At 28.7% G+C, this 144,179-nt stretch overlaps 5 protein-coding genes across 7 annotated transcripts in view; all 5 read right to left on the bottom strand.

Moving 5' to 3' along the window:
• The window catches only part of LOC129966619 (esterase YbfF-like), an 8,719-nt gene extending 531 nt beyond the window's left edge, over positions 1 to 8,188 (bottom strand). The window contains exons 1-5 of the mRNA XM_056081117.1: positions 8,053 to 8,188; positions 6,960 to 7,113; positions 5,684 to 5,857; positions 2,172 to 2,363; positions 660 to 859 (exon numbers count right to left, since the gene is read on the bottom strand). Coding sequence (XP_055937092.1) covers positions 660 to 859; positions 2,172 to 2,363; positions 5,684 to 5,857; positions 6,960 to 7,113; positions 8,053 to 8,069 — 737 coding nt within the window. The 5' untranslated portion in view covers positions 8,070 to 8,188. The remainder of the gene's footprint in view (positions 1 to 659; positions 860 to 2,171; positions 2,364 to 5,683; positions 5,858 to 6,959; positions 7,114 to 8,052) is intronic.
• Positions 8,189 to 43,192: 35,004 nt separating this feature from the next.
• Positions 43,193 to 51,520, bottom strand: LOC129965719 (esterase YbfF-like). 2 transcript variants are annotated; one of them, XM_056079841.1, is made up of 6 exons: positions 51,346 to 51,508; positions 50,255 to 50,408; positions 48,969 to 49,142; positions 45,745 to 45,936; positions 44,309 to 44,508; positions 43,220 to 43,415 (listed from the first exon to the last, which is right to left on the bottom strand). In XM_056079841.1, exons 1-6 carry the CDS (start codon positions 51,360 to 51,362, stop codon positions 43,280 to 43,282), a joined length of 873 nt encoding a protein of 290 aa, XP_055935816.1. In that variant the 5' UTR covers positions 51,363 to 51,508; the 3' UTR covers positions 43,220 to 43,279. The 2 variants fall into 2 exon arrangements, with proteins under 2 accessions (XP_055935817.1, XP_055935816.1); XM_056079842.1 differs by lacking the exon at positions 45,745 to 45,936 and having other exon boundaries at positions 43,193 to 43,415; positions 51,346 to 51,520.
• A 17,459-nt stretch (positions 51,521 to 68,979) lies between these two features.
• LOC129965720 (protein ABHD11-like) lies at positions 68,980 to 77,365 on the bottom strand. The gene is made up of 6 exons (XM_056079843.1): positions 77,237 to 77,365; positions 76,143 to 76,296; positions 74,823 to 74,996; positions 71,604 to 71,795; positions 70,098 to 70,294; positions 68,980 to 69,199 (listed from the first exon to the last, which is right to left on the bottom strand). The coding sequence occupies exons 1-6, from the start codon at positions 77,251 to 77,253 to the stop codon at positions 69,064 to 69,066; spliced, it is 870 nt and encodes a 289-aa protein (XP_055935818.1). The 5' UTR covers positions 77,254 to 77,365; the 3' UTR covers positions 68,980 to 69,063.
• A 17,062-nt stretch (positions 77,366 to 94,427) lies between these two features.
• On the bottom strand, positions 94,428 to 115,602 carry LOC129965721 (protein ABHD11-like). The gene is made up of 6 exons (XM_056079844.1): positions 115,470 to 115,602; positions 114,410 to 114,563; positions 110,400 to 110,573; positions 105,837 to 106,028; positions 98,300 to 98,493; positions 94,428 to 94,803 (listed from the first exon to the last, which is right to left on the bottom strand). Exons 1-6 carry the CDS (start codon positions 115,484 to 115,486, stop codon positions 94,668 to 94,670), a joined length of 867 nt encoding a protein of 288 aa, XP_055935819.1. The 5' UTR covers positions 115,487 to 115,602; the 3' UTR covers positions 94,428 to 94,667.
• A 5,895-nt stretch (positions 115,603 to 121,497) lies between these two features.
• On the bottom strand, positions 121,498 to 137,093 carry LOC129965724 (protein ABHD11-like). 2 transcript variants are annotated; one of them, XR_008784234.1, is made up of 6 exons: positions 136,991 to 137,093; positions 136,001 to 136,154; positions 127,731 to 127,904; positions 126,928 to 127,147; positions 123,027 to 123,224; positions 121,498 to 121,641 (listed from the first exon to the last, which is right to left on the bottom strand). XR_008784234.1 is itself a non-coding variant. In XM_056079846.1 (6 exons), exons 1-4 carry the CDS (start codon positions 137,005 to 137,007, stop codon positions 127,045 to 127,047), a joined length of 420 nt encoding a protein of 139 aa, XP_055935821.1. In that variant the 5' UTR covers positions 137,008 to 137,093; the 3' UTR covers positions 121,498 to 121,641; positions 123,027 to 123,224; positions 126,928 to 127,044. The 2 variants fall into 2 exon arrangements, 1 of the variants encoding a protein (XP_055935821.1); XM_056079846.1 differs by having other exon boundaries at positions 126,928 to 127,119.
• Positions 137,094 to 144,179: the final 7,086 nt, after the last annotated feature.

Genomic DNA, 144,179 nt, shown 5'->3' with positions numbered 1-144,179 from the left:
CTGTTGGAGGTAATTAAAATCATTAGTTTAATATCCAAGTCTTGCAGAATTTGCAACAGTTTTTTGTATTCCTGATTTTTATAGTGGCAGAAAATCAGATTATAAATATAAGTTCTTTTTATTCGGCATCAATTGAAAAAAAAAGGTTATTTTAGTAAATGATGTTTAAAAATATTTAAATATTACAAAATTTACATTTCTGATAATGTTTTTAATATACTCCTAAGAGCTTCTTACCTATTTTAATAAATTTTTTTGAATAGATTCAGTATTGCATGTGTAATCATTTTTACATTACCTAAATATTTGGAAATGAAGAATGTATTCCATGCATTATATTATTATAACGTTACTTTAAAAAAATGAAAGAAAAATATTCTTGTATATTTAAAACTTTGTTAAGAAACGTAAATAGTTGGTACTTAATAAATCAGGTAAAATCTAGACAAAAGAGATTAAAATTCATTAAAATTTCAAAGCAATGACATTTATTAGTTTTCTTTCCTAACTTCATAAGGCCAAGCATACAAGCAACCAAAACGTATGTTTTGAAATAATTTCTTTCTCGAGTTTTAAATGAATATTTGACGATTCTTTTTAAAAATCTTGGTCTTGCATTAGTGGTAAAATTATACCAAGAAAAATATTTGGAAACTTACATTCTCATGGGGGTCTTATCACCAAACAGAAACAGAGCCTTTCCAAAATATTTCGGATCGTTCGACAGGTCGATATAAAATAGGTGATCATTATTCAAATAATGAATGATGGCATCAATGTTCAAATCCCATGTTAGCTTCCCTGATTTATCTTTCTTCAACGGCAATGATATAATATTATCACCAGAAGTCCCACTGATCTATGAAATATAAAAAAAAATGCATGCATATACTTTTCACTACATAATGTACAATATTATAAATTTAATCGTAAACAAGAATACAATAAAAATAAGTTATTATCTGTCTTAAGAAAAAGAAATGAAATAACTTGGACTGATCCTAGATAATAAGCTCACTTTTAAAAACCATAGCGACAATAGTAAAAAGAAATTCTAATATAAAGTTCGCCTCATTATCCCACTCATTGGTAGACGCCCAATACACTTTTTACTAAAGAATAAAATGTTAATATATAGACAAGTTCTATCTTCACTTATGCTGCACAAATTTGGGGACTCTCTGCTAAAACCAACCGCAACAAAATTCAAGTTCTATAAAATAAAATACTTCGTATCAATACCAATGCTCCCTGGTTTATCTGGAATGATAATTTACAGAGATATCTTAAAACTTCAAAGTTCGATTATTACATCAAAGAACTTTCCAAGAACATTTTTTAATCAACTGAAAACTCATGAAAATCCCACAATCAAGGAACAAATTAACTATGCTCACTACAATGGAAAATACGTCTTTTCTTACTCTACTACGAAATGGACTTTGCCAATTAAACCTCCATACCTTCTTCCGAAATTTAAATTGCATCTAAAGAGCCGCTTCAATTTCCACCTTAAGCGCTTTTAAGTAATATTTTTTCTATTCAACTGATCCACCAATGGAATATTATTTCTGTTTTTTCCCTCTGCTAATTATTACCTCAAACTGAGTAGAAGTGCCTAGGCGCAAATGCTCTTCATGCATCTAATTCATATCAATAAGATTAAGGTTAACGTTTCGTGCAAAAATTTAAAAAAATATATTCCGGTGTATTCAAAACTGGCATCCACGAGCATTTATTTAACCAGCCTTGACAAAGAATTTGAAAATTAAAAAGAAAAGATATAAAATTACAACAAATTATTTTTTTCCTATAAAATGATATAGTCTCTTAATTTATGGAGTTAAGATTAATTCATGTATGGGGAAAATGGGAAAAGAAAATAAATTCGTCAATTTTTCTAATTAGAAATGTAATTCTTCTCAATATTAAATGTAGAACTATTGAGAAGAATTATATTTCTAATTAGAAAAATTGACAGAACATTTTAAATGCAGGAAACAAAAGTTTCTCTTAGAAAAACAGTTAGCCGTTTTTATTCAATTGTAAATTTAAATTTATTTTCATTCTTTCTATAATAGCTAGATTTTTTAAGTTAATCAATTTAAAAGACATACAAAAGAATTTTTTTCATTCGTACAAAAAGAAATAATGAATAATTTCTAACTTACTTCTGGAAAAAAATTTCTCATCACCGCTGATGTTTTTTTATTGAAATTGCTTTCTGATATATCATTTGGAGCATTCCGAATGTATCTGTCACATGTAGTAATAAAAAGTTGAAATCTCTTAATATGTTTATCATGGTCAGCAAGATTTGTCACCGTCATGTCCTCCACAACTAACTTTTCGACCAATTCTGGCTTTAAAAGAAAAATACGATTAGATCAATGTCTCCTAATGAAAAAGAAAAACGTACTAATGAAAAGGAATAAAGTACAGAGTGTCTGTCCATAAAAGAACTCCTGGAATTTAAAAAAATCATATCGAGTTAACGGTAGTGCGTTTGGCCAGATATGTTAATTTTGAAGAAATTAGTAGCTCATCAAATTATATTCATACCAATTTCAGTTTGTTTTTTTCAACAACTGGTGGTGTCGCGCGTCATTGATCTGAAAGCAACGTAGCAGAAGCTCATTCCATAGTGCAGTGCGATGGTGGTGTTATAACAAAAGGTGCAGTGTGTTATCTGCCTTATAGAAAATGGATCTTTTACCACTGTACTGCGGAACTTTTTCTTTATGGTGTTAATGCGCCTACAGACAAAATCATTCATCAATGGTTACGTGAATTTAAAGAAACGTGAAGTGCGTTAAAACAAAAGTCCTCCAGTAGACCAAGAATGCCCGAAGAGAACGACAATCTAATCCAAACTTCATGTCAACGAAGTCCGAAAAAATATGTAAGTTACAGTATTGGATATTTGATTCGGCAACAAGGGGATTGGAAGGGTAGGGCCTATTTTTTTGGACACAGAAGAAGCCCGAATCTGATTCCATTAGACTTTTTCTTCTGGGAACATGTCAAGAGTGTTTACGCCGAGAAAATTCAGGAATCCGTGTCAGGCAAAGGATAATCCCTTGTATGGCAAACATCACGCCAGACAAGCTGTGCAGAAAATGAAAAGAGGTTGAATATCATTTAGATGTGTGCCGTTTCAAAAAAGGGAGCACATATTGGAATCTGATATATGGTGAAAATCTTGATAAATTAACCTTTAAGTACATATATATAGAAGATTAACCTAATTTTATGATCAAATGTTTTAAAAAATACATCAAAACGCGGAGTTTTTTTATGGACACCCTTTATTACGTGTCTGTGTGCTTTCATGCTTTGTGGGCCAAGCCATTTAACATAAAATACCCAAATGTAGTACAAATATAATTTAGAAGTTTAAAACAGATCCACCAGAACAAAGCTTTTGAAAATTTATAATTAGGATGTTAATTATTTCAAAATCGAACAAAATTTTGGCGTTTTTCAGCTATGACGAAAGAAATATTGTTCAAAATTAATTTTTGCACCATTTTAAAATGTAAAAAACTTATGTTTTTATAATTGTTTCAATTTAGATGTTGTGTCTTTTTTTCCTTTAATTCTGACAATTTTTTTAAAAATATGTTTTTTAATTAAATTTATGTTCTGCAATGAAGCTTAAACAGCTTTCATTGTTTCATGAAATATTAAATTGCATGATTTTCTTTCTTTATTCTTCTAAAGACAGTTTTGCTGATATGTAAGGTTGATCTGTGCAACTTACAAGAGGAATGAGACAGTGTTGTTACTTTCATCTCTGATGTGAGAATGAGAAACTTTCGGCATGGTGGTTGATTCTCGAGTCCCGAATGTGGGTCGGCTATCTCATTCTGATGACGTCACGTGTTTCCCAGGGGAAGTGATGTACCGTGGTGGTGATGGTCCTTAGGATTCAATCCTATGCTGTCATTGTGTTCCTGTCATTCAAATGAAACCCGTTCCGACGACCTTGAGACCAAAGCATCCCTTTCACCTTTCTTGTGGTATTTCTGGAGTTCTTTGATGTCTGTTCATTTTACCGACAGTTTGTGGGAAGCTCCAGACAGATGTTCACAGACGAGGGTATCCAACAATGGGTCTGTTTTCAGATTAACGACCATATTCGTAAGGCCGCAGACCTTTCGCAACGCGGCTCATGCCGTATGAATAAATGGTACGCAGAAGTCTTATGTATACGGCGAGTTTACCCTAATAGCCAAATTTTTAATGGCACTATGATGTCATGGGTTTTGGCACTATGATATCATGTTTATAAGTCAACCATCTAACTCTCCGACCCGCCACGAAGGCACACGGATTTAAACCATAAAACTGAATGACCGGACGGCCGCAACAACAACATTGGCGGGAACTGTGGTTGGGTCCTAAGGGCCGTCACCGGCCACAGTACAACCTTCCCCGAAAGAAGTACGTCCCATCATCGATGGGAGGAGTCAGATCCCCCACCTATTAGTGCACCCTACAGGGTGTCGAGATACAACCACCATGCCGGAAACATCTCATCCTCATTTCGAGGTGCGCCCCGGGGGTTAATATCATGTCTATAAAAAGCCTCAAGGATACAATGGGCAGAACCAATAAAAAGTTATTAAAATACTATGGTTTTAATATGTACGTGGGAATCAGGAATATCAAATTATAAATAAGAGATTTTATTGGTATTAAACACAATCAATACTTCGGGTAAACCTGCTGATCGCCAAAGGCGATTATTAAAATTGGCGAAGGGTGAAATTGTTCCTATAAGATCCTTAGAATGATTTTACAGCTAAAAAAAGGCGTAACTGGGTGAGTCTGGATTGATTTGCAAATTTCGAAATGAAATTACTTTGACTCGTAGCAGACAGTGCTATAAACGATTTTTCATTGAAAAAAAGTAACGGGCTTAACTAATGTGATATTGAAAAAATTAACTAATGTTTAAACTTTAAAGATAATTATGCGTTTTATCAAAAAGAAATTCTTTTTCCAGTGATTGTTTTTTTTAAATTTTTTCATCACTTAATTTTATCATTATTTTGATGCTTTTTATCATTATATAGATGCCCGCTAATCTTGAAATGTAGTTTATTTATAAGCATGCGTATGGGTACGAATTTTTCATTTCACGTTGACTAATCTTTGTTATTTATCATTAGGGATTTCTTGTATATTTAACAATGTAATAATTTCAGCTGAATACTAAAATGAATACCCCAGACTTTGATATAGCAAAGAACAAATAAATTATGATTTGTAAGGTAAGTATTTAAATTTAGATATGAATTAAATTTTTTCTTAAACTGAAAATAAAAATCAGATGCATTGCTTCAAAATTACTGAATATCTAGAAATATAATTAAAACCTATTTTAAATAAGTTATAATTTAGGGATAAGGATTATTTAATAATCTAACGAGGTTGGTGTCAATTGCAGACAAGATTGTTTTAAAGACATTCAGAAACTATAAAAATATATATCTATTTTGACTCGTAATACTTAAGAATTTTACCATTCTATTATAAATAAAGAAATGTAAATTTTGGCATTTGAAAAAGTTAGGAGTGATTTAAAACCATATATTTTCTAGGAATAAAAGTAATTAACTTCAGAGTTCGCATGTCATATAAACAAATGTCAAAGAATTTTTGAAAACAGCTCTACCTTTTCCAGTGCTAGAGCCATCACAGCTTTGCTTCCGATACTATGAGCAACGAATATTGCTTTTTCTATGTGTTGAGACTCCATGAAGTTCTCGATGTCCACCATAACACCTTTTAATGCAAACATTTCACTGCGTCCACTTTCACCATGATTCCTCAGGTCTAAAGAATAAACCTAAGAAAAAATGTTTTCATTATTTTCTGGGTGTATTCAAAGCAACTTGGAGAAAAGTCACGATTCAGAAGAACTTGAAATTTTGGTAGTAGACATTTTGAAACGGCGACAAAAGTTTTGTCATCCTTAGCCCTTTCCTCCTCTAATTTCATTAGCATTGATGTTGTGTATAAAAAAAGACACAAAAAATGCAAAATGAGTTAAAATTTACTACATCTGTATATATATATATATATATATTGTTGTTTCTAATGACACTTGCCATGGACAATCTCACTGGCGAAGTCAGTGATTTTAAGCCAAGAGAACGTCTCTTATTTATAGTGGCGAAAACTAGAGCCAAGAGTACGTCTAGCTACTCACGCATCACATTCGCTTGAATAACTCTTTTTTACAGGAGAGCACATTCACACACCACACAGATAAAACAGACGAAGAACAACCCTATCCGAAGCGGGACTCGAACCCAGGACACCCAGAAGACAGGCAAGACGGGCTACCCCTATGCCAGAATGCCGTCTCGGAAGCCGTATATAACTATTTAAGCAGAGAACATTGCACTTTTAGACAGAGAAGACTGAATTCATTTTATTCCATCCAAGGAGGCATTATTTATGTACGAGAAGAAGCGAAGAGCACACACAACACAGAACTACACAAGAGCGGAATGAGGAAAAGCTTAAAAAGAACAGAGAATACTTTTCCCAGTGTTTATATACTGCGAGATTTTCATAAGGATTTCTTTGCACGTGTCGATTTCGGTAGTGGAATAAAGGTATCTTTTAAAAAGAGAATGTGCTACGCTGGACAGTTTTTTTTATCACTTCTCTCGAAGTGTGGGAAGCATTTTTACATAGCTTCCGTTGCATTAATTAAATAAAAAAAATGGAATTGAATAAGGAAATAAGACAACATTTTAGAATGAAGTTAATAAGCGCTAAATTAAGCTAAAAATTAGGTAATTAATCAAGTTTTAATTAAATTTTAAAATATCTTTACACACACACACACATATATATATATATAAACATTATTTTTAAGCAGATTTAGCAATATATATATATATATATATATATATATTGACATAAAAACAGAATTTTACCTTTCTCTTTGTTTTATTAGCCATTTTATTCCTCACGAAATTCCATGTACGATGTGTTGAAAAGAATCCATGGATGAATATGATTGGACATTTCTTTGAATCATCCCCATCTTCAGGATTATCGACCGTGAAAAAGAGATCGACAGGTTCGAAACTGAAAAGCATTATAGAGATTAAATGTATGTTTGATTCTTGTTCCGAAAACTAATTTTTATTGCATCAACTGCTCAATCAAATCCAAAATTACTAACATATCGTAAGAAACATTGTAAATGTGCTGAAAATCCCATTATTTCTACAAGGAAGAAGTAAACTAGAAAACAACAACAAAAACTTTCATATTTTTTTTTCAGATACCTGAATTTATGAAAGTTATTAAATCTTTTATTGATATTATAATTTTCTCTAGTAATTTCATAAAATTTTTAAAAGTAAGCATGTGGAGAATAAATATTACATATTTGCGGAATTTAATATATCACACCTATTAAAGAATATTTTTTAAAAAAATGGCATTAATAGAACTTTTATTTTATTATGCGATTAGTTACAAACTTTTTTTCTTATTGTTTATCAAGAATTGAATTTGTTGTTGACGTTAATTAAGACGAAATTCGAAATTTTATTTGATTTTTATTTATATCTCAAAGCACTATTCACATTGAAATGAAATATGCTAGTTTAATAAATTCTACTCAAGAATATTTTTGTTTCTATAAATGAAGAAATAATATATATTTTGCTTCTTCTTTTGCCACACTATAAAAACTGTTTTTTGAAGCAATATTTCGAGAAAAAGGTTAATTACTATTGATACTTTCTTTTATCTTTTAATATCTTAGAAAATAGAAATGCAATACATCTTACAATATAATACAAGAATTTTGTGCACTATTTTCAAATAATAATTCATGATATATGTATATAGAAATCTAGATATTACTAAAATGATGGCAGTATTAAAGAAAGTACAAATAAGTTGTGATCAAGCATTGTTTTACACAATTTTTATATATAAAAAAAATTGTTAAAAAAGTTATTTCCGTTAATGAATTGCATAAACTGGAATGATTTTTAAGTACGTGAAACTTACCTGGTTTCAGATGTCATTTTAAGCTTTTGATTGAAAAAGCAAGTCACAGGGACATAAAAGTGTAGACGACGGCTTTATGGTATTCCACGAATTGTCCTTAAAAAGCAAATAGCTGAGCTATATTTTTCCTTTAAATATGATGAATGTTTATGAAACAAAATCTTATTGTGCAAAATAAAATCATTAATACTGATTAATATTAATTTACCCTGATAGTTAAGAAATTATTTCCTTGAATCAGAGGAAGTTTTCTCCTTTTACATCCTTTTGAATTAGTGGGAGTGTCCTTCTTTTACATTTTTTTTACATTAGAGGGTTTATTTGTGACTCCTGCAAAAATAGTTGCGTGTGCACTTTGGATTTCTTATCATTAAGGTAAGTGATTGTGCTTTTGAAAAACTTTTATAAAATGCTTACGTGTTTTGAAATTTTTACAAAAAAAAAAAAAAAAAATAGATGGAAAAACATATTTTTGAAAGAAAAGTATTTGATGTACAAAACAAAAAACATTTTGGAAATAGAAGAAATCTATTCGTTTTTTTTTTTTTTTTTTAAGGAATCGTAGAGCAAAATGTTAAGAACTTTTCAAATGATTTGAAAAAGTTCTAAGTCATTTCTAATTTAATCCAGAAAATTAAAAATTGTAGAATTTAATTATTGAATTAAGAAATAAGGAGTATTTATGTCCAATCTTTAAATTCTGGTGTTAGACTGATAAATAATATGATAATTTTAATTTTTTAACATTATGGAGAAAAAAATTAGTATCAAATAATTTAAATGCTTATTCTGCATTTCCGGAACTATAAAACACACACACACATATATATAATACAAAATTTGAACATAATTATTTTCCAAATTTGAATAAAATTTATTAATTAGATTTCAATTTATGAAGTGTTTCGTGAAAATAATACGAAAATATCAATTATGAAAATATAAAAATCAATGCAATTTCTCAGAGAATGAGTTCAGAGAAAAATCTTTAATGATTTCATATAGAAAACTGTTTTGAGATTAAGAAAACTTAATAAAATGATTACTTAAAACTTAATAAAAGATAGATATGTCAACAAAGTCACCTATCTTAATGAACTAAACTACAAATATTGATATGACAATAAATTTTATTTATCTGTTTTTATTGTGCTTTTGGATGATCTTACTCTTAAACATGCAAATCATTAAAAAGACCGACAATCTGTCTACTCATTGACAAATTTAATTAAAACCAGGATGTAAATTTTATTAATTTTGGAAATAAGAAGATTAAACCAAAATTTCGTTATCTAGCTAGTTTATCAGTTGTCGTATCTATCCAGAACGAATAAGCAAATCTTGACGGATATAATCTAAAATTTCAAACATATCTACAATTTTAGTAACAAAACTGTGCTCCAAATGCCATTCCTAAGATTTTTATGAGTTATCGAATAAAGATAATCGGACAAGCAAATTTCGCCAAAACAATATGAAAGTAATTCTCTTCTCCAAACTTTTTTCATTCTAGCTGGTACATTTCTAAGGTTTTATGTCCTCACATATGCATAATTTCAAAAATGATTTTTTTTTCAACCGAGAAAGTGTTTAGAAACTTCTTTATTTATCAAAATTACGATGGCTAATTTTTTGACAGCTTCAATTTTTTATCTCTGTATATGAGAAAAAGAAGTGGCTTCTGTGATTGAGGATTTTGAAATAAGAAATGTTATATATAAACTTAAGCATTTCCCTGAAAAAAAAATTTCTTCAACAATCAGTCATTTTCGATAAAATGACGAATATAGTTCGTCATTGGGTTTTTTTATACCATAAAAAAATGACTGGTTATGTGACTAAGGTTAATGTTGAATGTGCTAATAGATTTGTTTACAAATTTCTAATGTATCGACTGTCTTTTGATTTTGACATCCACACTTTACTCATCTCTTCCGACTGAATTTGTTTTTCTCGCGACATGTTATCGAATCTTAAATATTAATGCCTCGAACGAGTGACGTAACAAGTTTAAAATTTGCTTACTTTTTTATGACCTTTTCAAATATTGAACGTAATGTTTATACTTTTTAGAATTGCTTGATTCAAATTTTCTAATGGATGCATTAAAAACAAAATGTAACAAATTAAAGGGCAAAAGTTTGTTGTATTTCGTTCAACATTTCTTTAAAACAATAGTGTCTAAACTTTTACTATAATAATACTATAATGTCTGAATAATATCATAAGATGTGATATAATTTTTTTATACATAATAATAAGATGTGAATTTTTAAAGATACAATTTTTTTCTTTTTAAGTATCAAGTCTCAAACCTATAATTGGAATTGTAGAGAAAAGGGTACTTCATTAATATTCAAGCAAAATGTTTTTTATATAATTTTTAAATTGTAAATACTCTGTCTGGGGTAAGGAAAATGTTCTTTCTTAAATCTCGATTATTTAAAATGAGTCATCTCTGTTTCTAAGCCATTTTTCTTTTTTGTCGTAGTAGATTCTTGAATTAGCTTCCAAATTCCCGTACCTGTTTTAAGAAGTCCCATTTTTTGAAATTCATACAATTTATGTTTTTAAATAATAATTCACTGTCTTGTTTATGTGACATACTCAGTGGAACGTATTGAAATCATGGTTTTCTCTACATTTGTAAAATGATTTGAAGACATTGAAACTCTCTCATGTTAATATTATATTTCATATGAAAGTTTCATTATCTTCGAGACTGTTTCCACTGATTCACATTCGTTGAATCTGTTCTGTGGTGCGTATGTCTTGGAACATGTGTTTGCCATTTCGAAAGATGCACATCTTTAATTTACATGTAAATTATCAAAAGAATATAGCTTGTTCAGTTATCAGATTTAGTTATTAATTAGAACATCTATAATTAATTATATGCTTTTCATTCTTAAAATTTTTGACCTTAAATTTGTAAAAGGAAGTTTGATGCAGGACATTGCCACACTTCTGCCGTATGTTTGGGAACACAGACTCCTTGAACTGATGCAATTGATGGATAATGACTTTTTCGTAATCCCTAACTTTTACAGTGCTCTACGTCACGACCATAATCTTTAGGGGAAAAACCGTTATAGAAGGATTGAGCTCAAGTTCCTTCTTTGCGCAACAAATATTCTGCAATAATTCGATAAATAATCAGTGAAGTCGATATTTTGCACCTTTCTATATCGGCTTCAGTCTTGGCATTCAGGTTTTATGATTATTTATTGCACAATATATCTCTTACGAAGTTACTGGACGAAGGTGAAATTACCTCCTCAAGAGAAGACCCCCATTTTCTATCAAGCGCTTTAATCAGCTTAAAATAAACCTCGCCTCTTCAACCTCTACATACGGGTGCAGTGGTAGCCTGGTGATAAGGTCTCGACTTCGGAGCTGGAGGGATTCAGGTTCGAGATTCGGCTCCACTGTAGAATCGTCGTGTAAGTGGGTCTGGTGTACGCCAAATCCACTAGGGCCAAACGATGGTCCAGTGCGGAAGCTTGTAGAAGGGGTGTCAGCTCAGGTGTCGTATATAGCTAGTCATCTGAGCGTGGTTCAAAATTACGATGTTTGCCCCAAAATAGCATTAGTGTTGCGTTGAAACGTGACGTTAAATAAAAAAAACTAATCCATCTCTTAACTCATTTCTCCAGTGCTGAAATTATAAGCTAAGATTCCCGAAGAAGATAAGTTTATTAACTTGCTTAAAGTATTGAATATTCTAAAAACGTATATAATATTATATGTTGTCAGGGAATCTGAGTGAACTTATGTAAACAGTCACTTAACAATTATTGAATTACAAGTTTTATTTCCCTTTTGACATGATAATGAGCTATCATTGTCAGTAAATCAATTTGGTGTGTGGGTGGTGATATTTTCTGCAAAGTAAGCGATAAACTGTGGCAAACATAAAATCATTGTTTTACGGTATATTAGCATCTAAATCCCCTCTGTGTTCTTTACTTTTTCAAAAGAATCTGCTTTAGTAAAATGGAGACACCTCATATAAATGTGGGCATAAAGCATTTGATTAAAAAAAATCAGTAAAACACCCTTCCACTTTAACTTCTGCAAGTCCATATAAGAATCGAGAGTTGCCTTTATTTTCCTATCTGCCTAGCCATTCTTTTCAAACATTTTCTTTTTCGAAATATTGTTTAAACTGTCTGTTGCTGAGACTCAAATGGTCCTCAGCATTTTCTTTCTTTACAAACTCTTTATGATATCCGCAACCTTTTCCTCTCTGATATTTTTGTGGATATATTCATATGAGTTTGATATTTGTCTTATCAGTCAATATTTTTTTAATTTAAAAAAAATTTCTGTAGTTTATAATTTCAATTAATTAAATAATTTCTAAATATTTTCTAAATAATTTCAAAAAATTAAATAATTTCTGAAACCGATATATGTACGATAAGCCGAGCTTAATCTGGCAAGGCAAATCTTTTTCGTACAACAAAATCCAGAAAACTATATTCATAAGTCCATTTCGATTAAAGATGATTTTTCGCCGGGGAATACAATTCCATTTCTCATAGATTTCTCTCATTGTAAATACTGTAGATTACTGCTTTGATCTTCTTCAAAATATGATGAAATGAAATGACTGCATTTGTGTTTTATCAAATTTAATAATAAACGTCCCTCGTTATCTTTAATAATGTGTAGAGTCAAACGTTTTCGCACACATATGATGTCATCTATAATTAATTTCTTGTTAAGAACTATCTTGTCATCTATAATTAATTTCTTGTTAAGAACTATCGTGCCATCTATAATTAATTTCTTGTTAAGAACTATCTTGTCATCTATAATTAATTTCTTGTTAAGAACTATCTTGTCATCTATTATTAATAACTTGTTAAGAACCATCCATCCAATAGTTAATGAGACTGATAGCATTGGAAACGCCTGCTTCAAAGCTTAATGTCATGATTATATATTCTTTTTTAAATTCAATGAATCATCGATTACCTTGAGGAAATTACCTTTACATTGATTTACCCTGATGAGATCAAAACATATTTCGATTGATATTTATGATTTCCTTGAACATATTTTATTTGTATCCTTGTATTTAATGTCAGAGATTTTATTATGGCCCCAAAATTCAGTGTGTAAGATAATTACAGTTTCAAATTAGTTTGATACGTCTTATTTGTATTTCTAATTATATATATATATATATATATATATATATATATATATATATATATATATATATATATATATATATATATATATATATATATATATATATATATATATATATAATATAAATATAATGTTAAATGTCTATCTTTTTTATATCTGTTAAAGTTTTATCTGCACAAAAGAATATTTTTCAAAATTTTTTAACATATTAGAGGATTATTCAATAAGAAATTTTCTATTTGGACAATCCTAACATAAATATCCATTTCATTTAAGCACAAGAAGTGATTTTCAAGGGATAAGAACGGCAAAATATTTTTTGATATTTATTTTAAATTAAATAATAGCAGTACTGAAATATGGACAAACTTTAAAAGTTCTTTATATGATTTGCCTTAATTGCGTAATTTATGAAACACTATCAGTAACCGCACAGAGGCATAACATCTTGATTCATCTTCCCTTTTTAAAGCTCAAGAATATTGACAGACTACAGGCATAGTTCCTATTGAAACCAAAACATCATTTCTGTAAACCACATACAAATTGTAACTCAGGGCTGAGTACTCCTTTTCGGCGCAAATATCAGGAATGTTTGTTCTTACACTTCTCCTCTGCCTGGCATTTAAATGTCTCTCTCTGTCAGCAGACAGTAGAGATGATACATAATTCACGATTTTTTGAAAAATAAATAATTTTGATAATGTTATTTTTAAATATTCGTTCCAATTATCTGTTATTTCAATCATATTATTAATTAAAAATTATTAATTATTATTAAATATAAAATTTATTAATTGTAATTAATACTTAATTTACTATTTTAAGTAACTTGTGATTGAATTAATTTATCTATTTCAGCTTAATTTTTAATCTTTATTTTTTTCAAAACTATTAATTTTATTTATTTATTGGAGTAAACCATTTTCTGAAAAGTTGAATTAAAAAAAGTCATTTCTTTAAAATTTTCACTTTAACTCCATATGCTACCAATAGATGTCGCCTGTAGAGCGAAAAGAATGTATGTCATTAGAGAATCATGTCACGGACAATGATCTTCCTGGGATAACGCACAGTGAAATACGAATATCGGAAACTCAAGCGGAGCGGTGACTTCACAATTATGAACACTTTCTTGTGATAGCTCCACATTCAGTGATGTGCAATTCAATGGTACGATAATTCTAAGAATAACCGGTCCGTTCTCTTTTCAACCCATTCATAGATTGCATGAATGAATTCTGGTTTGAGAGCTTCCATTGGACAGATCGTATCGATTGTGACTTTCTATCGTGATCCAAGACCTTTAATCGAAATATTACCAGTAAGATCATGTCAAGGATTTGATTCACACACATTTTTGAAAAGTATTGATCACTGGTATTTGTGACTTTTTGATATTGATTACGTAATAACCGTTCTTAAAATATTCGTCATCCCTAGCAGACAGGCGATCAGTTCGCTTTTCATTAGATTCATTCTGTCTCTATAATTCAGTTGCAGTACGATTTAAAGAGAGACGATTACTTCGCTCAACAGAATATTGTACTTCTTTTAGACCCTCTTTGATTTTCGCTAACCGAAGGTTTCTTTCCTCAACATTTTCATTATTGAACAACAAACGAAGCGCTTTGCTATTTAATGTGCTCAGGCCAAGATTGGATTTCTTTTTTTGGGCATATTGAGTTTTGAATCGCTGTTTAAAATCACACGTGAACAAAGAAATGTATATGCATAAGCGTATCACAGCTCTTTCTATTTGCGCATGCGCCGTTTGAGGTTTTCACACATGCGCGTATAAGTGCAAAGCACAGATATCACTGTTTTACTTATGGGCGAATCGTAGTAGGAACATAATTAAAATCGCAATTATAAAGCTCCTTTTTTATTTCGATATGACTTTAATATACTAAAACCTTCCCTAATGAATGTCCTACAAAATGGTAGAAATATCTCCAGTATCAGTTAAGTATTTCTCAAGTTTTTATTTTTTTATTTTTTTCTAACATACTGACGTTTTCAGGAGACTCCATTTTATACTATGTATAGATGACTCACAGATTTGGGAGTCTACATAAAAATTTACAATTCCTACTTTATCGAACATCTACTGTCCCAGATTAAATGAAATATAATTATTTATTACATGCAGAGCATTTATCTTGTTAGTTGTGTAGGCCTCTTGGTAACGGTTTAGAAATTAGCAGTTGAGCTCCGACCAGAAAGGATATCTTGCGTATATAACCCATGTTTACATTAAATAATATAAAATTATCGAATTAATAATATTGGCGATTTAAAAGGCCATGGAAAATGATTTATCTATCAGGAAAATATATCGTTCTATATTTATTTCATTTCTTGCAGACACATGCTGAAAATTATAATTTTCTAGGTTTAAGAATGTAGTAAAATTTAACTTAAACTTTTAATTTCTCCTTTCGTCCATGTTAGAAGTAGTTTTTTCGTGTTCACCTAATGTGTTCATAAGACTATATTTCACTTTTTTTTATATGAAATTCTTTGTTTAAAAATACGCTTAAAATATTTTTAAATCTATTAGAATATAAAAAAATACAGTTAAACTATAAATATTATTGAAAGGATAATTTTCGATTTTAAGATTATTAAAATAATACTTTGTCTATAATATTTTCAGTAGCTGTCTTGGAAAAAATACGAATAAACTTCACTTAATTTTAAATTACTTAAGATTCTAATTTCGAAAATATCGCTCCATGGTGCATATTCCCACCCTTTGAAGTATATATGTATACTTAGAGTTAATGATTATAGTATATATGTTTCTAGGTTAAATGATTTAACCTGTTTATAAACGCACACAAAAAAAAACTCTTTAATCTTTATAATAAGTATGTATGTATTAGTAGAAATACAATATAGGAATTAAAACTGAATAAACATATCATTTTTCACATTTCACACATGCTATGTTCTGTCGAGAAAATAAGAAAGATGGGATTATTTTTAAAACCACGGCCTTATTTTTCTTTGAAATTAAGCAAAAGATTTTTTGACGAACATTTAATTCTTTGTAAAGATGATTACTCGCAACTCGAACAATATTCTCACCATGGCAAGGTGGAAAATACAAATGAAGGAAATCAAAGCTTACATAACTTCGAAAATTCGAATAACTTTATAAAAAATTTATTATTTGTAAAGATAATTTTTAAGGCTCCGTTTGATCTTAATATCCAAATCAGTTCAAGATATTGCACAAAAATAATGATAGTTGATTTAGAATAAATAAGTTTTTTTTTCCTAATTTTATCCTTACCGGATCCATACAGTTGTGTTTACAACGCCACTCATAATGGTTTTAAATCTATATCTATATACCAAAAGCTCAATGTGTGTGTGATTGTTGGCTCTCTACAGGTCAGACCGTTTGACCTACAGCTACCAAATTTGGCATGTGAATACACCTATACATTAAATTTCTGTTTTTGAGTAATTTTTTTAAAAAATAATTTAATTATAATTTTCAACAATTTCCTCAAGAGTTAATTTAAAACTGAATTTCATGGAGGATGATCGAAAATTAGAAAGAAATGCTTAGTACAATAAAAAAAAATGTCTTAGGGCTTACATAACAGTATAAGTAACTATCAAAATTTTAAGCTTAAAAATATTTTGCTGAAAAACCTGTTATGAAACCAAGCTACATGAAATATTAATTGAACATTTTAGTGAGCATTAATGCTGGCAAATTGGCTAGTCGCCAAAGCCGGCTAGTTTAATAATAAAAGAAAATAAATAAATAGAAAATCTCTACTTAAATAAATAAATAAAAAATCTCTACTTAAACAAAAGAAGAAAAGCATGCACTCTTAATATGTGTCATTCCATTTTCTGAGTTTCATTTGTGTCTGCCAGCGTGTAATGCCTGAGATTCTCTTGACAATTATGAAATTTTCTTTTATTATATTAATATTCATAAGTCACTATAGGATAAAGATTTGTCTTCTCATTTTTTCAATTTAAATAATTTCTAAATCATAAATGGCATGTTTAGACTCACATTTTCATGCAGATAAAAAATGATGAGTGTGAGCATATTAGTAAAATATTCCAAAGAGTTGAGCGATTTTAGTACCAAGTGGTATTTGAAAAGTTTTAAATTGAAAAGTATTTTGTGTCCTAAGGTGATAAGTAATGCAATAAAATTAATTTTTTGAACACAGTGTATGTGCATCCAAATTATTATATCATAGTTAAATATCATAGCCATAGTTAAATATCATTTTCTATTTCGGTATGACTTTCTTCTGTGCGATTTTTCAATGTAATATATAATTCTTTAGATAGTGATGTGTGCTGTTCTTTCAGTGACTACAACATGAAATTTATTGTTGCATTAGCTGTTATTAGAATCTCTCCGACATAATGCCTCAATAGTCAGTTTTATTGGAAGTAGAGCTGATGTAGTTCTGGATATTAAGTCGAATTCACTATCTAAAAAAATAATTTACAGGTTTAAGTCGATTATTGCTTTTTGGATTGGATTTCTCAGTTTCAAAAATCGTTCCATCATTTGGAGTAAACTGTTCCAACGTGTTTTAGAATCTAATATTAACATATATTCTGTTTTATTTTCAGTTAATATATATTTTAGTAATATATCCTTTTTTATAGGGGAACGTTTAAATATCTTAACAATTTTTCGAACTTTATAAATTATAGGAAGCAATTCTTGATAGATTAATATTTCATCGTCATTAGCAATATCTTATTCAACAATTACATTGTCATTATCTTCATTGTCAATATCACTCTCACTTTTACTCTCTTCAAAGTTGGAATCGTAAGTTTCTATATCCACATTATTTGGATTCTTCTGTTCTTTATTTTTTTGGTATAATACATCTATTACTTTTAATTGAATTTCATGAGCATAGCACAACTGCTGATTTGCACCAATCAACTTTCCAACTTTTTTCATAATTGTTGCTCCATTTTCTTTCAGGGATAATCCATGTTTCGCTAATTTAGATTTAAGCAATTAATCAACTAATTAATTTCGCCTGTTACGGAGACATAACAACAAAAATGTATACTATTTTGCTATGCTCGCGATCCCTGAACATATAGTGGAGACCATTTTAAAAATTTCTAGTAAATACCGAAAAACCGGTATTTAAACTTGTGAATACCGGTATTTGGTATCCCGGTATACCGGTATTCGGTATCCCGGTATACCGGTATTGCAATCCCTAGTAATAATAAATAAATGTAAAATAATAAATTACAAATCTATTCCCTTCAATCAATTCGTTTCTATGATCAGAATATGTATACCCCTTTATCCCAATTATCCGAGGTTTTCTATTTAATTATGAATATATGGAGTATTAATGAACGTTACTCCTTCTGAGAGTGGATAGTTAATAAATGAATTTGAATACAAAGGGATTGTTTACAGAACCTTCTTGTGCATGATGTAAATTATAGACTTATTTTCCTTCTCATCAGAACATTTTCAATTACCTTCTACGATATTACTAAAATTAGTCTAAATGAATCTGAATTTTAAATAATTATATCATAATGATATAAATATTAAAAATTCACTTCAGAATCAAGTAGCGGTAATTTTCTTTAATAGATCCATTTTTAAGCTTTACTATTCATCCCAGTGTTTTAATTAGATGTATAACCGTAAGTAGTTAGTCCGATCTGCACGAAAGCTCACGGATTAAATGAATGAATCGACAGTACAGGCTGGAATTATGATAGAGTCCTAAGGGCCATCACTGGCATTTCTCGTAGAAGGTATCTTCCATCATCGGTAAGGGTATCAAGCCCCAAACCGTTTCTGTACGCTACTCATTTTCACATCTGAAGTCCTCGGAAGGGGGATAAATTAGGAGTATAAAGATACAAATAGAAAATTAGGGGAATATATGAAAAGTCTAAAACGTCTATTTAAGACTATGAAAATTTGAAAGTGGAAATATTTTGATGAGGAAGTTATTAAAATCACGTTGCAGAAAGAATTCAACTGAAATTTTTAGCTGCCATTTATCTCAGCCAACCAACCAACTGTCAAAGACGTTTAGTATGTAATATTGATAGATATGTCGCTCTAGAAACTGATACATAAAATCTTACAATTCGGATTTCCAATTTCCATTTTCATTCATATCCAAACAATATTTCTTCGTTCTCTAATTAGTAAGAATATCTTTAAATGTAAGATAAATTAAAATTCCTTAGAATTAAGAAAGTCTATATCGCGTTTTTGCTAATTGCAAATATTTGAAACGGATTTTTGATTTATAGGTTACCGAACTGTTTAGTCAAAGCTCATGTCTTCATTGTAATTTTACTTTTGAAAAATGAAAATTTATTTTGATGTTTCAAAGTATTAACTTTGAAGTTCAATATTCATGTAGTATTATAAATGCTATTAAGCTTATTCAAAAATCTATTAACCTTTCCTAATGTTTTCCTAAAGTTTTGTTTCAGACCTTTTCTGGTTTTTTCTGAGTGTTTGAAAATCCCGTATAGTTCATTTTTTCAAAAGAAACAATAATTTTCATAAATAATTTGCCTATTCTGATTTTTTTTAAAATCAAACATAAGAATTTTTGAAGTAGGAAGCGTTGGTCTACAGATTTCATGCCAAGGAAAAATATGCTTTTTTTCAATTAAAAGGCACTGAATTTTAATGACATTTCTTACTGATATGCATGCAGGCATCCTGACATTGGGGTTACCCATTTCCCCGTGATCTGGGTTTCCCGGGTTCAGTTTCCGATTCGGGTATGGTTGTTCTTCTGTGTTCTATCTGTGAAGTGTGTGAATGCGCACCCCTGTAAAAAGGGACTGCGCAAGCGAATGTGATGCATGAAGTACCTAAGTTTTACTCATGGCCCTAGTTGGCACTACTGAAAAACCAAGAGAAGCTCACTTGGCATAATTCGCTGACAGATAACTTTAGCGGGCTTATAAAATGCCATAAGTCACAACACAACAACACTAATATGCTTGGTAATCTTGGCATCTATTGACAATATAAGGGTGTGCCAAATAAATATGAATTTCTACACCAAACGATTTAATAGTAATGAAATAACTAATGAAAACTATAGTAATAAAAATAAGAGTGTACACTTAGTCAGACTAAATAAAAAATCTTTATTTATGTTTCAATAAATTCTTTATTTATGTTTTCAAATTTGAGTAGCATCTTAGCCGTTGCAGTTCCAATGAACTGCCCCGTTGCCCAGGGAACACCACGTGGAGGTGTGCTACTCTCGTTCCCCGCCCGCCAACCCTCCCTTCAACATCCGATGACAGTCCTGATTTTAAGACAGCATCGATACTACAGTTCTGATCTTAAACTGCATTCTGCCGCTGCCGGTATTCAGCCGGCAAGTCCAAGGCCATGCAAAGTTGGTAAACTGCAAATGACTCCACAACTGGCACTCCAATAGGAGCCAGTCGTGCTGGCAACTTTAACGCGCAGCACATTTCGTAAACCATGACAGATTTTACGATCGGAGTCTCAGCCTTTTGGACTTGAATGGGAGCCAATTCAACAGGTAGCTCCAGAGCTCGGCAGATCTTATAAACGACAAACGAGCGCACTACAGCAACTCGGGGTACAGGCGGGTCAGATGATACATCTGTATCAAGATCCAAAACTGGATTTGAATCTACATCCCCAATAGATGGCAAATTGGGGGTAAGGAAATATTCTAGTATTTCCCAAATCGTCATTAAGACGAGGAACACAATGATGGCCGAAGCCTCATTGAAGTTCTCGAAAAGCGCACTAAGCATTATAACTCAGCAAAAACAGTCGCACAACGTTTGGTTGCAAAACAGTGAATGAATTTTTACAGAAAGCAACAGAATAAGAATCCATTGTTTATTCTGTTAGATTGTTTAGAATTTATAACTTTGTTAAACATTTAAGCTGTTACATTACTGTTGACAACAATGATAAAAATCACTGTTGAAATATTTTGTATGTATTAACAATTGAAGACTGACCAATAATTATTACAAAGCCAAAAAAAGAATAACTGTAAATAATACAGATTTGGAAAGTAAGGGGAGGCTAAAATTGGGGGAATTAATACCTAAAATAATTCTTAAATATTTGTAGAATTTTTAAATGTATTAGAAATAATGTGCCTTTTTATGGGAGTAAATTTAAAATAACTTAATGAAAAAGTGTACGAGATTTAAAAATAATATTTTGATTTGGCGTTTCAAATGAAACAATATTCTTTTCTATCCTTTACACTGATGAAGGAAGTAAGGGATAGCTAGGAGGTAGGCAGAGCTGGGGAATGGCAGTAAAAGAAAGGAGGAGCTGGTATTTTACCAAAAAATAAAGCATTCGTATTTTGGAAGGTTTAATAATTTTCAAATCATTTCTAAGCAGCTTTATTCCTGTGATCAAAATCTTAAGAAATTGAATCGATGCTCATGTTACATTTGGAAATAACATTTTCTACCTTTTATTTTATGTGTTGATAATAAAATATCTGTGGTTTGTTATAAGTGTAACAAGTTAGGAAATGATTAGATAAATATTAATGAACAATGACTGAAATAACTTTTCAAATTTTTTAATTTCCTTTTTCCAAACAGTATTTCATTCTAATTTTCAAAATATCTCTAGACACAGTATATAATCAGCTTTTATAAGGTAAAAGTGTTCAGAAATATACTTACAGAAATTTATATAGAAATATAAATTTCCATAAAAATTTCTGAAAAATATCAAAAATATACTTCGCAATGTTAAAATAAATGCAATATTGATCTGTAAATTCATATCAGAAGCATTTCCTAGTTCAGTTATATTAGCATCCCTTTTGAAGGCTACATTTCGGCTACTGGGCTATTACCACATTAAGGCTATTTTAGGGTAAGAATTGTAATTTTGAACCATGGAGACGGTGAGTCGATTAGCGACCCCTTTCAGAACTGGCCCCAATAATTTAGCACAAGCGGAATTAGTTAGCGTCCACCTCTCCCGAGGTCCAGACCTTGCTATTTGGCCACTACGGACAGCATATACATTTCTTGTGTCTTAGAATATAAAGGTTAAAAATAACAATTTTTGTTTTTAGATTTCCTCCTGAGGAATATACATCTTGGAATAATTTGGAAAGGATGCATTTAGCAACAGGCCTTTAATGTAATAAATTCTTATATTTTTTATTAGTTTGGAATAATTTATTATCTGAAGAAAACAAATGAACTGATATAGAGGTAATAGACAAACTTAATGCTGAAATTGGAGTTTGAACATAATTATTTTAATTTTTTAAAATCAGAAATGGAAGTTGTGAATATGGAGGAAGTACTTTTTATTCAGAATCATTTCTTATTTGTAAATATTATTTTTGATCGAATGTGTTTGCAGCTTACAGAATGAATGAATTATTAAAGCTTACGATTAATGAAAATTCATTAATCGTAACTTGATGCATTGAAAGAGTTCGCGATGATCAACTGAATATAACAGACTCAATTTGAATAAATCAAAATTTATTTTGGTCTTTAATGATAGTTTGAGATTTCTGAGAGTTATACAAAAGTATATCTATCACATTCTAAAGTTTAATCTCATCCCTTATTGAAATATTTTGAACAGTTTAAATATTAAAGAAAAAATAAATTGAATAGGATATCGAACGTTCTACTTGAAAGCTATGCATTTTACCATTAACCTGAACTAGTAATCTCTATTCATTTTAAACTGCGTTTATAAATCTTAGAAATTCATTCCTCATATCTCATAAAATTAGTCGTTTCTATTTTTATAAAATGGCACTCTAGACTTTTCTTCTACAGAATTGGGAATAAATTATTCTACAGTGAAGATTGTGATAACTATTTAATATCTTCACTTTGGCATTATGTCTGCCTTACGTAAAAAAAAACCATTTCAGCATTCTATCCGTGAACGCAGTATTCGAAAATGTTGAAAACTAGGCGAATGAAATTCGGCAGTAGTGATTTTAAACTAAATTCGTAGATGTATCAAATTTACAACGAAATCCATTCATATAACAACGAAACGTCTGTCTAATTGTTTGACTGCAAGTGAACTAGATAAAAACAAAACGCAAAGAATTAATCAGTCAAATTTTGGTACTTGAGTTTAGCATGTAAAATGTAGATACATCAAATTTTGAACAAAAACGTTCAAATGGTTGATAATATATCATATATGCAAAAGCAATAATTCATAATGGCTTGTAATACTGGCATGTGATTTTGTGAATTTAGTTGTATTTTTCTGTGAAATTTCGTTTTCAATCGGTGGGAAAAAGAATCTTTAAAATACACAACAGTACTCTAAATTAAGCGAAACTGCTGAATTCTCGATAAAATTATCTATTTCTTAACTATTGTTTTCTGTTGGGATATAAAGTGTGTCTAAACTCAAAATCCACAATTTTATGCCTTTCTGGGGGAGTAAGAGTTTTATTGGAAAGTATGCAAAAAAGTTAAAGGAAGATTATCCCTGCTGATTTCTCCATATCTTTAAAAGAGCATGTTACAAAACTGCACTAGATCTGCGTACACAGTTCCTTCTGGGTGAGGTCAGATCTTCGATTCTTCGATCTTAAATCAGCGGCAGTTGAATAAATGGCACTAGGGCGACATAGAATAATCTCTAAATTCATTAGGTAAATTCTCTTCGAATTATTTCTAATTAAAAATTGAATTAATAATTTGAAAATTCTTTTCTTAATAAGTTGCTAACATCAATGTACCAAATATCTGCGAAGATTGGTTGCTTCAGATCTAACGATTTGCCTTATAAATTGTTTTGGAAAATTTTAAATCAAGGCTGTTATAAATTACAGATATAATGCCAATCTATAAAGATTATCATGTGTGAAAGTAGAATAGATTAGATAATGAAAATAAATTGCACGATTACCATTGATTCTTTCGACAAGACCCTTATAACATTTGGTTGCATTCCACTTTTGTACTCCGTTGCAGATTTCCAACTAGACAACAGCTTAGGGTGAACAGGATGAGAAAGGCCCTCAACGGGTCAATCGAACGACTTGTTTTTACTAGTTGCCAAATAAATAAATTTGTAAATATTCTATGAATTATAAAACATTAAAATAATATAAATATTTTATTAAATGTAATTGATCAGATTCTTATATGTTTCGTTGCATTAACTTTGTTATTAGGTTTTTTATAAACACAATGTGGAACATAAAAGAGAATGCCAGGCAGTCTGGAGTCACAAAGGATAAATAAAAAAATGTATTTTCATAAAGTTAGTAAGATAAAAAAAATTATTGTATAATGAAATATCAGTATGTCAAAAATGAGATGAAATGTGAAATTAAATTTACCTGTTTATCAAAAAAGGTCTTGATAATCTGTCTGGGATCGCAAAATACTTAAATTTCCTTGCATTTGTAATTGAAAGCTAGTAAAATTAATTAACATATAAAGGATGAATGTCGGAAATATCTGCAATGATTTAAATTCCAACCCCTAACCCCAAGTTTTACAATTACAAGTAATTTCTGAAATTTCAAAATTCTCACATCCATCTGTTAGAGTACAGGGGTTATTCCAAAATAATGCGCCAAGACCCTGAACAATATTCTTCTATACTAAATGATGATCTTGTTTGCTTTCTCATTTGAACTGAGAATGGATTCGTTCCTCTTCATCAAAGAGCCATTAGGATAAGCTGAGAAATTCTTCTTTATACATGCTCTTTATTTTCGAGAATGATATTATGTGTAAAGAAATGAATATAAAATTCGATGCACATTAGTATTCTATCAGCAATTAATAACTCAAATATTTTAAATAGAAGATAAAATGTTTGTGTAAATGAAAGAAGTTTTTGAATGCTAAAGAATTGAGAATTGCATTCAAAACATACTGATTTCTAATAATTGCTGCTTCTGTTTTTAAAAACAAAACTAGTCCCTAATTTTTAGAAATTCATAATATTGAATGTAATTGTAATTTATATTATTTTATGGAATTCTTAGCATAAGAAAATTAATAAAAGGTAAGTGTTCGTCGTTTCTATAAAGTGACGTCATTTTCTATAAAGTGACGTCATGCTAATTCATCATTTGGTTTCTAACTTTTAATTAATTTATCTTTTAAATTAATTAAAATTCAGAATGTTTAATGTTACTTATGAATAAGAAATTCTATGAAGAAATCTATGCAGGATCCAACAGAAGAAACATTTTCATTAAAGAAAAACTGTATTTCTTGAGATAACTATGTTACGAAAATTTTTGAAAACTGATTTTCTTGTATTTATATGATCATCAAAGGGTATATGTTTATTTTTTAACTATAAAGATGCTTTTTTAAGCATGAGAGTTAATTTACTCTCAAGAAACAAGAAAAAAAAAGATAATATATGCATATATAAAATGTTTATTTGAACTGTTCTCAATTTTCAGATGCATTCTAATGCTTCATTTCTATTTTTTTAGTACCTCATAATGACGCATTTCTAGTAGAGTTTTTCAATTCATACACTTCCTCCTAAGTACTAATCAGAGATTCCAAAGATTTTTGTTTCATACGCATGTATTAGCTTTCTTATCAAAAGCACTCTTGGTTCAAAGACTCAACCATGTGTCATTCTTGATGGAGAATTCGGCAAACGATTTCAATACGTTACTTTGTAGAAGATTGAGCCTTTTTTTTCAATAGCAGCCATATTTAGCAAAAGAGGATATTACTGAAACCTTGAGAATAAAGAGTGCTTAACCTTCACATATCTTTCAGGTACTGAGACCTCCAAATTCAAGAAGAGAACAAGTTTTCGAGTATTGAATCAGATTTCGTTTGAGCACCAGTATTGTTCCGTTGATCACATTAACTTCTTAAGAATCTTACCGGAACAGAAAGTCCTCGTGTTATCTAGAATTCTCGAAATATATCGAAAAGTAATTATCTCTTAAAATCAGATTTAATTTTGATTGTCTACAATGCTACTCATTAAGACAAAATTTTTCAATTATAATTAATTATTTTTTCAGGAAAATATATTTTTTGATATTTCAATGAATAATCTCTATAAACTGCATCTTATTTCCCCTTATATATTTGAATTTAGCTGTTAATAAACATCATATCCAGTCTAATGATGGCCACAACATAAGGGCCTTGTATGTTTAATATTTACTAGATTTCTATTTTCGGGTTTTTACAGGTTTGAAGAAAACTTTTCTTCCTTACCTATTACTGCAATGGGCAATTCTGCAGATGATATTTGCATTCTTTTTAAACGAAATTGAATCAGGGAATTATGAAATGAAGTGTGTTTAGCATTTCCTGAAGAATAACTTATTATGTCTCGAGCTTGAAGCTACTATGCTGCCCATACAATTTTCCATATTAAATTATCCACGAATTAAAGTGATGTAGTACCATAGGCATCTTGTCCTTTGATAAGAGACAGGCGAGAGAAACCGAAGGAAATCACAAGATACATACAACAGACTGCTGGGAAGCATATATTGTATTTTACTTTGCCCCACACAAAAGAAAGCATATAAAGAGAGGTAATTTGTTTTCAAGACACTCAGAATGATGTGTGCCATTAAAGTCTGTTCTTAAGTTACGAGTTTCCAAGTGTACTAGAAACTCCAAAGACCAGCAATAGAGGTGAGAGTTTCTTCACTAATTAAAGCTAATTTTTCTCTGATTAACAATTCTGGACATATACATATTTGGAGAGAATAGAGAAAATGCATTTATCCCTCCAACATTATTGAAAAAAGACCAATTTGAAAATGGTGGGGGTTGTGGCTTGAAGATATATGATGCTGGATAGCAGAAAATATCTGAAACATGAGAAGATCAAGTCTCTAGTATCTAAGTTTTGCTCTTCATGTATATCTTTTTACAGGCGTGATGAATCTTTAATAATTCTTCAGGGCTTTTAAAGCAAAATTTTGAGAATTATATACTTTTTTCTCGTATCTCATAATATTCAGACATTTCTGTTTATTTACGGGTTCATTTCTCGACTTGTCTCGACAAAATTGTGGATAAAATTATTATAAATTATTCTATAGCGAAGATATTAAAGAAATTATATAATATTTCAAGAAATATAATACCTTTTATTGACGAACATTAAGAAAATAGTTTTTTGGGGTACTTGAAAATGCGTGGGAAAATAAAGATAATAATAAATAAAGGATTAATAATTTCTTATCATTACAAATATATTCTTTTCAAATCAGTTCGTTTCTATGATCAGAACAGGTATAACCCATTATCCCAATTTTCTGAGAATTTCTGTCTAATTGTGAATATACTGGAATAATAATGAAATTTTATCCCAGTATATTCACATGTTTTTGAGAGTAGATAGTTAATAAATAAACTTGAACACAAAGGGATTGTTTGCAGAGCCTTTCAAAGCATAATTATGCCCTCAAAAATTATAGACTTATTTTCCATCTCATAAGAATATCTCACATCGAAGGAAATGGCAACTTCTATGACATTCCTGAATTTTCCCTAAATGTATCTAGATTTTAAATAATTATATCATGATGATATAAATAGTCAAGCTTAACTTCAGAATCAAGTAGCGGTAATTTTTCAAATGGGCCGTTTATAAACACTGCTGCAGATTCCTTGGATGTAATTAGATGTATAACCATAAGCGGCTATTTTAAATCGCTCGAAGGCGCAGGGATTAAATTGAATGATTGAAACGTAGCGACAGCATGGGCGGAAACTATGATTGAGTCCTAAGCACCATCAAAGGACCTGCAGAAGGAATCTCAGGTCATCGATAAGGGTAGCCCACCCCACGCTTTTACTGTACGCTTCTCATCCTTGCATCTGAAATTCTCCCAGGGAAGGGTAAAGTAGATGTAGAAAGATACAAGCAGAAAGTTAGGGAAATGTATATTACAAGGCAGAATGATGTAAAATTACTAAAATAGTATGAATTACATGCCTATGGAAATTTGAAATTGTAAATATTTTGTGAGGAAATTATTAGGATCATGTTTCAGGAAGAATTCATTTGAAATTTTTAACTGAAATTTATCCCAGCAAAATATTACATACTGACCGTCAAAGGCGGTTAGTATGTAATATTGATAGATTTGTCGCCCTAGAAATTACTTGCAGATGCATATAATCTCACAATTTGGAGATCCGATTTTCATTTATCTCATATCCAGATAATATACCTTCTAATGTCTTGATACTGTCCGATCAAATAAAGGGTAGCGTTTATAGACAATTTTCTTTATTTACAGCCTTATTTACATAAAAACAACTCTTTCTCATCTAGGTTAAATGAATGATGCTATTTACAGCACGAAAATTAAACAAGAATAGTTCCTCGTACAAATTCGGAGAAAACACCTTCACAAGAACAGCTAACAGGCTATTGGTGTCTCAGGCTACTACAGGGGTAGCTCTCGGAATCCACCGAATTCCTTCGTGTAGAATTTTACTCAGAAGTCCGATTCACACGAAGCTTCTCTGACCTTTCCTCCTCTCTTTTCTTTTTTCTTTCGAAAAATCACGCATTTTATTTTTCTCTCAGACTGCACCTCTCATGTCCACATTGGTACACTTGGGCTCTCTGATACCCAATCAACAAACCTGAATGGTCTCCGGTCGAACGTGAGAATGTCCGTTGATGATACACCTTCCAAAATGGGAAAATGAAGTTTGACACTCTCCCCTTTCGAAGACACGATTTGTTTCCCTGGGAAACGCACGTGTGGTTTCTTATCTAGACTCACACTCATTGGCCAGATGACCATACATAAAAGAAGGTCCCCCCATCTGGCAATCTAGAGGCACTTAACAATGTGGGAGTTTTACACCTTGATGATATACAGCTGGCCAGAAATGTTAATTATCGAGTGTGGGAAAAAGGGACATCACAGTGGTTACCAGGGTTTCAGGGTGATTGAGCTGAGCCTTTACAACCTCCGTTCTCTGACTAATAAGAACATCCTTAAATATAATATAAATTAAAATGTTAAGGAATTAAGAAAATATGTATCGGTTGTCTGTTTATTGCAAATATTTGAAACATTTTTATTATTATTTTTTTATGGGTTAAGGAACTGTTTAGTTAATGACTATGTTTTCATAATATTTCTTTTTTTGGTGAACGAATAACTGCTCGAATAGCAAAAATTCTACTGGAGAAATAAAAACGCCACATTGTGTGTATGATTTGAATTGTATTTTACTCTTATGTTATCCGTATTGGTGACCAGCATGTTCATCAAGAATACCGGCTATATTTAATTTCATTTAAATCACTTAGACATAATTTCATGTCCATTCTTCGGTCAAACTGTCAAACATTAAAACCATGTTGTTTTTATAGTGCATCTTATTTTTTTTTAATTCATTATGTACAAGAGCAATCCTAAGGGAAAATGGATATCAGGCCCAAGACACATAACGTTGTTAGAAACGTAATTGCCCGGTTCATCTCTCTTCGAACTTTCTTGATTTTGCAAATTCAATTTTTATTCGTTTTGTAAACTTCACAGATATGAAACAGATCTCTTTTTTGCTTTCATTAATGGATTAAACTTTTGCGATTAAATATTTGATAAATAATAAAAATCAGTTGGAATTTCATGTGAAAAATATAATCTGTTGTAGAAAATCAGGCACACAAATAATTTTTAAAAAATATTGATAATCAGAAAAAAATTTCACGATTATTCAAATGGTATCATTAAAAGGATATTTTTTTTTAAATTTTAAATGATATCAAATTGATGTTTGAGCAATAAGTATTTTCTCTTATTTTGGTCCAAGTTTGGTAACTAACTCTAAGTTTGACGGTATAGTCTGTAGAAAGCCAACGTAGAGAGATACATACGCACTTATCTCAGTAGGGGTGATTTCCGTAAGAGCCATAGGCTAAACGATAGTGAAAAACCCAAATTTGCTTTGGAGTCACAAAACGCTTTCATTTCAAACCGGTAAAAAGAAAATCGAAAATCAGAAGTGTAAGATTTTTATTTTAACAATTATAAAAGTTTTTTTTTTTTTTTTTTTTTTTTTTTTGACGAGATACTGAAAAAATATTGAATTTCTCACAATTTTATGAGCTACAGTTTTCATTTGTGTACATTGACATTCTGAAATCGTATTTCAGCCTTTTTTTTTGGTTTAAAAATTATTAATATTATAGAGCTAAAGAAAGTGGTATACGGCGTTATACTCACAACGGAATTCAAACAAAGTGCATGTTTACATAAATAAACTCATAAGAAAATTTAACCATTTTATTTTAAATTTGCTTCTAGATTCACTGTTATATTTCCAAATAAATTTTCATTGGAAATATAATAAATTCAATGATACCATAAGGATAATATCAGAAAATCGTCTTTGAATGGATTATATTCATTTACTTATATCTGATATCAAAATTGGACGTAACAACGAATATTTTTTCCAATACACTAAAACTCCTAATGACGATTTACCAAATATTATGTTTTAAAGAAGACTATTTTGAAAAGAAACTGAAAACAAATAATTGCAAGTTCCAAATATTTAAAGAACTCTATTGTATTATGGAAACTGATAGAAACTTGAACAACTGATGAATTCTATTGCCTAGAGAGAAGAGCATATAATGCAAATCGCTTTTCTTCAGTATTCACTCAAAAATTAACATTAATTTTGAGGTTTCAAAATTAATGTTAAATTTCAGTTCAACATTTGAATATTATAAATGATACTAAGCTTGTTCAGAAATCTATTTTTATTTCATAATTTTTTAAAGGCTTTGTTTTAGAATTTTCTTGTTATTTTTTGAGTTTGTAAATCTTGTATAAATTCTTTTCTAAAAAAATCAATAATTTTCAAATTCTGATTTTTTTTTTGTCAAATATAATGTTTTTAAGCAAAAAGGATTGGTCCTCAGATTTCATACCAAGGAATAGTAAGCCTTCTTTCAATAAAACGGCACTGAATTTCAATAGCTACACTAACTAATGTTAATTGGAATCTTGGCATCTGTTGACAATATAATGGTGTGCCAACTATATATGAATTTTTACACCAAACAAGATAATAGTAATGAAATGACTAATGACAAATATAATAATAAAAATAAGAGTGTAAACTTTGTCAGACTAAATAATAAATTCTTTATTTATTATTTAGTCTGACATAATAAATAAAGAAACATAATAAATTTTTTATTTATGTTTCAATAAATTCTTTATTTATGTTTTCAAATTTGAGTAGCATCTTAGCCGTTGCAGTTCCAATGAACTGCCCCGTTGCCCAGGGAACACCACGTGGAGGTGTGCTACTCTCGTTCCCCGCCCGCCAACCCTCCCTTCAACATCCGATGACAGTCCTGATTTTAAGACAGCATCGATACTACAGTTCTGATCTTAAACTGCATTCTGCCGCTGCCGGTATTCAGCCGGCAAGTCCAAGGCCATGCAAAGTTGGTAAACTGCAAATGACTCCACAACTGGCACTCCAATAGGAGCCAGTCGTGCTGGCAACTTTAACGCGCAGCACATTTCGTAAACCATGACAGATTTTACGATCGGAGTCTCAGCCTTTTGGACTTGAATGGGAGCCAATTCAACAGGTAGCTCCAGAGCTCGGCAGATCTTATAAACGACAAACGAGCGCACTACAGCAACTCGGGGTACAGGCGGGTCAGATGATACATCTGTATCAAGATCCAAAACTGGATTTGAATCTACATCCCCAATAGATGGCAAATTGGGGGTAAGGAAATATTCTAGTATTTCCCAAATCGTCATTAAGACGAGGAACACAATGATGGCCGAAGCCTCATTGAAGTTCTCGAAAAGCGCACTAAGCATTATAACTCAGCAAAAACAGTCGCACAACGTTCGGTTGTAAAACAGTGAATGAATTTTAGCAGAAAACAACAGAACTGGAATCCATTGTTTATTCCATGAGATTGTTTAGAATCTATAACTTTATTAAACATTTAACCTGTTATATTGTTGTGGACAATAGCAAAAGTGACTGTTGAAATTAACAACTAAAATATGATCAATAATTATTATCAAGCCAACAAATGTAAGACTATCAATAATACAAATTAGGGATGTAAGGGGAGGGAGAAAGGAAAAAATTAATATCAAAAAGAATTTTTTAATTTTTGTAGAATTATTTAATGTAAGTATTATAAAAATATGACTTTTTATGGGAGGTAAATTTAATATAGCTTAATGAAAATGCAAGCAAAATATAAAAATTATATTTCAATAAAACGTTTCAAATGGGACAATAAGAATTTTTTTTTTCTGACTATGGACAAAGAAAATTAGGGATGGATAGGAGTTAGGCGGGAAATGGCAGAAAAAAGAAAGGGGGAGTTAATTTTAACCAAAAAGGAACAACTTAATTTTGAAAGGTTGAATATTTATCAGATCATTTATAAATAGTTTTTTTCTGAGCTCAAAAGCTTTAAAAACATAATAAAATTTCATGTTACCGGAACAATACTTCCGCCATTTTGTTTTATGTGTTGGGAGAAAAGTATCTGCGTTGAACTATATGTGTAAGAAGTTAGGAAATAATTGCAGAAATATTAATGATTTTAAGCTTCATAGGCTTGATTAAATTCCTTTTTCTCTATAGTTATTCATTCTAATTCTGTGAGACATTTCTAATTCTTTGAGCTAGATTTCTAGATGCTATTTATGATAATTTTTTTTAAATAAAAATGTTCCGAAATATGCTTATAGAAATTTATATGGAGAAATCAAATCCATAGTTTACAATGGTAAAGTATATAAAATGTTAATATGGAAATTCACTCAAGAAGATTTCATATAGTTCAGTTATATTAACATCCATATTGAACAACGCTAGGGTAATTTTGAACCGTGGGGACGGTAAGTCGGTTAACACCCCTTTCAGCATTGATGGGTTCCAATTATTTAAAACAGAAGGATTTAGCTAGCCCCAATTTAGATAATAGTTGCATGTTGGAAATCCATCTCTTCCCCCCCCCTCCCGCCTCGAGGTCCAGATCTATTACTATTTTGTTGCCGTAGATACCATATATATTTATATTTCTTGTATACTAGGATATAAAGGTTAAAGAAAAAAAATGAATTTCCATTTTTCGATTTTCTGCTGAGAGATAGGAAAGGATTTTCAGTTACTCCATACAATATGTATCTTGAAGTAATTAGGAACTTGCCTTTAATGTAATAAATTCCTATATTTTTCATATATTTGGTATTATTTATTATATGATTGGACGCCATATTCACTCTTAGGAACACGGCAGCATTCGTGTCAGCGAATTATGTTCATTATATTATGTCAAATTAAAAACTAGCACTTTTAAAATATCTGTCATGTGATGTACATACATATTACCTTGAATGAATAAAAGGTGATTATTAAGTTCCGTTTAGGCATTCTATCTGTGAACAAGACTTTGGAAAATACTTTGAACTAAGCGGATGAAATTCGGCATAGTGATTTAAAACCAGATTTGTATATCTATCAAATTTAGAATGAAATACATTCAGATAATAACAAACCGTCTGTCTAATTGTTTGACTTCAAGTTTCCGTAACAAAAAACGCAAAGCATTTATTAGAAAAAATTTGGTACTTAAAGATGTAAAATGTAGATACATCAAGTTTGAATCAAATCTGTCAAATGGTTAACAGTTTGACGCAGGCATGCTAACGCAATAATTCATAAGTGCAATGGCTTGCGATATTAGCAAAGTTCTTGTGACTTCAATTATAGTTGTGTGTGAAATTTCGGTATCAATTGGCGGATACAAAATCTTCAAAATACACCCCGATTTTATATGGAGGGGAGGGAATAAGAACTTTTCTTGTGATATACAAGAACGTTTCAGGGAGACTACTCCTACTGATTTCTCTATATCTTTCAATGCGCAAGTCAGCGAGATGAGTTTATAGCGTACTATGCCTGCGAACATAACTGCTTTTGGATGAGGTTAGATCTTCTATTCTCTGGTTTTAAATCAGCAGCAATTGAATAAATGGCACTTGGATGACATGGAATAATTTTTAATGTCATTGTTTTAAGTTCTCTTCGATTAATTTCTAATTAAAAATTGAATTAATGGTTTGAAAATTCTTTTCTTAATGAGCATCTAACGTCCAAGTGCTAACTATCTGTGATGCCTGGTTGCTTTAATTTTAACAATCTGTCTTGAAAAGTGTTTTGCAAAATTTTAAATCCAGCATGTTATAAATTACAGATATAATGCCAATCTCTAAACATTATTATGTATGAAATTAGAATATGTTAGATATGAAAAATAAATTGCACGAATGGCACTGAATCTTTCAACTAGACCCTATAACTTTCGGCTGCACTTCCACTTTTGTAATCAATGACATATTTCCAATTTACAGCAGAGGGTGAACAGGATGAGAAAAGCCAGCAACGGATCAATTAAACGACTCTGTTTTTTCTAGTTGCCAAAATGAATAAATTTGTCAATATTCTATTTATTATAAAATATTAAGATAATATTAATATTTTATTAAATCTCATTGATCATATTTAGGGATTGCAATACCGGACCAAAATTTCAATACCGGTATTCAGTATTTTTTAAATCTTAATACCGGGATACCGGTATTAGAAATTTTAGAAAAAGAAAGAAAACACAATTGTTTCTTTGTTTTATTTGCCAGTTTTGTTAGAGACTGTAAATATCACGAAAAATAATTTGTAATTTATAAATTAAAACAGTATATAATCACAAAAAAGTATAGAAACATCTTATTTATTTAAATCACAAAAAAGTACAAATATCACTATTCAGTCTGTGATACTATTACAAATTTTTGAAATATGATCTTAAAACGCATAATGCATCAATGGTACTGTTATTAAGCCTGAAAAGTAATTTTGTGTAAAAATTATCATCTGTCGAAAACGATCTTTTGGCATCTACGCTAGTTGGTGGTACTGTTAGCAATGCGCGATATACTTTTTCCAAGTATTTACCTCTAAATCCCTCATCTTCAAATAAATCGATTTCTCGTCAGATGGTTTTGGATATAGCTGATTTCTGTATTGTATTTTGGTTTGTTGAATTTTTTTTATTTATCGCTAATTCTAATTTTTGTTCAAAAGACAATTCCTTTTCACTATCGACATTAGTATCATCATAATCTTAGATAACTGAACCGAATTCTTCTGAATGTGGATAGGTTTGTGGGTAAAAAATTTTAAGGAAATTTACTATAAACTTAATCAGATTTGAATTGATTCTTTTCTTTTTTTCTTTTTCATTTTCATTTTTAAAATCATTATAATTATATAAATACCATAAGACATTTAATTTTTCGGTATGCCTTTCTTCTGTGCGATTTTTCAATGTAATATATAATTCTTCGGATAGTGATGTGTGCTGTTCTTTCATGACTGCAACATGAAATTTATTGTTGCATTAGCTGTTAATAAATTAAAATCTCTCCGACATAATTCCTCTATAGTCAGTTTTATTGGAATTAGAGCTGATATAGTTCTGGATATTAAGTCGAATTCACTATCTGAAAAATTAATTTACAGGTTTAAGTCGATTATTGCTTTTTGGATTGGATTTCTCAGTTTCAAAAATCGTTCCATCATTAGGAGTAAACTGTTCCAACGTGTTTTAGAATCTAATATTAACATATATTCTGTTTTATTTTCAGTTAATATATATTTTAGTAATATATCCTTTTTATAGGGGAACGTTTAAATATCTTAACAATTTTTCGAACTTTATAAATTATAGGAAGCAATTCTTGATAGGTAAATATTTCATCCTCATTAGCAATATCTTCTTCAACAATTACGTTGTCATTATCTTCATTGTCAATATCACTCTCACTCTTACTCTTTTCTAAGCTGGAATCCGAAGTTTCTATATCCACAGTATTTGGATTCTCCTGTTCTTTATTTTTTTGGTATAATACATCTATTACTCATAATTGAATTCCACGTGCATAGCACAACTGCTGATTTGCACCAATCAACTTTCCAACTTTTTTCATAATTGTTGCTCCATCAGTCGTATGGATACAATATTTTCTTTCAGGGATAATCCATGTTTCGCTAATTCAGATTTAAGCAATTAATTAAGCCATTAATTAGCTAATCATTTCGCCCTTAGAGAGACATAAAAACCAAAACGTATACTATTTTGTTATGTTCGCGATACCTGAACATATAGTGGAGACGATTTTGAAAATTTCTAGTAAATACCGAAAAACCGGTATTTAAACTTGTGAATACCGGTATTACAAAATTGTACAAATGTCTCAAAATACCGGTATTCGGTATCCCGGTATACCGGTATTGCAATCCCTACCCATGTGTGAAATGTATATATATATAGAATTGTAATAGTTAAAAAAAAATTCTAATTCGAGATTTTGATGAATCTCCACTTATCAGACCCCCCGTATAATATATTTCTGTAATTATATGTCTGTTTGGAAGTCTATATGTCTGAGAACACGATAATTGAAAATACGTTGATCTAGACAGATGAAATTTGTTTTGAGCATTTAAATCAAAGTTGTCCACCAAATTTTGAATGAAATACACTCCGAGTAAGTTTGTTTACCCGGCAGTTTAAATATAAATTAACTCAATAACTACCAAATGAAGAGAACTAAATCGGGCCGTAGAATTCACACCTAAAATATACATATATATCAAATTTAGAACCAACTCCATTAACAGGCTGACCGTCTGTACGCCTGTCCTTTCAGAAGTATGTAAATGTTATAATTCAGAAATGCGATGTCTTAAATATATGTATTTTATTCTGGGATTACAATTGTTGCAATATGTCAATTTTTGTTTTAAGTCGTTCGAAAAAAAAATTTAATAACGCACGATTAGTTTCTTGATATTTGTGTATAAATTGTATCTTGGCGAGTAATCGCCAAAACGAATTCGCCAAAGGGCTTATTAGAGTGCGAATTTTTATGTTTATTATTCCACAGTGTCATGTATTTTAATTTGATAGATGATTAAATGTTTTTAAAGAAGTAAGAAAAACTTTTAATGATCCTAAAAATGAAATTTATTGTTAGACTATTTGTATGGAAAGCATTGAATTTCATTTTCAAAATAAAGTTCCTACTTTCTTGACAGTAGAAATATCTTTTAATATTATAGCGTAAAGCTATTCTTTCTTTGACATATATTGAATATATTAAAATTATCTAATTATTAATAGCTATTCATCACTCATTATTTCTGTGAATCTTCAATTCAAGAATAAACCTTTATAATTTTGATGATATTTTATTTATCTAAACATTATTTGTGAGAAGTCTATTCATTAATGAATTCTGATACCACTTCCGTGAATAATTCAGAAAATTCCACGTGAAAAGTATGAAATCCTCCTTTGAAAACGTAGAATTGGGCATTAGGAAAATACTTCAATGCTATATCTTTGTTTTCTTCTCTGAAAAAAAATAATAAATAAATATGAAAACACCTGATGACATATTATGTATTTTGCTGGTGAAATAAAAAAAAATTAACATTCAAGAATTTACTGCTTTAAATGCAGATTTTTATAAATGAATATCCCAACTTTGATAGTCTGTTAAAAAAGAGTATGTACCTCTTGACATCTTACTTTACGATTTTTACGAACTAAAATAGTTTTATAAAATATATTGTTCAACAAAATGAATATTTCAAAGTCGTAGAGAAAAAAAAAATACATTTCAAATACTTTCCTCAAAATGGCATTGTAATTAAATTTAAATATCTTTGAAATGAATTTTTGAAGAAATTAAACATAATTGATAATAAAGATTTCTATAAATATTAGAAGAAAATGGGATACGCATTTTATATTTCGAGTTTTTTTAAATTGTTAAAAATCAATTTTAATTCCGAAAAAGATAAAATTTTAATGAAAATTCAGTAAGTGTGCACAAAAATGTCTCTAAAAATTAGCGTTTAATTGGAAATATAAAATCATGCACAGTTTTATTCCAAATTAATTTACAATGGGTAATATGGAAAAATTATAGAAAAAAATTAAAAATTGAGCCGCTTGGTATATTTTGAAATTTTAAAAAAATTATTTATTTTTCAATTTTTTTAAAAATAATATTTAATTTTTAAACTTTATTTTTTTAAAAAGAAATTTTGCTTTTTTATATTTTAATATATATATGCATAAAAATTTCATAACTCTATGTGAATAATTCGCAGAAATGTTTAATAGAATTCACCGTCCCCTTAAAAAAGTGTTAATTCGGAAAAATAATTTTCATTTTTATTTTGGTGATAAGATAATTTTCTCCATTTCAGTTCAGTAGAGTTAAATATAGAAGACAGTAACTAACGAAATTAAATTTGAATTAAAAAATAGTATAATCGAAAAATGTATTTAGTCAGAATTCTTGGATTAAAAAAAATCATATTCTAAAAGAATTATCCGCAATTTTAGATTATATCATAATAATTGGTTTTCAAAAAATTTATTAGATTATAATGAAAGTTGGTAATTCCTAGCTGTTTTAGCCTGTGTTTTTGACAGAAAATGATGTCCAAATTCTTTTGAAAGCGACTTTGTATTATATCAGCAAGAAATATGACCAATAAGAATCCAGCCAGCGTTTCTAAGTTTGCGACAAGGAAAGAAAAATATGTTGAAACTGAAAATTTACATTTCTGTAACATGACAAATAAAAAGGCTTGAATGGCAACTCGACAAAAAACGAGAAAAATTGGGAATGACATATTATTTTCCAGAGTCGTAATTTTGTGGAACACATTCTGACACTTTTTCCATTGAATAAAAGCCTCATCATATAATATTGCTTTAATATTGCTTTAATTCATTAAGCGATTTTAAAATAAGATCTGAAATAACACAGTATAAATACATTGTAATGAAGACAATCGCAAATACTGAATGCATAACCACAGAATCTATTATAAAAACTACTTCTCGAATGAACAAGAAATCTGTAGGTATCCAAAATCGTTTGTATGGAGGAAATCGAGACATATCATAAGCTTTATCGGAGTGCCAGGTCGTATATAACATACAGAACCACAAGGGATAAAACGGTAAGCCACAGATAATGATTGTAGTTAATTTTTTCAGTTGTTTCTCGTTTATTTTATCCATTAAAGATTCAACTAATTTAAGAATTTCTGACTTTTTCCAAAACACATCCCACCAAAGCAAGAAAATAATTATTTGTTCTACACACATACTCTGGAAATATTTCGTTCTTGGATCTCCATCAAGTAAATGTGCCACAATTTTTGCTATATGTAGAAAACGTATCAAATGAAAACCGACGACTAAACTGAAAACACACGTTTTTTTATTGGATAGAAGTATTCCGGTTGAGGCTAAACACCATCTGATAAGCTTGAGAATAAAGGTATAATTGCGAGATTCCATTTTATTATATTACTATCTATACTAATTTATGAATAAGATTTCCTCCTATGCTGAAATATTCAAAATATTTTTCATTTTAATATCTGTGCTTTAAACAATACTCGTTTATGTTGGTTGTGGTTGGCTATTATGTCGATAGAATGTCCAGCTAAATATTATTGTTAATGGATAGTTGGCACTTAATCATTTAAACCTAATCATCAGAGTAAATTTATATTATAAAAAAAATGAAAAAAAAAATGGGTAATTTTTATTTGCTAAGTACAAAATGCAATTTGTTGAAGAGATATCGACCAATATTTCAAGCATGTTGACCATTTAGGTTGTATTTTAATCATTATTTTCGTAGAAATGAATTTTGATATGTTGTGTTTATATAGAACTGATTATATGGTTCATGATATTTGCAAATGAGAAGTTTTTCTTAAAAAGAAATTTGAAAGTTATCTCTTTCATCTAAATAGATACAGATATTTCACGAACAGAATAAGATATAATTATATAATATGAAAATTAGAAAATGTTTTATGTTATTAACATTAAGAAATTCAATTCAACATTTAATAGGAAAGATAAAAAAGGTTTTTTTTTGTATGTGTATAAAAAATGGTAATATAATATGCAAAATAAAGTTTTTAAATGGCGTTGAAACGAAATGAAAAAACTCTTTCAAATTAAGATAAATAGTTTTTGAAATGATTTATTTTTGCTATGTCAGCTTAAAAATTGGAAACTGGTTTGCTTCTAAACTGATATTGCTGAAAGAGAACAATCTGTCTGAACTGATATTATTCGTCTAATGGAAATTTATTTCATAAATTCAAATGCTATTTGCGTCAATTATTACATTGAATCATTATCGAAAAATATTATAGCATTTATTTACTGGAAAAATAAACTATTTTCATTAAAAAATTTTTAAAAAATGTATATGCTTATAATTATTTTCCTGGTATTACTGCTAATTAGTTAAAAGGACGTAACATTTCTTTTTTCAGACTTATCAGTAATTTGACACAGAGTTTTTGCATTTATATTCATTTTAATGCATTTATAATTCCCAAAATTAAAAAAAAATATTATCATTTCAATAATCGATATTTTTTCTATTTTAAATTAATTAAAAAATATTTTATACGAACTTTCAAACAATATATTTTTGAACTTAAATTGTAACAAATATGGATCTGTGTGCCTTGGCTAGACCGTTTGAACTATAGCAATCAAACCTGGAGCGTATATACTTTGAAGTTGTGCGGGGGATATACTCCTAGAAATGATTGCTTAAAATATTTAATTAATTAAAACTAAGCGAAATTTTAGCGATTTTCAACAACAGCTTACAAAAATATAATAACACGAAAATTATTTTTAAATCATCCTCAATTTAAAAAAAAATGGTCTTTTTTGTCTTAAATTTTAAATTAATTTTCCGAAAATGTTTTAAGCATATTTTCCAACAATATATTTGATCTGTATCTCTACTTTTAATAAAGATGAGTACGTGTGTTTTGTTGCCCTACAGGCTAGATTATTTGACACACAGCTACCAAAATTGGAACAAATGCAATGTGCACCTAAACTTATATTAGTTTTTGATCTTATATTAGATTTTTTTATTAATTAAAACTAAAGAGAAGTTTTAGTGTTTTATTCACAATAAGTAACTTTCGAAAATATTATAGCACAAAATGATGTAAGTTTATGCATAATTTGATGATAACTATTATTTTGATGTATATTTTCAGTTTTTAATGAATTTTCAAAGAAATTATTAGATTTTCTATCAATATTTATCACAAAAAATAAAATTAATTTTTAACTTGAACGAGCTCATTAAGCTGGAACAAAAAGAAGTTTTATCACTGTGTTGCCATCACGTTGTTAAATTCTTAAGATAAAAGACTAAATTAGCCATAATTACAAAATAAACCTTTAAAAGCATAATTTTTAGCAATTATTTGTATGAATTAGAATATGTAAAAAACGTGATATTTTCTAGAAAAAGGAACACAAGGAAAATTTTTTTGTGGCTTGTAAATCATAATATAAATAAATAATTAGAACCTTATTAATTAAAATATAATTAAAACCTTAATATATTTCAAATTACGCGTAATGTTTAGTGGTAATTTCAAATAGATTACCGAGATAATTATTTTTATTTTCTGATTCTTCATTTGCGCTGGTAATTAGATCAGTTTTATTTCCTTAGTTTTCACAATAGAAGAAATTTCGTGAAAAAAATATCTGATGAACAATAAAAGAGGTTTCTATAGTTCATAAAATATTTAAATAGATAATAACATGTACTTTGAAAAATGCCAACATTCAAAAAAGAATTTTATTGACAGTTAAACTGATATTTAAAAAAATCCAATTTTAAATTTCAAAATGTTGCAAAAATCATTTTTTTCAAAACTCACGAAAAATATCATTTGATTTTTAATTATTTAAAATATCAAAAAGAAAATTCGCCAAATTTGGAAATTTTTAGTCAAGCATCTTTTTTGTAGAACACCACACACATTCGTTTTATCATTCATTGAGATAGCGTTCAAAGATAAATAAGGCCATTTCCAAGATATTACGCAATGTAATTGCAGTTTTCTAGTATGAAAGAAATATTTTGTGTTCAATGATTAATAATGTTTATTTATGCTTACTTATCTGTCTTCCATAAAATTAGTTGACTGAATATTAGCACTATGTAATTGTTTATTTACACCTCACTTTTAAAACATTTAAAAGATCCCATGTATTAAACTAGTCAATATGTATATAATTGTGACCACAATCAATTTATAAGTACATTTTCGTATTTCAAATATGAAGTAATAAGAAAATAATAAGATCATCCTATGATCAAAGAAAAGACGAAAAAAAAAAAGGTGTTGTTATTAGGTGGAAATCTTTGTTCTTCATTTTCATAATAAAGTGTCTACTTTATCATGAAAAAATATAAAGCCCCTGATATAAGTGCTTTATAGTAAAGTTTTATAATAAAGTGATGAGGAAATACTTTAGTCCTTTCTAGGGCCGTGGGAAGTATGCTTCCCACCAAATTTATCAATTTTCGTATGAATTTATGTAGGTTGGCATAAGTTCTGACAAATTTTTTTAGAAAGACAGAAACTTAGATGCTTTAGTTCTTTATTTTACACAAAATGATGTGTCTTGATTTCATACTTAATTATTAATTAACCAAATTAATTAATTAATCAAATTAAATTTATCTAATAAGCTAAATGAATCTCTTTTCTTATTCTAATTTCAAGCCTAAAAATATTTAAACATATTTTGATTAGAAAAAAATAGCAATTTAAAGGGTTAAAAAATAATAAAAACTTGTCATGCTATTTGTATTGAAATATTTGTATTTTAGTTTCATAATAAGGTACATAAAAAATTTTGTACATAGTATGAACAAAAATTTTTTTTATTAGTATAATATTCAGCATATATTTTTCGATATATATTACATATTTTATATCAATTTAGATACTATCATAACATTCATGAATAAAATATAATTTTATTCTAATGCATAATTATAAGTATCGATTTATTCCTAGTATTATGGATTCAAGATTAATCTTCAATGAACTTTGAAACAACTTCCATGAATAATTCAGTAAATTCCAGATGGAAAGTATGGAATCCTCCTTTGAAGACGTAGAAATGAGCATTAGGAAAGTACTTTAGTGTTGTATCTTTATTTTCTTCCCTGGAAAAAAATATTTATGAAAATCTCAGTTATATATACATTTTTTGTTTCCGAAACCAAAAAAAATTTAACATTCAGGTAATTTCTGATGGTTATATTTTTAATGGTTTTATCTGCTAGTAACTACGAAAATGCAATCACAATTCAGAGAAAGAATGCTGGATTAAGAATAATCAACAATTCAAAAGAATTTTAGTTAAATCGAAGCAGTGAAAAAAAAACCTGTCGGAGGTAATTAAAATCTTTAGTTTAATATCCAAGTCTGGCAGAATTTGCAACCCTTTTTTGTATTCCTGATTTTTATTGTTCTTTTTATAGTGGCAGGAAATCAGATTATAAATATAAGTTCTTTTTATTCGGCATCAATTGAAAAAAAAAGGTTATTTTAGTAAATGATGTTTAAAAATAATTTAAATATTACAAAATTTACATTTCTGATAATGTTGTTAATATACGCCTAAGATCTTCTTACCTATTTTAATAAATTTTTTTAAATAGATTCAGTATTGCATGTGCAATCATTTTTACATTACCTAAATATTTGGAAATGAAGAATGTATTCCATGCATTATATTATTATAAAGTTACTTTAAAAAAATGAAAGAAAAATTTTCTTGTATATTTAAAGCTTTTTTAAGAAACGTAAATAGTTGTTACTTAATAAATCAGTTAAAATCTAGACAAAAGAGATTAAAATTCATTAAAATTTCAAAGCAATGACATTTATTAGTTTTCTTTCCTAACTTCATAAGACCAAGCATGCAAGCAACCAAAACGTATGTTTTGAAATAATTTCTTTCCCGAGTTTTAAATGAATATTTGACGATACTTTTTAAAAATCTTGGTCTTGCATTAGTGGTAAAATTATACTAAGAAAATATTTAGAAACTTACATTCTTATGGGGGTCTTATCACCAAACAGAAAAAGAGCCTTTCCAAAATATTTCGGATCGTTCGACAGGTCGATATAAAATAGGTGATCATTATTCAAATAATGAATGATGGCATCAATGTTCAAATCCCATGTTAGCTTCCCTGATTTATCTTTCTTCAACGGCAATGATATAATATTATCGCTAGAAGTCCCACTGATCTATGAAATATAAAAAAAAAAGGCATGCATATACTTTTCACTACATAATGTACAATATTATAAATTTAATCGTAAAAAAGAATGCAATAAAAATAAGGGATAATCTGTCTTAAGAAAAAGAAATGAAATAACTTGGACTGATCCTAGATAATAAGCTCATTTTTAAAAACCATAGCAACAATAGTAAAAAGAAATTCTAAGATAAAGTCGACTCATTATCCCACTCATTGGTAGACGTCACACACACAAAACCAACCGCAACAAAATTCATGTTCTATAAAATAAAATACTTCGTATCAATACCAATGCTCCCTGGTTTATCTGGAATGATAATTTACAGAGATATCTTAAAACTCCAAAGTTCGATTATTACATCAAAGAACATTTGAACCAAGAACATTTTTTAATCAACTGAAAACTCATGAAAATCCCACAATCAAGGAACAAATTAACTATGTTCACTACAATGGAAAATACGTCTTTCCTTACTCTACTACGAAATGGACTTTGCCAATTAAACCTCCATACCTTCTTCCGAAATTTAAATTGCATCTAAAGAGCCGCTTCAATTTCCACCTTAAGAGCTTTTAAGTAATATTTTTTCTATTCAACTGATCCACCAATGGAATATTATTTCTGTTTTTTCCCTCTGCTAATTATTACCTCAAACTGAGTAGAAGTGCCTAGGCGCAAATGCTCTTCATGCATCTAATTCATATCAATAAGATTAAGGTTAACGTTTCGTGCAAAAATTTAAAAAAATATATTCCGGTGTATTCAAAACTGGCATCCACGAGCATTTATTTAACCAGCCTTGACAAAGAATTTGAAAATTAAAAAGAAAAGATATAAAATTACAACAAATTATTTTTTTCCTATAAAATGATATAGTCTCTTAATTTATGGAGTTAAGATTAATTCATGTATGGGGAAAATGGGAAAAGAAAATAAATTCGTCAATTTTTCTAATTAGAAATGTAATTCTTCTCAATATTAAATGTAGAACTATTGAGAAGAATTATATTTCTAATTAGAAAAATTGACAGAACATTTTAAATGCAGGAAACAAAAGTTTCTCTTAGAAAAACAGTTAGCCGTTTTTATTCAATTTTAAATTTAAATTTACTTTCATTCTTTTTATAATAGCTAGATTTTTTAAGTTAATCAATTTAAAAGACATACAAAAGAATATTTTTCATTCGTACAAAAAGAAATAATGAATGATTTCTAACTTACTTCTGGAAAAAAATTTCTCATCACTGCTGATGTTTTTTTATTGAAATTGCTTTCTGATATATCATTTGGAGCATTCCGAATGTATCTGTCACATGTCGTAATTAAAAGTTGAAATCTCTTAATATGTTTATCATGGTCAGCAATATTTGTCACCGTCATGTCCTCCACAACTAACTTTTCGACCAATTCTGGCTTTAAAAGAAAAATACGATTAGATCAATGTCTACTAATGAAAAAGAAAAACGTACTAATGAAAAGGAATAAAGTACAGAGTGTGTGTCTATAAAAGAACTCCTGGAATTTAAAAAAATCATATCGAGTTAACGGTAGTGAGTTTGGCCAGATATGTTAATTTTGAAGAAATTAGTAGCTCATCAAATTATATTCACACCAATTTCAGTTTGTTTTTTCAAAAACTGGTGGTGTCGCGCGTCATTGATCTGAAAGTAGCGTACCAGAAGCTCATTCCATAGTGCAGTGCGATGGTGGTGTTATAACAAAAGGTTCGGTGTGTTATCTGCCTTATAGAAAATGGATCTTTTACAGCTGTACTGCGGAACTTTTTCTTTAGGGTTTAATGCGCCTGCAGACAAAATCATCAATGGATACGTGAGTTTAAAGAAACGTGAAGTGCGTTAAAACAAAAGTCGTCCAGTAGACCAAGAATGCCCGAAGAGAACGACAATGGAATCCAAACTTCATGTCAAGGAAGTCCGAAAAAAATATGTAAGTTACAGTATTGGATATTTGATTCGGCAACAAGGGGATTGGAAGGGTAGGACCTATTTTTTTGGACACGAAGAAGCCCGAATCTGATTCCATTAGACTTTTTCTTCTGGGAACATGTCAAGAATGTTTACGCCGAGAAAATTCAGGAATCCGTCTCAGGCAAAGGATAATCCCTTGTATGGCAAACATCACTCCAGACAAGCTGTGCAGAAAATGAAAAGAGGTTGAATATCATTTAGATGTGTGCCGTTTCAAAAAAGGGAGCACATATTGGAATCTGATATATAATATAATTAGGATGTTAATTATTTCAAAATCAAACAAAATTTTGGCGTTTTTCCGCTATGACGAAAGAAATATTGTTCAAAATTAATTTTTGCACCATTTGAAAATGTAAAAAACTTATGTTTTTATAATTGTTTTAATTTAGATGTTGTGTCTTTTTTTCCTTTAATTTTGACATTTTTTTTTAAAATATGTTTTTTAATTAAATTTATGTTCTGCAATGAAGCTCAAACAGCTTTCATTGTTTCATGAAATATTAAATTGCATGATTTTCTTTCTTTATTCTTCTAAAGACAGTTTTGCTGATATGTAAGTTTGATCTGTGCAGCTTACAACAGGAATGAGACAGTGTTGATACTTTCATCTCTGATGTGAGAATGAGAAACTTTCGGCATGGTGGTTGATTCTCTGGTCCCGAATGGGGATGGGCTATCTCATTCTGATGACGTCACGTGTTTCCCAGGGGAAGTGATGTACCGTGGTGGTGATGGTCCTTAGGATTCAATCCTATGCTGTCATTGTGTTCCGGTCATTTAAATGAAACCCGTTCCGACGACCTAGAGACCAAAGCATCCCCCCCCCTTCACCTTTCCTGTGGTTTTTCTGGAGTTCTTTGATGTCTGTTCATTTTACCGACAGTTTATGGTAAGCTCCAGACAGATGTTCACAGACGAGGGTATCCAACAATGGGTCTGTTGCAAGATTTACGACCATATTCGTAAGGCCGCAGACCTTTCGCAACGCGGCTCATGCCGTATGAATAAATGGTACGGAGAAGCCTTATGTATACGGCGAGTTTACCCTGATAGCCGACTTTTTAATGGCACTATGATGTCATAGGTCTTGGCACTATGATATCATGTTTATAAGTCAACCATCTGACTCTCCGACCCGCCACGAAGGCACACGGATTTAAACTATAAAACTGAATGACCGGACCGCAACAACAACAACATTGGCGGGAACTGTGGTTGAGTCCTAAGGGCCGTCACCGGCCACAGTACAACCTTCCCCGAAGAAAGTACGTCCCATCATCGATGGGAGGAGTCAGATCCCGCACCTATTAGTGCACCCTACAGGGTGGCGAAATACAACCACCATGCCGGAAGCATCTCATCCTCATTTCGAGGTGCGCCCCGGGGGTTAATATCATGTCTATAAAAAGCCTCAAGGATACAATGGGCAGAACCAATAAAAAGTTATTAAAATACTATCTTTTTAATATGTACGTGGGAATCAGGAATATCAAATTATAAATAAGAAATTTTATTGGTATTAAACACAATCAATATTCCGGGTAAACCTGCTGATCGCCAAAGGCGATTATTAAAATTGGCGAAGGGTGAAATTGTTCCTATAAGATCCTTAGAATGATTTTACAGCTAAAAAAAGGCGTAACTGGGTGAGTCTGGATTGATTTGCAAATTTCGAAATGAAATTACTTTGAGTCGTAGCAGGCAGTGTTATAAACGATTTTTCATTGAAAAAAAGTAACGGGCTTAACTAATGTGACATTGATAAAATTAACTAATGCTTAAACTTTAAAGATAATTATGCGTTTTATCAGAAAAGAAATTCTTTTTCCAGTGATTGTTTTTTTTCAAATTTTTGCATCACTTAATTTTATCATTATTTTGATGCTTTTTATCATAATATAGATGCCGCTAATGTTGAAATGTAGTTTATTTATAAGCATGCGTATGGGTACGAATTTTTTATTTCACGTTGGCTAATCTTTGTTATTTATCATTAGGGATTTCTTGTACATTTAACAATGTAATAATTTCAGCTGAATACTAAAATGAATACCCCAGACTTTGGTATAGCAAAGAACAAATAAATTATGATTTCTAAGGTAAGTATTTAAATTTAGATATGAATTAAATTTTTTCTTAAACTGAAAATAAAAATCAGATGCATTGCTTCAAATTTTCTGAATATCTGGACATATAATTAAAACCTATTTTAAATAAGTTATAATTTAGGGATAAGGATTACTTAATAATCTTACGAGGTTGATGTCAATTGCATACAAGATTGTTTTAAAGACACTCAGAAACTATAAAAATATATATCGTAATACTTAAGAATTTTACTCAACTATCATAAATAAAGATAAAACCATATATTTTCTAGGAATAAAAGTACTTAACTTCAGAGTTTGCATGTCATATAAACAAATGTCAAAGAATTTTTGAAAACAGCTCTACCTTTTCCAGTGCTAGAGCCATCACAGCTTTGCTTCCGATACTATGAGCAACGAATATTGCTTTTTCTATGTGTTGAGACTCCATGAAGTTCTCGATGTCTACCATAACACCTTTTAATGCAAACAATTCACTGCGTCCACTTTGACCATGATTCCTCAGGTCTAAAGAATAAACCTAAGAAAAAATGTTTTCATTATTTTCTGGGTGTATTCAAATTAACGTGGAGAAAAGTCACGATTCAGAAGAACTTGAAATTTTGGTAGTAGACATTTTGAAACTTGGCGACGAAAATTTTGTCATCCTTAGCCCTTTCCTCCTCTAATTTCATTAGCATTGATGTTGGGTATAAAAAAAGACACAAAAGAATGCAAAATGAGTTAAAATTTACTACATCTGTATATATATATATATATATATTGTTGTTTCTAATGACACTTGCCATGGACAATCTCGCTGGCGAAGACAGTGATTTTAAGCCAGGAGAACGTCTCTTATTTATAGTCGCGCCAACTAGAGCCAAGAGTACGTCTTAGCTATTCACGCATCACATTCGCTTGAACAACTCTTTTTCACCGGAGAGCACATTCACACACCACACAGATAAAACAGATGAAGAGCAACCATATGCGAAGCGGGACTCGTACCCAGGACACCCAGACGACAAATAAGACGCACTACCCATTTGTCAGGACGCCGTCTCGGAAGCCGTATATAACTTTTTAAGCAGAAACCATTGCACATTTAGACAGAGAAGACTGAATTCATTTTATTCCATCCAAGGAGGCATTATTTATGTACGAGAATAAGCGAAGAGCACACACAACACAGAACTACACAAGAGCGGAATGAGGAAAAGCTTAAAAAGAACAAAGAATACTTTTCCCAGTGTTTATATACTGCGAGATTTTCATAAGGATTTCTTTGCACGTGTCGATTTCGGTAGTGGAATAAAGGTATCTTTTAAAAAGAGAATGTGCTACGCTGGACAGTTTTTTTTTATCACTTCTCTCGAAGTGTGGGAAGCATTTTTACATAGCTTCCGTTGCATTAATTAAATAAAAAAAATGGAATTAAGTTAATAAGCTCTAAATTAAGCTAAAAATTATTTAATTAATTAAGTTTTAATTAAATTTTAAAATATCTTTACACACACACACACATATATATATATATAAACATTATTTTTAAGCAGATTTAGCAATATATATATATATATATATATATATATATATATATATATATATATATATATATATATATATATTGACATAAAAACAGAATTTTACCTTTCTCTTTGTTTTATTAGCCATTTTATTCCTCACGAAATTCCATGTACGATGTGTTGAAAAGAATCCATGGATGAATATGATTGGACATTTCTTTGAATCATCCCCATCGTCAGGTTTATCGACCGTGAAAAAGAGATCGACAGGTTCGAAACTGAAAAGCATTATAGAGATTAAATGTATGTTTGATTCTTTTTCAGAAAACCAATTTTTATTGCATCAACTGCTCAATCAAATCTAAAATTACGAACATATCGTAAGAAACATTGTAAATATGCTGAAAATCCCATTACTTCTACAAGGAAGAAGTAAACCAGAAAACAACAACAACAACAAAAACTTTCACATTTTTTTTCCAGATACCTGAATTCATCGAAGTTATTAAATCTTTTATTGATATTATAATTTTCTCTAGTAATTTCATAAAATTTTTTAAAAGTAAGCATGTTGAGAATAAATATTACATATTTGCGGAATTTAATATATCGCACCTATTAAAGAATATTTTTTTAAAAAATGACATTAATAGAACTTTTATTTTATTATGCGATTTGTTACAAACTTTTTTCCTTATTGTTTATCAAGAATTGAAATTGTTGTTGACGTTAATTAAGACGAAATTCGAAATTTTATTTGATTTTTATTTATATCTCAAAGCACTATTCACATTGAAATGAAATATGCTAGTTTAATAAATTCTACTCAAGAATATTTTTGCTTCTATAAATGAAAAAATAATATATATTTTGCTTCTTCTTTTGCCACACTATAAGAACTGTTTTTTGAAGCAATATTTCGAGAAAAATGTTAATTACTATTGATACTTTCTTTTATCTTTTAATATCTTTAGAAAATAGAAATGCAATACATCTTACAGTATAATACAAGAATTTTGTGAACTATTATCAAATAATAATTTATGTTACATGTATTTAGAAATCTAGATATTACTAAAATGATGGCAGTATTAAAGAAAGTACAAATGAGCTGTCATCAAGCAATGATTTACACAATTTTTATAAATTTTTTTAAAGTTATTTCCGTTAATAAATTGCATAAACTGGGATGATTTATGAGTACGTGAAACTTACCTGGTTTCAGATGTCATTTGAAGCTTTTGATTTAAAAAGCAAGTCACAGGGACATAAAAGTGTAGACGACGGCTTTATGGTGTTCCACGAATTGTTCTTAAAAAGCAAATAACTGAGCTATATTTTCCCTCTAAATATGATGAATGTTTATGAAACAAAATCTTATTGTGCAAAATAAAATCATTAATACTGATTAATGTTAATTTTCCCTGACAGTTAAGAAATTATTTCCTTGATTCAGAGGGAGTTTTCTCCTTTTACATCCTTTTGAATCAGTGGGAGTGTTCTTCTTTTACATTTTTTTACATAAGAGGGTTTATTTGTGACTCCTGCAAAAAGAGTTGCGTGTGCACTTTGGTTTTCTTATCATTAAGGTAAGTGATTGTGTTTTTGAAAAACTTTTACAAAAAATTTTACAAAAATTTTTACAAAAAAAAAACAAATGATGGAAAAACATATCTTTGAAAGAAAAGTATTTGATGTACAAAACAAAAAACATTTTGAAACTAGAAGAAATCAATTCTTTTTTTTCCAAAAGGAATCGTAGAGCAAAATGTTAAGAACTTTTCAAATTATTTGAAAAAGTTTTATGTCATTTCTAATTTAATCCAGAAAATTAATAATTGTAGAATTTAATTATTGAATTAAGAAATAAGGAGTATTTATGTCCACTCTTTAAATTCTGGTATTAGACTGATAAATAATATGATAATTTTAATTTTTTAACATTATGGAGAAAAAAATTAGTATTAAATAATTTAAATACTTATTCTGCATTTCCGGAACTATAAAACACACACACATATATATATAATACAAAATTTGAACATAATTATTTTCCAAATTTGAATAAAATTTATTAATTAGATTTCAATTTATGAGGTGTTTCGTGAAAATAATACGAAAATATCAATTATGAAAATATAAAAATCAAAGCAATTTCTCAGAGAATGAGTTCAGAGAAAAATCTTTAATGATTTCATATAGAAAACTATTTTGAGATTAAGAAAACTTAAAAAAATGATTACTTAAAACTTAATAAAAGATCGATATGTCAACAAAGTCACCTATCTTAATGAACTAAACTACAAATATTGATATGACAATAAATTTTATTTATCTGTTTTTATTGTGTTTTTGGATGATCTTACTCTTAAACATGCAAATCATTAAAAAGACTGACAATCTGTCTACTCATTGACAAATTTAATTAAAACCAGGATGTAAATTTTATTAATTTTGGAAATAAGAAGGTTAAACCAAAATTAAGTTATCTAGCTAGTTTATCAGTTGTCGTAGCTATCCAGAACGAATAAGCAAATCTTGACGGATATAATCTAAAATTTCAAACATATCAACAATTTTAGTAACAAAACTGTGCTCCAAATGCCATTCCTAAGATTTTTATGAGTTTTCGAATAAAGATAATCGGACAAGCAAATTTCGCCAAAAGAATATGAAAGTAATTCTCTTCTCCAAACTTTTTTCATTCTAGCTGGTACATTTCTAAGGTTTTATGTCCTCACATATGCATAATTTCAAAAATGATTTTTTTTTCAACCGAGAAAGTGTTCAGAAACTTCTTTATTTATCAAAATTACGATGGCGAATTTTTTGACAGCTTCAATTTTTTATCTCTGTATATGAGAAAAAGAAGTGGCTTCTGTGATATAGGATTTTGAAATAAGAAATGTTATATATAAACTTAAGAATTTTCCTGAAAAAAAAAATTTCTTCAACAATCAGTCATTTCCGATAAAATGAAGAATATAGTTCGTCATTGGGTTTTTTTATACCATAAAAAAATGACTCGTTATGTGGCTAAAGTTAATGTTGAATGTGCTAATAGATTTGTTTACAAATTTCTAGAGTATCGATTGTCTTTTGATTTTAACATCCACACTTTACTCATCTCTTCCGACTGAATTTGTTTTTCTCTCGACATTATTTGTTTTTATCGCGACATGTTGTTATCGAATCTTAAATATTAATGCCTCGAACGAGTGACGTAACAAGTTTAAAATTTGCTTACTTTTTTATGACCTTTTCAAATATTGAACGTAATGTTTATACTTTTTAGAATTGCTTGATTCAAATTTTCTAATAGATGCATTAAGAACAAAATGTAACAAAATTAAAGGGCAAAAGTATGTTGTATTTCGTTCAACATTTCTTTAAAACAATAGTGTCTAAACTTCTACGATAATAATACTATAATGTCTGAATAATATCATATGATGTGATATAATCTTTTTTACACATAATAATAAGATGGGAATTTTTAAAGATGCAATTTTTTTCTTTTTAAGTATCAAGTCACAAACCTATAATTGGAATTGTAGAGAAAAGGGTACTTCATTAATATTCAAGCAAAATGTTTTTTATATAATTTTTAAATTGTAAATACTCTGTATGGGGTAAGGAAAAAAATTCTTAGATCTAGATTATTTAAAATGAGTCATCTCTATTTCTAAGCCATTTTTCTTTCTTGTCGCAGTAGATTCTTGAATTAACTTCCAAATACCCGTACCTGTTTTAAGAAGTCCCATTTTTAGAAATTCATACAATTTATGTTTTTAAATAATCATTGTCTTGTTTATATGACATACTCAGTGGAACGCATTGCAATCATGGTTTTCTCTACATTTGTAAAATGATTTGAAGAACTTGAAACTTTCTCATGTTAATATTATACTTCATATATAAGTTTCATTATCTTCGAGACTGTTTCCATTGATTCACTTTCGGTGAATCTGTTCAGTGGTGCGTATGTCTTGGAACATGTGTTTGCCATTTCGAAAGATGCACATCTTTAATTTACATGTAAATTATCAAAAGAATAAAGCTTGTTGAGTTCTCAGATTTAGTTATTAATTAGAACATCTATAATTAATTATATGCTTTTCATTCTTAAAATTTTTGACCTTAAATTTGTAAAAGGAAGTTAGACTCAGGACATTGCCACACTTCTGCCGTATGTTTGGGAACACAGACTTCTTGAACTGATGGAATTGATCGATAATGACTTTTTCATAATCCCTAACTTTTACAGTGCTCTATGTCACGACCATAAACTTTAGGGAAAAAACCGTTATAGAAGGATTGAGCTCAAGTTCTTTCTTTGTGCAACAAATATTCTGCAATAATTCGATAAATAATCAGTGAAGTCGATAATTTGCACCTTTCTATATCGGCTTCAGTCTTGGCATTCAGGTTTTATGATTATTTATTGCACAATATATCTCTTACGAAGTCACTGGACGAAGGTGAAATTACCTCCTCAAGAGAAGCCCCCCATTTTCTATCAAGCGCTTTAATCAGCTTAAAATAAATATTGCCTCTTCAACCTCTACATACGGGTGCAGTGGTAGCCTGGTGATAAGTTCTCGGCTTCGGAACTTGAGGGACTCATGTTCGAGATACGGTTCCACTGTAGAATCGTCGTGTAAGTGGGTCTGATGCACGCGAAATCCACTAGGGCCAAATAATGGGCCAGTGCGGAAGCATGTAGCAGGGGTGTCAGCTCAGGTGTCGTATACAGCTAGTCATCTGAGCGTTGTTCAAAATTACGATGTTTGCCCCAAAATAGCATTAGTGTCGCGTTGAAACGTGACTTTAACTAAAAAAACTAATCCATCTCTTAACTAATTTCTCCAGTGCTGAAATTGTAAGCTAAGATTCCCGAAGAAGATATGTTTATCAACTTGCTTAAAGTATTGAATATTCTAAAAGCGTCTATAATATTATAAGTTGTCAGGGAATCTCAGTGAACTTATGTAAACAGTCACTTAACAATTATTGAATTACAAGTTTTATTTCCTTTTTGACATGATAATGAGCTATCATTGTCAATAAATCAATTTGGTGTGTGGGTGGGGATATTTTCTGTAAAGTAAGCGATAAACTGTGGCAAACATAAAATCATTGTTTTACGGTATATTAGCATCTAAATCCCCTCAGCGTTCTTTACTTTTTAAAAAGAATCTGCTTTAATAAAATGGAGACACCTCATATAAATGTGGGCATAAAGCATTTCATTCAAATAAAAATCAGTAAAACACCCTTGCACTTTAACTTCTGCAAGTCCATATAAAAATCGAGAGTTGCCATTATTTTCCTATCTGCCTAGCCATTCTTTTCAAACCTTTTCTTTTTCGAAATATTGTTTAAACTATCTGTTGCTGAGACTCAAATGGTCCTCAGCATTTTCTTTCTTTACAAACTCTTTATCTATGATATCCGCAACCTTTTCCTCTCTGATATTTTTGTGGTTATATTCATATGAGTTTGATATTTGTCTTATCAGTCAATATTTTTTTAATTTAAAAAAATTTCTGTAGTTTATGATTTCAATTAATTAAATAATTTCTGAAACCGATATATGTACGATAAGCCGAGCTTAATTTGGCAAGGCAAATCTTTTTCGTACAACAAAATCCAGATAACTATATTCATAAGTCCATTTCGATTAAAGATGATTTTTCGCCGGGGAATACAATTCCATTTCTCATAGATTTCTCTCATTGTAAATACTGTAGATTACTGCTTTGATCTTCTTCAAAATATGATGAAATGAAATGACTGCATTTGTGTTTTATCAAATTTAATAATAAACGTCCCTCGTTATCTTTAATAATGTGTAGAGTCAAACGTTTTCGCACACATATGATGTCATCTATAATTAATTTCTTGTTAAGAACTATCTTGTCATCTATAATTAATTTCTTGTTAAGAACTATCTTGTCATCTATAATTAATAACTTGTTAAGAACCATCCAACCAATAGTTAATGACACTGATAGCATTGGAAACGCCTGCTTCAAAGATTAATGCCATGATTATATATTCTTTTTTAAATTCAATGAATCATCGATTACCTTGATGAAATTACGTATACATTGATTTACCCTGATGAGATCAAAACATGTTTCGATTGATATTTATGATTTCCTTGAACAAATTTTATCTGTATCCTTGTATTTTATGTCATTAGATTTAATGTCAGAGATTTTATTATGGCCCCAAAATTCAATGTGAGAGAAAATTACAGTTTCAAATTAGTTTGATACGTCTTGTTTGAAATTCTATTTCTAATTATATATATATATATATATATATATATATATATATATATATATATATATATATATATATAATATAAATGTAATGTTAAATGTCTATCTTTTATGTATCTGTTAAAGTTTTATCTGCACAAAAGAATATTTTTCAAAATTGTTTAACATATTAGAGGATTATTCAATAAGAAATTTTCTATTTGGACAATCCTAACATAAATATTCATTTCATTTAAGAACAAGAAGTGATTTTCAAGGGATAAGAACGGCAAAATATTTTTTAATATTTATTTTAAATTAAATAATAGCAGTACTGAAATATGGACAGACTTTAAAAGTTCTTTATTTGATTTGCCTTAATTGCAAGAACAATAGAAATAAAATAATAAAAATATAATAAAGTATAAATTAAAAGGAAAGATACTCATCATAGAAAAAAGCTAGAGCTTTATATTTTTATAAACAGCAATGAAAAAAAAATCAATGATGAAATTTACAATGATGAAATATTTGTAAAATCGTATTCACGAGTTAAATTTCTTTTCAGCAATGAAATTAATTTAATAAAACTTGTTTAAAAATTTCAACTGGCCAATTTATGTTGCTTTTTTTTAACGATTTCTTCCCGAAAGTATTTTTTAAACTTTTAATTTTAATAGAAGCTCAAACTAGTACGTCTACTATCACTAGTTTAGATTTATTACAGCATTCTGCTCATTGTTGCATTTGTCAAATTTCTGTTGACTAATTTCTAAAAAATTATAAACAATATTAATAACTTGTGTTGCTTCTAAATTGGCACCATTGAAAACATAATTATTTTTGAGATTTCAGATAACGGAAAAATTATTTTTGTGTTTTTGAAAAATATGGTTAAATCACTTCGCATTTCCATTTAATTTTTAATTCATTAAAATTTTAAAAACAAAGCCCCATGGTGCTTACTTTCACTTTTCAAAGTATATATGAGAAAATTTTGTCGATCTAGATCTAATAGTTTGTTCTGAAAAGCGCAGAGTTACGCACATTCATTTTTATCATTCGTAGAGATCCTTAGAGATATAAATAATCATATTTTATTTTGTTTTATTCCCTAAATGTATTTGTAAATATGTTATAAAATCTATATTTTATACTATATTAGATCCTATGAATCATATTAGTAAAATGATCTTGGTCCTTTAATTTAATTAGATAAACAGAATTAATTCAATTAAATCATTTCAATATTTTATGGTCAAATCTGATTGAGGCATAAAGTTATGAATATCAATGATTTAGAATCATTAATTTATAGTTAAAGCTAACCAGCTTTGAGAAATGCTTAGTAATATTCAAATTTCTACAAATCAGTAATATTCAAAAATTTCAATTTTATTTACAAACAGTTGAACTCTTTTGTTTCTTATTTAAAACGTTAGTGTCTCAAACGTAATTTATGAAACACTAGCAGTAACCGCACAGAGGCATAACATATTGATTAATCTTCCCTTTTTAAAGCTCAAGAATATGGACAGGCTACAGACATAGTTCCTATTGAAACCGAAACATCATTTCTGTAAACCACATACAAATTGTAACTCAGGACGGAGAAACTCCTTTTCGGACCAAATATCAGGAACGTTTGTTCTTCCACTTCTCCTCTGCTTGACATTTAAATGTCTTTCTCTGTCAGCAGACAATAGAGATGCATAATTCACGAATTTTTGAATAATAAATAATTTTGCTATTGTTATTTTTAAATATTCGTTCCAAATATCTGTTATTTCAATCATATTATTAATTAAAAATTATTAATTATTATTAAATATAAAATTTATTAATTGTAATTAATACTTAATTTACTATTTTAAGTAACTTGTGATTGAATTAATTTATCTATTTCAACTTACTTTTTAATCTTAATTTTTTTCAAAACTATTAATTTAATTTATTTATTGGAGTAAACCATTTTCTGAAAAGTTGAATTAAAAAAAGTCATTTCTTTAAAATGTTCACTTTAACTCCATATGCTACCAATAGATGGCGCCTGTAGAGCGAAAAGAATGTATGTCATTAGAGAATCATGTCACGGACAATGATCTTCGTGGCATAACGCACAGTGAAATACGAAATCGGAAAGTCAAGCGAAGCGGTGACTTCACAATTATGAACACTTTCTTGTGATAGCTCCACATTCAGTGATATGCAATTCAATGGTACGATAATTCTAAGAATAACCGGTCCGTCCTCTTTTCAACCCATTCATAGATTGCATGAATGAATTCTTGTTTGAGAGCTTCCATTGGACAGATCGTATCGATTGTGACTTTCTATCGTGATCCAAGACCTTTAATCGAAATATTACCAGTAAGATCATGTCAAGGATTTGATTCACACACATTTTTGAAAAGTATTGATCACTTGTATTTGTGACTTTTTGATATTGATTACGTAATAACCGTTCTTAAAATATTCGTCATCCCTAGCAGACAGGCGATCAGTTCGCTTTTCATTAGATTCATTCTGTCTCTATAATTCAGTTGCAGTACGATTTAAAGAGAGACGATTACTTCGCTCAACAGAAGATTGCACTTCTTTTAGACCCTCTTTGATTTTCGCTAACCGAAGGTTTCTTTCCTCAACATTTTCATTATTGAACAACAAACGAAGCGTTTTGCTATTTAATGTGCTAAGGCCAAGATTGGATTTCTTTTTTTGGGCATATTGAGTTTTGAATCGCTGTTGAAAAGCACACGTGAACAAAGAAATGTATATGCATAAGCGTATCACAGCTCTTTCTATTTGCGCATGCGCCGTTTGAGGTTTTCACACATGCTCGGATAAGTGCAAAGCACAAATACCACTGTTTTACGTATGGGCGAATCGTAGTAGGAACATAATTAAAATCGCAATTATAAAGCTCCTTTTTTATTTCGATATGACTTTAAAATACTAAAACCTTCCCTAATGAATGTACTACAAAATGGTAGAAATATCTCCAGTATCAGTTAAGTATTTCTCAAGTTTTTTTTATTTTTTTCTAACATACTGACGCTTTCAGGAGACTCCATTTTATACTATGTATAGATGACTCACAGATTTGGGAGTCTATATAAAAATTTACAATTCCTATTTTATCGAACATCTACTGTCCCAGATTAAATGAAATATAATTATTTATTACATGCAGAGCATTTATCTTGTTAGTTGTGTAGGCCTCTTGCTAACGGTTTAGAAATTAGCAGTTGAGCTCCGACCAGAAAGGATATCTTGCATATATAACCTATGTTTACATTAAATAATATAAAATTATCGAATTAATAATATTGGCGATTTAAAAGGCCATGGAAAATGACTTATTTATCAGGAAAATATATCGTTCTATATTTATTTCATTTCTTGCAGACACATGCTGAAAATTATAATTTTCTAGGTTTAAGAATGTAGTAAAATTTAACTTAAACTTTTAATTTCTCCTTTCGTCCATGTTAGAAGTAGTTTTTTCGTGTTCACCTAATGTGTTCATAAGACTATATTTCACTTTTTTTTATATGAAATTCTTTGTTTAAAAATACGCTTAAAATATTTTTAAATCTATTAGAATATAAAAAAATACAGTTAAACTATAAATATTATTGAAAGGATAATTTTCGATTTTAAGATTATTAAAATAATACTTTGTATATAATATTTTCGGTAGCTGTCTTGGAAAAAATACGAATAAACTTCACTTAATTTTAAATTACTTAAGATTCTAACTTCGAAAATATCGCTCCATGGTGCATAGTCCCAACCTTCGAAGTATATATATGTATACTTAGAGTTAATGATTATAGTATATATATGGTTATACTAGGTTAAATGATTTAACCTGTTTATAAACGCACACAAAAAAAACTCTTTAATCTTTATAATAAGTATTTATGTATTAGTAGAAATACAATATAGGAATTAAAACTGAATAAAGATATCATTTTTCACATTTCACACATGCTATGTTCTGTCGAGAAAATAAGAAAGATGGGATTATTTTTAAAACCACGGCCTTATTTTTCTTTGAAATTAAGCAAAAGATTTTTTGACGAACTTTTAATTCTTTGTAAAGATGATTACCCGCAACTCGAACAATATTCTCACCATGGCAAGGTGGAAAATACAAATGAAGGAAATCAAAGCTTACATAACTTCGAAAATTAGAATAACTTTATAACAAATTTATTATTCGTAAAGATAATTTGTAAGGCTCCGTTTGATCTTAATATCCAAATCAGTTCAAGATATTGCACAAAAATAATGATAGTTGATTTAGAATAAATAAGTTTTTTTTTTTCTTAATTTTATCCTTACCGGATCCATACAGTTGTGTTTACAACGCCACTCATAATGGTTTTAAATCTATATCTATATACCAAAAGCTCAATGTGTGTGTGATTGTTGGCTCTCTGCAGGTCAGACCGTTTGACATACAGCTACCAAATTTGGCTTGTGAATATACCTATACATTAAATTTCTGTTTTTAAGTAATTTTTTAAAAAAATAATTTAATTATAATTTTCAGCAATTTCCTCAAGAGTTAATTTAAAACTGAATTTCATGGAGGATGATCGAAAATTAGAAAAAAATGCATAGTACAATAAAAAAAATGTCTTAGGGTTTACATAATAGTATAAGTAACTATCAAAATTTTAAGCTTAAAAATATTTTGCTGAAAAACCTGTTATGAAACCAAGCTACATAAAATATTAATTGAACATTTTAGTGAGCATTAATACTGGCAAATTGGCTAATCGCCAAAGCCGGCTTGTTTAATAATAAAAGAAAATAAATAAAAAAAAACTATACTTAAATAAATAAATAAAAAATCTCTACTTAAACAAAAGAAGAAAAGCATGCACTCTTAATATGTGTCATTCCATTTTCTGAGTTTCATTTGTGTCTGCCAGCGTGTAATGCCTAAGATTCTCTTGCCACTTATGAAATTTTCTTTTATTATATTAATATTGATAAGTCACTATAGGATAAAGATATGTCTTCTCATTTTTTCAATTTCAATAATTTCTAATCATAAATGGCATGTTTAGACTGACATTTTCATGCAGATAAAAAATGATGAGTGTGGGCATATTAGTAAAATATTCTAAAGAGTTGAGCGATTTTAGTACCAAGTGGTATTTGAAAAGTTTTATATTGAAAATTATTTTGTGTCCTAAGGTGATAAGTAATGCAATAAAATTAATTTTTTGAACACAGTGCATGTGCATCCAAATTATTATATCATGGTTAAATATCATGGCCAAGACAAAATCAGCAACGCAATAACATTATATAGATTTCAAAAGTGTAATAATGTTGACTGGATATCTAAGATATTAATGAGAATATTTACTTACACTTACTTCTCTTTATATATAAAAGTTCTTATATTTTTATTTCCACATGTGTAAAATGTATATATATATATATATATATATATATATATATATATATATATATATATATATATATATATATATATATATATATATATATATATATATATATATATATATATATATATATTGATTCGAGATTTTGATGAACCTCCACTTATCAGACCCCCCCGTAAAATATATTTCTGTAATTATATGTCTGTTTGGAAGTCTATGTGTCTGAGAACACGATAATTGAAAATACGTTGATCTAGACAGATGAAATTTGTTTTGAGCATTTAAATCAAAGTTGTCTACCAAATTTTGAATGAAATACACTCCGAGTAAGTTTGTTTACCCGGCTGTTTAAATATAAATTAACTCAATAACTACCAAATGAAGAGAACTAAATCGGGCCATAGAATTCACACCTAAAATATACATATATATCAAATTTAGAACCAACTCCATTAACAGGCTGACCGTCTGTACGACTGTCCTTTCAGAAGTATGTAAATGTGATAATTCGGAAATGCGATGACTTAAATACATGTATTTTATTCTGGGATTGCAATTGTTGCAATATGTCAATTTTTGTTTTAAGTCGTTCGAAAAAAAAAATTTAATAACGCACGATTAGTTTCTTGATATTTGTGTATAAATTGTATCTTGGCGAGTAATCGCCAAAACGAATTCGCCAAAGGGCTTATTAGAGTGCGAATTTTTATGTTTATTATTCTCCAGTGTCATGTATTTTAATTTGATAGATGATTAAATGTTTTTAAAGAAATAAGAAAAACTTTTAATGATCCTAAAAATGAAATTTATTGTGAGACTATTTGTATGGAAAGCATTGAATTTCATTTTCAAAATAAAGTTCCTACTTTCTTGACAGTAGAAATATCTTTTAATATTATAGCGTAAAGCTATTCTTTCCTTGACATATATTGAATATATTAAAATTATCTAATTAATTATAGCTGTTCATCACTCATTTTTTCTGTGTAATTTCAATTCAAGAATAAACCTTTGTAATTTTGATGATATTTTATTTATCTAAACATTATTTGTGAGAAGTCTATTCATTAATGAATTCTGATACTACTTCCGTGAATAATTCAGAAAACTCCATGTGAAAAGTATGAAATCCTCCTTTGAAAACGTAGAACTGGGCATTAGGAAAATACTTCAATGCTATATCTTTGTTTTCTTCTCTGAAAAAAAAAATAAATAAATATGAAAACACCTGATCACATATTATGCATTTTGCTGATGAAATAAAAAAAAATTAACATTCAAGAATTTACTGCTTTAAATGCAGATTTTTATAAATGAATATCCCAACTTTGATAGTCTGTTAAAAAAGAGTATGTACCTCTTGACATCTTACTTTACGATTTTTACGAATTAAAATAGTTTTATAAAATATATTGTTCAATAAAAAGAATATTTCAAAGGCGTAGAGAAAAAAAAATACATTTCAAATACTTTCCTCAAAATGGCATTGTAATTAAATTTAAATATCTTTGAAATGAATTTGTGAAGAAATTAAACATATTTGATAATAAAGATTTCTGTAAACATTAGAAGAAAATAGGATACGCATTTTATATTTCGGGTTTTTTTAAATTGTTAAAAATCAATTTTAATTCCGAAAAACATAAAATTTTAATGAAAATTCAGTAAGTGTGCACAAAAATGTCTCTAAAAATTAGCATTTAATTGGAAATATAAAATCATGCACAGTTTTATTCCAAATTAATTTACAATGGGTAATATGGAAAAATTATAGAAAAAAATTAAAAATTGAGCCGCTTGGAATATTTTGAAATTTTAAAAAAATTATTTATTTTTCAATTTTTTTAAAAATAATATTTAATTTTAAAACTTTATTTTTTTAAAAAGAAAGTTTGCTTTTTTATATTTTAATATATATATGCATAAAAATTTCATAACTCTAAGTGAATAATTCGCAGAAATGTTTAATAGAATTCACCGTCCCCTTAAAAAAGTGTTAATTCAGAAAAATAATTTTCATTTCTATTTTGGTCATAAGATAATTTTCTTCATTTCAGTTCAGTAGAGTTAAATATAGAAGACAGTAACTAACTAAATTAAATTTGAATTAAAAAATAGTATAATTGAAAAATGTATTTAGTCAGAATTCTTGGGTTAAAAAAAATCGTATTCTAAAAGAATTATCCGCAATTTTAGATTATATCATAATAATTGGTTTTCAAAAAATAAAAAAAAAAATAACGCTAACAAATAAAATAAATTTTTGGTTAATAACTTAGAAGTCATTTTCCGAAGATCATTAAGCTCGGAAACACTACTTTTAAATGTTAGAATATATTACCAAGAAACAAGGAATTTTCTTTTTAAAATTTAATTTATTATCATTATCACAGAAAATATAAAGAATAAAGAAAACTATTTGCAACGTCAAAGCAAATTGTGCTTAGTATTATAGACAAAAAAGTCAAAACTGAATTAACATTAGAATACTTCATTATGCATAAATCCTGTGAGATTATGAATTGCTTTCCTTCTATAGAATAACTCTTAAAGCACGTGAACAGTATTGGAATCAACACCGATTTATATCTCCCACTATGAGAACGCCATATGTTATAAGAGTTGCTGTGAATTTAAATACAAGGTTCCGATTTATAAGACATATCTTCCAAGAAGTAAGCTTACTGTCTCTCATCATTAGATTATAATGAAAGTTGGTAATTCCTAGCTGTTTTAGCCTTTGTTTTTGACTAAAAACGATGTCCAAATTCATGGAAAAGCGACTTTGTATCATATCAGCAAGAAATACGACCAATAAGAATGCAGCCAGAGTTTCTAAGGTTGCGACAAGGAAAGAAAAATTTGTTGAAACGGAAGATTTACATTTCTGTAACATGACAAATAAATGGCTTGAATGGCAACTCGGCAAAAAACGAGAAAAATCGGGAATGACATTTTATTTTCCAGAGTCGTAATTGTGTGGAACACATTCTGACACTTATTCCATTGAATAAAAGCCTCATCATATAATATTGCTTTAGGAAATTCATTAAGCGATTTTAAAATAAGATCTGAAATAACACAGTATAAATACATTGTAATGAAGACAATCGCAAATGCTGAATGCATAACCACAGAATCTATTATAAAAACTACTTCTCGAATGAACAAGAAATCTGTAGGTATCCAAAATCGTTTGTATGGAGGAAATCGAGACATATCATAAGCTTTATTGGAGTGCCAGGTCGTATATAACATACAGAACCACAAGGGATAAAACGGTAAGCCATAGATAATGATTGTAGTTAATTTTTTCAGTTGTTTCTCGTTTATTTTATCCATTAAAGATTCAACTAATTTAAGAATTTCTGACTTTTTCCAAAACACATCCCACCAAAGCAAGAAAATAATTATTTGTTCTACACACATACTCTGGAAATATTTCGTTCTTGGATCTCCGTCAAGTAAATGCGCCACAACTATTGCTATATGTAGAAAACGTATCAAATGAACCCGACGACTGAACTGAAAACACATGTCTTTTTATTGGATAGAAGTATTCCGGTTGATGCCAAACTCCATCTGATAAGCTTGAGAATAAACGTATACTTGCGAGATTTCATTTTTATTATATTATTATCTATACTGATTTATGAATAAGATTTCCTCCTATACTGAAATATTTAAAATATTTTTGATTTTAATATATGTGCTTTAAAAAATATTCGTTTATATTGGTTGTGGTTGGCTATTATGTCGATAGAATGTCCAGCTAAATATTATTGTTAATGGATAAGTGGCACTTTCTCATTTAAATCTAATCATCAGAGTGAATTTATATTATCAGCACGCATGAAAACAAAAAAAAATGGGTAATTTTTATTTCATAAGTACAAAATGCAATTTGTTTAAGAGATATCGACTAATATTTCAAGCATGTTGAATATTTAGGACGTATTTTAATCATTATTTTCGTAGAAATGAATTTTAATATGTTGTGTTTATATCAAACTGATTATATGGTTCATGATATTTGCAAATGAAAAGGTTTTCTTAAAAAGCTATTTGAAAATTATCTCTTTCATCTAAATAGATACAGACATTTCACGAACAAAATAAGATATAATTATATAATATGAAAATTAGAAAATGTTTTATGTTATTAACATTAAGAAATTCAATTCAACATTTAATAGGAAAGATAAAAAAGGTTTTTTTTTGTATGTGTATAAAAAATGGTAATATAATATGCAAAATAAAGTTTTTAAATGGCGTTGAAACGAAATGAAAAAACTCTTTCAAATTAAGATAAATAGTTTTTGAAATGATTTTTTTGTTGCCATGTCAGCTTAAAAATTGGAAACTGGTTTGCGGCTAAACAGATATTGATGAATGAGAACAATCTGTCTAAACTGATATTATTCGTCTAATGGAAATTTATTTCATAAATTCAAATGCTATTTGCGTCAATTATTACATTGAATCATTATCGAAAAATATTATAGCATTTATTTCCTGGAAAAATAAACTATTTTTATTAAAAAAATTTAAAAAATGCTTATGCTTATAATTATCTTCCTGTTATTACTGCTAATTAGGTAAAACGACGAAACACTTCTTTTTTCAGACTTATCAGTAATTTGACATAGAATTTTTACATTTCTATTCGTTTTAATGCATTTATAATTCTCAAAATTAAAAAAAAATATTATCATTTCAATAATTGATATTTTTTCTATTTTTAATTAATTAAAAAATATTTTATACGAAATTTCAAACAATATATTTTTGAACTTAAATTGTAACAAATATGGATCTGTGTGCCTTGGCTAGACCGTTTGAACTATAGCAATGAAACCTGGAGCGTATATACTTTGAAGTGGGGCGGGGGATATACACCTAGAAATGATTGCTTAAAAAATGTAATTAATTAAAATTAAGCGAAATTTTGGCGATTTTCAACAACAGATACAAAAATATAATAACTCGAAATTTATTTTTAAATCAATCTCAATTTTAAAAAAAATTGTCTTTTTTGTTTTAAATTTTTAATTAATTTTTCGAAAATGTTTTAGCATATTTTCCAACAATATATTTGATCTGTATCTCTACTTTTACTAAAGTGTGTTTTGTTGCTCTACAGGCTAGATTATTTGACACACAGCTACCAAAATTGGAACAAATGCAATGTGCACCTAAACTTATATTAGTTTTTGATCTTATATTAGATTTTTTTATTAATTAAAAATAAGGAGAAGTTTTAGCGTTTTATTCTCAATAAGTAACTTTCGAAAATATTATAGCACAAAATGATGTAATTTTATGCATAATTTGATGATAACTATTATTTTGATGTATACTTTCAGTTTTTAATGAATTTTCAAAGAAATTATTAGATTTTCTATCAATATTTATCACAAGAAATAAAATCAATTTTTAACTTGAACGAGCTCATTAAGCTTGAACAAAAAGAAGTTTTATCACTGTGTTGCCATCACGTTGTTAAAATCTTCAGATAAAAGACTAAATTAGCCATAATTACAAAATAAACCTTTAAAAGCATAATTTTTAGCAATTATTTGTATGAATTAGAATATGTAAAAAACGTGATATTTTCTAGAAAAAGGAACACAAGAAAAATGTTTTTGTGGCTTGTAAATCATAATATAAATAAATAATTAGAACTTTATTTATTAAAATATAATTAAAACCGTAATCTATTTCAAATTACGCGCAATGTTTAGTGGTAATTTCAAATAGATTACCGAGATAATTATTTTTATTTTCTGATTCTTCATTTGCGCTGGTAATTAGATCAGTTTTATTTCCTTAGTTTTCACAATAGAAGAAATTTCGTGAAAAAAATATCTGATGAACAATAAAAGAGGTTTCTATAGTTCATAAAATATTTAAATAGATATTAACATGAGTTTAAAAAATGCAAAAATTCAAAAACAAATTTTATTGACAGTTAAACTGTTTTTTAAAAAAATCCAATTTTAAATTTCAAAATGTTGCAAAAATCAATTTTCTCAAAACTCGCGAAAAATATCATTTGATTTTTAATTATTTAAATTATCAAAAAGAAAAATCTCCAAATTTGGAAATTTTCAGTCAAGCATCTTTTTTGTAGAACGCCACACACATTCGTTTTATCATTCATTGAGATAGCGTTCAAAGATTAATAAGGCCATTTCCAAGATATTACACAATGTAATTGTAGTTTTCTAATATGGAAGAAATATTTTGCATTCAATGATTAATAATGTTTATTTATGCTTACTTATCTGTCTTCCATAAAATTAGTTGACTGAATATGAGCATTAGTTATGTAATTGTTTATTTACACCTAACTTTTAAAACATTTAAAAGATCCCATGTATTAAACTAGTCAATATGTTTATAATTGTGACCACAATCAATTTATGAGTACATTTTCTTATTTCAAATATGAAGTAATATATCTTAAGAAAATAATAAGACCATCCTATGATCAAAGAAAAGAAGAAAAAAAAAAGGCGTTGTTATTAGGCTGAAATCTTTGTTCTTCATTTTTATAATAAAGTGTCTACTTTATCATGAAAAAATAGAAAGCACCTGATATAAGTGCTTTATAGTAAAGTTTTATAATAAAGTGATGAGGAAATACTTTAATCCTTTCTAGTGCCGTGGGAAGTATGCTTCACACCAAATTTATCAATCTTCGTATGAATTTATGTAGGTTGGTATAAATTCTGACAAATGTTTTTAGAAAGACAGAAACTTAGATGCTTTAGTTCTTTATTTTACACAAAATGATATGTCTTGATTAGATACTTAATTATTAATTAACCAAATTAATTAATTCATCAAATTAAATTTATCTAATAAGCTAAATGAATCCCTTTTCTTATTCTAATTTCAAGCCTAAAAATATATTAACATAATTTGACTAGAAACAAATGGCTCTTTAAAGGGTTGAAAAATAATAAAAACATGTCATGGTCCTAGAAAAAGAAATTTTGGATGCTGCTATTTGTATTGAAATATTTGTATTTTAATTTCATAATAAAGTACATGAAAAATCTTGGACATAAAAAATTTTTATTAGCATAATATTAAGCATAAAATTTTCGATATATATTACATATTTTATATCAATTTAGGTACTATCATAACATTCATGAATAAAATATAATTTTGTTCTAATGCATAATTATTAGTACATATTTATTCCAAGTATTATGGAATCAAGTTTATTCTTCAATGAACTTTGAAACAACTTCCATAAATAATTCAGTAAATTCCAGATGGAAAGTATGGAATCCTCCTTTGAAGACGTAGAATTGAGCATTAGGAAAGTACTTTAGTGTTGTATCTTTATTTTCTTCCCTGGAAAAAAAATATTTATGAAAGTCTAAGTTATATATACATTTTTCAGGTAAATTCAGGTAATAACATTCAGGTAATTTCTGATGGTTATATTTTTAATGGTTTTATCTGCTAGTAGCAACAAAAATGCAATCATAATTCAGAGAAAGAATGCTGGATTAAGAATAATCAACAATTCAAAAGAATTTTAGTTAAATCGAAGCAGTGAAAAAAAAAAAAACCCTGTCGGAGGTAATTAAAATCTTTAGTTTAATATCCAAGTCTGGCAGAATTTGCAAACCTTTCTTGTATTCCTGATTTTTATAGTTCTTTTTATAGTAGCAGGAAATCAGATTATAAATATAAGTTCTTTTTATTCTTCATCAATTGAAAAAAAAGGGTTATTTTAGGAAATGATGTTTAAAAATAATTTAAATATTACAAAATTTACATTTCTGATAATGTTGGTAATATAGTCCTAAGATTTTCTTACCTATTTTAATAAAATGTTTTTGAATAGATTCAGTATTGCATGTGCTATCATTTTTACATTACCTAAATATTTGGAAATGAAGAATGTATTCCATGCATTATATTATTCAATAACGTTACTTTAAAAAAATGAAAGAAAAATTTTCTTGTATATTTAAAGCTTTTTTAAGAAACGTAAATAGTTGGTACTTAATAAATCAGTTAAAATCTAGACAAAAGATATTAAAATTCATTAAAATTTCAAAGCAATGACATTTATTAGTTTTCTTTCGTAACTTCATAAGGCCAAGCATGCAAGCAACCAAAACGTATGTTTTGCAATAATTCCTTTCTCGAGGTTTAAATGAATATTTGACGATACTTTTTGAAAAATCTTGGTCTTGCATTGGTGGTAAAATTATAACGAGAAAAATGTTTAGAAACTTACATTTTTATGGGGGACTTTTCACCAAATAGAAGAAGAGCCTTTCCAAAATATTTCGGATCGTTCGACAGGTCGATATAAAATAGGTGATCATTATTCAAATAATGAATGATGGCATCAATGTTCAAATCCCATGTTAGCTTCCCTGATTTATCTTTCTTCAACGGTAATGATATAATATTGCAAGAAGACCCACTGATCTATGAGGCATAAAAAAATGCATGCATATACTTTTCACTACATAATGTACAATATTATAAATTTAATCGTAAACAAGAATACAATAAAAATAAGTTATTATCTGTCTTGAGAAAAAGAAATTAAATAACTTGGACTGATCCTAGATAATAAGCTCACTTTTAAAAACCATAGCAACAATAGTAAAAAGAAATAATAAGATAAAGTTCGCCTCATTATTGGCAGACGCAACCCCCAATCCTTTTGGTAAAGAATAAATGTTAATATAAAGACAAGTTTCAAGACCTATCTTCACTTATGCTGCACAAATTTGGGGACTCGCTGCTAAAACCAACCGCAACAAAATTCAAGTTGTACAAAAAAAAATACTTCGTATCAATACCAAAGCCCCCTGGTTTATCTGGAATGATAATTTACAGAGATATCTTAAAACTCCAAAGTTCGATCATTTCATCAAAGAACTTTCCAAGAACATTTTTTAATCAACTGAAAACTCATGAAAATCCCACAATCAAGGAACAAATTAACTATGCTCACTACAATGGAAAATACGTCTTTCCTTACTCTACTACGAAATGGACTTTGCCAATTAAAACTCCATATCTTCTTCCGAAATTTAAATTACATCTAAAGAGCCGCTTCAATTTTTACAAGAAGCGCTTTTAAGTAATATTTTTTCTATTTAACTGATGCCCCCAATGGAACATTACTTCTGTTTTTTCCTTCTGCTAATTATTACCTCAAACTGAGTAGAAGTGCCTAGGCACGAATGCTCTTCATGCATCTAATTCATGCCAATCAGATTAAGGTTAAGGTTTCGTGCAAAAATTTAAATATATATTCTGGTGTATTCAAAATTGGTATCCACGAACATTTATTTAACCAGCCTTGACAAAGAATTTGAAAATCTAGAAAAAAAAGATATAAAATTACAACAAATTACTTTTTCTTATAAAATGATATAGTCTCTTAATTTATAGAGTTAAGATTAATTCATGTATGTACAAAATGGAAAAAGGAAATAAATTCATCAATTTTTCTAATTAGAAATGTAATTCTTCTCAATATTAAATGTAGAACTATTGAGAAGAATTATATTTCTAATTAGAAAAATTGACAGAACATTTTAAATGCAGGAAACAAAAGTCTTTCTCTTAGAAAAACAGTTAGCCGTTTTTAATTGATTGTAAATTTAAATTTACTTTCATTCTTTTTATAATAGCTAGATTTTTTAAGTTAATAATTTTAAAAGACATACAAAAGAATTTTTTCATTCGTACAAAAAGAAACAATGAATGATTTCTAACTTACTTCTGGAAAAAAATTTCTAATCACCGATGATGTCTTTTTATTGAAATTGCTTTCTGATATATGATTCGGAGCATTCCGAATGTATGTGTCACATGTCGTAGTAAAAAGTCGCATTTTCTTAATATGTTTATCCTGGTCAGCAATATTTGTCACCGTCATGTCCTCCACAACTAACTTTTCGACCAATTCTGGCTTTAAAAGAAAAATACGATTAGATCAATGTCTCCTAATGAAAAAGAAAAACGTACTAATGAAAAGGAATAAAGTACAAAGTGTCTCTGTCCATAAAAGAACTCCTGGAATTTAAAAAAATCATATCGAGTTAACGGTAGTGAGTTTTGCCAGATATGTTAATTTTGAAGAAATTAGTAGCTCATCAAATTATTCTCACACCAATTTAGTTTGTGTTTTCAACAACTGGTGGTGTCGCGCGTCTTTCATCTGAAAGACACGTAGCAGAAGCTCATTTCATAGTGCTGTGCGATGGTGGTGTTATAACAAAAGGTTCAGTGTGTTATCTGCCTTATAGAAAATGGATCTTTTACCACTGTACTGCGGCACTTTTTCTTTATGGTGTTAATGCGCCTACAGACAAAATCATTCATCAATGGTTACGTGAATTTAAAGAAACGTGAAGTGCGTTAAAACAAAAGTCGTCTAGTAGACCAAGAATGCCCGAAGAGAACGACAATGGAATGCAAACTTCATGTCAACGAAGTCCGAAAAAAATATGTAAGAGACAGTATTGGATATTTGATTCGGCAACAAGGGGATTGGAAGGGTAGGGCCTATTTTTTTGGACACGAAGAAGCCCGAATCTGATTCCATTAGACTTTTTCTTCTGGGAACATGTCAAGAATGTTTACGCCGAGAAAATTCAGGAATCCGTGTCAGGCAAAGGATAATACCTTGTATGGCAAACATCACGCCAGACAAGCTGTGCAGAAAATGAAAAGAGGTTGAATATCATTTAGATGTGTGCCGTTTCAAAAAAGAGAGCACGTATTGAAATCTGATATGTGGTGAAACTCTTGATAAATTAACCTTTAAGTACATATATATATAACATTAACCTAATTTTATGATCAAATTTTTTAAAAAATACATCAAAACGCGGAGTTTTTTTATGGACACCCTTTATTACGTGTCTGTGTGCTTTCATGCTTTGTGGGCCAAGCCATTTAACATAAAACACCCAAATGTAGTACAAATATAATTTAGAAGTTTAAAATGGATCCATCAGAACAAAGCTTTTGAAAATTTATAATTAGGATGTTAATTATTTCAAAATAGAACAAAATTTTGGCGTTTTTCCGCTATGACGAAAGAAATATTGTTCAAAATTAATTTTTGCACCATTTTAAAATGTAAAAAACTTATGTTTTTATAATTGTTTCAATTTAGATGTTGTGTCTTTTTTTCCTTTAATTTTGACAATTTTTTTAAAAATATGTTTTTTAATTAAATTTATGTTCTGCAATGAAGCTCAAACAGCTTTCATTGTTTCATGAAATATTAAATTGCATGGTTTTCTTTCTTTATTCTTCTAAAGACAGTTTTGCTGATATATAAGGTTGATCTGTGCAACTTACAAGAGGAATGAGACAGTGTTGTTTCTTTCATCTCTGATGTGAGAATGAGAAACTTTCGGCATGGTGGTTGATTCTCTGGTCCCGAATGGGGATGGGCTATCTCATTCTGATGACGTCACGTGTTTCCCAGGGGAAGTGATGTACCGTGATGGTGATGGTCCTTAGGATTTAATCCTATGCTGTCATTGTGTTCCGGTCATTCAAATGAAACCCGTTCCGACGACCTTGAGACCAAAACATCCCCTCCCCCCCTTTCACCTTTCTTGTGGTTTTTCTGGAGTTCTTTGATGTCTGTTCATTTTACCGACAGTTTGTGGGAAGCTCCAGACAGATGTTCACAGACGAATGTATCCAACAATGGGTCTGTTGCCAGATTTACGACCATATTCGTAAGGCCGCAGACCTTCCGCAACGCGGCTCATGCCGTATGAATAAATGGTACGGAGAAGATTTATGTATACGGCGAGTTTACCATGATAGCCGACTTTTTAATGGCACTATGATGTCATGGGTCTTGGCACTATGATATCAGGTTTATAAGTCGACTATCTAACTCTCCGACCCGCCACGAAGACACACTGATTTAAACCATAAAACTGAATGACCGGACAACAACATTGGCGGGAACTGTGGTTGAGTCCTAAGGGCCGTCACCGGCCACAGTACAACCTTCCCCGAAGGAAGTACGTCCCATCATCGATGGGAGGAGTCAGATCCCCCACCTATTAGTGCACCCTACAGGGTGGTGAGATACAACCACCATGCCGGAAGCATCTCATCCTCATTTCGAGGTGCCAACACGGGGGTTAATATCATGTGTATAAAAAGCTTCAAGGATACAATGGGCAGAACCAATAAAAAGTTATTAAAATACTATGGTTTTAATATGTACGTGGGAATCAGGAATATCAAATTATAAATAATAGATTTTATTGGTATTAAACACAATCAATATTCCGGGTAAACCTGCTGATCGCCAAAGGCGATTATTAAAATTGGCGAAGGATGAAATTGTTCCTATAAGATCCTTAGAATGATTTTACAGCTAAAAAAAGGCGTAACTGGGTGAGTCTGGATTGATTTGCAAATTTCGAAATGAAATTACTTTAAGTCGTAGAAAACAGTGCTATAAACGTTTTTTTCATTGAAAAAAAGTAACTGGCTGAACTAATGTGATATTGATAAAATTAACTAATGTGTAAACTTTAAAGATAATTATAATATATTAATAATAATAATTATTAATTTTTTTTTAAATTTTTGCATCACATAATTTTATCATTACTTTGATGCTTTTTATCATTATATAGATGTCCGCTAATGTTGAAATGTAGTTTATTTATAAGCATGCGTATGGGTAAGAATTTTTAATTTCACGTTGACTAATCTTTGTTATTTATCATTAAGGGTTTCTTGTATATTTAACAATGTAGTAATTTCAGCTGAATACTAAAATGAATACCCCAGACTTTGGTATAGCAAAGAACAAATAAATTATGATTTGTAAGGTAAGTATTTAAATTTAGATATGAATTAAATTTTTTCTTAAACAGAAAATAAAAATCAGATGCATTGCTTCAAAATGGCATATAAACAAATGTCAAAGATTTTTTGAAAACAGTTCTACCTTTTCCAGTGCTAGAGCCATCACAGCTTTGCTTCCGATACTATGAGCAACGAATATTGCTTTTGCTATGTGTTGAGACTCCATGAAGTTCTCGATGTCCACCATAACACCTTTTAATGCAAACAATTCACTGCGTCCACTTTGACCATGATTCCTCAGGTCTAAAGAATAAACCTAAGAAAAAATGTTTTCATTATTTTCTGGGTGTATTCAAAGCAACGTGGAGAAAAGTCACGATTCAAAAGAACTTGAAATTTGGTAGTTGACATTTTGAAACTTGGCGACGAAAATTTTGTTATCCTTAGCCCTTTAATCCTCTAATTTCATTAGCATTGATGATGTGTATAAAAAAAGACACAAAAGAATGCAAAATGAGTTAAAATTTACTACATCTGTATATATATATATATATATATATATATTGTTTTCTAATGACACTTATCACGGACAAGCTCGCTGGCGAAGTCAGTGATTTTAAGCCAAGAGAACATCTCTTATTTATAGTGGCCCCAACTAGAGCCAAGAGTACGTCTTAGCTACTCACACATCACATTCGCTTGCACAACTACTTTTTACAGGAGAGCACATTCACATACCACACAGATAAAACAGATGAAGAAAAACCATGTCCGAAGCGGGACTCGAACCCAGGACACCCAGACGACAAATAAGACGCACTACCCATTTGTCATGACGCCGTCTCGGAAGCCGTATATAACTTTTTAAACAGAGAACATTGCACTTTTAGACAGAGAAGACTGAATTCATTTTATTTCATCCAAGGAGGCATTATTTATGTACGAGAATAAGCGAAGAGCACACACAACACAGAACTACACAAGAGCGGAATGAGGAAAAGCTTAAAAAGAACAGAGAATACTTTTCCCAGTGTTTATATACTGCGAGATTTTCATAAGGATTTCTTTGCACGTGTCGATTTCGGTAGTGGAATAAAGGTATCTTTTAAAAAGAGAATGTGCTACGCTGGACAGTTTTTTTTATCACTTCTCTCGAAGTGTGGGAAGCATTTTTACATAGCTTCCGTTGCATTAATTAAATAAAAAAAATGGAATTGAATAAGGAAATAAGAGAACATTTTAGAATGAAGTTAATAAGCGCTAAATTAAGCTAAAAATTAGGTAATTAATTAAGTTTTAATAAAATTTTAAAATATCTTTACACACACACACATCTATATATATATATATATATATATATATATATATATATATATATATATATATATATATATATATATATATAATTAATTAAATACATTAAACCAAATTTTACCAAATTGACATAAAAATAGAATTTTACCTTTCTCTTTGTTTTATTAGCCATTTTATTCCTCACGAAATTCCATGTACGATGTGTTGAAAAGAATCCATGGATGAATATGATTGGACATTTCTTTGAATCATCCCCAACTTCAGGATTATCGACCGTGAAAAAGAGATCGACAGGTTCGAAACTGAAAATCATTATATAGATTAAATGTATGTTTGATTCTTGTTCCGAAAACAAATTTTTATTGCATCAACTGCTCAATCAAATCCAAAATTACGAACATATCGTAAGAAACATAGTAAATATGCTGAAAATCCCATTACTTCTACAAGGAAGAAGTAAACTAGAAAACAACAACAACTACAAAAAAAAACTTTCACATTTTTTTTTCAGATACCTGAATTCATCGAAGTTATTAAATCTTTCATTGATATTATAATTTTCTCTAGTAATTTCATAAAAATTTTTAAAAGTAAGCATGTGGAGAATAAATATTACATATTTGCGGAATTTAATATATCGCACCTATTAAAGAATTTTTTTTTTTAAATGACATTAATAGAACTTTTATTTTACTATGCGATTTGTTACAAACTTTTTTCCTTATTGTTTATCAAGAATTGAATTTGGTGTTGACGTTAATTAAGACGAAATTCGAAATTTTATTTGATTTTTATTTATATCTCAAAGCACTATTCACATTGAAATGAAATATGCTAGTTTAATAAATTCTACTCAAGAATATTTTTGCTTCTATAAATGAAGAAATAATATATATTTTGCTTCTTCTTTTTCCACACTATAAAAACTGTTTTTTGAAGCAATATTTCGAGAAAAATGTTAATTACTATTGATACTTTCTTTTATCTTTTAATATCTTTAGAAAATAGAAATGCAATACATCTTACAGTATAATACAAGAATTTTGTGAACTATTATCAAATAATAATTTATGTTACATGTATTTAGAAATCTAGATATTACTAAAATGATGGCAGTATTAAAGAAAGTACAAATGAGCTGTCATCAAGCAATGATTTACACAATTTTTATAAATTTTTTTAAAGTTATTTCCGTTAATAAATTGCATAAACTGGGATGATTTTTAAGTACGTGAAACTTACCTGGTTTCAGATGTCATTTGAAGCTTTTGATTTAAAAAGCAAGTCACAGGGACATAAAAGTGTAGACGACGGCTTTATGGTGTTCCACGAATTGTTCTTAAAAAGCAAATAACTGAGCTATATTTTCCCTCTAAATATGATGAATGTTGATGAAATAAAATCTTATTGTGCTAAATAAAATCATTAATACTTATTAGTGTTTATTTTCCCTTAAAGTTAAGAAATTATTTCCTTGAATCAGAGGGAGTTTTCTCTTTTTACATCCTTTTGATTCAGTGGGAGTGTTCTCCTTTTACTTCCTTTTACATTAGAGGGTTTATTTGTGACTCCTGCAAAAAGAATTGCGTGTGCACTTCGGAGTGCTTATCATTAAGGTTAGTGATTGTATTTTTGAAAAACTTTTATAAGTGTAAAAACTTTTATAAACTTATATATTTTATAAACTACATGTAAACTTTTATACGTTTTATAAATGCTTACGTGTTTTAAAATTTTTACAAAAAAATAGACGGAAAAACATATCTTTGAATGAAAAGTATTTGAAGTACAAAACAAAAAAACATTTTGGAAGTAGAAGAAACCTATTCTTTTTTTTTTTTTTTTTTTTTTTTTTTCCCCAAAAGGAATCGTAGAGCAAAAAGTTAAGAATTTTTTTCAAATGATTTGTTTAAATAATTTGAAAAAAGTTCTACGTCATTTCTAATGTAATCCAGAAAATTGAAAATTATGTAATTTAGTTTTTGAATTAAGAAATAAGGAGTATTTATGTCCAATCTTTAAATTCTGGGATTAGAATGATAAATAATAGGATAATTTTAATTTTTTAACATTATGGAAAAAAACTACCAAATAATTTAAAGATATAAAATACTTATTCTGCATTTCCGGAACTATAAAACACCCACCCACCCATAAACTTGAGCGTTTTCCGGAAAAAAAATTTCTTCAACAATCAGTCATTTCCGAATAAATGACGAATATAGTTCGTCATCGGGTTTTTTTTATACCATACAGAAAAATGACTCATTATGCGACTAAAGTTAATGTTGAGTATGCTAATAGATTTGTTTACAAATTTCTAGAGCATTGCGCCAGGTATAACTTTTAATTTTTATGTCGATATCATAGAACACTATCATATATTGTTTAACTTTAGATACATCCCGCCGGGGGGCACCTCGAAATGAGGATGAGATTTTTCTGGCATGGTGGTTGGATATCGCCATCCTGGAGGGTACACGAAAAGGTGGAGGTCTGACTCTTCCCATCGATGACGGGACATACTTCTTTAGGGAAGGGTTGTACTGTGACCGGTGAAGACTCTTAGGATTCAACCATAGTTCCCGCCAGTGTTGCTGTTGCTGCAGTCCGGTCATTTAGTATTTATTATCCGTGTGCCTTCGGGTGGTTCTGAGAATCAGTGATATGACTTACCTTTAGATACAATAGGTGATAGTGATCTATAGTAGTTACTATCTTGGTACAATTTTCCGCCATATTGTTGCTAATCAGTGGGAACATTTAATATGAATATAAGTTCGGTCAATATATATTTTTGCTAAAAATAGTGTTTTGAAATAAATAGTGCTTTGAAATAGTGTTTAGAAATTTGAATTTCTAAGCGATTGGAAGGATTCTGAAGAAACAGAAGAAATAAGCACGCATTTACCTGATACTGATAATGAAACTATTGATAGTGAAATATTACTAATAAGACGAAAAGGTGCTATGTAACTTATACATGCTTCTAGTGAACACTTTGAAATCATAGACATATCATCACAAAAATGGATTCGGAAATAAATAAATGTGGGTTAAATAAAGGAATTTAAAGAAGTGGCAAGCATAACCGTCTGCTTTTGCGAAAACTAGGAGAAAATGAGCTGTCATTTAGAAGTACTTGAAAAAGTGTTCAATGCGAACTTACGAAATACAATTATATCTATATCAATAAAATAATTAGCAATACGAAAGGATTATAAAATGATAGCTTTAGCTTTCTTCATGTTAAAAATACTAAAAATCTTTCAAAAATAGAAGATTTCATTATTAGGAATGTTATGTATAAAAATGATAATATTATAGTTTTCAAAAATCGATCAAGTTTTGTGACTAAAAAAAAAGATAAAAAAACTTAATGTATTTTCATTAATTTTATTAATGATATTATGATATTTGTCAGTATATGCTTTAAATGTTTATTGCAATATTTACTAAAAATATTTTTTTAAATAAATTATTAAAGGTTAAAAAAATATTACTTCCAATAATATAGATATTCGATAAGTAGCTTTGAAATGTTTTAATTGCTCATATTCTTTTTCAGTCCATTTATTAATTTATTCATTAAGTGAAAAAGGATCCATCGATTCTAAGAATGATTTAAAACATTAATTCTGAAAGAATTAGAAAGAGTATATGCATAAAATTTAAATTTAATCGATACATTCGTGATTTTTTTATATAAAAATAATAATTATCTTTTGCACTTCCAGAATAAAAATATTTCTAATAATGTAATCGGTATAAGTTTTTGTAGCTTTTCATAAATCAAACATGGAAAGACTTATTGGAATTAAGATATATTTCACCCAGACAGAAAGTTAGGTTGTTTTTATAACTTCTATAATGAAATATTGGACATACTATAAAAAGCTTGTGCATAATAATTTTCTTGTACTTTGTACTCAATATATCAAACAGAAAATTTTAATCATACAATTTATATTTTGCAATAAAAAACCAAAATAAAAATAGAAATGTCTCAAAAGTTTAGAAAAATTATCAAAAAATAATTAAAACAAAAGGAAATGCATAATTTTAATTTCCTATTGGATTTCCATATTTCTTAACTAATTCGTAAATACGATTGTTCATTGAAGAAACCAAGTTCTGTATGATTTTTAGTTCGATACTGAACCAGGCACTTTCCGTCGAAGTTATAAGCTCTTCAGTAGAAAAGTGTTGGCTACTGTTTTCATACACTTTATGACACTTGATGCCCTAAACATTTTAGATCGGAATTAACTCCGAGTTTAGCCATAGCCACTCGATGACTAATATTTTTCAATTCTAACTAGTTCTTTGAGATCCCAATGGTATGTATACTTGGTATATGTACCATTATGGTACGCATTATCTTGTTGTAATTATTATTGAAGTTTTCTCAAAAGCTACCCAAATATTAGAAATGGTTCTCCAATTTCTCTAAGTAGTTTTTTTCTATTTGGTGACCATCAAGAGAACCCCAAACCTATTTGGCTATAGGAGCAAAATGCTGCCCAAACCATCAAGAACTCCCACTTCATTGCTGTCTATAAAAATTCCTTGGTTCTCGACAGAAGTCATGCCAATAGGATGTCAGATTATCTGGCCCATCCAAATTCCATCTTTTTCTTTATCGCTGAATATTACTTACTGTACGCCACTTTAACCCATACAAGAATAATTTTCGAGCCCATTGTGTCAGTTGGATTTTATATTGTGCTTTCAGCTCTGGCTTTCATTTTATTTTATGATAAATTGAGATTATAATTCGATACTAGAGATGAATTAGGATAATTCGAAAAATGGACGGTGACCAATCGTTTTTTTTTTAATACCAGAAGCTCTTTGAATTTGACATAAACTCAGTACGTTTGAGGATGCTAATTTCTGAATTTTTCTGTCATCGCGTTTGTTTATGACTCCTGGTATTCCAAATCTCATTTTCTCTTTATATTCTTCATTTGTGGAGGAAATTTGATAAATAGATTTTTTAGTTCCTTTCAAAATACTCGCAATTTCGTCAACTCGATTGTCTTTTGATTTTGACATCCACACTTTACTCATCTCTTCCGACTGAATTTGTTTTTCTCGCGACATGTTGTTATCGAATCTTAAATATTAATGCCTCGAACGAGTGACGTAACAAGTTTAAAATTTGCTTACCTTTTCTATGACCTTTTCAAATATTGAACAAAATGTTTATACTTTTGAGAAAGTGCAAATTTTATCTTTTTATGTTTCTATAAAATATAAATTGCTTGATTCAAATTTTCTAATAGATGCATTAAGGACAAAATGTAACAAAATTAAAGTGCAAAAGTTTGTTGTATTTCGTTCAATATTTCTTTAAAACAGTAGTGTCTAAACTTTTACGATAGTAATACGATAATGTCTGGATAATTTTAGAAGATGTGAATATAAGATGTAATATAATTTTTTATACATAATAATCAGATGTGATATAAGATGTGAATTTTTAAAGATACAGTTTTTTTAAAAAATATCAAGTCTCAAAGCTATAATTGAAATTATAGAGAATAGGATAATTCATTAATATTCAAGCAAAATGTTTTTTATATAATTTTTAAATTGTAAAATGTACTCTGTCTGGGATAGGGAAAATGTTCTTTCTTAAATCTCGATTACTTAAAATGAGTCATCTCTATTTATAAGCCATTTTTCTTTCTTGTCGTAGTAGATTCTTGAATTAGCTTCCAAATTCCCGTACCTGTTTTAAGAAGTCCCATTTTTTGAAATTCATACAATTTATGTTTTTATATAATCACTCTCTTGTTTATGTTACATACTCAGTGGAACGTATTGCAATCATGGTTTTCTCTATATTTGTAAAATGATTTGAAGACATTGAAACTCTCTCATGTTAATATTATACTTCATATATAAGTTTCAATATCTTCGAGACTGTTTCCACTGATTCACTTTCGGTGAATCTGTTCAGTGGTGCGTATGTCTTGGAACATGTGTTTGCCATTTCGAAATATGCACATCTTTAATTTACATGTAAATTATCAAAGGAATAAAGCTTGTTGAGTTCTCAGATTTAGTTATTAATTAGAACATCTATAATTAATTATATGCTTTTCATTCTTAAAATTTTTGACCTTAACTTTGTGAAAGGAAGTTAGATTCAAGACATTGCCACACTTCTGCCGTATGTTTGGGAACACAGACTCCTTGAACTGATACAATTGATCGATAATGACTTTTAAGCAATCTCTAACTTTTATAGTGCTGCATGTCACGACCATAAACTTTAGGGAAAGAACCGTTATAGAAAGAGTGAGCTCAAGTTCCTTCTTTGCGCAACAAATATTCTGCAATAATTTGATAAATAATCAGTGAAATCGATATTTTGCACCTTTCTATATCAGCTTCAGTCTTGGCATTCAGGTTTTATAATTATTAATTGCACAATATATCTCTTACGAAGTCACTGGACGAAGATGAAATTACCTCCTCAAGAGAAGACTCCCATTTTCTATCAGGCGCTTTAATCAGCTTAAAATAAACCTCACCTCTTCAACCTCTACATACTGGTGCAGTGGTAGCCTGGTGATATGGTCTCGGCTTCGGAACTGGAGCGAGTGAGGTTCGAGACTCGATTCCAGTGTAGAATCGTCGTGTAAGTGGTTCTGGTATACTTCAAATCCACTAGGGCCAGTGCGGAAGCGTGTAGAAGGGGCGTCAGCTCAGGTGTCGTATTCGTCATCTGAGCGTGGTTCAAAATTACGATGTTTGCCCCAAAATAGCATTAGTGTTGCGTTGAACCGTGACGTTAACTAAAAAAACTGATCCACCTCTTGACTTATTTCTTCAGTGCTGAAATAATAAGCTAAGATTCCCGAAGAAGATGAGTTTATCAACTTGCTTAAAGTATTGAATATTCTATAAATGTCTATAATCTTATAAGTTGTCAAGGAATGTGAGTGAAATTATGTAAACAGTCAACAATTATTGAATTACAAGTTTTATTTCCTTCTTGACATGATAATGAGCTATCATTGTCAGTAAATCAATTTGGTTTGTGGGTGGTGAGTCTCTAAAGTAACCGATTAACTGTGGCACCCATAAAACCATTGTTTTACGGTAAATTAGCATCTAAATCCCCTCTGCATTCTTTACTTTTTCAAAAGAATCTGCTTTAATAAAATGGAGAAGCCTCATATAAATGTGGGCATAAAGCATTTGATTCAAATAAAAATCAGTAAAACCCCCTTCCACTTTAACTTCTGCATAAGTCCATATAAAAATCGAGAGTTGCCATTATTTTCCTATCTGCCTTGCAATTGTTTTCAAACATTTTCTTTTTTGAAATATTGTTTAAACTATCTGTTGCTGAGACTCAAATGGCCCTCAGTATTTTCTTTCTTTATCAACTCTTTAGCCATGATATCCGCAACCTTTTCCTCACTGATATTTTTGTGGATATACTCATGTGAGTTTGATATTTGTCTTATCAGTCAATATTTTTTTAATTTAAAAAATAATTTCTGTAATTTGTAATTTCAATTAATTAAATAATTTCTGAAACCGATATATGTACGAAAAGCCGAGCTTAACCTGGCAAGGCAAATCTTTTTCGTACAATAACATCCATAAAACGATATTCATAAGTCCATTCCGATTAAAGATTTTTCGCCGGGGAATACAATTCCGTTTCTCATAGATTTCTCTCATTGTAAATATTGTAGATTACTGCTTTCATCTTCTTCAAAATATGATGAAATGAAATGACTGCATTTGTGCTTTATCAAATTTAACAATAAACGTCCCTCGTTATCTTTAATAATGTGTAGAGTGTAACGTTTCCGCACACATATGATGTCTTCTATAATTAATTTCTTGTTAAGAACTATCTTGTCATCTATAATTAATAACTTGTTAAGAACCATCCATCCAATAGTTAATGAGACTGATAGCATTGGAAACGCCTGCTTCAAAGCTTAATGCCATGATTATATATTCTTTTTTAAATTCAATGAATCATCGATTTCCTTGAGGAAATTACCTTTACATTATTTACCCTGATGAGATCAAAATATATTTCGATTGATATTTATGATTTCCTTGAACATATTTTATTTGTATCCTTGTATTTAATGTCAGAGATTTTATTATGGCCCCAAAATTCAGTGTGTAAGATAATTACAGTTTCAAATTAGTTTGATACGTCTTATTTGAATTTGTAATTATATATATATATATATATATATATATATATAATATAAATGTAATGTTAAATGTCTATATTTTATATATCTGTTAAAGTTTTTTCTGCACAAAAGAATATTTTTCAAAATTGTTTAACATATTAGAGGATTATTCCATAAGAAATTTTCTATTTGGACAATCCTAACATAAATATCCATTGCATTTAAGCACAAGAAGTGATTTTCAAGCGATAAGGACGACAAAATATTTTTAAATATTTATTTTATATTAAATAATAGCAGTACTGAAATATGGATGGATTTTAAAAATTCTTTATTTGATTTGCATTAATTACAAGAACAATAGAAATAAAATAATAAAATTATAATAAAGTATAAATTAAAAAGAAAGATACTGATCATAGAAAAAAGCTAGAGCTTTATATTTTTATAAACAGCAATGAAAAAAAATACAAGATGAAATATTTGTAAAATCGTATTCACGAGTTAAATTTCTTTTCAGCAATGAAATTAATTTTATAAAACTTGTTTAAAAATTTCAACTGGCCAATTTATGTTGCTTTTTTTAACGATTTCTTCCCGAAAGTATTTTTTAAACTTTTAATTTTAGTAGAAGCTCAAACTAGTACGTCTACTATCACTAGTTTAGATTTATTACAGCATTCTGCTCATTTTTGCATTTGTCAAATTTCTGTTGACTAATTTCTAAAAAATTATAAACAATATTAATATGTTGCTTCTAAATTGGCACCATTGAAATAAATAATTATTTTTGAGATTTCAGATAACGGAAAAATTATTTTTGTGTTTTTGAAAAATATGGTTAAATCACTTCGCATTTCCATTTAATTTTTAATGCATTAAAATTTTAAAAACATAGCACCATGGTGCGTACCTACTGCTAAGTATATATGGGACAATTTGGTCTATCTAGATCTAATTGTCTGTTCTGAAAAGCGCGGAGTTACGCACATTCATTTTTATCATTCGTAGAGATCCTTAGAGATATAAATAATCATATTTTATTTTGTTTTATTCCCTAGATGTATTTGTAAAAATATTATAAAATCCATATTTTATACTATATTCGATCCTATGAATCATATTAGTAAAATGATCTTGGCACTTTAATTTAACTAGATAAACAGAATTAATTCAATTATATCCTTTCAATATTTTATGGCTAAATCTGATTGAGGCATAAAGTTTTGAATACCAATAATTTAGAATAATTCATTTATAGTTAAAGCTAATCAGCTTTGAAAAATAATTAGTAATATTCAAATTTCTACAAATTAGTAATATTCAAAATTTTTTTATTTACAAACACTTGAACTCTTTTGTTTCTTATTTAAAACGTTAGTGTCTCAAACGTAATTTATGAAACACTAGCAGTAATCGCACAGAGGCATAACATCTTGATTCAACTTCCCTTTTTAAAGCTCATGAATATGGACAGACTACAGGCATTGTTCCTATTGAAACCAAAACATCATTTCTGTAAACCACACACAGATCGTAATTCAGGGCGGAGTACTCCTTTTCGGACCAAATATCAGGAACGTTTGTTCTTTCACTTCTTCTCCTCTGTCTGACATTTAAATGTCTTTCTCTGTCAGCAGACAGTAGAGATGCATAATTCACGATTTTTTGAATAATAAATAATTTTGCTATTGTTATATTTAAATATTCATTCCAAATATCTGTTATTTCAATCACATTATTAATTAAAAATATTAATTATTATTAAATATAAAATTTATTAATTGTAATTAATACTTCATTTACTATTTTAAGTAACGTGCGATTGAATTAATTTATCTATTTTAGCATACTTTTTAATTTCATTTTTTTTTCAAAATTATTAATTTAATTTATTTATTGGAGTAAACCATTTTTTGAAAAGTTGAATTAAAAAAAGTCATTTCTTTAAAATGTTCACTTTAACTCCATATGCTGCCAATAGATGGCGCCTGTAGATCGAAAAGAATGTATGTCATTAGAGAATCATGTCACGGACAATGATCTTCGTGGGATAACGCACTGTCAAATACGAATATCGAAAAGTCAAGCAGAGCGGTGACTTTTACAATTATGAACACTTTCTTGTGATAGCTCCACTTTCAGTGATATGCAATTCAATGGTACGATAATTCTAAAAATAACCGGTCAGTTCTCTTTTTAACCCATTCATAGATTGCATGAATGAATTCTTGTTTCAGAGCTTCCATTAAGCAGATTGTATCGATTGTGACTTTCTATCGTGATCCAAGACCTTTAATCGGAATATTACCAGTAAGATCATCTCAAGGATTTGAATGACACACATTTTTGAAAAGTATTGATCACTGGTATTTGCGACTTTTTGATATTTGTTACGTAATAACCGCTCTTAAAATATTCGTCATCCGTAGCAGACAGGCGATCAGTTCGCTTTTCATTAGATTCATTCTCTCTCTATAATTCAGTTGCAGTACGATTTAAAGAAGTGACGATTAATGCGCTCAACAGAAGATTCTACTTCCTTAAATTTGGATCTTCTTTCTCTGATTTTCGCTAATCGAAGGTTTCTTTCCTCTACATTTTCATTATTGAACAACAAACGATGCGTTTTGGTATTTAAAATGCTCAAGCCAAGATTGGATTTCTTTTTTAGGGCATATTGAGTTTTGAATCGCTGTTTAAAATCACACTTGAACAATGAAATGTATCGCATAAGCGTATCACAGCTCTTTCTATTTGCGCATTCGCCATTTGAGGTTTTCACACATGCGCAGATAAGTGCAAAGCACATATACCACTGTTTTACGCATGCTCGAATGTGTTTGGGAAATAATTAAAATCGCAATTATAAATCTCCTTTTTTATTTCGATATGACTTTAATATACCAAAACCTTCTCAAGTGAATGCCCTACAAAATGGTATAAATATCTCCAATATCAGTTAAGTATTTCTCAAGTTTTTCTTCTTTTTTCTAACATACAGACGCTTTCAGGAGACTTCATTTTACATTATGTATAGATGACTCACATATTTCAGAGTCTATATAAAAATTTACAATTCCTATTTTATCGAACATCTACTGTCCCAGATTAAATGAAATATAATTATTTATTACATGCAGAGCATTTATCTTGTTCGTTGTGTAGGCCTCTTGCTAACGGTTTAGAAATTAGCAGTTGAGCTCCGACCAGAAAGGATATCTTGCATATATAACCCATGTTTACATTAAATAATATAAAATTATCGAATTAATAATATTGGCGATTTAAAAGGCCATGGAAAATGATTTATTTATCAGGAAAATATATCGTTCTATATTTATTTCATTTCTTGCAGACACATGCTGAAAATTATAATTTTCTAGGTTTAAGAATGTAGTAAAAGTTAATTTAAACTTTTAATTTCTCTTTTCGCCCATGTTAGTAGAAGTTTTTTCGTGTTCACCTAATGTGTTCATAAGACTATATTTCACTTTTTTTTATATGAAATTCTTTGTTTAAAAATACGTTTAAAATATTTTTAAATCTATTAGAATATAAAAAAATACAGTTAAACTATAAATATTATTGAAAGGATAATTTTCGATTTTAAGATTATTAAAATAATACTTTGTCTATAATATATTTGGTAGCTGTCTTGGAAAAAATACGAATAAACTTCACTTAATTTTAAATTACTTAAGATTCTAATTTCGAAAATATCGCTCCATGGGGCATATTCCCACACTTCGAAGTATATATGTATACTTAGAGTAGTTTTTCTAGGTTAAATGCTTTAACCTATTTATAAACGTACACAAAAAAACTCTTTAATCTTTATAATAAGTATGTATGTATTAGTAGAAATACAGTATAGGAATTAAAACTGAATAAACATATTTTTTTTCACATTTCACACATGCTCAACATGTATTAGCATACGCTATGTTCTATCGAGAAAATAAGAAAGATGGGATTATCTTTAAAACCACAGCCTTATTTTTCTTTGAAACTAAGCAAAAGATTTTTTGACGAACTTTTAATTCTTTGTAAAGATGATTACCCGTAACTCGAACAATATTTTCACCATGGCAAGGTGGAAAATACAAATGAAGGAAATCAAAGCTTACATAACTTTGAAAATTCGAATAAATTTAACAAATTTATTATTCGTAAAGATAATTTTTAAGCTCCATTTGATCTTAATATCGGAATCAGTTCAAGATATTGCACAAAAATAATGATAGTTGATTTAGAATAAATATGTTTTTTTTCCTTACGTTCATCCTTACCGGATCCTTACAGTTGTGTTTACAACGCCACTCATAATGGTTTTAAATCTATATCTATATACTTACAATAACGCTCAATGTGTGTGTGAGTGTTACCGCTCTACAGGTCAGAGCGTTTGACCTACAGCTACCAAATTTGGCATGTGTATACATTGGAGGCCGGGAATATGCACCTAGGAGCGATATTTGTTCGAATTTTTAATTAGAATTTATATAATTAAAAATTGAGAGAAATTTTGACGTTTTCCTGCTATAACTTCCTAAATTATTACAGTACAAAATTGATTTTTACATCATATTCCAGTTCAAAAAATAATTTTTTCAATGATACTAATGGTTTGACCTATGAATTTCTGTTTTTAATGAATTTTTTTAAAAAATAATTTAATCATAATTTTCAACAATTTATTTCACAAAAAATAAAAATGAAATTTAAGGTTTATGACCAAATTAAACGGAGAAAAATTAACTTTCATCAAAGCGTTGCCATCACATTGACAAAAGCTCAAATTAAAAAAATAAATTAACTATCATTGCAAATTAAACATAAAAATTATTAACATATATAATTACATTAAACATTAACATAAACATTAACAATTACATTAAACATATATAATTTTCAGCACGTGTCTGTATGAAATGAAATAAATATGAAATATGATAGTTTCTGAAAAGTAAATGCAAGGAAACGTTTTCTATGATCCTTTATTAATTCAATTAAACAGTTTTATTTAAGGCAAATATGGTTTAAAATGTACAACATATCTATTCTAATCGGGGCATAACAGCTAATATGCAAACCTTTAGAAAAATACATCTATCTGCTAACTAAATGGCCTAAGTGAAATGAATAATTATATTTTATGTAGATTGAGTCAATAAATGCTGATGAATTATGAATTTAAAATGTTTACATATATCCTCGGTCTTGTGAATCATAGTTAACAAAATATTTTTGAAATGCTAATATCTTAAATAGAAAGAATTAATTCCAGTCAATTAAATCAATCAGTAAAGCTGACCGATTTATGAAAATTTTAATACTACAAATCTATAAAAACAGGCAATTTTAGATTACTTCATAGACCATCTCAAAGAAGCCAATCATTTCCCATGATTCCTCAAGAGTGATTAGCCTAGATCAGCGTTTCTCAACCTTTCAGTATTCGTGGCCCAGTTTTCAGTCATAATTTTCATCTCGCCCCCCCCCGCTAACAATAAATGTATACAACAATAATGTATATTGAGTAGTTTGTATTCTGTTTTTAAATTATTTTTAACTAACTGCCAAAAAAAGAGTAAAAGCGAGCCAACATTGGCGAAAAACTACATCTGGCATTTTACAAAACGGGCAGTGAACAGATGACGCGAATGAAAGTGGGGAAAATTTAAATATTATATTTGAAATGAAAGGCAAACTGGGAGATAACTGGGAGATAATATGAAAGTAGAAAAATTCGTTAATGAAAGTTAACCTAGACGGGGTGAGCTAAATTTAGAAACTGAGCATATATTTTTTCGAATAATAAAAGAAATGAAACAGAAGCATGACTAAACAAAAGAGAAAAAAATAAGCAATGTTTGTGGAAGAGAATCCACACGACCGATGGTGTCTCGAGCATGCGCAGGTGTTTTCTCATAGGAAGAAAGAAAATGTTTGATAACGCAAGTTTCAATTACAGCCAGTCTCATTCGAGTCGATCTTTCTACCGCTATCGAATATATCGTGAATGTGCATGTTATATATGTTTTCGTGTTAATTGCAATTCACCATATTAAATATATACGGCAGCAGATTTATGCAGACTGATGGATAAATTTTTAAGCGGAAGTAAGCGAGCACTAGACGACAATCAAGCATCAACAAGTACACAGACGAGCGTGGTTCCGAAAACAAAATCAAGAAAATTTTCTCAAGAATGATTCAATTTTGGGTTTACCAGTACTGAAGTAAATGAAGAAGAAAGGACCCTGTCTATCATTTGCTCAAAAATGTTGGCCACAGGCAGCATGACACCTAATAAACTTAAACAACATTTGGAAACGCTTCACAGTGAGCAAGTCCACAAATCGAGAGAATTCTTCGAATTAAAATTAAAATCATTTAAAAAGCAAAAATCATTTTTTAAAGAAATTCTGTCAGTGAATAAAAAAGCTTTAATTGCATCTTACAAAGTTTCATATAAAATAGCCAGATGTAAAAAACCTCCCACCATTCGTGAAGAGCTTATTTTGCCAGCAGCAATTGATATTGTAGAAACTATGTATGGAGATAATTTTTCAAAACAATTGCAGTCCGTACCTGTTGCAAATGATACTGTTGCTCGTCGAATTGGTGATATAGCTGAAGATGTACAGTGTCAGCTTTTTTCGCGTGACAAACTGTTTTCAATACAGTTTGATGAAGCAACAGATACTAATAAAGATGCTCATTTAATTGCCTATGTTCGATATTGTGATTATTTATCAGTAGTAGAAGAACTACTTTTCTGCAAACGAAAGAACTCAAAACAACGGTCCTCGCATTATTTGCTATTTTAAATGATTTAATGAACTAGGTAAACAGAGAATGGAAACATTGCGTCGGAATATGCACCGATGGTGCTCGTTCAATGTTCGGAAGATTCCAAGGTATACAAGAACTTGTAAAACAAAAATAGTCTCTGTGCGTCTGGACACATTGCATGATCCATATAGAAGCTTTGGCTTCGAAAGAAATGAGTACTGGTCTGAATATTGTGTTAACTACGATTGTAACCGTAGTAAATTATATAAAAATGATACCCCCTGAAATCGAGAATCTTTTCTTCACTTTGTAGAGGCATGGGTTCAGTACATTCAGCTTTACTATTTTATTGCGAGGCAAGATGGTTATCAAGTGTGAAATTTTTGCAACGTGTTTATGAATTAAGAGAAGAAATAGCCATTTTCCTAGAAGAAGAAAACAGACCGAAGGCCGAGAACTTTCACGATGGTTTATTTGTGATGAAATTGAACTACTTGATGGACATATTCGAGAAATTAAATAACTTGAATATTCAACTCCAAGGAGCAAATACACATATGTTGGATACGAGTGATAAAGTTAATGCTTTTTGTAGAAAATTGGAATTGTGGAGCAGAAATTTAAAGGAAAGAAATCTAACAATGTTTGCAAAAGTGGATGATTGTACTAAAACTTACAAGGCTGAAGAAGAACATGTAAACGTTGTTTTTGTAACCACTGAAAATTATTTAGCCATTCTGGGAAAGAATTTTAAAAAGTATTTTCTTGCTGACGACAAACTGATAACAAGTTACAAGGGAGTTAGGGATCCATTTCATAAGACTCCTGAAGGACCCTCAATTGATGAGGAAGAAAAAATTATAGACTTCACGGCAAGTGGCGAAACTAGATGACATTTGAGTAATAAATCACTATTTGAATTTTGGGCAAGTGTAGAGGATGATTTTAATTGCACGAAAAAAAAAAGGACATTTCGCATTTTATTACCATTTTCAACATCCTACCTTTGTAAAACTGAATTTTTTGTTGTGGCTACTTTGAAGACAAAATATAGATCTCGGCAGAACTGAGAGTGGCTATTTCTAATATTAAGCCTTCCTTCGAAAAACTTTGTTCTGCAAGACTGGCGCCAGAAAGTCGCTAATAATTATTAAATTTGTTTTAATTTAGTATGTTTTGATTAATTAAGTTTTTATTTAGTAAATTGTTTTACTTTAATATGTTATTAAATATCTCCAAATGTATTTTGTTTACTATGTGTATGTGTGCTTTCCTTTCGGTCAGTTAATCAATTTTTTTTAAAATAAAATTTTCTCTTGGATATTCTCGCGCCCCCCTAGGGAGGCGAGCCCCACAGGTTGAGAATCACTGGCCTAGATTATGAAAATGTTGATTGTTCTAAAATTATAATATACAAAATTTAATAAATCGGTCAGATTTGATTGCAGGAGATAGATGATTTCTATTATTCATTTAAAAGTTGGAGTGTCAAGAATATTTTGTGGAATATGAATCCTTAGAATCAAAAAACTGAATAGATGTTTTTAATTTTTAGAAGAAAATTAGAATAGAAGTTTAGAATTTAAACTTCATAATTTTTGAAGTATATTTATAAATAAAAAAATTATTATTGGCATCATTTAAATGCTTTTGAAAATAAAACTAAAAACTGAATTTCATGGTGTGTCTGTGAAATTTTTGTTAAATAACTCTTTAAGACATTATAAACTATGAATACTATTCTGTAGTGCACATAAAAATTCTATGCCGAACGACTTTACTTTCAGTACCCATATATATATTTTTTAAAGACATGCTTGGCTTCAGGAAAAAAGGTATTTGTTAATTTAAGTTTCATCATTTCCACTTTAATTTAAAAGTAAATTTCACGGGGACTGATCCAAAATTAGAAAGAAATGCTTAGTAATATAAACAGAATGTCGTAAGGGCTTAAATAAAAGTGTAAGTGACTATCAAAATTTTAAGCTTAAAAATATTTTGCTGAAAACCTGTTATGAGACCAAGCTACATAAAATATTAATTGAACATTTTAGCGAGCATTAATACTGGTGAATCAGCTGGTCGCCAAAGCCGGCTAGTTTAATAATAAAACGAAAATAAATAAATAAAAGAAATCTACTTAAACAAAAGCATGCACTGTTAATAAACCATTCAATTTTTCCGAGTTTCATTTGTGTCTGCCAGCGTGTAATACCTGAGATTGTCTTGCCAATTATGAAATGGTCTTTTATTATATTAATATTGATAAGTCACTATAGGATAAAGATTTGTCTTCTCATTTTTTCAATTTAAATAATTTCTAATCATAAATGGCATGTTTAGACTCACATTTTCATGCAGATAAAAAATGATGAGTGTGAGCATATTAGTAAAATATTCCAAAGAGTTGAGCGATTTTAGTACCAAGTGGTATTTGAAAAGTTTTATATTGAAAAGTATTTTGTGTCCTAAGGTGATAAGTAATGCAATAAAATTAATTTTTCGAACACAGTGTATGTGCATCCAAATTATTATATCAAGGTTAAATATCATGGACAAGACAAATTCAGCAACACAATAGCATTATATGGATTTCAAAAGTGTAATAAACTGGATATCAAAGATATTACTGGATACTGGATATCAAAGATATTAATGTGAATATTTATTTACACTTACTTCTCTCTATATATAAAAGTTCTTAAATTTTTATTTCCCCATGTGTGAAATATATATATACATATATAATTGTTAAAAAAAAGTTCTAATTCGAGATTTTGATGAATCTCCACTTATCAGACGCCCGTAAAATATATTTCTGTAATTATATGTCTGTTTGGAAGTCTATGTGTCTGAGAACACGATAATTGAAAATACGTTGATCTAGACAGATGAAATTTGTTTTGAGCATTTAAATCAAAGTTGTCTGCCAAATTTTGAATGAAATACACTCCGAGTAAGTTTGTTTACCCGGCTATTTAAATATAAATTAACTCAATAACTACCAAATGAAGAGAACTAAATCGGGCCATAGAATTCACACCTAAAATATACATATATATCAAATTTAGAACCAACTCCATTAACAGGCTGACCGTCTGTACGCCTGTCCTTTCAGAAGTATGTAAATGTTATAATTCGGAAATGCGATGGCTTAAATACATGTATTTTATTCTGGGATTACAATTGTTGCAATATGTCAATTTTTGTTTTAAGTCGTTCGAAAAAAAATTTTTATAACGCACGATTAGTTTCTTGATATTTGTGTATAAATTGTATCTTGGCGAGTAATCGCCAAAACGAATTCGCCAAAGGGCTTATTAGAGTGCGAATTTTTATGTTTATTATTCTCCAGTGTCATGTATTTTAATTTGATAGATGATTAAATGTTTTTAAAGAAATAAGAAAAACTTTTAATGATCCTAAAAATGAAATTTATTGTGAGACTATTTGTATGGAAAGCATTGAATTTCATTTTCAAAATAAAGTTCCTACTTTCTTGACAGTAGAAATATCTTTTAATATTATAGCGTAAAGCTATTCTTTCCTTGACATATATTGAATATATTAAAATTATCTAATTATTAATAGCTATTCAACACTCATTATTTCTGTGTAATTTCGATTCAAGAATAAACCTTTGTAATTTTGATGATATTTTATTTATCTAAACATTATTTGTGAGAAGTCTATTCATTAATGAACTCTGATACCACTTCCGTGAATAATTCAGAAAACTCCATGTGAAAAGTATGAAATCCTCCTTTGAAAACGTAGAACTGGGCATTAGGAAAATACTTCAATGCTATACCTTTGTTTTCTTCTCTGAAAAAAATAATAAAAAAATATGAAAACACCTGATTACATATTATGCATTTTGCTGATGAAATAAAAAAAAATTAACATTCAAGAATTTACTGCTTTAAATGCAGGTTTAACTTACTGCTTAAATGCTGTTAAAAAAGAGTATTTGTCTCTTAACATATTACTTTACGATTTTTTAAGAAAAAAATGAAAGGAATCTTTTCATTTCCTGCATGTAGAGATTTAGTTTTTAATTTATATACAAGAAGGCAATAAAATAATTTTTCCTTGCTTGAAGGCATCTGCAAGCAATACAAAAGAATAAATGAATGAAATTTGTGAATGAAATGAATTTAATGAAATTTCATGGGAAGTTTGTGGAAGGACAGTTTATTTATATTAATGTCCCGTTTTTTAAAGCAACATTAGGGCTATTTTGAAACGTTCCTTGTAATTTTGAACCGTGATCAGATGAAGAGGACAAACCCTGAGCTGCGCCCTCTCTCTACGCCACACCAATGGGAGGACGTTTGGCACGGGTGGATTTAACGGGCTCCAGGCCCGCATACTCGAAGGTACTTTGGTGGAATCGGGTCTCGAACTTGAAACCCTCTGGTTTTGAAGCCATGAACTTACTACCGTGGCCCAGCTTGTGGGAGGATTGAGGGAATGAAGGTCGAAAGAAAAATAAAAATAAACCGGTGGTGTAATAATTTGTAAACAGGGAAATTCAGCTTACTAATAATTTTTCATATGGACAGATGAACATAATGCTCATTTTTATTTTTTTTTATTTTGCTTCATCTATACTACTATTATAAATGTGAAAGTTTGGATGGATGGATGGATGTTTGTTAGTCAATCATGTCAGAACGTTTGAACGGAATTAGATGAAATTTAGCACAGAGGTATATTATAGTCTGGAATGGAAATAGCCAAATAGTAGCCTATGATGCTACTATTTATTCCGGTTAATTGAGTGGTTAATTTCTTATTAATTAAAAACTAACTTTCTTGCCAAAAATTTGAGGCCAAATCCCGCCAAAAATGAATAAGGCTTCAGTTTTTTTCCCACGCTAATCAGGTTAGGCTTAACGTGTTTTCGACCGAATATTTCAAACGATTATATTTATTTTCTTAGTATTTGATGCATTTAACATTAAATATTGTTAATTAATCTTTTAATCGATCTTTCGAATTCATTCTGAAGTACTTTTAATTTAAAGTAATACATGAATTAAAGAAATTGAAAATTTCTAATTTGTATTGTGTTACGCATTATTGTAAATTCACGCATTTGCGTTACGCCAACTGGCGTTGAAAATTCAAGCATACGCAGTGTGTTCTGATTGTTGACAACTGTGTTTTCATTTTAATTGAAAGTTTAAAAATTATGTGTATTATACGGTTGTAGCTATCTCAATCTCAACGATAAATAAAATAGACTTGACTTGATTTTAAAGAAAAACAGACTTGATTTGCTGATTTGTTTTACTTCAGGTATACTATGTAAATAAATTGTTTTTAGGTTAGTTGAATGCTTTTGTAATTAAATTGTATTTATATCTATACTAAACGACTATTATAAATTTGAAAGTTTGGATGGATGGATGGATGTTTGTTAGTCAATCACGCCAGAACATCTGAACAGAATTGGATGAAATTTAGCTGAGAGATAGATTATAGTCTGAAATAGGACATAGGCTACTATTTATTCCGTTTAACTGAGTGGGTAATTGTTTATTAATTAAAAACTAACCTTTCCGCCAAAAATCTGCCAAAAATCGCCAAATGATGAAAGATTCAGGGTTTTCTTTCCCCACGCCAATGAGATTACGCTTAACATGATTTTGACTATTATTTCAAACGATTATGTTTATTTTCTTAGTGTTCGATACATTTAAAATTAAACATTGTTAATTAATCGATCTTTCGGATTCATTCTGAAGTACTTTTGAATTAAAATAAAACAGAATAAAGGAAATTAAAAATTTATAATCTATATTGTGTTACACAACTGGTGTAGAAAATTCACACATTTGTGTAGCCTCAATTGGCGTTGAAAATTCACGCATGCGCAGGAGTAACAAAAGCTAAAGCCATTGATGCTATAAATTCCAATCTATTTCCACGAAGTCACGGGTAAAAGCTTGTTTTGTATATTAATTTTTTGTATTGATTTTTCTAACGTTCTGAAAGTTAGATGTTTTTTATTATTTACTTTCTGCTCGTTCAGTGTGATTATTAAACTAACAGCGCTACAGTCTTAACTATCGGTGATTTCATTACATTTTATTTTGTTGAATTTATATCTCCATGCTTTCGACAATCTAAATATAAAATTCGTTTCTTTCCATTAAACAATTTAGAAACAAATATCTCCAAACAGGGAAAGCTATTTTATGATCATTCTCTAAATAATTTAAGTAACTATTTGAAAATACAAAAAGAAATCATTCAAAATTTAATGAATGAAATTACAAATTCGCTATCATATCTTCAAAAATCGAAGCATACAAGCAACTCCAAAGCCATTTTTCTACAAACTCTTTCTGGGGTTCTAAACGAGCCTTTAACGATATTCGATTTTATCTATGACGAAATTATATCCAAATTTTTTTTTCAGAACTTACATTCTGAAGGGCAATTTTTATTAAACCGAAAAAGTTATTTGCAGAGACTATCGTTACTAAATAATATTCTGTAGAATTTATAACCCACTAACAACCTTCCAGAATTTTTATATGAAACTTTGCTTATTTTTGTTCAACAGTTTTAGCTGCAAATTTCTAAAAATAGGGAAAGTTACTCTATGGCCATTCTATACATAATTTAAGTTACTATATAAATTTATAAAAATTAATTTAAAGTAGAGACCAATGAATTAATTTAAAGTAGATACCAATGAATTAATTTAAAGTAGAGACCAATGAATTAATTTAAAGTAGAGACCAATGAATTAATTTAAAGTAGAGACCAATGAATTAATTTAAAGTAGATACCAATGAATTAATTTAAAGTAGATACCAATGAATTAATTTAAAGTAGAGACCAATGAATTAATTTAAAGTAGAGACCAATGAATTAATTTAAAGTAGAGACCAATGAATTAATTTAAAGTAGATACCAATGAATTAATTTAAAGTAGAGACCAATGAATTAATTTAAAGTAGAGACCAATGAATTAATTTAAAGTAGAGACCAATGAATTAATTTAAAGTAGATACCAATGAATTAATTTAAAGTAGATACCAATGAATTAATTTAAAGTAGAGACCAATGAATTAATTTAAAGCAGAGACCAATGAATTAATTTAAAGTAGATACCAATGAATTAATTTAAAGTAGAGACCAATGAATTAATTTAAATTAGAGACCCACCTTCAAGAACTCAACATACAAGCAATTCTAAATGACTTTCTCAACGAATCCTTTCTGATTTTTGAAATGACTTTTTAAAAATCCTCTAGCTTTCACTATGGTAAAATTATATATAGAAAAATGTTTATAAACTTACATCTTTATGGGTGATTTTTCACCATACAGAAAAAGAATATTTCCAAGATATTTTGGATTGCTTGACAAGTTGAGTCGAAACGTGACGGGATTTTCTAAATGATCCATGACGGCATTAACATTCAGATCCCATGTAAGCTTTCCTGATTGGTCTTTTTTCAAAGGCAACTTTGTAAGACTATAACTCTCACTTACCTGCAAAATATTAAAAAAGCACGGAACTCATTAGAAAAATTATATGCATTTTATATACAAGCAAATCGAATAAAGAAAACAATAAAATAAAGTTATTTTTGTGCAAAAACTACTCATGTACATCATCAAGATAGATAGTCACAAAACTACAATGTAGTACTATTTATACTACAATGAATTAAACGAGAATTAAAAAAAAAAAGATATTTACTTTGTCTTGAATAATCGAAAATACTTTAATCTTTGTTTATAAAAAAGATGAATATGTCTGTTAACTCTTTATAGGCCAGAGAGGGTGACCAAAGGCTACCAAATTTGGCACATATATACTTTCAAGGGTGCAAATGTGCACCTCGTTGCAATGATTTTTGAAATTTTAAGCAGTTACAAATTACTTGAAATTTTAGTACTTAGGAACAAATACATAAAAAAAATAATATGTATATCATCTTATAATTAGAAACATTATGTTTTCAAAGATCCCTATTTTTTTGCCATAGAATATTCTCAAATTAAAACAAATATTTTTAAGCCACTTTTTTGACAATATAATACATAAAAAAATGTAAATAAAATTTTATATGCACAGACATGGTTTTAATTGCAGGAAATATTAGCTTTCATCAGTGTGTTGCTATCACGCTGAGAAAAGCTCAATTTAGAAGATAAAATTAAATTTCACAGCATCCCCAAAAAATCAATTTTTAGTTTGTGTTTCAAAGAAATAAAATAAATATGAAACACGATATTTTCAACAAAAATAAATGATTGAAAAACGTTTTTAAAATTTTGAAATTTTCCTTTGTTATTACTTCCGTTATTCTGTGCTATTTTAGACAAACATGATTTATATATACAGGGATAATCAGAGCTGTCATTCTAATTTGAGCGCAATAGCTATTTTCTATTGCGCTCAAACCAGTGTCACCAAACCGTTAAAAAGACGCATAAGCATCTATTAGAAAAAAATGGTATAGGCTTAGTAAAGAGTGCTGTAAGGGCCGGGATAGCCTGGTTGGTAGGACACTGGATTCGCCTCCCTTGGGTTATGAGCTCGAATTCCGCCGGCTGAAGACCCCCTCCCCGTGTGTATGGTGGCTGGTGTATGAGTAAATCTGTCAGGGCCACGAAGACCTCCATGTCGAGACAATAACATTGGTGGCACTGGTTCAAAGAAGATCGTTCTCTGATTCAGGTCTAAATTACGATGAGTGAATGAAATGCATGAATGAAGTCTGCCTCTTATAAAGGGTTGTGACGCAGCTAAGTAAGAGTAGCTAAGTCGTACTATTGGCAATAGATGGCGCTACTGAAAAAAAAGAGACGCTCTCTCCGCTTAAAATGGTTGACATTCGTCAGCGGACTTTTCTATGACAAGTACCATAAGAAACAGCAAAGAATACTATTTTATGTAAGTTGAGTCAATATATGTTATGAAGAATTACGAATTTTATATAGATTTTCCTGCTTATGAGTTCGTATTTGGTAAAATATTCTTGAAATATAAACATTTTTGAAATTTAAGAAAGGTCTACTCAATTGTGACTGAAATTCAGTGAGTTGCGTAAGTATAAATATTAAAATCATATAAAATCGAGAGCATTTGGTCTCTACTTTGACCGTTTCGAAAAAGATATGCCAACGAACGTCCAGAGTTCATCGATGATTAACCTAAAATTATGAAATTGTTGATTGTGCTAGAATGATGGTATTCAAAATTTCATAACTCGATCAGATTTGTTTGCAGAAGGAATAAATGTTTTTTTTATTTAAATGTTGGAGTGTCAGAAATATTTCACTAAATATGATTCCTTAGGAAAAAGAAATTAATAAAATTTTGACTTCACAATTTTTTCAAACGTACATTTATTTACTAAAACAAAATGAAATATTATTACTTAAATCATTTAAATCATTTCGAATATAAAACTAAAAACTGAATTTTATGTTTAGTCAGATAAAATCTAATTGATTATTATTTTTGACATTGCATAAATTATAGAAAACATTCTGTAGTATGCATAAAATTTTAATGCTGGATGATTCTGGATCCTGCATTCATATTTTTTTAAAAAAGATTTATATTTTAGAAGATGTATTGCTTTAAGTGTAATTTAATCAAAACCGTTTCAGTTTATAGTTTGAATTTTAAGGGAACTGACAAAAATTAGAAAGAGAGTATAATAAAAAGAAACGCATAAGTATTTTATAATAGCATGGGCTATATGATTATTGTCAGAATTTGCAGCTTGAAAATATTTTGCTGAAGAAGCTATTAAGAGGTTAGGTTAAATAAAATATTGAAAATTTTAGCAAGCACTAATCTCAGCGCCAAGGCCCATTAATAATAAATAAAGTATATAAAAACAGTTAACTTTTATAATGAAATGGAGGTTCTCTATTAGTGAATTACTGAATGATAGTAAAAAAAACTGTTGACCTATATAGGAGTCACTTGCAATCATACAATTTTTTGGGACGGACCTCGTCATTTTGAACCCCGGTCAGATGACGAGGACGACACCTAAGCTTGCACCCCCCCTATCCACACCACACCAGCGGGGGACGTTTGCTCATGACGGATTTAACGTGCAACAGACCCCCTTACACGACGGTTCTTCGGTGGAATCGGGTCACGAACCTGAAACCCTCCGGTTCCGAAGCCGAGAACTTACCACCAGGCAACCGCGGCCCTTTTATAAAAACGTAGTTGTATTTTAGATACAGTTATTGTAAGATATAGTACAAAAAATGATTTAAAAAGCAAAAGTTCAGATCTCCCAGTTACGATTGCAGGGGCAATATAGTGAATTTTCCAAATATCAACAGAAATATTTTTTAAAATCTATTTTCAATCTTTACAGCAAAAGTATTATAAATGGAAATGGAAGAGAACCTACAGTTAAAAAAAATAGATGATAGAAATGCAAAAAGATTCAGAAAAAGAAGAAATCCACCAACAATTACAGAGAACTGCAAAAGAAAACTTTGCATTTTACTTCACAAATTTTCGACGTGCGTGTGAAATGCCGTCGTTTGTTACGTATACATATTCCGGAATTGTTTTCTCAATCACTCCGTGATTCCCTAGTAAACAGTTCCTTATAGCATTCACCTTTTTCGCTTGGGACTCCATGCTCTGTAACAAAATTATTTTTTTCCATGTTTTACCCAATCTTGAGGTTTAGTCCATTCTTTTAGAAATATCTCTTTCATTTAGTGCAGTCTCATTGTCGCACATAGGAACTTCTCGAGACTAGCTGAAATTGGAATCACTTTGGAAGATCACCTCTTAACGAAATGTAAAGCTTAACAGTGCTGCATAGGCTGCACAGTTAGGTATTAGAAATTTTTATCTTCACAAAAAAGATGTACAGCCCTGTAACATAAAGTTTCTACAACTGGAGATCTAATTAATCAGAATTACAAAGTAATTCCAGAAGTCGTTTCTCCAGTATTTACAGATGAGAAAAATCCAACAGTTGCTGCATTGTGCAATGTGGTTCCAGGAACACATTCATTCATGCGAAAGCAGAGGTGACCTATGGTTACATACAGCAGTCTACAATATCCTTGGATCTATCATGTCTCAATTTATTAATATACCGTCAAATTGAATTTTTGAAGACTAAAATTGAAGTGAATAATGCTAAAGACAACATTGCACACATTTGTCGCAATGATCCAAAATAATCGGCAATCATGCCGAATATTAGGGTGCATTAGAATTTGTGAAAGAAATATAGAATATAGCTTTTTGCGCTTTTGCCCAGTTTGAAAGATTTTACTCATTCTCACAATATATATTTGATTTTCCGTTTTTTTATTTGAATCTTATACAGTTCCAGATCCCTCAGCTGAATGGAACCAACTCTGACACACAGGGTCCATATCTATAAAAACCGTTTTATAACAACTTGTTACTCAACACTAAAGGGAGTGAAATAAGGTAGTAGAAGGATTTATATTTTTTTGTCATGAATTCAGAGCATATCATTCATTAAAAAGTTTTTTACATGATCTTAAAATGCAAAAATTACCTTTTCAGTGACATGAATAGTGGCAATTTCTCTCATTTTAACCACTTTCTCCCAAATTAAGTTCAACACAATTTACAAAAAAGAGAATAGTTTTTCCACAAGGGGGTGCTCTTCAACCTTCTGAAAGTGTCTAAAATGTAAAAGATGTAAGAATATTGTTCTCTGGTAATCAGAAAACAACACATGATTAGAAAGAAATTTGGGGCTGCCATTTTCAAAGAAAGATGTGTTTGTATAATTTTGTGTGTTTGAGTCACAACTTCAGAACATGTCATTGCGTAAAAATATTTTTATTCCCCCATATAATGGAAAAAAATTCTTTGCTTATAATAATAGAAAAAAATATCTTCAGGAAATAAATTTCTTTTCCGAATAACTATTTTTTTAATTTTAATCATTGTTTTTTCAAAAAGTAAGCATATTTTATAGCTGCGGGAATTGATTCTCCACGAGAGAGCATTCTTTATACTTTTAGAGCGATGCTGGATTGAGAATCACATTAATGAAAGGGTTTAATTGCAGCATTCTCAAAGAGAGCATCCACTGAATACAATGGAGCAGGAATATTTTGTATTGAATATTTTTTCATCAACAAAAGTTGAGATGAACCACACATAGATGGCAAATTCATTCTGAACAGCTGCATAATATTTCTCCGGCAAAACATAATTTTCATCTATAAATTTTATCAGTCATCTTTATTTATGATGAAGAAACAGTTAAGATATTTTTGTAAACTAATGGATTCATTAAAGCCTATAACAATATTAAACAATTTTTCCTCGTTGAAAAATTAATCCTAATTTTTTGTTCAATCGCATTTGTTTATCTATCTATCGTGTGCTCTTGTTATTGCTAAAGCTAAGTATTTTTCTTTGAAAAGTATTCCTTAGAACTTTTTAAAAAAATAAATGTGAAACACGTGTTTTCAGCTCCTTTTTTCCAGCCTGCAAATTTTTTATCTGATTTTTAACATCATTGAATTTAGAATTCAGGTAATTTTTTTTCAAGTTATTCACTACTGTCATATCATCATCATCAGTTATTTAATTATAAATATTGGCTTTCAAAATTGCTGCAATTTATTGTACTATTTGGTTTAATTCTTTTTTCTTTTTTGCACTTTCAAATTTTAATGTCTCATTTGGTATCTCAAATGTATCTTTCATGGGTTTTTTTTATCTTCTCGTATGCGTAGTATAGAAAATATATAGCAATTGTCAAAAAAAAAAAATCGAACTTGAAAACTTTCCGTAGTTCAAAAAATACATTATTGAAAAATGTCAGTCCATTTGTCTATCTATGATAAAGATAGTTCTAAAACACTTTGTGATAGACAAATGAAATTTGGTATACGGTCTTTACACCAAATTTGATGATTTCTATCAAATTTTGAGTAAAATCTGTTCAGAGGAAGTCCGTCTATCCGATTGTCCGAACATAAGTTAAGACGATAATTACAAAATTAAGAGAGCTAGATTGATAAAATTCGGTACACAAATTTAAATCTATACTGCAGACAGCTATTAAATTTTGAGCTAAATCCTACCAGCGGTTGACTGTCTGTCAGTCTGTCCTTTCAAAAACATACAAAAGCGATAATTCAAAAACGCAGTGACTTAAATATATCAAATTTGATATAGGATTTTGTGACAGCAAGTGCAGTTTTGTGTCAAATTTTAGTTTTAGATTGTTAGGAAAAACGTGTCTAAAACGCAAACTGGATTTTAAATACTATTAATACATGCCAGAGATTAATCACCAAATGGCTCGATATTATTTTCCCGATACTATTAACTGCCTGCGAGGGATTCATCGCCAAAACCCTCGCCAAAGATTGCACAATAGATTTAGTAAAAATGCTAAATTCACGCTATTTCGTAACTACTGTACGACGATGACATGCAAGGCGTTCTCTAGCATGATAAGTTTACCAAGCGGTATGTGAGGAAATTTTGGAGGAATTACTCCCGTTGGTTTTAGCTTGGACTCAGTGAATAAATAAATATTTCTAATGATACGTTTATTTTGATTGAGTTATTATATGTTTTCCTCGTGCCGACTTTAATGTCATATATTCTTTTACAAAGCGTGTTAATGGACACTTTATTTAGCTTTGACAAAGTAAAACTTTTTCACATATATTTAATATTATTGTATCGCGAATTCATATATTTTAAAGTTATATCATCATTATTGTAAGATCATCATCAGGGCCCAAATTTATTACTGGATTGGGAAAATTTCATTAAAGAAAATTAGAAAATTTAGGTTTTAATGTTATATGCTATGAAAGCAGGTTACAAAAACCTGTGCGAAACCAAAAATATATCCCCAAAAAATGCGTGATTTTCATAAAATATTTATTTTCAAGCACGTCTGCAATCCTTTGAATGCGCAATGCAGCTTGCACCATAAAAATTATTTACTTGATCATATATGAATTGCAGTTAATATTAAGATATCTACGTGCATTATTGCATCAAGTATTGAAATCAAGAAGTATTAAGTACCGAAGACTAGAAAACCTGGTAGGTTGTGGGTTGTCTCCTTTTAAAATTGTTAATCTCTCAAATTAAAATTGAATTCACTAAAGTTACCAGTAGCAATCTTATATATATATATATATATATATATATATATATATATATATATCCGTTTGAAGCAACGCTAGTGCTATTTTTGGACGAACATCATAATTTTGAACCTCGGTCAGATGATGAGGACGAATCCTGCAAATTAAAATTATTTTCTTTCATTTCCCATGTTACAGTAAGCCCCAAGCGGATTTGGGCGACCTTAATTCCTAAAGTAGGATTCGACGGTAAAAAACAAAACAAAAAAAATCAGAGATCACCATAATGCTTTTCATATACAGAATTCAAAATAATATACTTTTAGAGATTTTCGAAATTATACTCTTATCTTTATTTACCTAAAATAACTACAAATGATTTTTCTTGAAAAAATATTGATGTCTATTAATTTATATACAACGATTTGATTCATATACTTAGATAATGTCAATTTAAATGCATTAACAGGATTGCATTTTCTTCTCTAAATAGAAAATTGGCAGAACTTTTTATTTTGATGGAGAAAACATTATATCTCCAAGAGATACAGCAATTTTTATTAGCACCTTCTTTATACTTATATGAAAACTTAAATATGCATTCCTTTGTTTTATAACAACAGATTATTTTTTTTAAAAAAATACTTTCTGCTTCTTAAAAGTTATGCATAGGAAAAACTTTCGTAATGATACAAAAAGAAATAAATAATCATTAAAATATAACTTACTTCTGGATAAAATTGCTTAACCAGTGGCAGAATCCGTTGGTGCAATTCATTTTCTGGCATATTAGCTGGAGCATTTCGAATATATCTGTCACAAACTTTAGTAAAAAGTAACATTTTCTTAGTAACTTCGGGGTGGTTTTCAGGATCTTCGACTACCATGTCTTCCACAACTAACTTTTCGACCAGTTCTGGCTTTAAAAGATAAAGATTTTATTAACTTCCATTAATAATAAAAGAGAATATGAGTTGTGTGTTGGCACTCTAAAGGCCAGAATATTTGACAGAGAGTTCCGAACTATTGAAGCGAAAGTCCAATTATTTTCATTGTTACAACTAATGTTTCATTTTGAATTCTTTTTCCCTTATTGCTCAAAATATAAACATTTTGCTGAGTTACTAAAATTTTTTTTATGAACTGTATTGAAGGATGATGTGTGTACCTTGTAGAGCATTTTTTTTGAAATTTTAATTAATTAAAAATGCATGATGGATTTTTATTTTTATTTTTCCGCTATATTCTCGAATGTATTATCGCTGAAATTGATTTTTTTTTTTGCCCTTTTTAAATTAAAAAAAAAATGTTTTTAATGATGCCAAATAAGCTAGCAAACAAATAATTTTTTTTAATAATTTAATAATTTTTTTTAATAAACAAATAATTTTTAAAAAAAATATTTTTAGAACTTTTTAGTGCAAAATTCATTGTTGTGACAAAATTAAAAAATTGCCTTCCTTCATGAAATATTTATATGCCCCAATCTCTTTTGTTCTTCAAAGACAAAGAAAAGTTCCTATAAATCAGCGTTTCTCAACCTTTCAGTATTCTTGGCCCAGTTTTCAATCATAACTTTCATCGCCCCCCCCCTTACAATAAAATGTATACAACAATAATGTATATTGAGTATTTTGGATTCTGTTTTTAAATTATTTTTAATTAACTGCCAAAGCAAGAGTAAAAGCGAGCCAACGTTGGCGAGAAACCACATCTTGCATTTTGGATAAGAGTGCGGTAAACAGATGAAGTAAATGAAAGCGGAGAAAATTTAAATATTATATTTGAAATGAAAGCCAAATAGAGAGATAACGTTAAAAGAATATGAAAGTAGAAAAATTCATCAATGAAAGTTAACCTAGACGGGGTGAGCTAAATTTATAAACGGGGAATACATTTTTTAGAATAATAAAAGAAATAAAACAAAAGCATGACAAAACGAAAGTGAAAAAAATAGGAATGTTTGTGCAGGGGACTCCACACGACCGAGGCCGTCTCGAGCATGCGCGGAGTAAATATTTTCTCATAAGAAGAAGGAAAATATTCGATACGCAAGTTTCAATTCCAGCCAGTCTCAGTCGAGTCGATCCTTTTATCGCTATCGAATCAATTGTGAATTTGTATGTTATATATGTTTTCGTGTTCATTGCAATTCACCATATAAAATATCCACGGCAGCAGATTTATGCAGACTCATGAATAAATTTTTAAGCGGAAGTAAGCATGCATTAGACGATAGTCAAGCATCAACAAGTACACAGACGAGCTTGGTTCCGAAAATAAAATCAAGGAAATATTCTCAAGAATACTTAAATTTTGGGTTTACCAGTACTGAAGTAAATGAAGAAAAAAGGCCCCTGTGTATCATTTTCTCAAAATTGTTGGCCGCAGACAGCATGAAACCTAATAAACTTAAAGGACATTCGGAAACCCTTCATCGTGAGTACGTCAACAAACTCAGATAATTCTTCGAATTAAAATTAAAATCATGTAACAAGCAATAACAATCATAACAATTTGCGTGACAAATTGTTTTCAATACAGCTTGATGAAGCAACAGATAGTAATAAAGATGCTCATTTAATTGCCATGTTCGAATTTGTGGTAATATGCCAGTAGTAGAACTACTTTTCTGCAAACCAATAGAACTCAAAACATCAGCACTCGCATTATTTGCTATTTTAAATGATTTTATGAACGAGGCAAACATAGAATGGAAAAATTGCGTCGGAATATGCAGATATGCAAGCACTTTTAAAATAAAATTCGCCTCAGTACACACATTGCATGATCCACAGAGAAACTTTGGCTTCGAAAGAAATGAGTACTGGTTTGAATATTGTGTTAACTACAGTTGTAACCTTAGTAAATTATATAAAAATGAGACCCCTGAAATCGAGATTTTCTGCACTTTGTGAAGACATGGGTTCAGTACATTCAGCGTTACTATTTTATTGCGAGGCAAGATGGTCATCACGTGGGAAATTTTTGCAACGTGTTTATGAATTAAGAGAAGAAGGCTCCATTTCCTAGAAGAAGAAAACAGACCGGAGGCCGAGAATTTTCGCGATAGTTTATTTGTGATGAAATTGAGGTACTTGGTCGACATATTCGAGAACTGAGATTGGCTATTTCTAATATTAAGCCTTCCTTCGAAAAACTTTGCTCTTCAAGACAGGCCCAAGGAAGTCACTAATAATTATTAAATTTGTTTTTAATTTAGTATGTTTTGATTAAGTAAGTTGTTTTACTTCAATAACTTATTAAATATGTCGAAATGTATTTTGTTTTCTATGTGTATGTGTGCTTACCTTTCAGTCATAATATTTTCTCTTTTTCTCTTTTAAATAATATTTTCTCTTGGATTATCTCCCCCCCCCCTTTTAGTGTGCTCACGCCCCCCTAGGGGGGCGCGCCCCACAGGTTGAGAATCGCTGCTATAAATTATATGTAACGTTTAGATGAGAACCTAGGCCGGGATAGCCTGGTTGGTAGAGCGTCGGATTCGCGTCCCTTAGGTTGTGAGCTCGAACCCCGCCGGCCGATGATTCCCCGCGTGCTTGGTGGCTGACCCGCCTTAAATCTGTCGTGGTCACAAAGTCCTCCATGTCGAGAGTAATACCACTGGGGGTACTGGATCAGGGGTGATCGTTCTCTGATTCAGGTCTAAATTACGATATGTGGTTGAGTGAATGAAATGCGTGAATGAAGTCCGCCCCGTAAAAAGGGGTGTGACGTGTGTGTAGTTAAGTCGTTCTCTTGGCCCTAGATGGCGGTATTATAGAAACAAGAGGCGCTCCCCCTCAGGCTTAAATCGGCTGTCTGCAGACAGCGGGCGTGTCCATGGCAAGTGCCATTAGAAATGACAACCTAAGCAAGTATTGCAATAATGTTGCTCAATATGATGCATGATATTACACAATATTGTTATATATTGTTCTAATTAATGCGATATCTTTTGACATTATTATATATTTTTCAGCCATTAGGGAAGTAAGAAAATCATTTTACATTTTCGTGAAAGACAATGTGTAATTTGTTAAATATCACTCAGAAATTTAAAATTACAATGACATGTCACTATGATAACAAGAGAATCCATTAGACCAACTCTTCTTTTGTTGAGAGATTCACGAACATTTAGAGACGCATAAGACTGTTATAGTTTGTGTGGATTGCAACGGTTTTAATGGTATTGTAATGTCTTCAATCTAGGCATCAAAATAGCTTTTTGTAGAATATAAACGAAACAAAAGGAAGACCATTAATATAATAAGGCAGAAGATACTGAATTTATGATAAAAAAAATTTACTGAAGTTTTATTAATATCAACTTAAAGATAAGTAATTTGAATAATACTGGGAAATATATTGGGAATAATGTTGAACAATATTATTCAATATTGCAAATATTATACTATATATTTAAGAATTTTATATTACGTTTATGATAAAAATATTTTACTGAGAGAATTATGAATATCAAGCTAAAGTTGATTTAATGGAGATCAAATACAACCAATATTTCCGTCGAAATAGATGGCTACCAAAGATGGCTAGTATGAGAAAATAAAATTGTAATAATTACATTCCAAAGATTTCACGCAAAAAATATTAAAACAAGATGAGATCCAATAAACATTAAACTTTAGTATTAAATGTCTTACAATAAAGAAGCCCAATGAAAAAAAAATATTTCTTGTACAATTATCCTTCAAATTTTGCCATCAGATATTTTGCTTTGATTAATTTTTTCCCTACTAATCTCAAATTTTCTTAAATTTTCATTGTAGTTAAAAAACATTTATTTTATTTTAGGTAACAAACACACAAACAGTCTCGTAAATTATAATTAATGACTTCATTGTTAAGTGCCAATCACACTATATAGTATACATTGTGATATTATCACAATAATATATCTTAGAAATATATTCCATCCAATAACTATGTAAATATAAACATCTATGTAAAAATAAGACACAATTTATAGATTACTGATTAATTAATGGCCTTGTGAAGTTGAATTTCATTTGCTGAGAAAATTTTATTAAGGACACTTCTAAAATGTAAAATAATATATCAATTTAGCTTTTAATATTTTATAGAAAAAAGGTGATTTGCTTAACCCTTATGAATACAGAAATGCAAAATTAGAATTTTGTGATATTAGAAGTGGTTTAGAATAAAAAATTTTCACATAATATAAGACACTGACTTCATAGCTCATACATCATGTAAATTCAACAACCATATTCAGTATCACTAATTTAGACTAAAAATTATTTTACCTTTTCTAGTGCTAGAGCCATCATAGGTTTGCTTCCAATACTGTGAGCAACTAATACTGCTTTTGCTATGTGTTGAGACTTCATGAAGTTCTCAATGTCCGCCATAACATACTTTACAGTAAAATGTTCACTGTATTCGCTTTGACCATGATTCCTTAAGTCTATCGAATAAACCTAAGAAAATATCTTTTGATTATTTTCTGTGATTATTCAAAGCAACATTGGAGAAAGACCATGTTAAAATATATATATATATATATATATATATATATATATATATATATATATATATATATATATATCCGAATTTTCAAGGTCATTTCAGAGCTTGATAATAAAATTTGACTATCCTTTGTCCCTTTTTTGTATAATTTAAATTGGATTATTGAGTTTATAAGTAAATTGTTACAAGTTTAAGCTAAAACCAAGTAGGTATTAGAAAGTTGAAAAATATTTTGCAACCTTTAATTTCTAAGCAACTGCAACAATCGAAAATTTATTTATCACAATAAGGTGATAAATCGCTTACTTTGAATAATGTTTATCTTTTAAATCATTCAGAAATTACAAAAAAAAAATCGTTTCAATTTCCCACATTATGACATAAAGGGTCCATCTACAAATTCGTATGGCATTTCCACTCGCTGATTAAAATTCAATGAAAATTATCTAATTATAGTATTTATTAGTCAACAAGAGGAAATCTTTTTATATATATAGAAAAGTGGTCGTCAGAATACTTAATTTGGCATTAAAAAATGGAATATTTTATGTGATTGGAAGATATTAATTAAACTTTTAATGCAAAAAAATTTCTTTATCAGAATTACTCTTAAAGTTTTTTTTTTTTACAGTTTATCTTTTGTAACAAAGGTAGGCGGATGCTGTATATATAAAGATTTATATGTCGAATCTCATATTTTTTGATTGCTCGTTATAGAATTCTTTGAAACGGCTTGTGAATTGTGGGATCGTGGATAACTTCGCCAACTTAAAAGGTAATGTAAAATTGGAATTTGTACAATAGGTAGATCAATAGGAAATGGGGGTATTGTCAGTCACTATATTATTTTGAGAATAACATTATACTATTTCTGCAACCCCCCCCCCCAAAAAAAACCCGTACAGAATGCTTTTAGTAATTAAAAGCATTCAGAATATAAGAACAATTAAGAATACATAAAGAATATATAAGAAACAAAGAATAGAATAATTGAAAATAATAATAAAAATATATAGAATAAAAAAATAAGAAGAATATATAAGAATTATTCAGTATAAAGGAATAAAAAGTCTGTACTTGGAAGATAAGTTCAGAGTTGTAAAATCAATAGGTGAATAGCTAATGCTGATTGAGAATGAAATATAACTGAGTAAAATTTATTTTAAGATAATTCACTATCTAATTTTTAACGAGTTCATTAAATTTTTTGTTTTTGAAAATTTTAATTCTATTTTACTACTAAATTCAATGGCAGTTATTTTAAAAATAATTTCAGGAAATTTATTTGTGATAAAATAAATAATCTTTATATTGTCAGAGATAAAAGATAAAGCTTTTAAAGCTCTCTAATCCCCAAACAGCTCTTTTCTTCGTCAAACGATGCTATAACGGCCTAAAACGGCATTATGGATTCAAATTGGTAGAAACAATGTACAATTTTTGATGCTCGAACATAAATTTTGGCAGGAATTAATTTGAGTTTGTAATTGATCCCATCTATCGCAAAATTCAAAAAGCACCCACAAAATAATAGAATGGCTGGGAATTAATCATTGAATTTAAATTTGTCTCGATAAGCTATCATCTCTTGACAAATATATAAACCTTTTTTCCTCGAAATTCTCATTTTCTATTTCAAAAACCTCTATGAACACAAATCATCCATTTTGTAATAGTTGATACATGAAAATAGCATTCAAAGTACCTGAATTGCACGGATTTACTTCTAATTTTCTTGTTACTTCTGGTTTTCAATGTTTTGCTCATTAAAATTTCATATCATTATAATTTGATGGATAAAAGTGTCCACAATCATCATCATCATCATCACGCTACAATGTCAAAGGATCAAATAATTTCTAATTCACAATTTATGCATATTCCTGAACTGCAGCCTACTATTTATCCAAAAAATATCGTCACCGCTTAAGAATAATCTATACTAGTTATACAGTAGAATATATGTATGTTTGTATCGGTGTGTTATAGAACAGATCATTAGATATAGAATTATCACACTAAGTACAGATACACATTTGAAGGAGGAAATGACCTTCTTGGAGTGATTTCGCTTGAAATTTTAATTAGAATTTTAAACAATAACAAAAAAAATTGAGTTTTTTTTCACCATAATTTCTGAACGGATTACAAATCAAATATATATTTTTTTCTTTCATTTTCGTAAATGTCAAAATATTACTTTTTTATTTCATCAATTTAAAAACCTTATATTTTTTGTCTGTTTTAATAAAAATTATTATGTTTCACATCATTATTTATTAATGTACTGGAAAGAACTTGTTTTCATTTTTTATTCAAACATTTAAACTAAATATTTCTTCCTTTATCGAGGATAAAAATGAGCATATTTTTACATACTGGGCAGGTATTTTATTAATGTTTATATTTAATTAAATGTTAATTAACTAAACAGTTGTTTAATATTTTTATGAAACACTTTGAAATTTTTTGGTTTTTATAACAAAGATTTAACTCTAGAAGAATTGTTCATTTTTAAAATACTCAAATTTTTAATCACTGTAGTTCTTTCTGAAAACTGAAAAATAACTGTACGCATAAAGATATATTATAATTTTTTTAGATATTAAAGTCCTCATATCAGAGTACTTGGAATCGCAGAAAGTTTAATGTAAAATGTTTTGAGTTATTGCGTAAATTATGAAATATGAAATACAAAATTAATGAATACAAAAAGTAATGAATACAAAATTAATGAATACAAAAAGTAATGAATACAAAATTAATGAATACAATGAGTAATGAATACAAAATTACAATGTTGAATGATTTTACTATTATCTTTATATTTAGTGAATATGTTTCCTTTGAAAAAGAAAGTTATACAATTTCTTAAACAATTTGAAATTTTAGATTAATTAAGTTTGTTGCTTGTTTATTATATACGTTATGAAATATCTGAAATAGAACCTTTTACATGTTTCTCAAAGTTTAAATTTTAAAAATAATTTTCTGGACAAGCAACTGATAGCTATAAAGGCTTTTAGCAATTAATAATTAATACCAGTAAATCAACTGAATCTCAAAAGTGCTTTGCGGATCAGTTGAAATTAATTAATTTTAAAAATCATTAGCTTCAGTTCATTTACTGAAAAATAGAAAATATTATGTTATCAAATTTTTAATTAAAAAAGAAACTCAACATTTTGATGTAAGAATAGAAATACTCTAAACAAATAATACTTTTTATCACATCTATATAGTATTTTAATGAATACTCAAGTGTTAATAATTAATTAATGAATTCAGGTGTTAATTAAATTAATTAATTGTTAAATCTTTGTATTTTGATGATAGTTATTTTCTATTTTCAACAAAGCCAATAAAAGTATGTTTTTCAAAAAACTAATTTTAACTAAGATTTTTTTTTGAACTCTTCATTCTTAAATGCTATCCGTATTCATCATAAAGATTACGATAATTTTTAATCAATTTTCTCTCAAATTTACTAAAAGAAAGCGATTATTATGTGGAATGAAAAATTAATTAAAATGAATCGATAAATTAAAACTTAGTATCCGAAATTTTCATTGCTATTAGAAAGAAATTTTAGATATTTAACTAATAAGAAAGCAACTTAAAAATTTACTACAAATCCCCGTTCCAAAAACATGAAATTCACAAGTATGCAAGAAGTTAATTAAAATTTTATAATACTATCTTTGAAAATATGTAATTTTAAATTTTAGCTAACACAACAATATCAAATACGGAATTTTAGTAAATTAACATAAAACCAGAATTTTACTTTTCTCTTTGTTTTATTGGCTATCTTATGCTTCACAATATTCCACGAACGATTAGTTGTAAAAAAACCATGGACGAATATAATTGGACATTTCATTGAATCAGCTCCATTCTCAGGTTCATTAACCGTGAAAAAGAGATTGACAGGTTCATAACTGAAAAACATACAGAAAAAAAATATTTTTGAGCACATATTATCAAATAATTCTAAAATTATCGTGAACACATTGATTGGACAGTAAAGTTAAAAACCATGAACGTATTTTAAACAGATTTCAAAAACTTTTTAGATATTTGAAAAGGGAAGAAAATTACTAACAAATAAATACATAAAAATTAATTTATTTAATTTTTTTTTCAAATTTCTAAGAGAATAAAGCTATAAAGCTGTCTTAACAATTTTTTTCTTTTTTTAGTTTACAGCTCTAACCACACTGATATGAAATATACAACGTTTATGAATTTATTCAATAATTTTTGTTTTTATAAATGATGAAATAGTGTATGTTTTGTTGGTTTTTCTTTTAGCCATTTTAAAAACAACTATTATCACGCCATTTGGTATAAAATTCATGAAAACTATTTATTCTCAATTATTAAGAAAAATTTTTCTTTGAGTGAATATTATTTTTATGAAATAGAAGTATAATTTGTCTTGCCACGTTGTAAATGGCTGTTGCAAATTGCAAACTGCATCATAGATAAATCTAGACATTAATGAAATGATGAAATTCATAAAATCACAATCAAGCAATATGTAGCATTAATGTTATGAATTGTTTGAGCTTGCATTAAATATTCATTTGTAAAGGGCATAATTTCTTTCAAAAGTTTACGAAAAAGAATAAATTGCACGAATGAAAAAGAAAATAAAAAAGAATAAATTGCACGAATGAAAAAGAAAATAAAAAAGAATAAATTGCACGAATGAAAAAGAAAATAAAAAAGAATAAATTGCACGAATGAAAAAGAAAATAAAAAAGAATAAATTGCACGAATGAAAAAGAAAATAAAAAGAATACAAATAAAATGAAATAATTTCAAACTACGAGGGAAATTACCTATTTTCAGATGACATTTTGATTTCTTGAGAACAAGTTGCAAGGGAACAAGGATACGTGCGAATATTTTTAATTCTTCCACGATTTCTACTTGAGAAATAAAAGAACTAAAACACTTCTTTTCTTGTTTATATAATTAGGATTTAAGGAATATTTTTGAAACATCCACAGCATCACACGGGCGTCATTCTTACCTATTATTTCCTTAAGAAGAAAAACATTAACGATTATTTTTCATAGGTGGTGAACGAATTCTGTCAGTTAACCAATGAGAGTGTTTGTTTTAAACTGCCTCATAAACATACAGACGCTGTAAAAAAAGAACCACCGAGCTTTATTCTGACATCGTTCCTCGTGTAATTATAGAAAAGGTGTCATTCGAAAGGTGGGGACTCAACTTACAATCAGTATTTTCTTTCCTTGCAACTTTTTTAGTCATAACATCCGCAGCCTGATTGTCTCTGATATTTGTGTGCGTATACTCATATAAGTTTGATATTTGTCTCAACTGTTATTTAATTTTTAAAACAATTTACGATAAGGATTTAAGTAATTTCTGAAGTCGATATATGCACAAAAAGCCTGGCTTAGTCTGGCAAGGCAAATCTTTTTCGCAGTACAAAAGTGCGAAAACTATATTTATAAGTTCGCTGGTAGCAAAGATGACTTTCGGCGGGTAATACAATTCTGTTTGTATATATTGTAGATATCTGCTTTGTCTACTTTAAAATATGATGAAAGGAAATCATTGCATTTGTGTTTTATCAAATATAGCAATAAAGGACACTCGCTGTCTTTAATATGTTTAGATGGCCAACGTTTTGGCGTTTACAAAAGGTCTTCTATAATAATTTTTTGTTCTAAACTATCTATCGTAGAACGAGAATCAGATTTATTACCATTCATTCAAATACCACCACCAATTTTACCATACCACCAATCAGAGTGAAACATTTGCTTCAAGTCATAGTGTCATGATTACATATTTTTTTTAATATATTTTTTTTTTTTTTATTGGTTATATTTATATTATTATATTAGTTTCTAAAATTTTCAATTGACTAATTTATGTTCCTCTCTCTTAATGACTTCTTCGCCAAAATAATTTTAAATTTCTAATTTAAGAAACATCTACTAGTACTAGTTTAGATTCATTACACAATTATGTTCATTGTGCAATGCATCTTCTAAATTAAGGAAATAGGAAGTGATTAATTCTAAACTAATACAAGAACTTTTTTGCTGAAATTTATTTTTAGCTATTATTAGTTGTTTAAAATTATTATTATTATTAACTACTTAAAATAGAGAGTAGGGGAAAATGTTAAGCATTGAAGTGTTATCCGTCCTAAAACTTATTTTTCAATTTTTTTATATGTCAGTGGATTATTCAATAAACACCATTATAAAAAGTACATAAAATGATTTTTAAGCGATAATAACGATATTATATTTTGAAATATTAATCTATTTTATATTAAATAATAGTAGAGTTGAAATATGGACAAAAATTTTAAAAAATTGATTTGATTTCCATTAATTACAAGAATAGCAAACATACAGTAATGAAAAATGTAATAAATAATAATTTAAAAGGAAAGCTAATCATTATAAAAGAAAGCCATAGTTTTAAATTCTTATCAATAAAAATGGATGAAAAATATCTGATGAAATATTTGCAGGATCATATTCACGATTTGAGTTTATTTTCGACATTGAAACTATTTTTTGTAAAACCTGCTTAAAATGTTTGTAAAAAATCATTAAACAATATTAACAATTTGTGCTATGCAAAATTGGTATCATTGAAAAGACAATTTTATTTTTTGAATTTTTCGATGATATCAAAAATAATTTTGTGCTTTTATAATTATGGAAGCCATGACGAAATCACTTTAAATTGTCATTTAGTTTATACTTCATTGAATTTTCAAAAATATTGAATCGTAGTGCTGAATTTCACTTTTCAAAGCATATATAAGAGGTAATTGTGTTGTTATGGACCTAATAGTCTGCCCTGAAGAGCACAAATTCAAGGACATTTATCTTTACTACTAGCAGAGACACTAAGTGAGACAAATAATCATATTTTATTTTGTTTTATTTCATAAATGCAATTCTAAAATTATTATGAAATTTATAGTTTATGTTACATTTCTGTCCTATGAATCATATTAGTAAATAATGTTGACACTTTAACATTTAATCAAAAACCATTTCAATATTATATGACCAAATCTGACTGACATGAAGTTTTGAATATCACCATTTTAGAATAATCAACAATTTCACAGTTCCAGGCAAATCAACCTTGGGTAAACTCCAGGCGCTGATTGGAATATTTTCTTTGTGAAGGCAAATGGTGTGATTTAAAATCATGTGTTTTTACAAGATAGTAATATTCAAATTTTCATATATCAATCAATTTTAATTACAAAGGAGTGGAACTCTTTTTATTTAAAACGTTAGAGTCTCGAATGGAATTGATAAAACATGACTCACAAATCTGAGGGTCTATATAAAAATTTAAAATTCATATTTCATCAGAGCATTTATTGTTGCAAGCTACATAAAAAATCATTATTTACTTAATATTGACCATTTATCCTTTTAGATACATATACCTCTTACTAATGGTTTAGAAATTTGGCCCCAAATCGAATGGATATCGTGCATATATAAACATGTTTACTTTAAATAATATAGAATGAATAATATAAATATTTTCAAAGGCCATTGAAAACGACTCCTTGCATTTATTTTTCGGGAAAATATCATGTTCTATGTTTATTTAATTTCATGCAAGCATGTGCTGAAAATTGTAGCTTTCTGGGTTTAGTTTGTTGTGAGAATTAACTTAATCCATTAATCTTTTTTTCGTCAGTGTGATTAAAATATTGATGAAAGTTTTTTTATTACTCACTTAACGTGCTCATATAGGTTATATTTCCTATTGAAATTTCTTAAATGTATCGTTTAAAAATACAATTAATATATTTTTACATTTATTTACTACAGAAAAAACAAATAAGAGAGAAACGATAATTATTATTAAGATGACAAATCTATATATATTGAATTTTAAGATGATTTTTTAAAAAAATTCTTCTTCCATGATATTTTCAAAAGCCAACTTGGAAAAATACCAAAAGTGCACCCAATTTCGAATTTTTAATGATCTTGATTTCAAAATATCACTCCGACTTGTACGTTCCCGCCTTCCAAAGTATACATGTACTTAGAGTAGTTGTTTTAGATTAAATGATCTAACTTGTGTATACAAGTATAAACACATATACTTTAATCTTTATTGTAAGTAGATATATGTTGCTAGAAATATATTATAGGAATTAAAACTGAATTAACATAATTTTTTCACATTCAGAGGATTTAAATAAAGAATGCTTTATGTATAGACTATATTCTGTTAAGAAAATAAGAAGGTTGGAATTATCTTGAAACCACAGATTTATTAATTTAGAATAAATATGCTTTTTCTCTTAATTTTCCCTTCATTTGTTCCTTCATATTAAAACGGAAATAAATATATAAAATAAATCTATGTAAACAAGCAGAAGAGCATTAGATATAGTATAAAGATTTGCATACGCAGAAGAGCATTATATATAGTATAAAGATTTGTCTTATCAGTTTTCTTTTTTTAAATATAAATTGTATCTAATTTCAGATGGGACGTTTAGACTTGTATTCTTCTGCAAATAAAAAAAAATGATGTGTGTCATCTAAATAGGGAAATAACCCAATGATTTAAGCAATTATAGTATCAAGTGATATTTGAAAAACCTTATATTGAAAAGAAAGGATTGAGCTGCTTGATAAAACAAGCCTCATTTTATACCCAAAAAATGACAAGCCATGCAATAAAATTATTTTTTTTCCTTGGATAAATATCGAATGCTCATAACTTGAACAAAATCTAGATACATCCAAATTATCATATCTGTCTGTTAATCGTCTCGTCAAGACAGGGTCGAGACAAAATCAACAACATAATAGCGATATAGGGATTTGAAATTGTTAATAATATTTATTTTCCATATCTGTCCTTAACAGAATAGGTGACTCGATATCAGAGCTATTAATGTGGAAGTTTACCTACTCGTACTTGTCTAAACAAATAAAAAAACTTATATTTTTACTTTCTCATATGCAGAGTATTTACAAAAAGAATGTATATTAATAGTTAAAAAATTCAATTTAGAGATTTTGACTATGCACTACTTTTCAGATTTACGAAAAATATATTTCTGGAATGAAGTCTATGTTTTTGAGTCTGCTTGTCTGAGAACAAGATCGTGTTGAACTAGACTGTATGAAATTTGAAGTATGCATTTAAATTTAAAATATAAATTTATATCAAATTTTGAACGAAATTCATTACACACACTAACTAACACAATAACTGCCAAACGAAGAAAACTAGATATATAAAATTTGGCCCATGGAATTCGCATCTAAAATATACATACGCATGAAATTTAGAACCAAATCCTCAAGGGGGTTGATTATCTGTATGCGTATACTTTCACAAGCATATAAATATGGTAATTCAAAAATGTGATGACTTAAATACATGCATATTATTTTGTAATTAAAATTTAGTTCTACTTGAATTTCTATTTCAAATCGGGAAAAGACGTCCATAATAAGCGATCTATTTTCTCGCTCTTGTGTATTAATTGCCAAAGCAAATTTGCCGAAGAAATTATTAGAGTGCAAAATTACATGCTAATATTGTTTTGTCTAATTGTTATTCCCCAATCTCATATAGTTTATTAGACATTTATTAGAGAAATTATGAGAAATTTTCGAGAATAATTACTAGACTACTGCCACTATAATTGCTGTAATTATAACTGCAACCACAATCAAAGTATCAGTCAATTTTCGTGTTTTAAATGTTAAAAAAATATAAAAGGAATAAAGAAAACTTCTAATGATTCTAGAAAGAAAAGTTATGGTGCAACTATCTGTATGGAAAGCTTTGTATTTCATTTTCATAATTAAGTTTCTATTCTTTGACAATGGAAATATCTTTTAATATTATAGTGTAAACCTATTCTTGTCTTGATATATATTAAAATTATTTAAGTATTGATATATCATTATTTCTGTGTATGTTAAATTTTAGAGTAAACCTTTCTAATTTTGATGCAGAAGAACTGAATAATTTATTATCCAATCATTATTAAATCTGAATATTTTACTACCCAATCATTATTAAATCTGAATATTTTATTATCCAATCATTATTAAATCTGAATATTTTATTATCCAATTTAATCTGAATATTTTATTATCCAATTTAAACTGAATATTTTATTATCCAATCATTATTAAATCTGAATATTTTATTATCCAATTAAATCTGAATATTTTATTATCCAATTAAATCTGAATATTTTATTATCCAATTAAATCTGAATATTTTATTATCCAATTAAATCTGAATACTTTATTATCCAATTAAATCTGAATATTTTATTATCCAATTAAATCTGAATATTTTATTATCCAATTAAATCTGAATATTTTATTATCCAATTAAATCTGAATATTTTATTATCCAATCATTATTAAATCTGAATATTTTATTATCCAATTAAATCTGAATACTTTATTATCCAATTAAATCTGAATATTTTATTATCCAATTAAATCTGAATATTTTATTATCCAATTAAATCTGAATATTTTATTATCTAATTAAATCTGAATATTTTATTATCCAATCATTATTAAATCTGAATATTTTATTATCCAATTAAATCTGAATATTTTATTATTCAATTAAATCTGAATATTTTACTATCCAATTATTATTAAATCTAAATATTTTATTACCCAATCATTATTAAATCTGAATATTTTATTATCCAATTAAATCTGAATATTTTACTATCCAATTATTATTAAATCTAAATATTTTATTACCCAATCATTATTAAATCTGAATATTTTATTATCCAATTAAATCTGAATATTTTATTATCCAATCATTATTTGCGAAAAGTTCTATTCTTCAATGAACTTTGATACCACGTTCGTGAATAATTCTGGAAATTCCACGTGGAAAGTATGAAATCCTCCTTTAAATACGTAAAACTGATCGTTAGGAAAATGCTTCAATGTTGATTCTTTATTTTCTTCTCTGAAAACAAACAAACAAATAAACATGAAAATATCAGCTCAAATATTATGTATATTGTTAATGAAATATAAAATTTAATATTCAAGAATTTGTTTTTGTTTTTAAATATCGGGTTTTATAAATGAATGCCCCATTGCTGATCTGTTAAAAGAAAACTAAACAAAGTACAATTTGATTCTTCAATATAATAACTTCTTGAAAATAAAAGAAAATAACAGAGTAATAATTAAATTCAACAATTATAAATCTTCAGTATGAGACCTTTCAGAAATATATCGAAACAGTACAACAACTCATGCTATAGTTTTTTTGAATGCTTGAAATAATGCAGATATACGCGCATTTGTTTTTTATGAAACTTTGAAATAATGCAAATATATGCGCATGACAATATTTGATTTTTCTTTCTGAAGTTACCTCCAACCGCAGGTGTTTGCTTCACCGCGACTAAGTGACATTGAGAAAACTTAAGATATGTATATCTTCAGGCTTTCAAAGCGTCAAATCAGGAATATGGAGATGACAAAGAATGAAGAAAGCGTATGGAATGAGTTATCGTATCACCTTGATATCATTCCTATCTTTGGATGAGTTTCACAATAAACACTTATAAGTGGGCTGAATTTAAACTTTCAACTTTTATTTTAATTTATTTTGATCAATAATTTTATATTTTGTTTCGCTTTTTGAAATCTTTTTTTATATTTGCAATTGTTGAATATTCAAAACGATCCACAGAATTATGTAATTAGGTCTAAGTTCTCCAAAAGAATCTGCTATTTAAAACGCGTCAGCTACCGTTGATGTAATAATTTGTAAATAGAGAACGCACAGTACAATAATAATGTTACATGTGGCCAGAACATAATGCTCATTAACAAAACATGATTTTGTTTGTTTGCTACGTATTACATATAATTTATTTCTATATCTGATTTTTCTAATGGCATGAGAGTTAGACATTTTTAACAATTCACTTTCTGCTCGTTCATTGTGAACTGAACTAACAGCGTTAAAGACGTTGATACTTATTAAATTTTATTTTGTTGAATTTATTTCCTCATATTTTCTATAATCCGAATATATAAAATTTGGTTTGTTTCTATTAAAAAACTCCATTTGCAAATATCACCAAACAACAAAATTAAATAATTATTTAAAACTATAAAAAATTCAATTAAAGTCGAAACGAATGAAATTTCTTATTCGCTATCGTATCTTCAAAAATCGAAGCATACAAATAAATCCAAAGTTCATTTTCTACAAAAACTTTCTGGGTGTCTAAATGAGCATTTGACGACATCCCACCTTATCTACCTTATCTATGAAATACCTTATCTATACCTTATCTACCCACCTTATCTATGAAATATTTAGAAACTTACATTTTTACTGGTGACTTTTCAAAAAATAGAAAAAGAGACCATCCAAGATATTTTGGATCGTTCGACAAATTGATGCTAAATCGGTGGACATTTTTAAAAAAATCTATGAGAGCATCAACGTTCATATCCAATGTCATCTTTCCTGATTGATCTTTTCTCAAACTCTCTTGTAAACGTATCAGAAAAACTCTCACTTACCTGCAAAATATTAAAAAGAAAGGAATGCATGAGAAAAAAAATACATGCATTTTACACAATAGCAAATTAATAGGAAAAAGAATACAATAAAGTATAATTTTTGATGCCAAAATATTTATACATTGTATAAACCTGGGCCTCCTCAAAAGTTTATTTATATTGCCCTGGTAAGGATTTCCGGAATTTAAAAAAAGATATTTACTTTGTCTTAAATAATTGAATATGCCTTTATTTTTACTTATAACAAATGTTACTGTGCAATTGTGTTTGCACTTTCCAAGCTAGACCACTTGACTAAGAGTTGCCAAACATCGCACATATATACTTTGGAAATGTGCATCTTAGAAAGATGATTTTTAAAATTTTAATCAGTTAAAAATTAGGCGAAATTTTAGTACTTATTATCAAATAAAAAATAATATTTATATCATTTTAATATTCAAAACATTATCGTTTCAGTCATGCTTAATATTTTTCTACAATATTCTCAATATTTGAAAAAATATTTTAAAACATAATTTTTGATAATATATTGTATAAAAAATAAAATTTTACGTGCACGAACAAGGGATATTTGCAAGAAAAAATTAATTTTTATCAACGTGTTGACATAGATTATATTAATTATCATTATAAGCCAAAAACACAAAAATACAATTTTCAGAACATGTCTGCAAGAAATAAAGTTAATATAAAACATGATATTTTCAACTAAAATCAAATGCAAGAAAACGATTTTTCTGATTTTTAATTACCTTATATTGTGCTATTTTAGGCAAACATGATTTTAAAAATACAGAATATCTAAGCTAATCCTGGCCCAACGGCTAATTTTTAAACAGTTAATAATAGGCATATATATCTAATAGGAAAAATAGTCTAGGTGTCACAAAGAATAGTATTTTACGCAGTTTGAGTCAATAAATCTTCTGATGAATTACAAATTTCATATTCTTTACAGATTCTTTGGCCTATAAGTTTGTATTTGGTAAAATATTCTTGAAATACTAACTTTGTTATAAATCGAAAAGGTCTACTCTATTGTGAATAACGGGGTAATACTTATATAATAGCATGAGCTATATTACTATCAAAATTTGTAGTTTGAAAATATTTTTCAGAAGAAGATATTAAAAGACTAAGTTAAATTAAAAATTGAAAATTTTATCAAGTTCTGTAGTTAAATACAACGGCAGAACAATGTTAATGTTGCAAATATTTTTAACAGACTGCGAAGTTATACAAATTAAACACAGAGGCTGAATAAATTAATGATTATATTATGAATTCACCAGAAAAGTGACGCATGAATTTTAAGACCAAGGCAGAAATTCTATTAAAAAATTTAAAAGTCTGCTACTGGTTTTTAAAACATCAAAGGGGCCGAACAATCAAACTGTCTTCGAATATGACACATTAGATAATTGAATATTTTAACATGGTTTAATTTTGGCAATTGATGCATTGTCAACAGCATGCCATTTACGAATACTAGTTTCCAAAGATCTTATTAATACTTAATGAGATTAAATGCTGACCTTAATATTAGTCGCAGGAATGCAATTAATATATATGGACAAATCACGAATGCAGGTACTTTTCCATTAGCCGGGAGCAATCAAAAAAATGCTAAATAATGTAAGATTCCGCCAAATTTCTTAAGCGCGTTTGGTTCACAATTGGCGACATTTGCGCCCTGCTAACGGAAAAGTACCCGAATGCATACTTGGGTCGACTTCTTTCCAACGGACTGAAACTAAATTTCAGTTGGAATTGTTGGCAACTAATCAGATCTCAAATTTCATATATTTAAATCATTGGGTGTTTCAGTTTTCGCATTTACATGCTTGCGAATATAATGACGGACAGATAATCAACCCTTTGAGGTATTTTTGTTCTAATATTTAATATTTATCTGCATTTTAGATATTAAGTATGTGTGCAAAATGTTATGCATTTAGCTGCCTCCGTTTCAATTGACTCCGTTCAAAATTTAATAAAAATCTAAAAATTTGTCGTAAAACTGTATACCAAATTCCATCCTTCTAGGTCTAAGCGCTTTTGAATTATTGTATCCACATATAGACAAAAAATATTGCTAAGGATGTGCTTCCGAACTCTGGAAAAGTCGAAAACTTTAAAATTCATCAAAATGTCGATTTTTTTTTGACGATTAATAGATTAATTTTTGTCTACTCCGCGCACGAGTAAGTAAAAAACTCTCATTGCTCTTATAATAAAATTAAATTTTCCCTCCATTCCTATTGAAATTGGAATTATTAAATTAATGAATGATTAAATTTTTTAAAAACAAAGAATTATGGAGCTTCGCGTCTGAACGCCTTAATACAGATATGGAGAAAACTATATTGGATTACAGTTTGGAGCATAAGTACTCTGCTCTGAAAGAATTAAGGAAGGAAGATAAATTAATTTTCAACAGTTTGAACAGTAATCATGATTTATATGATCAATTAGTTAAAAGAATTATAATTTATTGTTCTTTCATTATTTGGGTCTTCGTGCTCATGCGAAATGTTTTTTTTTCCAAGCATGAACAATGTCAAACTTAAATAGAAAAATTCTCTCATTGATGGAAAGTTAACTTGAAATTAAAAACAAAGGAAAATAAATCAGATTTGCACACATTTTCAAGGACCTGAAAGACTTTCTTTCACATAAAATGCGTATTTTTTTTCATATTCTCTTGTAAATTAAGATTATTATATTTGAATTTATTTAATGTTAGTGTCTAAATTAAATTTAATCTAAAACACATAAAGAGCTTCAAAAAATTGTTAATCTTTACACTGCTAATGTTTGACTCTTTTGACTTATATGTTCGCCGAATCCTTCTATGGAACATTTACGGAATTTACGTACGAGATGCATGGCATCTTGAAATTTGGCATCGTTAACCAAAATTCCTTCAGTACTCCAGCAAAAATCGTAAAGATAATCCCAAATTCAACTGGATTATATAATCAAAATTATTCACAATCGATATTAAACCTGCATTATAATAAGAGTTCAATACATTTTTATTACGTTTTGATTAAGAAATTAATCAAATTATTATGATCCCTTCTTACAATGAAATAAATTAAATAATTAATAATCCCTTCTTCTATCTCTCTATAAGCCACATATTGGTGAGTTTTCTTTTGTACCCTTTATTTCTGGTATATTCCTATAATTTTTTTATTTTCTCATTTTATTGCAACAAATTCTGCAAATTAAAATTATTGTCTTTCATTTCCCATGTTATAGCAAACTCCAAGATTCCTTGGGCGGCGTTAATTTCCTCAAGTTGGATTCAACGGTAGAAAAACACTCAACAGTCACTATAAGCCTTTTAATATACAGAATTCTTTATTTATCTAAAACAAATGATATTTTCTTTAAAAAATATTGATGTCTTTTAATTTATAGATAACAGTTTTGTTCATATATTTACAGAATGCCAATTTAAATGCTATTAAGCAGATTGCACTTTTTTCTCTAAATAGAAAAGTGGAAGAATTTTTCGGGGATGGAGAAAACATTATTTCTCCACGAGAAACAGCAATTTTTATCAACACGTTCATTTTACTCATAGAAAACAGATGTTTAAAAAGTATTTTCAGTTTCCTAAAAGATATGCCGAGGAAAAGTTTTGTTTTAACACAAAAAAATAAGAAATAATCATAAGTGTATTACTTACTTCGGGATAAATTTTCTTAATCAATGGTAGAGCCCATTTGTGCAAATCATTTTCTGATATATTAGCTCGAGCATTTCAAATAAATCTGTCACATGCTGTAGTGAAAAGTAACATTTTCTAAGTAAATTCGGGGTGGTTTGCAGGATCTATGACTGTCATGTCTTCCACAACTAACTTTTCGACCAGTTCAGGCTTTAAAAGATAAAGATTGTATGAACCTCTAAAATAATAAAAGAGAAAGTGAGCGTGTGTGTTAGTTCTCTACAAGACAAAACATTTAACAAAGAATTCTGAACCATTGAAGAGAAAGTCAAATTGCTTTCATTGTTATAAATAAGGTTCCGTTTTTAATTCTTTTTCCATTGTTGTTCAAAATATAAAGATTTGGCTGAGTAAATTTTCCTTGTACTTTTTTTATCATTTTTTTAAATTTTATTTATTATTTATTATTATCAAATTTTTGAATATTTGTTGTACAATCGTCAATATATATATATATATATATATATATATATATATATATATATATATATATATAGTGCACCGCATGCGGACTATGCGGTGCACTCCGAAAATATAAAACAATATATCAACATATGGCATTTAATATTTTATAGAAAATAGGAAATTTGCTCGCACATCAAGAATAAAAAAAAAAAAAAAATTAGAAGTTTGTGACATTAGATGGGATTTAAAAAAAAAATTTTTTCCAATAATAAAAGACACTGACTTCATGGTTCATATGTCATTTAAATTCAACATCAATATTCAGTATCACAAATTTATTGGAAAAAATATCTTACTTTTTCTAGTGCTAGTGCCACCAGAGGTCTGCTTGTACCACTATAAGCAACGAATATTGCTCTTTCTATGCACTGAGATTTCATGAAATTCTCGATGTCCACCATAATGTGGTTCAAAGTGAAATATTCACTGTATTCGCTTTGACCAAGATTCCTCAAGTCTAACGAATAAACCTAAAAAAGTATATTTTGATTATTTTCTGCGATTATTTAAAGCAACAGGTAGAAAAATACCTAGCTAGAAAAAGATCCGAACTTTGAAAATCGTTTCAGAACTTGAGAATGAAAATTTTACAATTCTACGCCCCTTTCTTGTTTAATTTAAATTGGATTAGTGAGTTTATAAATGGGGTTAATTCAAGTGACGTAAAAGTCATGTGTCATGAACTTATGCGTATGGCATTTAAGTTTTCATTCGCAACGCTTTTGTCGATAAGTCTGCCATTAATGTTTTCCGCCAAGTATGAAGCGGATTTTTTGTTTACATTTGAAGTTACAATTTTGAGTCATTTTCATTCCTCTTATTATATGTTAAAAGATGAAATACTGGTGTGCTGTTGGAGGCTGTAATGCGAAACACAAGACTGATTGTCTTGATAAAACGTTTTTTTTAGTTTCCTTTCAACAATCTTGACTTGGGTTATTAGCTTTGGATTAGAAGGTTTTATGCCTTCTTCGAAGTCGGTGATATGCTCCGATCATTGTGAAGAATTCATATAGTGTTTGTCCATTTACTAAATATAGGAAATTGAAATTCAAAGCTGGCTGTTTCAGTAAATTTTTAAGAAAAACCCTTCGAAGGAAAAGAAATCGGAAAGTGATTTGCCATCAAAAACAAATGGGGGCAATCAAACAAATGAGTCAATTTCTGATTTACTTTATTGACATTTCATGAAATTTCTGATAATTTTGAATATGCTTAAAAGGCTTTGAAATGTTTACTTGAATATTGTATTACGTTTTACATGCAAATTTTTATCTAAATTTAATTGATGTAATTAAACAAACTCCTGTTGCAAAAAAAAAAAAAAAAAAAAAAAAAAAAACATATTACTCTTAACTTAAAATTAACAACTGCTATAACACTAAACTTGGGTGGAAATGAATAGATTTATTTAATAAGTGAATCCTTTACTAACTACTGAAAATTCAATTTTCTTATTGATTGTTATCAGCATTTATAATTGATGTATTTTATTAAAAGTGCTCTTAATTTGATAAATTGAATGCTACATATAAGAAATATATTTATCTATCTATACCTATGTTTTGAAAATAATTGTCATTTAGTTAAGTATATAAATGCAAGAGAATTGATTACGAAGCAAAATTATTTGAATTCTGATTTTAGTGGAATGTACTCTGCTTCTTCCCAGACTATTACTTTTTCTGAAATAATCGACAAAATCAGCAATTTGCAAAATGAGCTGCAAGAACTTCAGGATTCTGTGTGAATGAAAGAGATCCCTTCCAGAGAATATTATTGATGATATTAAAATGGGTGCATTGACAGGTTTCACTAAATAAATATTTTTCTCTCTATATATGTTTTTTTTAATTTTGAAGCAGATCTTCAAAAATTAAATTTGTTGAAGTGTCCAGTTGATTTATATATTCTATTCCTTGTTAAATTAAGGACTGGAATTGCAAATGGATTTTTAACTATTTTGTTTGAAATTTCAGATTCTGCTGTTCCAAGGAATTTTAATTTTATAACAACAGTTTTTTATATAAAGTTGGAAGTGTTACCTATATTTCCTCCTAAGTCATTAGTTATTGAAACCATGATAAAACAGTTTGGTTCTGAAAATAAAGACTCCAGTGTCATTATTGACTTCACTGAATTTCCTATATAGAAACCTAGCAATCTAGTAGAACAGCAAATGACTTTTAGTTTTTATAAGAAAACAAATACTTTAAAAGATATGATGCCTTCAGGAATCATCAGCCATTATACTGTGGTAGCATGTCTGACAAGGAACGTTTTATTAAAAGCCGTCTGATGAATGTATTAGAACCGAATGATGTTGTAATGGCAGATAAAGGTTTCCAAATTGAAAAAGAACTACAAATAATAGGATATAAATTGAAATATCCAAAATTTTTAAAGGACTATTCAGTTTAATATTACTGAAAGAACTGATAACTCCAAGGTATCCATTGTAAGGATTACAGTAGAAAAAGCTATTTCAAGAATTAAAATGTACAAATATTTTGCAGGGGCTCTCCCTTATAAATGTTTATATCATGTCAATTCAGCATTTTTTATTGCTTGCATGTTGTGTAATTTTCAAAGATCATTAATTAACATCAAATAATTTTTGTATTTGACTTTTAGTTTTTTGGTATTATAATAAAATGTATTATGAGGTTTTACTTTTTAATTATGAATCTTAAAGTTTTCTTTATCATTTAGTAATTCATATTATTTAGTTATTGCTAGGTAATAATCTCTAATAACAAAAGAGCAACATGGATTGTTCCAGAAAGCATTATTACTAGTTTTTCAAATACATTTGTTGCTTTGTGATGGCTTCAAGGTGAATTTATGTCAAGCAATTGTTTCTATTGTTAAAAATGAAATATCATTTGTTTCTTGTTTTTAAACTGAAATTAATTGTTATCAGTAATATCATGCTATAGTTTTGTGCACCTCAGTGATTTCTGTTTTAAAAAATACAGGTCTTTTCATTGAAGATCAGTTTTCATATCAGCATTTATTATATATTTTTTATTTCCAACTTCATTTCTACATGAATATTTCACTCTTTTTTATCTATTTTTTTAACATATCGATTTTGAATCATAAAACTCTGTAAAAGCATAAAAGTGTTTTTTCCAACTCCTCTTTATATCCTATTTAACTTATATATCATGACCTAATTCTTGTTTATTAAATTTACTCTATTGTATGTTTTTTGTTTCATTTTACGATATTTATTCAATGTAATTTTAGCATTTTAAAATACATTTCAGAAATGTTCTGCTTTAAAAGTATATTGCTCAACATTATGTTTTTATTGGTGATTTAAAAAATTGTTGTTTAATATCTAGGATGTTTCTGTAGAATAAAACTGATTTCATCATTTACTTTGACATTCTTGTCATGCTATGTTTATATTCATTGTATCTAGAAAAACAAACGTTCATAAAAAGTTTGTTTCTTTTAATAGGTGAGTATATTGAAACATCCATTTTATCATATTTTTTTCAAATAATTATCATACGTATTTTATCTATAAAGGCGTCATTTTGTTCGTTTGTCCTTTAACAATTTCTACAAATTAAAATGAAATAACTCATTCATAAGTTGAATAGATTAAAAAATGATATCTACATCTTTTATGATTCATAATTTGAAATTATAAACATAATTTATTTAATATATACAAATTTGAGTCTCGTGTTCTTTCCTCTGAGCAAACTAAAGAAATCAAAGTCTCAATTTTAGTAAAAAAATCATTGCATAAGAAAAAAATAATAATTTTATTTGTAAGCTTCAAAATCTTAACTTATCTAAGAGTAATAATTACTTTAAAAAATATATTCATAAAATTCAACATTCAATAACATTTAAATAATATGTAAAAATTTAATTTTTCAAAAAACACTGTCATGGCCATTTATAAAAATGTATCTTTTGGATAAAAAAAAGAACAGGGGAAAGTAAAGAATAAAACAGCACCAAATTAATTAAATAGCGATATTAGTTAATTATGCAAAAGCAATAATTACATTGAAAATACAAATTAAAATTTTAATATCAGAAATAAAATTGCATCACTACGAAAATTTTGAGAAAATAATTCAAAATATTAATTTCTTTTTAAAAACATCAGAAGTTTTTAATAATTATTCAGCTAGCGCAACGTTCAACTTCAGTGCTTTCATCAACGTTATCGGCAGACAACCCGATATGCTCAGAACGGTTGAAAATTGAACAGAAGCGGTTTGTTTGGTACCTGTCACGTGATCGTTAATTGATCCAAGTAAGTTGTCAAGCTAGAAACAAGTAGATGTTAGAGAATTGAAAAACACTTACCAGCCTGAGTAACTGCAGCAATTGAAAAATTATTTTTTAAAATAAGGTGGTAAAGGGACTAATATGAATAACGTTTATCTCTTAAATCATTGAAGAATTACAAAAAAAAAAAAAATCATTTCAATTCCCCACATTATGACATAAATGGTCCATCTACAAATTCGTATGGTATTTCCACTAGCTGACTAAAACTCAATCAAAATTATCTAATTATAGTATTATTCATTAGTCAAAAAGAGAAAATCTTTTTATATAAAACAATGAGATAATTGAAATGCGAATGTTTAGAGCTCAATAGAAAAGAAAGCAAACTGCTGAACAACTTTGGCGAATGTTGACTATACGAATTTTTATTTATCAAATCTAATATTTTGGAATTGTTTCTTACAGAAGTATTTGGAATGACATGTGATCCACAGAAATGTGGATTATTTTATCGTTTTAACCCTTAACTGCGAACGTGTGGTCTGCGAGACCGCTCTCGATGGATTTTCGGTCACCCCTATTCTATTTTTAGCTCAATTGAATGGATTGACTCTGTAGCTCCCTGTTTTGTGACTTTCAATACACTTGCACTTTTTCAACCGATTTCAGCGGATGCTTTTTAAAATAATTTAGTCATGTCTTTGAGCGCGGTCTCTAAAGCCGCACCTCCCTGTTAGTGTCCCAGTGATAAACAAGGCTTAGCAGATGGTGCTAAAAATAGGGCCCCGAAATATCATCCAATTTACTGATCCTATTATGAAACAGTGCTACAGACACTTTTAAATGAAACAGAAAGTAATTTTAGTGATAAGGATAATTGTACAGAAGAGGTTTTCGATGAAAGTTCATATTCAACTGATTCTGATATGTATGTTCAAACATAATAAATTTTTACAGTAATAATGTATTTAGAAAAATTTATAAAATATATTAATATACCAAGAGATATATATACAGAATTTATAGATGGATTTTTATACTAGTTCTTAACTTGTATGTTTAAAATACCCTTGAAAACCGTGCTATGAAAGTCACCCAAGCCGATGAAAAAAGGACCAATTTTACCCATTGTCAATTTTTTTTTATTTTTCATATAATTGTTAAATTTTACATTATATAGTCTTCTTTATACTTTCATATACTGTAAAAATAAATATGATTTAAAAAGTAAACAGTAATATGTTTTTTCAAGAATATTATTTATTGTAACATGTAATTTGAGAAGAAAATGTATGCTTCAAGCAATTTACTTTTTTCAATGATAATATATTTTGAAAAATTTCTAAAACATATCTATATATCAAGAAAAATATCTGCAAAATATACTGGCATTTTTTCCTACTAACACATTCATTAGAAAATTTAATTTGAGTGTAAATGAAATGCGGTCTCGTAGACCGTACCTCCCCAGCTAAGTCCTAAAATTTCACCTCCACAGTTAAGGATTAAAGGATAATATAAAATTTCACATCTGTTAGATCAATAAGAAATGGGTGTATGCTCAATCGATTGCATTAATTTGAAAACGAACAAAGTACGATTTGTGCAAAGAAACGTAATGCTTTTAACAAACTAGTAAGTGAGATAAAATAAGCTATACTTGGAAGATAATATAAGCTATACTTTGGAAGATAAAATAAGCTATACTTTGTTCCCAGTTGTAATGTCAACAGGTGAATAGCTCATGTTGATTGAGAATGAAATATAACTGATCAAACTTTATTTCAAAATAATTATTCATCCAGGTTTTTTTATCGATTTCATAAAGTTTATTCTTCTTAAAAATGTTTATTCTATTTTACTACTAAATTCAAAGGTAGATATGACACAAAAATTTCAGGAAATTTATCTAGGGCCACAAAGAAAATTATGGTTACATTAAAAGAGGTAAAAAAAAAGCGATATTTCATAGCGAAACATCTTTTCTCCTCGAAAAATGATGTTGTAACAGTCAGAACAAGTATTATAGATTTAAATTGGTAAAAACAGAGTACAAGATTTGATGGGCGAAAATGAATTGTGGTAGGTATTTATTTGGGTTTGAAATTGGTCCCATCTATCCTAAAATTCAAAAAGCACCCACAAAATAATCGAATGACTGAGAATTAACCATTGAATTTAAATTTGCTTCTGCAAGTTATCATCCCATGACAAATATAAATAAACATTTTTCTTCGAAATTCTTATTTTGTATTTCAGAAATCTCTATGGATACAAATCATCCATTTGGTAACAGCTGACATATGAAAATAGCCGATTCAAAGTGCCTGTATTGCATGTGTTTACTTCTAATTTTCTTGCTATTCCTGTTTTTGTTTAATTAAATTCCTGATCATTATAATTTTAAATTGATAAAGGTTTCCACTATCTTCAAACACCTTCATCACACTACAAATGCAAAGAATAAAATAATTTCTAATTTACAATTTATGCATGTTCTGGAGACGCAACCAATCATTTATATATATAAAAAAACACTCATATATATATATATGTGTGTGTGTGTGTGTGTGTGTGTGTGTGTGTGTGTGTGTGTGTGTACCGTGCATTATAGAAAAGATTGTTTAATTTAGAATAACCGAACACAGCAGAAATACTTTTTAAAAAGCGGTAAACTATTTCTGAGACAGATTTTTTTTTAAAATTTTAATTAGAATTTTATATTATTAAAAAAAATTGAGTTTTACATCAGCACATCTGAAAGTATTATAAATTCAATATGTCAAGTCAATATGATTCATTTCATTGTGTTAAATTTCAAACTATTATTTTCTTATTTACGTCATTTTAATAACCGTATGATCTTTGTCTGATTTAAAAACATCTTAATTATATTTTGCATCTTTATTCATTAATATACTGGAGAGAAATCGTTTTCCTTTTTATACAAATATTTATTTCTTGCTTTGTTGTCGATGAAAATAAGCACCATTTTACATATTGGGCATTTTTAAGAAAGCCTTTGAGAGGCCCAAAAGTTTAACACCAGAAAAATTGCAGAATTTTTTTCTAATTAAAAAATTTTTAAACACTGTTTTTGCTTTATGTAAAATAATTGTACATATAAATATAGGTTATTATTCGTTTCAGTAGTAAATGCTGAGACCAAATTACTTTGAATCAGAGAAAATTTATTGAATAATGTTTTCAGTTATTGAGTAAATTATGAATTTGAGTGAGCTTATATTGTAATGTATTCAGAATTTAAATGTGGAATGAATCTACTATCGTTTTTATATTTGGTTAATGTGTTTTGTTTGGGAAAGAAAGTTATATGATTTTATAAATAATTAAAATGTTTAGATTAGTTATTTTTGTTGTTTGTTTATTAGATACGTTGTAAAGTGTCTGAAATAGAACGATTTACATGTTTGTCAAAATATGAATTTTAGAATAATTTGCTGGGCAAGCAATTGATAGTCATAAAGGACATTCAGCAATTAATCAATGGATATTGGAAAATCAATTGGTCCCCCATAGTAGCTAATGATTAAAAAAAATTTTTTAAAAAAAACTTTAGTTAATTTACTTAAAAATAGAAAAAAATATGTTATCAAAAATTTTAACATTAAAAAAGAAACTCAAAACTTTGATGTAATGTTAAAAATACTCCAAACAAATAATACTTTTAATCATGTCTATGTAATAACTTTTAATGAATATTTTGACGCACTTATAATACTTCTTTTATATTTTATTTAGCGTGGATATTATATTTTTTTGTTATATTTATTTCAGCGAATCAAGTTTTTGCAGTTGTTACATCTTCTTATTTTGATTATAATTATTTTCCCCGTTTTAGTAAACCAATAAAAATATTTTAATTAGAATTTTTATGAACTCTTTATCCTTAAGTGTTACTCGTAAACATTGTAATATTACGATAATTTTAATCAATTTTTAGTCAAATTGATTATCAGATGGCACCTTTTACGTGGAATGAAAAATTAAATTAATTAATAGATAAATTAATATTTATTTTCTGAAATTATTATTGCTATTAGAAACACAGAAATGCATGGAATTTCAGATTTTTTTACGGATAAGAAATCGACTACAAATTTATTTCTAATCTCTATCTTTATATACAGGAAATTCACAAGCATGCAAGAAGTTAAATAAAATGTTATATAACTTTTATAAAAAAAAAATTATAATCTTTGAAAATATGTTATTTTAAATTTTATCTAACCCAATATCAAATACGGAATTTTAGTAAATTAACATAAAACCAGAATTTTACCTTTCTCATTGTTTTATTGGCTATCCCATGTTTCACTGTATTCCACGTAAGATGAGTTGTAAAAAAACCATGGATGAATATGATTGGGCATTTCATTGAATCAGCTCCATCCTCAGGTTCATTAACCGTGAAAAAGAGATTGACAGGTTCATAACTGAAAAACATACAGAAAAAAAAATATTTTTGTGCACATATTATCAAATAATTTTTAAATTATCGTGAGACTTTGATTGGACAGTAAAGTTAAAAACCATGAACATATTTTAAACAGAATTCAAAAAACTTTTTAGATATTTGAAAAGGGAAGAAAATTACTAACAAATAAATACATAAAAATTGTTTTATTTAATTTTTTTTTCAAATTTCAAAGAGAATAAAGCTATAAAACTCTCTTAACAATGGAACATTTTTGTTAACATTCATCACTTTTTTTTGTGCGAATAATTACATTTTTTCGAAGTTTGTACATAGTTGCTTTTTGAGAAAAATGATGTTTTTTTCCGAATTGCATCAATGAATTCGTAATTGATGTATCTGAAAATCCATAGACTTTTTCTTTTGTTTATCAAGATTTAAATGCATTGTGAATATTTGATAATTTGAAATTCGGCTTTGTCTTTTTAGTTCACATCTCTATCCACAGTAAAATGAAATTTGCAACGCTTATGAATTTATTCAAGTTTCTTTTATATAAATGATGAAATAGTTGGGGATTGTTGTTGCAAATTCTTATAAATTTCAAACTGCATCATATACAAATCTGTATAGTACCGAATCCATTCATAAGGAAAATATTTTAAAAAAATCACAACTAAGAAAAATTCAACATTAATTTTAAAAATTGCTTGAGATGTCAGAAAATATGTAATATCTTTCAAACATTTACAAAAAAAATGAATTGAATGAATGAAATAATATGAAAATGAATGATCGAAAAAGAAAAATATGCACAAATAAAATGAAATAAATTCAAACTATGGGAGAAATTACCTAATTTCTGGTGACATTTGAGATTTTTATTTAAGAACAAGTTGCGAGGAAATAATGCCAGGTACTAAGATTTTTAGTATTTCCAAGGTTTCTTCTTAAATAATAAAAGAACTCACAAGTGCCTTTATCTATATGTATAATTAGGATTTAAGGACTATTTATGAAACGTCCATAAAATGACGCGGGTATCATTATAAGCTTTTATTTCCTTGAAGACGATTTCAAAAGGTGCTAATGAACGGTTATTAAACTAATGAGAATGTTTTGTATTAAATTTCCCATATACATGTACAGCCCCATTAATAAAACGAACCACCCGTTTCATCACTCAGCATGAAATCATAAAAAAGCATCATTAGAAAGAAATCAACATATTCTCAAAGATTCTGCTATGAAAATTTTATAAGGAGCCGTCTACATATTGAAATAAGAACAAGCTTCAAAATTTACAACACCCAAATCTTCTCTCAAAATTACATCAAAAGCTCTTCCCGGAAACTAAATTTCATATGTCTTTAATGAGTTTGTTTCATTCATAATTTGGAACAATTCGTTTCCAAATTATGAGCTAACAAAATTTTGGACCTCTAATTTTAAAATAAAATTTGGTTCAAATCTTAAAAATTAATATAATTGACTTCAACTCTTTTTATTCTGAAAATATAAGGTATTCTTATATTTATTATGAACAATTAACTTTTAATATGCAAAAACTTGGACAGTTAGAGTTTAAAAATTTTAAATGGTAGTACACTGAAAATAATCAAATCAAACGTGGTCATTTTATGAGGGTGTGCAAAATTTCTACTTATTCCTACGAGTAGTTTTTCCTTTACATGAGGTTTTATGTTTTTTCTCTAAAATGATGCACTTATAGAGGCATTCACAAATCTGAAAATATTGTTAACATTTTATTTGACATTCAATTTTAACTGATCATGCATTTCGAGAATCAAATATCTTTTGTAATATGTGTGTATATATAAATATTCGTTGCTTGTACACATCAATCTATTTGAGTTGTCAGAATTTTTATTCGTCAGTTCATATAATGACATTCACAGAATATAAGAAATTACTTAAAAATTGTAAATTTTTTCTCCTAGTAATTAATTTGTAGGACTATAACTACTGAATTTTACAAATGTACTGATCAAATTTTTTCTCTTTATAAATAATGCAGAATGAATTCTCTATTTTGTAATAAGATAAGGTGCATTTGTGTTTCTTTAAATTTATCAATTTCTATGTGATTAATATTTATTACAGAAGATTTAAACTTCATATTTATCTTCCGTATATTGTAATCATCTTCAATCATTGTATCTTCAATCATTGTTCATCTTTAATCATTGTATCTTCAATCATTGTTCATCTTTAATCATTGTATCTTGTAACTTCTTCATCATTGTATCAATCTTCCGTATATTGTAATCATAAATAGAATAAAAAATTCTGGTATCGAAACATTATTAAATAACGGATATATTTGTATTTTGTGTACAAAATGCATCCTACATTTCTTCTCTACGCATGGGAAAATGAAGAATTGGAAATACTCTAAATGTTTTACGAAGTATTGATTAATATTTAAACTTGCCCCTATTTTTGAAAGTATGAAATTGCTAAATTTTTGCTCAATATTTAAATAAAGTGTAGAAGCATATTAAATAAAAAATTTTAAGACAATAAATTTCAGTTTACTTGAATACCAATACAATTCTTGGAAAATAAAATTTTGTAAAAATTTTCCTTGATAAGTAAAAAATTATTTATAAAAAAAATTACTCAAAAATTCGTATAAAATTAAATTTTCTGTTAATACTCTTCTTATCTGAGGCTTGTAAAAAAGATTAGAAATTATAGATTTGCTAGACTTTTTTTATAAAACATTTGTAATCGTTTATATTTGGTATTAGCTATATGAATAATTGTGGTTTCACAAATTATTTTATTACATCGTATTAAAACATCTCTATATATAAAACGCTTACTTGGACGCAAAATCAGGTCGAATTTTCTAGTCGCTGTTTGGCAACACTTGACACCGCCAAATGAGAAAGGCTTCAGTTTTCTTCCCCATGCTAATGAGGTTAGGCTTAACATGTTTTCGACGATTATTTCAAACAATTCGGTTTATTTTCTTAGTGTTTGATGCATTTAAAATTTAAAATTGTTAATTAATCGGTCTTTAAAGTAAAGCATTTATGTTCCAGTAAAATGATTTTCTGTTTCTCTGGTATGGTTCCCAAATTTTAAAAATTGCGAGAAAAGTACAATTTGTTTTTAAAATTTGTTTCTTTGGTGGATGTATATAATTATTTAAATGAATGGTTATTTGTGTTTACAAAGAACTTTGATGCAGGTGATTTTTGAGAGTGTACTTTTGGCTTTACATTTTTTATTTCTTTCCTTGTTTTATCATTTTGGAATAAACTGAATCTGAATATATATGTTGCTAGACTAAAGTGGTTTAGTAGATGGCGAGTGAGCGAAGCGAGCTTGGATCTCGAAGCGATCCGAGAGGAACTGCATTAGCAGTTCCTGGTAGTTGGCGAGCATAAGCGAGCAGAGGACGAGTGGGGGGGGGGCTAGTTATTATTATATCCTTATGAAAAGAACTTTAAGCTTTATGAACGAATGCAAAAATTACATATATATGACACAAAAATTACGCATTCTAATATAAATTTTCGGTTATTAAACTAAATAATTCTTAAAAGTACCGTATGAATGAATTATTTTCCTAATTATAGAAAAATAATTATATTCTTATAATTATATAATTTATAATTATTTCTATTATTATATTTCTTCGAATTTCTATTCATATCGGAAGTTGCAAAATATAGGATGAATATTAACTAAATAAAGTACAGCAGGTATGAAAATTAAAAATATATTCAATAAATGAATGAATATTTAGAATGATTTTCTGAGATTTACTTCAGAGACGCGGTGGCCTGGTGGTAAGGTCCTGACTTCAGACCCGAATAGAGGTTCTAATTTAAAGGCCCGGTTCCAACGAAAAACCGCAAACAAGTTTTTATTATAATATTCTGCAACTTTACCGAACATTGTTACACAAGCATGTACAATAATTTTCGGTATAGTTTCTGCAACTTTTAACTCATCATTCAGATAAAGGCTTGTCATAAATGAAAATAAAGTCAATGATGCCTTGTAATACTCTAAATAATAGTAAAAGACCTTAAACGTTAATACATTAAGTGAATATTTGAAAATTCACTGTTTTTTTTTTAATTTTTCACTATCTTTTTTATTTACTGTTTTGTTTATTCACTGTTTTTTTTTCTTTAATATTATGTTTAATATCCTTTTATGAAGAATTCTAGGAAACAGCATTTATGTTCCAGTAAAATTTTTTTCTGTTCAAATATTGTTATTTCTCTTGATGAGATAAATAAAGGCTATTATTTTTTTTAAAAAATGGATTACGTTAGATGAATCAATTTTATTCATCACTTTTCTTTCTTGTAACAGAATATTCTTTCGGCGGCTTTTAACTCAGTATCTTAAAGTTTCATATCCATTAAGAAAAACCGTTTTTAGAACTTCATACTTTATATCTCTTGAATCAGCACTGGCTTGTTCATAGCACACAATTGCAATCCGCATTAGCCCGAAGGGTTTCTTTACTAGTCAAAATTAAAATTAATCTGTCTTGGAGTAAAAAGGTTGCAGTACCTTCAGGATAGAATTTTCCTGCAGATTCAATTCCGAAGTCAGGGGTTTGTTTGTCTGGGGGTTTGGTTTTCGGAGGAAGATATATTTAACAGATCTCCACGTTTCAGAACTCCTAAAGTTCAAAATGTATATATATTTTGTGGAATTATGGTTGTCTGTCCGTCGATACGTCTATTTATTTGGGAACAAAAGTTAAAGAATAAAATTTACGCTAAAGTTGTAGATTTCTACCAAATTTTGAATGAAATATATTAAATGGAAATCTGACTGTCCGAGTAGCAGTTAGCTCGATAACGTGAAATTCTCGATAAATAAAAACCCTCTACACAGGTTAAGTATGCAAAATGAGAATCTTTGTCAAATTTTGAACAAAATCCGTGAAAGAATCGACCGTCAATCTGGTTTTAATTTTGTGTTCCCACTCGAAGTAGTTCCAATTGACGTGGTGGATACAGTTTTGAAAATGTGATTATTCAAAAGTGCAATGATATTTGATTCACAATTTTAATTTCCAAAATGCAGATTTTTTTTTTTTTTTCAAATTTTTTTACCACATCTCTCAAACAGTTTGTCTTTTGTCCTTCTTTACTTCCCCAAGCATCTACACATGAAAATTCAAAAACATAGGGACTTATATGCCATTTCGTGCGCGATCTTAGGACTTTAATTGTAGTCTTGTGTAAAATTTTAGCTTCAATTGCAAAATTTTTCAGTCGGTTCGCAAAATACATATTTGATTTTTTGATAAATTTTCAATCATCACATCCCAACTATTAATCGCACAAAAAATTATGAAGATGGTAAGCTATGATGCTTTTTGTAACTGTTGTCGCCAAAGGCTTATGGCAAGTAATACACAAATATCTTAATTTGTCCATTATCAATCAATGTCTAGTAAGTATGAATTTCATTTTTATCGGTAACGTTTCGCCATTCCAATCGAAGAGATCCATTTGACATGATCGGGCCAACGTCGAATATGCGCAATTCTAAAACAGAGCGATTTTCTTGAATTTTTAAATGCTACTAGATGGCACTGAACTGAAAATATTTTTGGAAGATTGAATCATTTGATTTTCATTTATGGACATTAGTTTCTTTTCTGACCTTCTGTCTTCGATACATCTGGTGTAATAAACTGGGAATCATGGGTATTAAACGTTTTGTTTAAGATTTTAGCATACTACATTAATGAAGTTTGTGCTGATATGTTTTACAAAGAAAAGTACTCTTATTTTTCTTGAATGTTTAACACTTAACAAATTAATATAAACTTTTAAATTATAATAATTCTAGAAAAGCCAACTTATTTTTTTCTATAATTTGAACCCATTTTTATTTATTTTGTAAATTATATTCATATATAGCGATTTATCCACATAATGCGCAAGGAAATTTATTCGACACAACGGAAAATTTTCAGCAACTAACTTCATTCACTTGACTACCAGCAATTCACTCCATTCGAATCACCTCAAACTTTCTATATTATCAGCATTCTAAGGAGCAATCTACAGAGATACATATTTTTTTACATATTTCCCAAATTTCGACATGGTATAATTATTGTATTTCATTCATTGTTGTACGTGGTTTTTCACTTTTTACTTTCTCTTTTCCTGAAACGCAGACACTCATTCTCCACAAGTCATTTTGTTCCATTTTCTATACTCAAATTAATACTATTTATAAATCACATTGCACAATCCATTCTCTCTGCCGTCTTTACTTAATCAAATTTTCTAGCCGGAGTCTGTTATAGTATTCATTCGGCATTTATTACGGAATTGGATTAAATGTGTGTGTAGGGTTTGACGGTTTTCAAACCCGGTTTTAAAAAACCGGTTTTTTAAAGTAAATTTGTCACATTCAAAAACAGGGTTTTAAATTAAGAAAACCGGTTTTAAGAATTATTATGTAAAAAGAATTATTATGTAAAATGTTTAAGAATTATTATGTAAAAAGAATTATTATGTAAAATGTTTAAGAATTATTATGTAAAAATTAATTTTGAACTTATTTGATTTGCTATTCATTCTATGCAACGGACACCAAACACATTTTTTCAAAGTTGCAAGTTGCGTGGGCCAGTGCTTGTGCACTGCATAGTTGCGTATCGAATTCGTCAATTCATGTTTTTCATGAACATCCCTTTTCACTTTTTTTTTCTAGGTGAAAAAAAAAGTTTGATAAAGTTCATCTCTTGCATCTCGTGAGATGTTTTGTCTATCCGTATGAAGGTGCTAATAGAAACGTCAGCAATTTGTTGGCTCGTTTCGAAGAACGTGTGAAAGGAATAACTAATTCGCCGTTTTCTGCTTCTTGATCACAATATTTAATATCATAAAATTTTCTTCGTACCACTCCTGAAAGCTTTTTTACATCACTTAAATTAGCCATATCAATATGAAATATTCAGTTAAAATAATATGCTGTCAGAAATGACATAACACTCACAAACACGTGAAAAAAATATAGAACTGAAAAAGTATCTAGTGCGAGAAATCCAAGGTCAAATGTGTTCATCGTTCCGCGTCTCACCCCTTAATGAAATAGAATTGTCGAAATGTGGTCTAAGAATTCGATCTGTCTGTCACGACAGGTTTGCTTAATATTGTGAAGGTGAAAACTAGAAACAAAAATATAAAGTTGTTATATTTGGTAAAAATAATGCAAGTATTAAGTATGTTTAATTTTTATGTTTATATTTTCTATTTTACATTTTAAAATTTAAATTTTATTATATAAATTTCTTCTATCAAAAATTAGTGTAAAATAAGAAGTTCTGGCTTCTGTTTAATGGAATTTTAAATAAAACACAGGGTGTTAAAATATTCCATATTTTCTTTCGCAACGTTTTAACATAAATTATGTCTTTAGCAAGCATCGGAATTAGATTAAGAAGTGATTTTTTTTTCAAAATTCCTGGAAAATGTGTAGATTAGATTATTTTAAATTGCATTAATATTAATAGTTAAAATAATAAAATTGTAAAATAAGCGTCAAAAATATTTATTCAATAACTTTAATTTCATTTTTAGATAAAAATGAGTAAGTCAGAAGTTTGGGATTGTTTCAAAAAGTTCGGGATAGACAAGGCAATCTGAAATCATTGTAATAAAATGTTGAGCTGCAAAGGATCATCTACGAGCACTCTACATAATCATTTGAAAGCAGTTCATAAAATAATTGTCGGAAATAATATAATTGTTTAGTTTCTCGAAGACCCTGAAGAAAAACTTACAAATCCAAAGACACTGAAAGCTGAATTTTCATTATTTGAACAAACGAATAGAAGAACAAAAAACTTAGATTTGTAATTTGATGCCAAACTCAGTAACTAGTGAACGAGTATTTTCAATTTCAGGCAATATTGTGTCCAAAATAAGAACGAGACTCGGCCACCGGTCAGTGGATATTTTATGTTTTTTAAAATTTTATTTTCTTAGGAGAAATTAAAATTAGTAAAAATAATATAAAC

This window comes from Argiope bruennichi, chromosome 4 (assembly GCF_947563725.1).
Source record: "Argiope bruennichi chromosome 4, qqArgBrue1.1, whole genome shotgun sequence".
Taxonomy (NCBI): domain Eukaryota; kingdom Metazoa; phylum Arthropoda; class Arachnida; order Araneae; family Araneidae; genus Argiope; species Argiope bruennichi.
Note: the sequence above shows the minus strand (reverse complement) of the source record. Positions and strands in the feature narration are given on the sequence as shown.

What these genes read in the sequence shown, in the direction of transcription:
- LOC129965719 (XM_056079841.1), bottom strand. An exon ending in TGAGAAATTTTTTTCCAGAA is followed by an intron (nt 44,509 to 45,744) that starts GTAAGTTAGAAA and finishes TATATTTCATAG; the next exon opens with ATCAGTGGGACTTCTAGCGA. An exon ending in GATAAGACCCCCATAAGAAT is followed by an intron (nt 43,416 to 44,308) that starts GTAAGTTTCTAA and finishes ATTTTTTTCCAG; the next exon opens with GGAAGAAAATAAAGATACAA.
- LOC129965720 (XM_056079843.1), bottom strand. An exon ending in CTAATAAAACAAAGAGAAAG is followed by an intron (nt 74,997 to 76,142) that starts GTAAAATTCTAT and finishes ATTTTTTCTTAG; the next exon opens with GTTTATTCTTTAGACCTGAG. An exon ending in TTAGAAATTTTTTTCCAGAA is followed by an intron (nt 70,295 to 71,603) that starts GTAAGTTAGAAA and finishes TATGCCTCATAG; the next exon opens with ATCAGTGGGTCTTCTTGCAA.
- LOC129965721 (XM_056079844.1), bottom strand. An exon ending in CCAATAAAACAAAGAGAAAA is followed by an intron (nt 110,574 to 114,409) that starts GTAAAATTCTGG and finishes ATATTTTCTTAG; the next exon opens with GTTTATTCGATAGACTTAAG. An exon ending in GAAAAATCACCCATAAAGAT is followed by an intron (nt 94,804 to 98,299) that starts GTAAGTTTATAA and finishes TATTTTTTTCAG; the next exon opens with AGAAGAAAACAAAGGTATAG.
- LOC129965724 (XM_056079846.1), bottom strand. An exon ending in CCAATAAAACAATGAGAAAG is followed by an intron (nt 127,905 to 136,000) that starts GTAAAATTCTGG and finishes ATACTTTTTTAG; the next exon opens with GTTTATTCGTTAGACTTGAG. An exon ending in TGGCACTAGCACTAGAAAAA is followed by an intron (nt 127,120 to 127,730) that starts GTAAGATATTTT and finishes TATCTTTTAAAG; the next exon opens with CCTGAACTGGTCGAAAAGTT.